The sequence below is a fragment of the Chanos chanos genome, chromosome 12 (genome assembly GCF_902362185.1).
Source record: "Chanos chanos chromosome 12, fChaCha1.1, whole genome shotgun sequence".
In the NCBI taxonomy this organism is placed as follows: Eukaryota; Metazoa; Chordata; class Actinopteri; order Gonorynchiformes; family Chanidae; genus Chanos; species Chanos chanos.
In genome coordinates, this window is record NC_044506.1 from 3,553,296 (window position 1) to 3,697,474 (window position 144,179).

The 144,179-nt window shown below is 40.2% G+C and overlaps 2 pseudogenes and 8 gene segments (V, D, J or C); 5 read left to right on the forward strand and 5 right to left on the reverse strand.

Annotated features, from left to right (window-relative positions):
* Positions 1–429: 429 nt before the first annotated feature.
* LOC115825483 (Ig kappa-b4 chain C region-like) lies at positions 430–3,081 on the reverse strand. The segment is given in 3 exon segments: positions 430–749; positions 1,896–1,947; positions 3,058–3,081. Coding segments are annotated over 3 exon segments (396 nt in total).
* Positions 3,082–11,789: 8,708 nt separating this feature from the next.
* Positions 11,790–12,344, forward strand: LOC115825484 (immunoglobulin kappa variable 4-1-like). The segment is given in 2 exon segments: positions 11,790–11,838; positions 12,010–12,344. Coding segments are annotated over 2 exon segments (384 nt in total).
* A 3,975-nt stretch (positions 12,345–16,319) lies between these two features.
* Positions 16,320–16,819, forward strand: LOC115825485 (Ig kappa chain V region 3381-like). The segment is given in 2 exon segments: positions 16,320–16,368; positions 16,467–16,819. Coding segments are annotated over 2 exon segments (402 nt in total).
* Positions 16,820–22,831: 6,012 nt separating this feature from the next.
* Positions 22,832–23,858, forward strand: LOC115825486 (uncharacterized; annotated as a pseudogene).
* Positions 23,859–37,167: 13,309 nt separating this feature from the next.
* LOC115825487 (Ig kappa-b4 chain C region-like) lies at positions 37,168–38,818 on the reverse strand. The segment is given in 3 exon segments: positions 37,168–37,492; positions 38,652–38,703; positions 38,813–38,818. Coding segments are annotated over 3 exon segments (378 nt in total).
* A 1,410-nt stretch (positions 38,819–40,228) lies between these two features.
* Positions 40,229–40,852, forward strand: LOC115825488 (Ig kappa chain V region 3381-like). The segment is given in 2 exon segments: positions 40,229–40,277; positions 40,515–40,852. Coding segments are annotated over 2 exon segments (387 nt in total).
* Positions 40,853–78,556: 37,704 nt separating this feature from the next.
* Positions 78,557–109,636, reverse strand: LOC115825275 (Ig kappa chain V-III region MOPC 321-like). The segment is given in 5 exon segments: positions 78,557–78,881; positions 80,042–80,073; positions 86,110–86,116; positions 109,085–109,393; positions 109,588–109,636. Coding segments are annotated over 5 exon segments (717 nt in total).
* On the forward strand, positions 81,621–98,325 carry LOC115825273 (Ig kappa chain V-III region MOPC 63-like). The segment is given in 5 exon segments: positions 81,621–81,669; positions 81,920–82,231; positions 83,639–83,655; positions 96,808–96,841; positions 98,006–98,325. Coding segments are annotated over 5 exon segments (732 nt in total).
* A 10,732-nt stretch (positions 109,637–120,368) lies between the features above and the next one.
* On the reverse strand, positions 120,369–120,878 carry LOC115825279 (Ig kappa chain V region 4135-like). The segment is given in 2 exon segments: positions 120,369–120,703; positions 120,824–120,878. Coding segments are annotated over 2 exon segments (384 nt in total).
* Positions 120,879–135,369: 14,491 nt separating this feature from the next.
* On the reverse strand, positions 135,370–141,493 carry LOC115825491 (Ig kappa chain V region 3381-like; annotated as a pseudogene).
* Between the last annotated feature and the right edge of the window lie 2,686 nt (positions 141,494–144,179).

The window sequence follows — 144,179 nt, forward strand, 5'->3', positions numbered from 1 at the left end:
AACTCACTTAATCTAATTACTTTATATGGGTAGTCTGATATATGCCCAAACGAAAAATGTACTCATGATGATGCTGAGACATATGTTGTCCTGAACATTTATGGATGTTTGGAATGATCTACTGTGCGATTTTGATGAAAGATTGTATCCATAATAAACATAGAAACAGGAGTGGCAGTCAATAAAAAAGCTTTTTATTTTAATCATGAATGAGAAAGAAAAGAAAATAACACTTAAGCAGGAAAAAACAAACATGCAGTGGACTTGAATGGATTCGATATGAAATGTAAGAATATCACATGTCACATGGAAGATTCTCTGATTGTATGTTTAGCTGCTGGAGAGACTCACATACAGGAAAAACAAGATTGATGAGGGACAGTGTGTGTGTGTGTGTGTGTGTGTGTGTGTGTCTGTGTGTGTGTGTTCTCACTCCTCAGAACACTGGTCTCTCCTCAGTGTCTGGGTCACAGGAGACTGGGAGCCCTGTGTGGCCTCACAGGTCACTGACATCTTTCTCCACTGCTCCTCCTGGAGGGTGAGGGTGCTGCTCCAGCTGTACAGACCGTCCTTCTGTAGGACCTCAGGGCTGGAGCTCACCCCTGAACTCCAGCTCTTACCATCCACCTTCCAGCTCAGCTTCCAGTCTGAGGGGAAGCCCTTGTTGGCCAGACACATGAGTGTGGCCTTCCCCTGCTTCAGCTCCTCACTGGAGGGGGGCAGGACCGTCAGTGTGGGCTGAGTGTTACCTAGGAGACATAACAGAAATGACAGCTGTGATTGGGTGGAGAGATAACTGACACGTGTCAGTGAGCCAGCAGAGTGTGTGATTTTTATGTTCTAGAAACAGACAGTTTATGTGTGCTTCAAAAATACACAGACTCTGCCTCTTTCACTTCCCTTATCTCTACATCACAGAACAAAACCAAGTTCAGCAGAGCGTTGAAAGACAGTTAGTCACAATCTATAAATAAAGGTTTATTTTGAAACGCATACTCTCAAAAACATTAACACACAGTTTGAAACATTCTTCACTTATCTATGAGTTTGAAATCATTATAAACATCAGCAACACCTCATATCTTATGAATAGTTAACAAGACTTTTAAGTGAATTAAAAAAAAAAAGTGTAAATACAAAGTGAATGTAGAGACATGAAATGTGAATTCAGTTCTATTAAAGTTCAAACAGACAAATTCATTTAAAAAAAACTATTCATATAAGCTATGACATTAGTCAAGAGTTCAGTGTTGTCTGAGTTTCATACTAAAATTTCAGTGAAGTATGTCCTTAAGATATTTCACCTTATAATTTTAATAACACATCTGAAAAACTCTGAGACTGATGAGTTAACAAACACATTGAAAGTAGCTGAACAATTTAATTTTAATTCTTTTTTGCCTTTATTCTTGTCAAGTATTTAAGGCGGTTGTTGTGATCAGTTCTGAGATTACATTTACTGGTAACAACTAAATGTTCCAAGAAGTTTTGTAACTCATATGCAGTGAATTAGTAATCTCCAGCATATATTTTGTCATGTTTCTGCATTATTCTTAAACATTTCAAACACATATTGAATGTCACTTTTATAAAATTAAGGCTGAAATACAAGCCCGTTCTTCTATGCACACAATTTTCCATTTTTAAAATGTTTTCATTTACATTAATAATGTACAGATTTTCAGGTAAAATCAATGAAAACATTGTTCTTCAGTAACGCACTGACAAAGAAACAAATGTCATTTTAACAGCCCACACTGTCATTAGACTCCAAATATACAGTTTACTCAAACTAAAACAAAATAGTTTAAATAAAACTAGTATTAACTGCCATTTATAAAATACACACTAGTGAATGACTTTTATTTTCACAAAGAGCAGAAACTTGTACTCACGTCCAACTGACAGTTTGGTGCCTCCACCAAAAGTCCACCACAGTGATACAAACTGGTTAAGTGGCCGTACAAAAACCTCCTGCTCTAATGACTCTGATCTCTCTGTGCTTTACAGCACATTGTTTCACACTATTAGCTTTACTATTCACCAGCTCACGGACAGCCATCAATCAACTTATCAACTAATTCATATTCCATCAAATACAAACGTTTATCTGTCATTTTATGCTGATTTTTCAGACTGGCTAGCACTTTACTCTTAAACTTGTCCAGTATCAAACAAACATTTTCTTTTAAATGGTTAATCTTTTAAATGGTTACTAATTAGAGACCATTTTCCAAAACAGTTGATATTGATGTTTTATAAAGATGACATATGTGTAGACACTTAATGCCAAAATCCTGTTTGGTTCCTCCACTAAAAGTCCTTTGCAGTTACTGAGACAAATTGACTTGCTGTTCAAAATCACTCGAATGCAGAAACAAATGGAGTCCTGAAGACCTCAGTACTACACATCATCCTCTACTGGAGAACATGGGAACTTCAGACAGTTCCTAATCATGATTTCAAAGAATGTGAGCTACACAGAAAGTACTTGGTAACCAGGGAATCATAATTGATTCACAGGAAGTGTAATGACATGTAATATTTATTGTTTTTATTGTATGTCTTGATTTATTTTGCAGTTTTTTTGTAAGACCCTGACTGTATTTAATTTGCTGTATTAAGTTGACCATATATTTAGGAAGGTGGGTAAGGACATGTCACAATGTCACCAATGGGCAGGACACAAGTGCAGAGATTCAGGGTTTATTAATACTCTGAAGGTACAACCACGAACTTGAAAAGGCGAGTATCAAACAAAACAAACAGACAGGACAAGACACAGAACTGAGGAAGTCAAATAACAAACGGGAGACTAGAGTAACAAAGTAACGAGACATAAACGGATAGAGCGCCGGATCACAAAGCATCACTCAGAATACACGTATGGCCAGTGTAGACTGGCCATGGGAGTTGGTGAAACTGAAGAGATTATATGGAAGAGTAAATGAGTGCAGCAGAGTGAAAACAGGTGTGGGAGATATAGAGTGAACAGATCAGTTATCAGTAAACCAACAACGCTGAATGGCTGCAGTTGACGGTTCACTTTTCACATACCTGAAGGTAGCTCTTGTGCTGCATTTTTTCTAAATGACAAATTTCACTCTGAAAAAGATAACAAAAAGACACCCACAAATTTACAATGATTTCCAAGTGTTAAGACAAGAAAATGTTCTCTTAAGAGTGAGCAGACCGCTTATGAGTTACTGGCGACACTGACCACTGAATGGCCACAGTCAGTGGGGGAGGAGACGAAGTCGTTACAGGACAATGTCCATTTTCTTTTTCTTTTTCTGAACAAACAGACAAGTTCAAAGTTTCCAAAGTTTGTCCTTGTTTTACTGAAGACACAAAGACACATTGCTGATGTCTCTCAACAAGGACATATCACTAGTACAGTAGAACAGACGCACATATTATATGCAACGTGTATGTCAGTGAGCTGTAATTATTATTAGCATATAAAAATATACATGATGTCATATTTAATATAGGATGGTGAAAGACAGTCATACTGTAATTAAAGACTAACTATTTATCTATGAGCAATAAGGAAGATGATTTCCATAGAGAGAGGAGACTTTGCATTGGCAGTACATACTTCAGTGCTCTGGGAGTGTTTATAGCCCTGTGAGTTTTGATGACTGAGAGCTGCCTCCACTAACTTAACCCACAGACACCATGACTTTCATCACCATCTTCATCTGGACACTTTTGTGCTGTGTTAAAGGTAAAGGGAAAATATAAAATATGAATTTCATAGTGTGTTCAAGGAGCTGTTCTTGCTTATATGTGCTGAAGTTTATATTTTTCTTTTTGCTTCTTATTTGTGTTTTATTTATTTATCATATATTTTATTTTTTTGAGAACATATAATGTAACTTTAAAAGGTTACCCCCCACCCCCCTTTATTTAATCTCAGAGTCCAGAGGACAGGTGACTGTGACTCAGACTCCTGAAGTCAAATCTGCTCTTCCAGGAGACACAATCACTATCAACTGTAAAACCAGTCCTGCAGTGTATTACTACAGTTCCAATGGTCACTTTCTGAGCTGGTTACCACAGTGACTATGGTCACTACATGTCCCGGTACCAACAGAATACTGGACAGGCTCCTAAACTCCTCATTTACATTGCTAATCAGTTAGAGTCAGGAATTCCAAATCTGGGACTGACTTCACTCTGACCATCACAGGAGTCCAGAATGAAGATGCAGGAGATTATTACTGTTGCCATCTCATTAACAGTGAACCTCAGTTCACACAGTTATATAGAGGTATACAAAAACCTCCCTCAGTCAGACTGCGCAGAGACTGCACTGCTGCAGTTGGGACGTAATGCAGGTGCTGAGGGGGAGGATGTGATACAGCACAATGACACACTCTTAACCTTCTGATTACAGAAAGTCACATAGGTGCCATAACGGCAGTGAGATTATATACAAAGTTTTCATAAAACAGTGGGATAGATTTAGAGTTAGATTTAGAGTTGCCATAACAACAGTGAGATTATACACAGACATGCAGGTGCCAGTCTAACAGTTAAACTCCTCATTTCCCTCCACTGGCTCCTTGTATCTGCCCACATCATGTTTAAGTCCCTGATGCTGCTTTCAGATCAATCAGTGGAGTACACATCACTTCTGACTTGTAGATCACCCTATTGCTTTATCTTACTTACATGTATATCTGGCCTGATAATGAATTTAGCAGTGACACTTATGCGATAATCAGCTCCTCAGGGGCTATTTGGGGGGGGGGGGGGGGGGGGGACTGACGGGACCTTCATTTCCCTTTATGCCTCAGGGATCAGATCTCCCAGGTGTCCAGCATCATGCAGGACAGCCAACCCACTCTGACACCCACCCTGCAAGCACAACAAACTACAGAGCGGGGGCCGTCACGGAGGTGAAACCCTAACCATGCAGGAGATACAAAGAAAATGAGAGGGGAAAAAACACTAACATGAACAATTACAATGAGTCAGTTTAACAAACAACACTCATAGACTTTTCCCAGTTATAATAAAACCATGCAGTGAGATTGAAATAAGATGAAATTCAATAAGAGTTTTGAGAAACACCAAATGTGCCAAACTCAGCGGCAGAAGAAAGTTCAGTAATCAGGTGAGAACAAAAACATGAAAAAGAAAAAGAAAATCGTTTGATGTGATGCATTACAGTGGAACTCTCAGGAGTCTACAGAGGTGGGCAGAGTAAGCAAAAACTGTATTCAAGTAAAAATACTGTTACTTTATAATAATTATAACTCAAATAGAGGTAAAAGTACTCATCTGTCATGACTGTGGGTGTAATTCCTCTTTTTGGGCCATAGGGGTCCTCAGTCTCTCTGTTGTCCTTGTCACATGTTCAGTTTCCCTAATGTTCATTATTGTTGTATGTGTATCACCTGTGTCTTGTCTTGTCTGTCTATTTAAACCATGGTCTTTTGTTCACCCGTTGCTTAGTCTTTGAGCTATTTTCCCTGCGTTCTAGAGTCCGGTTTCATGTAAGACATCTGAGTTCTTGTTTTTTTGTTGGACTGTGTAATGTTTTTTTTCTGTTTGAAGAAATGCTTTTGTTTGCCTTTTTGGACTGAACCTGTTCTTCACTTTTTGGACTAGTTTTGCTTGTTTTTTAAAAAGCATTTTGCCTAAGTTTTTTCCCTGCTTTGATCTCATGTTCTTTCTCCCTTTTTGGATTGAGCTGTCTCCCTTTGGACTTGTGAGATTTTTTTATTTCATTAAAATCTTTTGAGATCAAACCTACACTCCAGTGTCTGACTCTGCAACTGGGTTCACCCTAGTCCTGGGTGGAGCGTTCACTGGTTGTTTGTCTTCTGCCCTGGCAACCCGGGTTCCAAGCCCACCTGGTCCAGCCTTGTGACATCATAATGACTTGAGTGTGAGTAAAAAAGAATCTTGGGTACTAAAGTAGTGAGTAACTTTATATGATTTTATTACATCTATACCATAACATTCACATGTATCAGAATATCAGTAATAATAATATTTATTTAGAGCCCAATATCACTATTCATAGTCTCAAAGGGCTTTACACGTCTATACCAAAGTCAAATCAAAATGAGATTATGCATAAGTTCTAGAAAATAGATAAGTCTTTAGTCTTGTTTTAAAAGTATGGACGGAGTACTTCTGTAGGTAAACCATTACAGAGGAAGGGAGAGTGGTAGGAAAAGGATCAGTTGCCAGTGGACTTCTTTTTAACTCTTGGAATAACTATTAATGAGGAATCTTGAGAGTGCAGGGTGCGAGGTGGGTTACAGGGTGTAATTAAGTCAGACAGGTTGGAAGGCGCAAGCCCATGTAAAATTTTATATGTTAATAAGGACCTTAAAATCTGCCATTGCATGAATTGGGAGCCAATGAAGGGAAGCCAGGACAGGGCTAATGTGATCAGAATTCTAGCAGCAGCATTCTGGATCAGCTGAAGACTATTGGTACTAGAGGCAGGCAGACCAGAGTAAAGAACATTGCAGTAATCGAGGCAAGACGTGACGAATGCCTGAACAATGGTTTCTGCATCAGCCATACTTAGAAAGGGCCTAATTTTAGCAATGTGATAAAAGGCAGTTTTGATTGTGTTCTTGATATGAGAAAATTTGAAGACATCAGACCCTTAATAGCACAAAGACATGCCTCAAGGTTAGTCAATTCAGACCGGTCATTGTGCTGGATAGGTAAGAAAATGAGTATCGTCAGCATAACAATGAAACTTAATGTTGTAACTGCAAATAATGTCACCCAAAGGGAGCATGTAAATAGAGAATAGAAGAGGGCCACGGACGGATACCTGAGGAACACCATAGTTAAAGTTATGGTATTCAGAGGTCACATTATTATAGTGGACATAATGCTTTCTCTTAGAGAAATAAGATTTAAACCAAGAGAGCGCCAGGCCACAAATGCCAATTTGGTTTTCCATGCACTTTAACAATATAGTGTGACTGACCGTGTCATATGCTGCACTCAGATCAAGCAGAATAAGAACAGAAGTAGCACCAGCATCCATGGCTAATAAAAGATCATTAGTTACTCTAGTAAGCATGGTTTCAGTGGAGTGAAAACACCTGAAGCCTGACTGAAATATTTCAAACAGACTGTTAGAGGACATATGGGCTATCAGCTGAGCAGCTACAATTTTTTCAAGTATTTTTGAAAAAAACGGGAGATTAGATATGGGCCTATAATTATTTAAGGCTTCAGGGTCAAGGTTCGGTTTTTTTATGTAAAGGCCTGATCATGGCTGTTTTCAAAGAGGAGGGTAAAACACCAGATTTAAGTGACATATTTAGAGTGTTTAAAATTGTTGGGCCAAGAACCGAGAAAAGCTCTATGTAAAGTATGTAAAGTTTAGCAGGTGGGGGATCAAGGAGGCAAGAAGCTGGTTTAGTGGAGTGAACCAATTTGGACAAAACGTCTAGAGAGATTTAAATTGAGTTAAAGGGTGCACATCCCTTTAAATTGGGTTAAATTGAGTTAAAGGGTGCACATCCTCACTAGAAAATTCAACAAAATCATTTGCAGTAAAAGGACTAGATTGAGGGGAGTGATTCTGGGTAAGTTTAGATACTGTATCAAAAAGGAACCATGGGTTATTTTTGTTAACATTAATTATTTTTGAGTAATACGGCTGTGTAGAGAGCGCATCTATAATCTATCAGGCTGCCGTGCCATGCAAGGCTGAAAACCTCTAGTCTGGTTGCCTGCCAGTTTCGTTCCAATTTCCTACACACCTGCTTCAGCGTGTGGGTTCCATTATTAAACAAAGGTGTTAAGTATTTACGCCTATTTTTTACAGTTAATTGTGCTACCATATCTAGTGCATTACGAAGGGTAGAAATTATGTTGTCCGTCAAGTCGTTCAAAGATCTTTGCTGATCATTGAAAGAGTTGAGAGCTGTAGGAAGCAGGTCAGTGAGCACAGCAGTGGTGGAAGCACTAACGCGACAGCAGCTACGAACCGCGGTAGAGACAACTGGCGTCAACGGAAGAGTTACTTGGAAAGTAATAAGAAAATGGTCTGAGAGGGCAGTGGAGTAAGGAGAGATGACAACATGAGATATCTACTCCGTGAGCTAGAATAAGATCTAAAGTGTTCCCACTGAAATGAGTTGGTTCGTGGACATATTGGTTAAAGCCAAAAGTGTCTATGATAGTTGTAAAAGCTTTATTAAGTGAATTAGAATTGTTATTGATGTGAATATTAAAGTCCCCCCGGATCAGGATTTTATCCACTCTAGTAAGCATAACAGAGATAAATTCATCTAGAAATTGACTATAGGGCCCTGGGGGATGACAGAGCACTGCTGTGAGAAAAGATGAGGCAGTACCATATTGCTTCACAGAGAGCAACACAAAAGAGTCAAAATTAGGTAAACTAAGGGTGTTAGAAGTAAATTTAGCATTATAGATTAGAGCTACACCCCCACCATTTTTTGCTGTCACGCCCTGGTCCCTCTGTCTCCTGTGTCCCCTTTTCTCATTTGTTCTCTCTCTAGTGTTGGGTCTGGGGTCTGTTTTCACTGTTTTCTCTTGACACCCCCCCCCCCCCTTCTGTCAGTTTTTGGTTCAGCCCTGTTCAGTCTTTGCTCAATCATCGTTCTCACCTGTGTTTAGTTTGTTATACCTTGTTTAGCCTTGTTTAGTTTGATATAAGTACCCCTTGGTTTCCCGTTTCTTTGTGCTGGCGTTGTTTGGAGTTTTCCTCCATGTCACGTTCATTTTCTTGGTCTGCCATGTTTCTGTTCTAGAGTTCCGTAAGTCTTTGAAATTCTTGTTTACTTTGAATAAAGAGAAAACTGATCTGTATGTGCATCAAGCCCTTTCTAGATTTGACAGAAGCTTCATTTAAAGGGAGAAAAACGTCTGGCTTTAACCAAGTTTCACACAAACCCATCATGTCAAGGCTAAGATCACTGATCAGGTCACTAACAAGCAACGCCTTAGGTGAAAGTGATCTGATATTGATAAAACCTAACTTGGCTAAGCTGAGTCCGTTGAACAATTTTTAGCTATAAAATGCGTATCGATTGTAGGTCAGATGTTGATCAAAATCTCCCTATCATAGGTGATCATCACGTTCACAATTATAGTGTTCTTGCATAAAATAGTGTCAATAAATTAACAAAAAATTCAATTCAAGACAGAGCTAAGAGAACGACAGCCTCTTGACGGCACGTTTCAAGAAAATGATTCAGATGAATGATTATGCCCAAAATAAAAAAATTACAGTGCTTGTCCAATAAACACAACATAAAATCTGCTCATTCAAGTATTAAATTATATCCCTAACAGAAACAAATACATACATACATACACACATACATGCATATATTAATATTATCTAAATAACATAAATTAAGGCAATTAAGACAACAGGTAATTTTCAAAAATTTTCCAAACCAAATTAATAGTAATACCTCTTAAAACTTCACACAGTCCTAGTCTTTATTTCTGTTGGTCCATTTGTGTGTGTCTGAACCTTTGTGTGTGTGTGTGTCTTTGAGAGGGTGAGTACTGACCCTGTTTTAAAGAATCACTCAGTAAGGTGACTGTTGATCTCAAACCAACATGAAGACAAGGCTCCACATAAAGACTCAAATAGCACAGCCATTCTATCCCATATGCTTAATAAAACAGTGTGTCATTGGTTTCACTACTGAAATATCAGCAGTGCAATAGACATTCATTACAAACACATCTAAAGTTGGAAACACTTTGTCTTTCAGTGATTCTCTCTGTAACTTTACATTCATTTTAAAAAGGTATGTATGTGTGTAGGGTTGTCGGTAAGAATTCTGAACCCCCATGTTCCATTACCAAGATGTGGGATGGTGGCTAACAACCCTTTTTGAGTTTATTTCATAACATAAAGCAACCAGTGTGATGGTCTCTCTGCTGTTGTTTATTTGGGGATGTTAAAATATGAAACAGAGAATGGTTCCACTACTTTGTCACAAGAGACAGAGACCAGAGACCACAGGTTACTAAAGTACATGTAACAGAGTAAACGTTACGTGCGGCACACTGTGTGTTTTATTTGTGTGCCTTGTTTCGTTTCTCTCTCTCTCTCTCTCTCTCTCTCTCTCTCTCTCTCCTGACACAGGTACCCAGCTGTGGCAGGCTGGCAATCCCATCTGGCCTGATGTTGTGCCCCGCCCCCTTCTCTCTTGTTCGACCAACCAGGGAGGGAGAGCCCCTCGTGGTTTAACAAACCAGACGCGGCGTGCCAACATTTAAAGAGGCTAGATGTGCTGTGTGTTAGATTTCGATTTCGTTGTTGCCTTTTGCCTTTCGTGTGTTTCTGCTATTATTACAAACTTGCCATTCTGTGTTCGACCCTGAATTTTCGTTTATTGACTTTGTTTGTGGATTGCGCTCTGGCTTTGGTGTTTTGGTTTTCGTGGGGAGAAGGACAGGTAAGGAAGGGGATCCCCGCATTAGTGTTCACACTGTATAGGGATGGGTTAGAGGTGGGTGCCGCTCTTGTATTTTTGTTACTAGATAGTTAGTGTAGTCAGTTTTCCTTTGGCTCTGCCACCTTTTTGTTTTGTAGTCTAGTGTGTGTTTTTTGGTGGAGACATTTAAGGTGGTTTTTGTTTTACTAGTTTCATTTCTTTTGCACCGTCTGTCGGCCTCTCCCACCTTCGTGTGTTTTTGTGTGTGCTTGTAAATATATCCCTGTACATATTTTGTAAATATCACTTTGTAATATTCCAAATATATTGTTCACTTTCTTTCACACTGATTCCCCGTGTATGTGATTTCCTCCCTCGTTACACTGTCCCAAAACCAGCACAGGTGGTGGGTCCTTTATGCTACATGCCCCCACCCCTAGATACCACACTACACTGGGGACGTAACAGTAACACTTACAACCTGCTTCAGGGAGTCGATGCATTAACACACAGGATTAACATTTAAACTATCAGGGAGTGTATGCATTAACATACAGGATTAAAATTTAAACTATCAGGGGTCTATGCATTAACATACTGGATTAAAAAAGGAAAGATAACAGCTGATCCTGAGAAGCTGCTGAATATATGTTTGTGAAATTTTCTTAGAATTCATTTTCTGAGATCATTTTATAACTTTGCTGACAGTTATGAATGTAAACAGCTGTGTGGATGGTCACCTTTTACATGAGTCGTGTCTGGTTCCTTTGTTAGACAGGCTGTGGTAAGTTCTGTTGTGTTTGCTGTTGTTATGGGTGCTGTACATGCTGTATTAGCTGTTGTTTTGACTGTAGTTTTGGCAGTCATGGTTGTCTCAGCTGAAAAGTGAGTAAAAGATGATAAAAATGTACTTAAACTATCTGTCATAATGCTGACATGACACTGTCCTATTCATGTCATAACAGATGATATAAACAGTCATCAGATCTTATAAACAGTCATGAGCAGTAATTTATCTCCATACTAGTACACACACACACACACACACACACACACACATACAGGTAATGGTCTAGAAATTAATTGGAGTAAAAAAAAAAAAAAAAAAAAAAGTAGCAGTTAATAGATAAGAAGTAAACAAAATTTTCATTTTGTATCTCAGACAGCCTCGGAAGCTGCATGATATCCATAGCTTATGATATGCTATTTCACATCAGTCCTGTAGATGGCGCAGGAAGATCATTTCCATAGAGAGAGGAGAATTTGCATTGGCAGCACATGCCTCAGTGCTCTGGGAGTGTTTATAGCCCTGTGAGTTTAACACTTGATGACTGAGAGCTGCCTGCCCCACTAACTTAACCCACAGACACCATGACTTTCATCACCATCTTCATCTGGACACTGACTCTCTGTTTTCATGGTAAGATTTTACGGTAACACTTTAAAACACAAAATATGTTGTACATTAAATCTTTAAACAATGGGGGAAAAAAGTCTTACAAACCAGAGACAAAAATATCAAATTAGCTTGTGTTTTATTTCATACAACATTTAATGTAATTTAAAATATTTTTTTCTCTTTAAATTTTAGAGTCCAGAGGTCAGGTGACTGTGATTCAGACTCCTGTGAAATCTGCTCTTCCAGGAGACACAGTCACTATCAACTGTAAAACCAGTCCTGCAGTGTTTCACCACAGTTCCGCCGGTCACTTTCTGTTCTGGTACCAGCACAAACCTGGACAGGCTCCTAAACTCCTCATTTACAGGGCGAATAAGTTACAGTCAGGAATTCCAAATCGTTTCAGTGGCAGTGGATCTGGGACTGACTTCACTCTGACCATCAGAGGAGTCCAGACTGAAGATGCAGGAGATTATTACTGTCAGAGTTACCATAGCATCAGTCGTAAAGCTCTGTTCACACAGTGATATAGAGCCGTACAAAAACCTCCCTCAGTCAGACTGCACAGAGACTGCACTGCTGCAGCTGGGACCTACTGCAGGTGCTGAGGGGGAGGATGTGATACAGCACAATGACACACTCTGTGGTGGAGAGGAATCACACACTACACTAACTCTACACTCACTATAATCAGTCCATAATTATAAATAAAAATCATGAAACCCTGAAACACAAAGACATATTTTAGGATCTAATTTTCAGGTGACAACACTTTTCACTGGATTACACCACAGCCACACAACCATACTCAACATATCGGATTCATATTAAACCTATTAGTTATGTGCACACAGGACCAGCGGTACATATACGTGAGTCTCATCATAATCATTGTCAACAAGAGTGATATATCAGTGAGATAGTTCCTGACTGGTTGGGAGGGACTCTGTTGATTACGTGCATTACGTAGTCGACTTAATTCAGTGTAAACAGTTATTAGTTCTCCCTACCCTCAGCAGCCACTGGCTTTGGCCCCACTGACACAGTCACTGGCTCCTTCAAACGTGAATATGTTAACTAGCTAATCAGGAGAAGATGCTCTGAGTAACAGTGATGGTAATGGCTGCAGATTGCCCTCGACTCTCTTTGCAGGCTGGATACGTAACCAGTGAGCTATCGCTCCCTAACTAGCTTGATATCTGCATATGCAACTGGTCACTGTTTTTGGGCAAGCCAGCTAGTCAGCTAGGTAATAGTGAGGTTTGGAACATATGGTGGTGAGTGCATGTGTGTATCTGTGTGTGTGTGTGTGTGTGTGTGTGTGTGTGTGGCAGGAGGGGGAGGGGGGTCTTTTTGACAGAGCCAGTGCCCTTCCGAAAGTCTGTGCACTTCACTGGGTCTCCTCTTGTCCCAGGGTTAATGTTAATGTGAACACAGCCTGATGTTCCCAATCCACTGTTAGTCTGGGACTAAATTTGTCCTGGGACTAAATTTGTCCTGGGACTAAACTCACTGCAGTGTGACCAGCCCTTAGACCACATAATGTCTGGGTAAAATCACCATGCAGACACTCTGTGATAGACAGCATGGAATCACGTATCAGTGGAAGATAAATATGATTAATTTCCGTCAGTGTTTATTTCTGAATTTATTTATTCTGAATTTGTCTTTTTAAACACAGGCAGTGATTAGTCATGATCTATCCATTAGTAACATAAGATTATGTGACTGTCTATGTGACTGATCAAAACATAAATTAGTTCATCAAGAAAATCTAAAGCTAACATGGTAGCAATGCTGACTCGTTGTGCTAGATAGCAATGTCTATAAGTAGGTTGATTGACCCTAGCTACATACACACCCACATGGTTTCTATCTGTCCATCCTTACATTTTGAGCCTTTGCTGTCTTACATGTGAAGGTGATAAACTGTGGTTGCCCAAAGACATGTGCAGTCACACAGGAATAATTAAACTGGCGCAAGTGTTGAAGGAAACAGTCTGATTCCATTCTGTGAATGGTCTGTTCCTGTTGTATCGTATCTCCGTCAAGTAGTCAGTTCCAAGCTGAATATAGACATAAACATGGACAGACTGAAACAATAATTCAGGCTGGAAATGTCATCCCAGGCCACCCCGTTCACGCAAACCACCAGACTGCTAATCTTGCAGGCTAACCCTATTTGTTGATGTAGCGTGTACCAGACTAGTTATACATTTGGCCACTATGTTCATCTGGTAGGAAAGTTATCCAGGTTATGGTCGCTAAGGTGCCCAGACCTCCCACTTTACAAAACACAAAAATTTGGGACTGACCAACAAATAGCCTGAATCTGAATACTGAGGTGTGAAGCAGTGCTATGACTATGAGTGAACCCTCAAAACCTCATGAGGAATACACCAATCATAGCTCATACAGATGTACAAGACTAGACACACAAAACAATTCGCCTACACTTTTTAATGAGATACAGATGAAGTCGCTCAAATGTTCAAATTTGAACATCAAGCATATGAAAAATATCAAAAAACTTCACACACACATTCACTGAAACTGTACATAAGCTACAACAATGTAAGTAAGTAAAGAGTTGTAGATTACAATGTTCACTCACTGGTGTCCATAAAGCAAACAGCACAAAAATGATCACATGACCTTCTATACACTAATGAAATGAACAGCACCGGCATGTTTTACTTTTACATATCACCTCACTTTACAGATATTCCGATGCAATCGTTGATGACATCAATGCGAACTTAATTCACGTAAATTCAATTTAACTCAGTGGAAATCATAGCTGCTGATATTCAGTATAACAGCACTCTCTCTCATGTGATATTGCTTAAATGATGTATGTTGCACTCATTGCTATGATGTAATTCCAAGATGTGTAAACTGTGTAGCCTACAGGCCCTTGTGTCACACTGTTATTAGCTACTTAGCTAGTCATGCTGGGCATGTCATATGTGTGAGTGTTTTAGCTAGTGTTTTAGACTGACCTGGTCCCTTACTGGCGAACATGTCGCTTATTTTGCAGCATTTAGCTGCATCTGTGCAAAGAGACTTTTTTCTTTTTTATTCTCTCCCTCTCTGCTCCACCTTTCCTTTTCTTCTGACCATGACAACCATCCATTTCACAGGGCAATTCAGGTAAACGGTTGCTATGTGTGTTGCCAAGAGATGTGATGATGTCACGCCTGATTCTGAGAGGTCGGTCGACTCATTCCTGCTTGCTATATTATCACTGGTCAAGTTGACTTTTCACGGCCCAAAACGACCCCCAGGCCACAGAGGAAATGTCCCAGTGCTCCCGACGGGCATGTGAACATAAGATTGAGACATGTTACTTTTAAGATTTTTCTTTTATGTTTAGGCGTTTTGTCCTAATTAATGTGAGTTTACAGAGAGTGCAAGAGTTTCTGTACAAATGTGAACATTGCAAAGAAAGTCAGACACTCAGGGGTGAATCTAATGAAATTCTTTCAGGGAGTTTTAACACACAGTATGATCCTTTTATAAATGACTGAACTCAGTCCTCCTGTAAGAGAGGTTAGAGCAAAAACTCAATAAAGATCTTCTCTTTGTGTTCATACAGTTCCTTAACTTGAAAGAGGAGTCAGATCTCTAACTGGTCCTTTTCATCTCTGAAGAGCATTCACTCCACTTTCTATTCACACTCCCATTTTTCATTTGGAAATCATTACAGAATGGGTAATCGGTTCTGATATGTCTTGACTGTCAACAGATACATGATATCAACACAACATGAACTCTTCACACGACTTCTTCACTCTGACTCAGCATTTTAAATTCAGTATTTGGAAGAAAAGAAAACTGCACCAGAGACTTAAAATAAACTTAATTCAGAGCATTTCTGGATTTGATCAGAATTTTTTTAGATAATGAACAGGACAGAACAAAAGATTCAGGGGAACTTATAGGTTTTAAATGTCTCATTAGCATGGCATATTTGCAACACAAGTTCGCACAGCCAAGAAGAGAAAAATCAGTATTTATACTCAACAGAACAAGACTAGACTAACAGGTGCAACTACTGATTAACCTACAAATAAACCGGGAGGAGTAAGTACAACTTTAACATAAAACAGCCAGCAGAGGGGGACAGAGAGAACCAGAGTGTGAGAGTGATATAGACTGGTCTGAATATTGGACATTATATACAAAACAGATGGAAGGTAAAGCAGTTTTAAAAAATCATTAGAATATGTATAATTCAGGTAAGGCATTTGTGAGGGAAATACTATGATTCTATTTTAATTGTATCGCAATGGAGAGCATTTCCATTCACAGCCAAGTCTGTGTTCACAGGACTCTTTAATTACACATGTTCTGTTTACCCAGGAAGATCATTTCCATAGAGAGAGGAGACTTTGCATTGGCAGCACATGCTTCAGTGCTCTGGGAGTGTTTATAGCCCTGTGAGTTTAACACTTGATGACTGAGAGCTGCCTGCCCCACTAACTTAACCCACAGACACCATGACTTTCATCACCATCTTCATCTGGACACTTTTGTGCTGTGTTAAAGGTAAAGGGAAATTCTGAGTTTTTGCTTTTTTTTCTGTTGTTCTTGTTGTTGTTGTTGTTTTTCCATGAAGCTGTCTGCTATTTATTTGTATTTTTCAGAGTCCAGAGGACAGGTGACTGTGATTCAGACTCCTGAAGTGAAATCTGCTCTTCCAGGAGTCACAGTCACTATCAGCTGTAAAACCAGCCCTGCAGTGTATTACTCCAGTTCCTGGGGTCACTACCTGCACTGGTACCAACAGAAACCTGGACAGGCTCCTAAACTCCTCATTTACAGGGCGAATAACTTACAGTCAGGAATTCCAAATCGTTTCAGTGGCAGTGGATCTGGGACTGACTTCACTCTGACCATCACAGGAGTCCAGACTGAGGATGCAGGAGATTATTACTGTCAGAGTGTCCATGATATTGCCGGCTTTTGGAGTGGCAGCATCTGGGTGTTCACACAGTGATACAGAGCCGTACAAAAACCTCCCTCAGTCAGACTGCACAGAGACTGCACTGCTGCAGCTGGGACCTACTGCAGGTGCTGAGGGGGAGGATGTGATACAGCACATTGAAACGGTCTTTACTTTGAGCTCACAGACAGACACAGAGGTGTCATAACAACAGTGAAATTATACATAGAAAATATTGCCATAAAACCATCAGATTATGTACAGATTTAGATTTGCCATAACAGCAGTGAGATTATACACAGACATGCAGGTGTCGGTCTAACAGTTCAACTCCACATTTCCCTCCTTTGGCTCCCTGTATCTGCCCACATGCTGCCTGATGCTGCTTTCATGCTCCTCCATACACTGGGTCACCTATTAAAACCTGTGTCCCATCCCACCCGTTATGGCCTGTGAAGGTACAGTGTTTGGAGATTCCAATACCCCACAGCAGAAAGTCACCAGCTGGACTCTGTGTGTGGTTCCGCACTGGTGGAATAAGTTTCTCAGCTCTAGCCCATCTGTGAAGAAGATCCTCCCAATCCTCAAGAGGAACCTGAAGACTCACCTTTTCCATTAAACCCTTACCTCCACAAACCACTCACTAAATCACCCATCTATACTCAACCCCTGCCTACTACCCCAACAACTCTATCCTGTAATGCACTACTTATCACTTCATGGTGTGAACTTCATGTCACCTCTGACTTTTAGATCACCCTATTATATTCCTTTCACTTACTTGCATGTCTGTCTGGCCTGATAATGAATTTAAGTTTCAAGTTTATTTAGAGCACAATATTACTGTTTACAGTCTCAAAGGGCTTTACATGCCACAACAATAAAAATCAACGGAGGACGACACCCCCTGACTTAATCCTCATGGTGGGCAAGAAAGAACTCTCCCAAAACCCAAAATGGAAATGGGAAAATGGGTAAAATCTTGAGAAGGACCACAGAGAGAGGAGACCCCTTCTTGGCCAGACAGGTGTGCAATAGGTGCCAACCCAGCGGACAATTACAATTTCAAGTAAATACAGAGCACAAACAAAGGGGATGGCGATGCTGACAGGAGGATGAAAGATGATAACAGCAGGATGGATTGGTCCAGAAGGCAGGAGGAGACAGGATCACTGGTATCTCAGTAGTAGCTTGTGTGGCGAAAGAGAGAGAAAGGGAGAAAAAGAGAGAGAGAGGGAGAGAGAGAGAGAGAGAGAGAGAGAGAGAGACAGAGAGAGAGAGATATGTTCATTTCCACATAATGGTTAAGGGAAAATGTGCATCGTGTTCCGAGTGCAGGCAGTGACTCCAGCAAGACTAGCTATTACAGCATAGTTAAAAGGAAGAGCTAGAAGGTAATACGGACATGAGGGCACTCTGAGACACAAGGCGGCCATCCACTCCACAGTCAACAAACCTGAGTGAATGTGTTAGAGTGTGTGGAGGGGGGGGGGGGGGCACAGCATCCAAACATCCCAGTTCACCAAAGATTCTATGCCCGAGAATCCTCCAGATCTGCTCCTTTACCTAGTAAAGAGCTGTTAGCAAAAGGCTTGGCTAAACATATAAGTTTTCAGCCTTGACTTAAACAGGGACTTTGTCTGAGTCTCGAACATTAATTAGGAGGCTGTTCAATAACTGTGGGGCTCTGTAAGAGAAGGCTCTGCCCCCTGCTGAAGCCGTCACAACTCGAGGTACCAACAAATGGCCTGCACCTTTTGATCTAAGTAGGCGTGGTGGATCATAAAAGACCAGGAGTTCACTCAGGTACTGTGGCGCAAGACCATTTAGAAATAAGATGAATTTTAAGTTGAAATTCGATAAGAGTTTTGAGAAACACCAAATGTGCCTGCAACACTGAGCTGCAGAAGAAAGTTCAGGAATCAGGTGAAAGCAAAAACATGAAAAAGAAAATCATTTGATGTGATGCATTACAGTGAAACTCTCAGGAGTCTACAGAGGTTAGTAGGTTAACCCACAGGTTGGTTTAATAAATCTTCCAAACCAGACTAATAGTAATAGCATTTCTTCCATTGTTTTCTTAACATCTTTTAAAACCAATGCCAAAGTCACAACACTGTTTATTCTCTTAACACTTCACACAGTCCTAGTCTTTATTTCTGTTTGTCCATTTGTGTGTGTCTGAACCTTTGTGTGTTTCTGAACGTATGCGTGGTGTGTTGTGTGTGTGTGTGTGTGTGTGTGTGTGTGTGTGTGTTGTGTGTGTGTGCGTGTGTGTGTGTGTGTGTGTGTGTGTGTGTGTGTGTTTGAGAGGGTGAGTACTGACCCTGTTTTGAAGAATCACTCAGTAAGGTGACTGTTGAGCTCAAACCAACATAGAGACAAGGCTCCACATAAAGACTCAAATAGCACAGCCATTCTATCCCATATGCTTAATAAAACAGTGTGTCATTGGTTTCACTACTGAAATATCAGCAGTGCAATAGACATTCATTACAAACACATCTAAAGTTGGCAACACCTTGTCTCTAACAACCCTTTTTGAGTTTTTTTTTTTTTTTTTTTTTCATAAAATAAAGCAACCAGTATGAGGATCCCTCTGCTGTTATTTATTTGGGGACGTTAAAATACGAAACAGAGAATGGTTCTACTACTCCATCACAAGAGACAGAGACCAGAGACCACAGGTTACTTCAGTATGTATAACGGGGTAAACATATTACATTTCAACCTGCATCAGGGAGTCTATGCATTAACACACAGGATTAAACTTTAAACTATCAGGAGTCTATGCATTAACACACAGGATTAAACTTTAAACTATCAGGAGTCTATGCATTAACACACAGGATTAAACTTTAAACTATCAGGAGTCTATGCATTAACACACAGGATTAAACTTTAAACTATCAGGAGTCTATGCATTAACACACAGGATTAAAATTTAAAGAAATAAAACAGCTGATCTTCAGAAGCTGATGAATGTATGTTTGTGAAATGTGTTCATTTTCTGAGATCATTTTATAACTTTGCTGGCAGTTATGAATGTAAACAGCTGTGTGGACAGTCACCTTCTACATGAGTCGTGTCTGGTTCCTTTGTCAGACGGGCTGTTGTATTTTCTGTTGTATTTGCTGTTGTTCTGACTGTAGTTTTGGCAGTCATGGTTGTCTCAGCTGAAAAGTGAGTAAAAGATGATCAAAGTTTACTTAAACCATCTGTCATAAAGCTGACATGACACTGTCCTATTCATGTCATAACATATGTTATAAACAGTCATGAGCAGTAATGTGAGCTCATGACATTTATCTCTGTACTATTACACACACACACACACACACACACACACACACACACACACACGCACTAATTGGTTGTGTACAAAATTTTAATCTTGTATTTCAGACAGCCTCTGAAACACCATAATATCCATATCTCTGAGATTCAAGCTCATGATATGCTATTTCACATCAGTCCTGTAGATGGCGCAGTGCCAGCAGTGAAAGGGAAGTCTTTGGTTCTGGTAAAGGTCAAAGGGCAAAGCAATTAAAGAAAACACCAGAACATTTAAGGGTTCTGAAGATTCTCTGGTGGATTGTATTAAATGAGAGTCTCTGTGTTTCTTCTAGAAGATGTGGAGAGATTGATCATGTCTGGAGCTCCTCTGGCCTCTGATCAGTGTGAGGAAGGGAGGTGATTTACTGATAGACTCTGTATGAATGTGTCTGTGTGAAGGAGACTAGCTGCACATTACTGACTGGAACTGTCATTATTATGTGTTCTGTTACAGCAGGTATAATCTCATCTCCTCATGAAACAAGTTTTTGGTGGAAGTGCAGCTCTCTGAGTTAAAGCATTTAGTTTATCTGATGCACTGATGCATGCTTCTAGATTTCTAACAGTCTCTCCAGTGAATATGTAAGATATTTAAGATATTAACTGAAACATCAGTGATAACATTCACTATTGTATTATAGATTCTCTTGTCTGTGCAGTATAGAATAATGTTAGAAACACATATTTTCATCACAGAGCATCAAATACATGAAGAAATATTTATCAAATCTGAATGTATGTGGATGATTCCACACTGAAAATTGAAAAATTCACCACACATCTGAGCATTGTGTGACCTTTCACCTCTGACTTCAGTGAATCAGTCTGTGATTATTTGACCTGTGACTTCATCATGGTGATAATGACATGATATGACCTCATGTCCTCTCTCTTCCTTCACAGTCCTGTCTCCCCGTCTCTCTCTCTCTCTCTCTCTCTCTCTCTCTCTCTCTCTGTCTCTCTCTCTCTCTCTCTCTCTCTCTCTCTCTCTCTCTCTCTCTCTCTTTCTCTCTCTCTCTCTCTCTGTTTTGATTCATCTGTCACTCAAAAGAGCTCAGAGAAGAGATATATGAAAGGATAAAGAATCTCTCAGCACACATTTCTGATCAGAGCTGAATAAAGGTCTGATTATAGATTGTTAAACACACTTTATAATGATGAAAGATAACCAACAAAAATTCTGTTCACACTGATTTTTTACTTTAGTTGATTATGCAGTTATTACTGTATTGCCATTACCCAGGAAGATCATTTCCATAGAGAGAGGAGACTTTGCATTGGCAGCACATGCTTCAGTGCTCTGGGAGTGTTTATAGCCCTGTTACTTTAACACTTGATGACTGAGAGCTGCCTGCCCCACTAACTTAACCCACAGATACCATGACTTTCATCACCATCTTCATCTGGACACTGACTCTCTGTTTTCATGGTAAGATTTTACATTAACTCTTTAAAACACAAAACTTTTGTGGACCTGGGAATTTTGATTTAAAAAAAGAAAAGAGGTACAAAAAGAATGTCTTACATGGATGTGAGAAGCAAATGTTTAATTATCATGTTTTATTTTCTAGAAGACTTAATGTACTTTAAAGAGCAAAACAAAATAATTTCACTTCATTTCAGAGTCCAAAGGACAGGTGACTGTGACTCAGACTCCTGAAGTGAAATCTGCTCTTCCAGGAGACACAGTCACTATTAACTGTAAATCCAGTCCTGCCGTGTACCGCTGGAGTAGTGGAAATGAAGAGATGCACTGGTACCAACACAAACCTGGACAGGCTCCTAAACTCCTGATATATCAGGCAAAGAAGTTACAGTCAGGAATTCCAAATCGTTTCAGTGGCAGTGGATCTGGGACTGACTTCACTCTGACCATCAGAGGAGTCCAGACGGAAGATACAGGAGATTATTACTGTCAGAGTTTCCATTACATCAATAGCAAAGCTCTGTTCACACAGTGATATAGAGCCGTAGAAAAACCTCCCTCAGTCAGACTGCACAGAGACTGTACTGCTGCAGCTGGGACCTACTGCAGGTGCTGAGGAGGAGGATGTGATACAGCAGAATAACACACTCCGTGGAGGGCAGGAATCACACTCGACATTAATTCTACTATAATCAGTCACTCACTATAATCAGTCCGTACTAATAAATAGAAATCATGAAACCCTGAAACACAAAGACATATTTTAGGATTTAACCTTCTTGTGACAATGCTTTTCACTGGATTACAGCACAGCCACACAACTATCATTATTACATAATGGGTAATCAGTTTTGATATGTTTAGACGTCCTACAGTTTTGATATGTTTAGACGTCCTACTACCTGTCCTCTAGATCCCATCCCCTCCCCTCTCTTTCAGGCCATCTCAGACGACATTCTGCCCTTCATCTCGTCCTTGATCAACAGCTCCCTATCTACTGGCATGGTTCCTTCTGACCCGAAGAGAGCACGGGTCAAGCCACTGCTCAAGACGCCCACTCTAGACCCTGCTGATGTCAGTAGCTACCGTCCAGTCTCTCTCCTACCGTTTCTCTCCAAAACCTTGGAACGTGCAGTATATAACCAACTCTCACCATATCTTCTGCAGTACAATCTCCTGGATCAAAATCAATCCGGATTCAAACCGGCCACTCCACCGAGACGGCCCTCCTTGCTGTCACGGAGGAGCTCCACTTGGCCAGAGCGAAGTCTCTCAGCTCTGTCCTCATACTCCTAGACCTCTCCGCAGCATTCGACACAGTCAACCACCAGATCCTCCTCTCATCCCTTGCTGGGCTGGGCTTCGCGGGCTCTGCACTCGCATGGTTCAAGTCCTATCTGTCTGACCATTCCTACCAGGTCTCTTGGAGGGATCGGTCTCCTCCACCCACCCTTTCCACACGGGAGTCCCACAAGGTTCGATACTTGGTCCACTCTTCTTCTCTCTCTACACCAGATCACTCGGTCAAGTTATCTCCACCCATGGCCTCTCTTACCACTGCTATGCTGATGATACACAGCTGTTCTTCTCCTTCCCTCCCTCTGACTCCCAGGTTCAACCTCGCATCGCAGCCTGCTTAGCTGACATTGCCTCCTGGATGTCTGCTAACCATCTCAAGCTTAACCCGGAGAAAACGGAGCTCCTGTTTTTTCCTGCTAAGAACTCCCCAGCAATCGACACTGCAATCACCATCGAGGGATCTGTGGTGTTCCCCACCACAGCAGCCAAAAACCTTGGCGTAACCCTCGACAACCAGCTGACCTACTCTGGTCACATCGCGGTAGTCACTCGATCCTGCAGATTCTCCCTATACAACATCAGGAGAATCCGCCCATTCCTCACACATCAGGCGACCCAGCTCCTGGTCCAAGCGCTTGTCATCTCCCGCCTGGACTACTGCAACGCTCTACTGGCTGGCTTGCCAACCTGCGCCATCAGGCCGCTAAAGCTTGTGCAGAACGCCGCTGCACGCCTGATATTCAACCTCCCTAAGCACTCTCATGTCACTCCACTGCTTACTGCGCTCCACTGGCTTCCGGTAGCAGCCCGCATCCAGTTCAAGACACTGGTGCTGGCCTACCTCCGCCCCATCATACCTTCAGTCTCTTATAACTCCGTATACCCCAACTAGGACCCTCCGCTCTACGACCTCTGGAACCACTTCGGGAACCCGGCAGCCGCTCCTCCCGACCACGCCTCTTCTCCACCATTGCCCCAAGGTATTCAGACTGCACCACAGACTTCAAACCTGTGTATTCAGACCATTTCTAGAGGTGTTCTTAATTTAAATCACTTCACTTCACAGGGATCTGACTTCATTTCCTGCATTCACATTTGACCAATCAAATTAAAATGGCAAAGAATGAAAGCCTAATGTTTTCTTAAATGCAGCAGCAGAAATGTTTCCTCATCTGTTTTAAACACGCACACACACACACACACACACACACACACACACACACACATACATATGGACAGTTATATCCCTGTATGATGTAATACAAGTTCAGACTCATCTCTTCTAGAACTGAAACCACTTCACCCCTACAATGACTCAGTCTAGATTATTTTAACCAGTAAGACTGCATAACTGGGAGTGTTGGGAGCCCAGGGAGTGAGAGTCTTATTTGCATAGACAGGGCTGAGTGGTTTTCTTCCTCCCAGAATAGATCAGCACTCTCACCAGATGTTCATTCTTCAGAAAAACAAACTCACTCAAGCAGCACAGCTCCACTGAGACCTGATCCGTTTCCAGAATCACATAGAAACACATTTAACTCTGTGTAGTGTAATTATTAACTCTGACAGAGTGCAGTCAGCCTCTTCTTTTTACAGTCATTCAGTGTAATGGACAATCAAGAGACAGGACAGCAGTCATGAAGTAATCTTCCTGCATCAAGCTTTACTAAGAGAACAGCAAGAGGGAGCATCAGCACAAAATAAATGATTTACCATTTAAGGTTTAATAAGATCTAGCACAATTTCATCAGAACACATGGCAACACTGAGACAGTCTATTGGGTTTCTACACAATCAATTAATCTAAACTGGATTAAATCAGATTAGCTTTAGATTACTCTCAGCAGGACTAAAACACTAGGCTCATGTGGAGGCCGACGAAGACCAGGGACTGGACTGTTTCTCTCTCCCTGAGGTGGTGCAGTGTTGTTGGAGATGATTATCCACTGAGCAGGCAGGCCAGCGTGACAGAGCACTCAGAGAGCTGCTGAAGAGAGGGAGGGAGGAGAGACAGACTGGGCTTCACTGTAGGTCCAGCTGGAGATATATATATATATATATATATATATATATATATATAGAGAGAGAGAGAGAGAGAGAGAGAGAGAGAGAGAGAGGAGGGAAAGGGGGACATTTATTGAGAACGGACTGAATCACAAAGTTTCAAGTATCAAAGAAATATACTTTTAGATTCTCTGTCTCTCCTGTGAATATTTAAGAGCAGCAGAGACACAGTTAGAGAGTTTGAAAACTCCCTCATAACCCAGAACTTCAGTTTCAGCCTGGACAACATAGACTCACTTCAATGTCCTTTAATGATTTACTGATGAACTCAATATGAACGTGTCTGTGTGAAAGAGACCAGCTGCATTATTGACTGAGAGCTGTCATTATTCTATTTTAGATTCTCTTCTCTATGCAGTGTGGAATAGTGTCCAAAAAACACATATTTTCATCCTAGAAAATCAAATATGTAAAGACGTGTGCATTCCATGATAACGCGCCGTCAAGATGGCTGTCGTTCTCTGAGCTCTATATTAAACTGAACTTTTTTGTTAATTTATTCACACTATTTTATGCAAAAAAACTATAATTTTGAACGTGATGATCACCTACGATAGGGAGACTTTGATCAACATCAGATCTACAATCGATACGCATTTTATAGCCAAAAACTGTTCAACGGATTCAGCGGACTTCCATTTGTTTAGATTTAAATTGTTTAGCTTACCTGCTACACCTTGTAAACGGAGCCGGAGAAGGAAGCGAGGCAAAAGAGCTGGAGCACTGGTCAGGCAGAGACAACAGAAACAACAAGAAAATCGTCGCCCTCCTCGAAGTATCCTTCTAACGAATAATGTTCATCGTAATGAACATCATAATGTTAAGACTAATATGACTTTGTATATAGCTAGTAGTGACATTTTTCCTATCAGTGTACTTTCACGCCCTTGTAGCTCATTTCGGTCTAGAGTCAAACGGACCATATTTCGTAGCAATTTAGTTCCAATTCAACTGACTCCCTCCTCCGATATGATTACTGTAAGCCCGGTTACGCTAAAGTTAGGTTTTATCGATATCAGATCGCTTTCACCTAAGGCGTTGCTTGTTAGTGACCTGATCAGTGATCTTAGCCTTGACATGATGGGTTTGTGTGAAACTTGGTTAAAGCCAGACGTTTTTCTCCCTTTAAATGAAGCTTCACCCCCTAACTATTCCTTTTCCTGTGCTGCTAGGGCAGCAAAGAAAGGTGGGGGTGTAGCTCTAATCTATAATACTAAATGTACTCCTAACACCCTTAGTTTACCTAATTTTGATTCTTTTGAGTTGCTCTCTGTGAAGCAATATGGTACTGCCTCATCTTTTCTCATAGCAGTGCTCTATCGTCCCCCGGGGCCCTATAGTCAATTCCTAGATGAGTTTTCTGAATTTCTCTCTGTTATTCTTACTAGAGTGGATAAAATCCTGATCTTGGGGGACTTTAATATTCACATCAATAACAATTCTGATTCACTTAATAAAGCTTTTACAACTATCATAGACACTTTTGGCTTTAACCAATATGTCCACGAACCAACTCATTTCAGTGGCAACACTTTAGATCTTCTTCTAGCTCACGGAGTAGATATCTCTCATGTTATCGTTTCTCCTTACTCCGCTGCCCTCTCAGACCATTTTCTTATTACTTTCCAAGTAACTCTTCCGTTGACGCCAGTTGTCTCTACCGCGGTTCGTAGCTGCTGTCGCGTTAGTGCTTCCACCACTGCTGCGCTCGCTGACCTGCTTCCTACTACTCTCAACTCTATCAATGATCAGCAGAGATCTTTGAACGACTTGACGGACAGCATAAATTCTACCCTCCGTAATGTACTAGATACGGTAGCAGCATTAACTATAAAAAACAGACGTAAACACATAACACCTTGGTTTAATAAAGAAACCCGCGCGCTGAAGCAGGTGTGTAGGAAATTGGAACGAAACTGGCAGGCAACCAAACTACAGGTTTTCAGCCTTGCATGGCACGACAGCCTGATAGATTATAGACGCGCTCTCTACACGGCCAAATCCGCGTATTACTCGAAAATAATTAATGTTAACAAAAATAACCCCACGTTCCTTTTTGATACAGTATCTAAACTTACCCAGAATCACTCCCCTCAATCTAGTCCTTTTACCGCAAACGATTTTGTTGAATTTTTCTCGCAAAAAATAGACTTAATTCGTCATAATATTCAAATTAATTTATCAAATCAGACTGCCTGCACGCTCTCTGTTACTGCGCCTAAGATTATTCAGGATGTGCAGCCTTTAACTCAATTTAACCCTATCTCTCTAGACGCGCTGTCCAAATTGGTGCACTCTGCTAAACCAGCCTCTTGCCTCCTTGATCCCCTACCTGCTAAACTTTATATGGAGCTTTTCTCGGTTCTTGGCCCAACAATCCTAAACATTCTAAATATGTCACTTAAATCTGGTATTGTACCCTCCTCTTTTAAAACACCGTGATCAGGCCTTTACTTAAAAGAACAAACCTTGACCCTGAAGCCTTAAATAATTATAGGCCGATCTCTAATCTCCCGTTTCTTTCTAAAATACTTGAAAAAATTGTAGCTGCTCAGCTGATAGCCCATATGTCCTCTAACAGTCTGTTTGAAATATTTCAGTCAGGCTTCAGGTGTTTTCACTCTACTGAAACCGTGCTTACTAGAGTAACTAATGATCTTTTATTAGCCATGGATGCTGGTGCTACCGCTGTTCTTATTCTGCTTGATCTGAGTGCAGCATTTGACACGGTCGATCACACTATATTGTTAAAGCGCTTGGAAAACCAAATTGGCATTCGTGGCCTGGCGCTCTCTTGGTTTAAATCTTATCTCTCTGAGAGAAAGCAGTGTGTCCACTATAATAATGTGACCTCTGAATACCACAAGCTTAACTATGGTGTACTTCAGGGATCAGTCCTTGGCCCTCTTCTATTCTCTATTTACATGCTCCCTTTGGGTGACATTATTCATAGTTACAACATTAACTTCCATTGTTATGCTGACGATACTCATATTTTCTTACCTATCCAGCATAATGACCACTCTGAATTGGCTAACCTTGAGGCATGTCTTTGTGCTATTAAGGGTTGGATGTCTTCAAATTTCCTGATGCTTAACGCAGGGAAGACTGAAATGCTGGTCATTGTTCCCCCTACGCATAAGCATCTTTTTAGTGATCTAACTCTAAATTTTGACAACTGCATCATCTCTCAAAACTCTTCAGCTAAGAACCTTGGTGTGATTTTTGACTCTAGTCTCTCGCTAGTCACTCATATCAAGAACACAACCAAAACTGCCTTTTATCACCTCCATAACATTGATAAAATTAGGCCCTTTCTAAGTATGGCTGATGCAGAAACCATTGTTCATGCATTCGTCATGTCTCGCCTCGATTACTGCAATGTTCTTTACTCTGGCCTGCCTGCCTCTAGTACCAATAGTCTTCAGCTGGTCCAGAATGCTGCTGCTAGAATTCTGACCAGAACGAAGTTTGATCACATTAGCCCTGTCCTGGCTTCCCTTCATTGGCTCCAAATTTATGCAAGGGCAGATTTTAAGGTCCTCTTATTAACATATAAAATTTTACATGGGCTTGCGCCTTCCTACCTGTCTGGCTTAATTACACCCTATATCCCACCTCGCACCCTGCGCTCTCAAGATTCTGGACTATTAGTCATTCCAAGAGTTAAAAAGAAGTCCGCTGGCAACCGAGCCTTTTCCTACCGCTCTCCCTTCCTTCGGAATGGTTTACCTAAAGAACTTAGAGAAGCAAACTCTCTCAATACCTTTAAAACAAGACTAAAGACTTATTTATTTTCTCGAATTTATGCATGATATCATTTTGATTTGACTTTGTTATAGACATGTAAAGCCCTTTGAGACTATAAATAGTGATATTGGGCTCTAAATAAATATTATTATTATTATTATTATTCAGTGGACTATGCGTAGCCTAACACCTAGCCTGCCAAGTAATCTACGAGTAACACCTCCCAACCCCCTCCAAATAGAGTGCCATAGTCTATTGTTAGTCTCCCACATTAGAATGATTTGGCCAAAACTAGTTCATACCACGAGTAGCCTACCACCATCTATCATCTACCCTCACTCACTCATTATCTACCTGATTAGGGTCGCAGGGGGTGCTGGAGCCTATCCCAGCACTCATAGGGCGAAAGGCAGGGAAACACCCTGCACAGGTCGCCAGTCCATTGCAGGGTAGACACACAGACAAACACACATTCATACCTAAGGGCAATTTAGTGTCCTGCAAGTCTTTGAACTGTGGGAGGAAACCCACACAAACACGGGGAGAACATGCTAACTCCACACAGAAAGGACCCTGGCCACCCAGCTGGGAACCGAACCCGAAACCTTCTTGCTGTGAGGCGACAGCGCGACCCACTGCGCCGCCCTCATGACCCTCAGCTAGATCTAATCTAAATGTTCCACACATGTAATAGAAAATGTAGGCACAGCTTGGAAATGAATAAATGTGCATGGATGTTGTTTTTACAAAATATGTATGTCGCAATGGATTTTTGTAAACAAAGCTGTGTCGGGTGTGTAGGCTTTTAGAATAAACAGCGTAGCATAAGATGGCCGAATTATTACCATTTATTGAAACTGTAGGTACAATTGCAGTCCTAACACAGGGACACCAAAAGATGTAGCTGTGATAGGATTAATAAATCAGTCTCATAAAATGTATTAACCATTAATTTGGGTGTTCAATATTTTATTAATTAAACAACTAAGATTAATGGGATAAGTTAGCTGTAACACTGTGCTACAGTCTTAGAGAGTATTGCAGTACTAATGTACTACAATTACACTACTAAACCCATAACACTCATGAACAACCAGGTTGATGAAGGTAATTGGGAGTGCTTTGATGGCAGAGGTTGGCATTCAGTGAATACTGTGGCAGCAACAGACAGGACAACAGTTTATTTCAATGATACTATTTATTAACACAATCAGTACTACTTGGCAAACTAATACTGATATGATACAATCAATAATCAGCAGCAAATAGAATGATCAAAAGGCAAATGGTAACAAAATGGTGATGAGTCTATGTACAGGTATTCAGTGTAGGACCGAATGAGTGTTAGACCAGAGATGAGTGAGTGTGTGTGTGTGTGTGTGTGTGAGAAAGAGAGAGAGAGAGAGAGAGAGAGAGCGCGTGCATGTTTGTGGGCGTGTGCCCAGCTGCGCACTGAAGAGAGAGGGAGGAGTTCTTTGGAGAGAGGCTGAAGAGGAGGAGGAGCGCAGGCAAGAGGTATGTGTGGTATGAGGATTTAGTGCGCAAGCGTGTGTGCTAAGCACCAACTAGAGTGGGGATGGGCAACGAGAAGCGCATGTGTGCGAGAGACCAAAGAATGTCTAACTTGAGAGCTAGTCTCAAGTAAGTAGTCCCCAAACTCAACAACTCTACCCAACCCTTAAGTCACACTGCAATACCAATGTTGGAGGTGTGCAATCAGAAAAAGGGAGTTAGAGAGAGAGAGAACGCATGCCAGACCTATCCTTCATTAGTTGTGACCAAAAGAAAATAGCAAACGGCTAAAAAACGCATCGTACATGAAATACAGTGTGTACATTTAAATCATAAAAGAATTCAAATAACAACACTTTCTTCACGTTAACCGCATATAATCCTAATACTAAAGTGCGCCCAAATGCCAGCCTTACTTTGAATAGCTCATTGCGTGGCGACCGAAGGTGCGTCTTTGGTGGCCTGATAAGCAGTGCAATTCGCGGGTCCAGGGAGAAGTTTCTTTCTTTGTCACTTGAAGATCTTCGGGGCTCCGTTACTCGTCCGATGATCTTTAAGGGTTCTCGATTTAGTTCGTCAACGTTTAAAGAAATAAAAAGGGATCCGGCCGCCTTTTCTTCCGTCGAATACTGTGTGCGTTACAGTGTAACTAGCCGGTAGAAGTTAAAGCTGCAACTGCGTACATTAAACTTTGGTTGTACAAGTATCTCACTTCGTTGTTACTTTGTCCTTTTCTTCGGCAGAGAAAAGAGACACCCGCTACTAGCGAGCTGCTGCTAGAGCGAGCCACTGCTAGGGAGTTGCAGAATTGCGGGTGGAGTTGCAGAATTGCGGAGCTGGAAAAAGAGAGAGTTTGGAATTTTCTGGCGAAAATTGCGTCATCACTGCATCTGGTAATTGGGTCCATTGCTGTAACTAATACCGTTACAGTGAAATCTGAGAAGATGGGTACAGATTACCCATGCGGTCAAGCAGGGAATTATGGGTAATATGTTCTACGGGCCTGACGACCCCTACAAAACCAAGTTACAGCTCGAAAAAAAAAACAAAAAAAACTTTTTGGTAAATTGACAGCTGTGTAGTTTATTTATGGTAAATACTTAAGAAAGAATGAATTATACATTATACAAGATAGATAGACAAGATAGTGTATACAGTGAAAAATATACGAAGTAAATAAATAGATAACAAAGAGCTTTTCAAGCTATTTAGTATCCTATGTGTCAGGATGCTGTAACCCCTTTTTCACAGCCTGTTCAGGCAGGGAATGTTGTACCTCGCTGTTTTGTGTTCGCATTTCAAGTGGAGGGATATTCGACCGACAGCCTAGAACAATAGCCTACGTGTGATCCCAACCCCCTCCTAATGACCGCGTCATGAATCACTTGGTCAACTGACCAACTCAGAAGTTCCCTTCAACGTAGACCAAAAGATTGTTTGCCAGTGCCAACAAGGTGAAGAAATTTTCAGCCTACTGCCGGTCTACTGTCATCTTTCCCTAGATAGGGAATTGCGTTCAACATGTATTTCGTTTCAGCGTCAGCGGCCACCCAGAATTTAATAGCAAATTAGCCCGGTTTAATGGCCATATACTGTGTGAAACGACACAGTAACGACTTAGTAGGGAACAGTTGTTCATCTACAGTTATGTTCTCACTAGGTGTGTAAGAAGCAATACTTTATCAAAAATCTAATATCGAAAATGTATCTGTCACAAGGTGGGCAGCCCTTGTATTCTTGTCATCAAAGCGCAGATAGTGTATGATGTCTTGGAATCTCGGTCGAGACATCTGTCTCTGAAAATGGGATTTCCCAAGTTAGCAGACCAGTAGTCATCCGGGTTCATGCTTTTACCGCCCGTAATACATCTCAAATAAAGGAGACCCGCAGTTTGAACTTATCAGCATTATTTTGATCAGTTTCTGCTTCAGAGTATTTCTGATTCTTTCACCACATTTCTGTGTCAGTCAAACACACTAAACTGCTCAATGGACTTGTAATATTGTCCTTGGCATAACATGTGGGCCCTGGGGTTTCTCTCATGATATTGTACTCCCGCGCTCTACCCCGAGAGCTGCCAGCAGTTTGTTCAACCCATACTGTGCCGTCTCTTGCGTAGGGTGTTATTATATTGAATGAATTAGCATTTGCAAAAATGCTGCCAACTATCTAAGTCATATAATAATTAGTTACGCCCCTGTGCGTGAAACAAAAATGCATTTATTATACGTTTATCCTCTTTACAAAACATTTGCATTTTAATATTATAAATTATTGTTGCAGCTCTAAAATAATGTAATGTCGTGACATGAGAATAAAGTTTACCACAGTTTACACACGAACTATCAGTCATATGATGACTAATTCCGCACTGTTCAAGTAGGCCAGTGAAAAATTAGTGACAATTGATACGCCCATGTAGGCCTACATGAAAAAAAAAATGCGCTTCATAGTTATTAAATTATTGTCGTCATTTTTGCACATTACGTAATATTAATTTATAACTCTTATAACTCTGGATAGATATATGTAAAACCCTGATATATATATATATATATATATATATATATATATATATATATATATATATATATATATATATATATATATAAAGACAGAAAACTAGTACGAACGAACCCTTACGACACAACATGGCAGAGCGCAAGGCTGACGGCAATTTCACAGAAACAGGAGAAATAGGAGCAAAATAGATTTAAATTAGTTTGTACCAGGGTGATTTTGAAAATTTAAGGATGCTGAGTGATAAAACACACAAATCTAGGAAAAGTCATGAAAGGAGGGTCCTGAAATTTGATCAAGTGCAAAGATTTAATTTTTTTGGGGTCACAACGGTCAAATGACAGGTGCTCGGCGCTTCTTATGTCGACAACCCTACTTTCGCTGAATCCTGAAACCTGTAAGTGTCCAGAAGTCTTCATTCTGTCCTGGTAATTTCTAATATAGCCTCAGCCAATCTGCACATGCATGAAGAACCTCCATCAGTCTGTTACAATCACTAAATGTATGCACATCTTTCAAAGGAAAAAAAAAAAAAAAAAAACAGCGTTGGGTTGTTATTCCATTGTGTGGAGTGTAGTCCACTGAACTACTCACTCATTAAATCTATGGACAAATTATTGTCAAGCTTTAGGATTGATACCATCATTCTTCAAAAGAAACAAACATTTAAATGGTTTAATTTCACAACAGTGACAAACAATGCCAAGGCTCAGGGCAAACATTATTGTTACCTGGCTGTCAGCAATGATGGCAGGTCAGGGAGTAAGACGTCACAGCGGTCAAATGACCGGCGCTCAGCGCTTCTAGTGTTAAAACATGTAATCTATCTGTTGCATTGCTAACAAAATATGTTTTCAGATTCTCCAACTGTCTCTCCTGTGAATATTTAACATAATAAATAAAAAAACAGCACATTTTGTAGAAGGAGAGGAAAGAATAAATACTTTCCAGGATGAGTTTGGTCCCTCCACCACAGTCTTTGCGTGTAATGAAACGGTCATACAAAAACCTCTGTCACACCAGAGTGACACAAAGCTGTACAGCAGAGACACAGTTAGAGAGTTTGAAAACTCCCTCATAACCCAGAACTGACTTCAGTTTCAACCTGGATGACACAGACTCACTACAATGCCCTTTAATGATTTACTGATAAACTCCATATGAATGTGTCTATGTGAAAGAGACCAGCTGCACATTTCTGACGGAGAACTGTCGTTATTTTACTTTCTCCATGCAGTGTGGAACACTGTCCAAAAACACATTTTCATCATATGAGGTCAATTATGAATAATTTATTAAATGTGAAGATGCATTAATTTTCCCATATCCAAGTCTGTAAAATTCTCCACATATCTGGGCATAGTGTGACCTGTGACCCCTGACCTCAGTGAATCAGTGATGTGATCATTTGACCTGTGACCTCATCATGGTGATAATGAGAGACATGTTATGACCTCATTTCCTCTCTTCTCCTCCACAGTCCTGTCTCTCTACCTGTCTCTCTACTTGTTGGTTTCTTTCTGTTTATCGCCTGTTACTTAAAAGAGTTCAGAGAGAAGATTTGTGAAAAGAATCTCTCAGATCATATTTCTGATTAGAGCTGAATAAAGATCTGATAACAGATTGTTTAACACACTTTATGTGTCGAAAAAATTCTTTTCACATTTATTTTTTACTTTAGTTGATCATACATAGATTACTGTATTGACATTACCCAGGGAGATGATTTTCATAGAGAGAGAAAACTTTGCATTGGCAGCACATGCTTCAGTGCTCTGGGAGTGTTTATAGCCCTGTGAGTTTAACACTTGATGACTGAGAGCTGCCTGCCCCACTAACTTAACCCACAGACACCATGACTTTCATCACCATCTTCATCTGGACACTTGTGTTTCATACAAAAGGTAAATGCAAAATTCTGAAATATATAATTAAAAGTATATTCTAATAAATTATTCTCATTTATAATTACTTTCAAGCATATTTTGTAGTCAATTCTGTAGAAATTTTTGATTTTCATGTCCTTGTTACTTATTTCTGTTTTATTTCAGAATCCAGAGGACAGGTGACTGTGACTCAGACTCCTGAAGTGAAATCTGCTCTTCCAGGAGACACAGTCACGATTAACTGTAAAATCAGCCTCAAAGTTTATAATGACGTCAACCTGTACTGGTACCAACACAAACCTGGACAGGCTCCTAAACGTCTCATTTACTGGGCCAATAAATTAGACTCAGGAATTCCAGATCGTTTCAGTGGCAGTGGATCTGGGACTGACTTCACTCTGACCATCAGAGGAGTCCAGACTGAAGATGCAGGAGGTTATTTCTGTCAGAGTGACCATAAGATCAGTGGTAACTGGGTGTTCACACAGTGATATAGAGCCGTACAAAAACCTCCCTCAGTCAGACTGCACACAGACTGCACTGCTGCAGCTGGGACCTACTGCAGGTGCTGACGGGGAGGATGTGATACAGCACAATCACACACTCTGTGGAGGAGAACAATCACACGCTACAATAACTACAATACACTCACTATAATCATTCCATAATTCCAAATACATACGCTGGAAAATTGATACGGTAATGAATATTGATTAGATCATCGCCCTGAGGAGATGGGACAATGGCACACACGCACACATACATACACATTAAGATTTCAACTTACTAGAAGTATTTTAATTTTGGCTCATGTTTGTTAGAATTATTAACTCAGATTTTTCACCCCTGAATATTTTGACTGATATGAAATGACCCAGTCATACACACACACTCAGAGCCCAGTTTATCAGGACGAGTCACTCTGATATTTACTCTGATCTTCAACACTGATAGTAATGTGGGTTTAAGATTAGGTCTAATAGTTAATGATTTCATCTCTTTTCAAGTATTTAACAGCGATACCATCTGCCAACAGATGTTAAAGTAACAAAGGTTCACTCTTTGACCAGGAATCCCTAAACCTGCAACATTCGTCATTCAATTTCTATGATTTGTTTTTCTAAACTAGCTTGAAACGTTGCTGTATCATAGAAAGCTGAATCCTTTACAATCTACAGACATGACTTTTTACCAGAACATTACAACATTCATTCTGCCCTTAACAAACACTTTAGGGATTTTATGAAATGATTACAAATGGTTAGAGATGTAACAGTTTGGTATTAATAAATTCCCCGTTAATTAATTCAGTAGATTTCCTCTGTGACAATAGCACATCAGCATCATCAGCAAAGAGAATAGGGAACATGTTTGGAGATGTATCACCTCCATCATGAATGTAGACAAGATAAACCAGAGACTGGAGAACAGGGCCCTGCGAAAGCCCATGTGAAATACTAGTCCTATTGGATGTCCATTCATTAACACACAGCACATAACTCTTCACTTTCATTTCCATAGTAATAAAGTCATACAGAGGAATAGAGGCAATTCAACAGTTTGGTTTTTCCAAGGAAAAAAAAAAACAAAAAACATGCTAGTCTTATATGTCTTTTAAGTAGCAAAAGACTGTTCTCAGTTCTTAAACCTTAAACACACTGAAACACTCTTTTGTACTAATTGAAGCAAAGTTTTCCTGTTGTGCTTAGTATTATTTATGTGTTAAACTTTGTCTTTTTAACAAAGAACAAACTGTTTGATCAAAAAGAGAAGTTAAATGTTCACAGAGGTTCTCAGTTCTTAAACCTCAAACACACACAGGTGTCTCCAGTCTCAGGGGGTTTGGGGCTGTGTGAGTGGGTGCTGTGAGGCTGAAAGTCAGATTTGCATGATCCAGGAAACTAAAGTAAGTTTCATCACTTATCATTTAAAGAGAAACTTCAATACAACATTAAGATTTTAATAAAAATAGAAAAATAATGATTTATACGTGTATTAATTTATTAATCTTAAATTAAATATTTGACCTCAAAGTAAAATGGCCACATGGGTTCTTTTGGTTTGTTTCATTTGGTGAAAAATAAAAACCGCTCTTCTGCAGAACTGTGAAAACTGCTCTTTTGGAACAACTATTTGTGTTCATTAATTAACCAACTTAACCAAACTCATTTAATCTAATTACTTTTTATGGGTAGTCTGATATATGCCCAAACGAAAAATTTACTCATGATGATGTTGAGACTTATGTTGTCTTGAACATTTATGGATGTTTGGAATGATTTACTGTGTGATTTTGATGAAAGATTTTATTCATGATATACATAGAAACAGGAGTGGCAGTCAATAAAAAGCTTTTTATTTTAATCATGAATGAGAAAGAAAAGAAAATAACACTTAAGCAGTAAAACACAAACATGCAGTGGACTTGAATGGATTCGATATGAAATGTAAGAATATCACATATCACATGGAAGATTCTCTGATTGTAAGTTTAGCTGCTGGAGAGACTCACATATAGGAAAAACAAGATCAATGAGGGACTGTGTGTGTGTGTGTGTGTGTGTGTGTGTGTGTGTGTGTGTGTGTACGCGCGTACATGCGTGTGTGTGTGTTCTCACTCCTCAGAACACTGGTCTCTCCTCAGTGTCTGGGTCACAGGAGACTGGGAGCCCTGTGTGGCCTCACAGGTCACTGACATCTTTGTCCACTGCTCCTCCTGGAGGGTGAGGGTGCTGCTCCAGCTGTACAGACCATCCTTCTGTAGGACCTCAGGGCTGGAGCTCACCCCTGAACTCCAGCTCTTACCATCCACCTTCCAGCTCAGCTTCCAGTCTGAGGGGAAGCCCTTGTTGGCCAGACACATGAGTGTGGCCTTCCCCTGCTTCAGCTCCTCACTGGAGGGGGGCAGGACTGTCAATGTGGGCTGAGCGTTACCTAGGAGACATAACAGAAATGAGAGCTGTGATTGGGTGGAGAGATAACTGACATGTGTCAGTGAGCCAGCAGAGTGTATGATTTTTATCTTCTTGAAACAGACAGTTTATGTGTGGTTCAAAAATACACAGACTCTGCCTCTTTCACTTCCCTTATCTCTACATCACAGAACAAAACCAAGTTCAGCAGAGCGCTGAAAGACAGTTAGTCACAATCTATAAATAAAGGTTTATTTTGAAACGCATACTCTCAAAAACATTAACACACAGTTTGAAACATTCTTCACTTATCTATGAGTTTGAAATCATTATAAACATCAGCAACACCTCATATCTTATAAATGTAAATAGTTAACAAGATTCTTAAGTGAATTAAAAAAAAGTGTAAATACAAAGTTAATGTAGAGACATGAAATGTGAATTCAGTTCTATTGAAGTTCAAACAGACAAATTCATTTAAAAGAAACTACTCATATAAGCTATGACATCAGTCAAGAGTTCAGTGTTGTCTGAGTTTCATACTAAAATTTCAGTGTAGTATGTCCTTAAGATATTTCACCTTATGTCTCAACTCCTTATCATTTTAATAACACATCTGAAAAATTCTGAGACTGATGAGTTAACAAACACATTGAAAGTTGCCGAACAATTTAATTTTTCTTTTTTTTTGTCTTTTTTTTGTCAAGTATTTCAAAGTGGTTGTTGTGATCAGTTCTGAGATTACATTTACTGGTAACAACTAAATGTTCCCAGAGCTCATCTGCAGTGAATTAGTAATCTCCAGCATATATTTTGTCATGTTTCTGCATCATTCTTAAACATTTCAAACACATATTGAATGTCACTTTTATAAAATTAAGGCTGAAATACAAGCCCGTTCTTCTATGCACACAATTTTCCATTTTTAAAATGTTTTCATTTACATTAATAATGTACAGATTTTCAGGAAAAATCAATGAAAACATTGTTCTTCAGTAACGCACTGACAAAGAAATGGATGTCATTTGAACAGCCCACACTGTCATTAGATGGACTCCAAATATATAATTTACTCTAATTAAAACAAAATAGTTTAAATAAAACTAGTATTAACTGCCATTTATAAAATACACACTAATGAATGACTTTTATTTTCACAAAGAGCAGAAACTTGTACTTACGTCCAACTGACAGTTTGGTGCCTCCACCAAAAGTCCACCACAGTGATACAAACTGGTTAAGTGGCCGTACAAAAACCTCCTGCTCTAATGACTCTGATCTCTCTGTGCTTTACAGCACATTGTTTCACACTATTAACTCTACTATTCATCAACTCACTGACAGCCATCAATCAGCCTATCAAATAATTCATATTGCATCAAATACAAAAGTTTATCTGTCATTCTATGCTGATTTATCAGACTGGCTACCACTTTACTCTTAAACTTGTCCAGTATTAAACAAACATTTTCCTCCTCACAGATCTTTTAAATGGTTACTAATTAAAGACCATTTTCCAAAACAGTTGATACTGATGTTTTTGACATGTGTAGACACTTAATGCCAAAATCCAGTTTGGTTCATCCACCAATGGTCCACTTCAGTTACTGAGACAAATTGACTTGCTGTTCAAAATCACCCTAATGCAGAAACAAATGGAGTCCTGAAGACCTCAGTATTACACAGCACCCTCTACTGGAGAACATGGGAACTTCAGACAGTTCCTTATCACGATTTCAAAGAATGTGAGCTACACAGCAACTACTTGGTAACCAGGAAATCATAATTGATTTACAGGAAGTGTAATGACATGTAATATTTATTGTGTTTATTGTTGTATGTCTTGATTTGTTTTGCAGTGACCTCTTTTGTAAGACCCTGACTGTATTTAATTTTCTGCATTAACTTGACTAAATATTTAGAAAGGTGGGTAAGGACATGTCACAATGTCACCAATGGGCAGGGGTTTATTAATACTCTGAAAGTACAACCACGAACTTGAACAGGCGAGTATCAAACAAAACAAACAGACAGGAAAACACACAGAACTGAGGAAGTCAAATAACAAACGGGAGACTAGAGTAACAAAGTAACGAGACATAAACGGATAGAGCACCAGATCACAAAACATCACTCAGAATACACGTATGGCCAGTGTAGACTTTGTATTGAGTTGGTGAAACTGAAGAGATTATATAGAAGAGTAAATGAGTGCAGCAGAGTGAAAACAGGTGTGGGAGATGTGGAGTGAGCAGACCAGTTATCAGTAAACAGACGACACTGACCACTGAATGGCCGCAGTCAACAGGGCAAGGGGACGAGGTCGTTACAGGACAATGTCCATTTTTTTTTTCTTTTTTTCTGAGCAAACATATAAGTTCAGAGTTTCCAGAGTTTTTCCTTGTTTTATTAAAGACACAAAGACACATTGCTGATGTCTCTCAACAAGGACATATCACTAGTACAGTAGGACAGACGGACATATTGCATGCAAAGTGTATGTCAGTAAGCTGTAATTATTATTAAAATAAGAAAATATACATGATGTCATATTTAATACAGGATGGTGAAAGACAGTCATATTGTAATTAAAGACTATGTCTTTATCTACAAGCAATAAGGAAGATGATTTCCATAGAGAGAGAAGACTTTGCATTGACAGCACATGCTTCAGTGCTCTGGGAGTGTTTATAGTCCTGTGAGTTTAACACTTGATGACTGAGAGCTGCCTGCCCCACAAACTTAACCCACAGACACCATGACTTTCATCACCATCTTCATCTGGACACTGACTCTTTGTTTTCATGGTAAGATTTTACACTAACTTTTTAATACATAACATGTGTTGTACACAATATCATGAAATTTGGCTAAAAAAGAAGAGAGAGAGAAAGAAAGAAAGAAAGAAAGAAAGAAAGAAAGAAAGAAAAGAAAAGGTCTTACAGATCTGAGAGACAAGCATTAATTTACTGCATGTTTTGTGTTTTATAAAACATATAATGTAACTTAAAAAGCTTTTTTTATCCCTCTTTTTTTCATCTCAGAGTCCAGAGGACAGGTGACTGTGACTCAGACTCCTGGAGTGAAATCTGCTCCTCCAGGAGACACAGTCACTATTAACTGCAAAACCAGTCCTGCAGTGAAGCGCTGGAGTAGTGGAAATGAAGAGCTGCACTGGTACCAACAGAAACCTGGACAGGCTCCTAAACTCCTCATTAAATTTGCTAACCAGTTACTGTCAGGAATTCCAAATCGTTTCAGTGGCAGTGGATCTGGGACTGACTTCACTCTGACCATCAGAGGAGTCCAGACTGAAGATGCAGGAGATTATTACTGTCAGAGTGCACATTACATCAGTTACAACTGGGTGTTCACACAGTGATATAGAGCCGTACAAAAACCTCCCTCAGTCAGACTGCACAGAGACTGCACTGCTGCAGCTGGGACCTACTGCAGGTGCTGAGGGGGAGGATGTGATACAGCACAATGACACACTCTGTGGTGGAGAGGAATCACACACTACACTAACTCTACACTCACTATAATCAGTCCATAATTATAAATAAAAATCATGAAACCCTGAAACACAAAGACATGTTTTAGGATCTAACCTTCAGGTGACAACGCTTTTCACTGGATTACACCACAGCCACACAACCATACTCAACATATCGATTTCATATCAAACCTATTAGTTATGTGCACACAGGACCAGCGGTACATATACGTGAGTCTCATCATAATCATTGTGAACAAGAGTGATATATCAGTCAGATAGTTGCTGACTGGTTGGGAAGGACTCTGTTGATTACATGCATTTCAGAGTCGACTTAGTGTAAACAGTTATTAGTCCTCCCTACCCTCAGCAGCCACTGGCTTTGGCCCCACTGACACAGTCACCGGCTCCTTCAAACGTGAATATGTTAACTAGCTAATCAGGAGAAAATGCTCTGAGCCAAAGTGATGGTAATGGCTGCAGATTGCCCTCGACTCTCTTTGCAGGCTGGATACATAACCAGTGAGCTATCGCTCGCTAACTAGCTTGATGTGTATGTGACATATGCAACTGGTCACTGTTTTTGTGCAGGTCAGCTAGGTAATAGTGAAGTTTGGAACATAAAGTAGTGTGTGCATGTGTGTATCTGTGCAAGGTGTGTGTGTGTGTGTGTGTGTTTGTGGGTGGCGGGGTGGCGGGGGGGGGGGCTGGGGGGGGTCTTTTTGAAAGAGCCACTGTCCTTCCGAAAGTCTGTGCACCTTACTAGGTCTCCTCTTGTCCCAGGGTTCATAATAATGTGAACACAGTGTAATGTTCCCAGACCACTGTTAGTCAAGGCCGCTGGAAATCCACTGTCAGTCTAAATTTAACCAGGGGCTAAACTCACTGCAGTGTGAACAGACCTCAGACCACATATAAGCATATGTAACACTTTGGGATCAATGTTTTTTACTACCTCAAAAGTGGCTGACAGGCCTCAGACTCCATAGGGTTAATGTCTGACTAGAATCAACATGCAGACACTCTTATAGATAGCATGGAATCACTTGTCAGTGGTATTAGACTGACAAAAACATTGCGTAGTTAATCTAAAAAATCTAAAGCTAACATGCTAACACTGCTCAGGGCTTATATTACATATCAATGTCCTTAAGTCAGTTTGTTCAACTAAGTACATAAACACTCACATCGTTTGAATCCTTACATCCTTAGATTTTCATTCTTCGCTGTCTCACATGTCACAGTGACAGATGCAGTTTTGATGATCCAGTGAATGTCATTCTCTGTTTAAAGGGAAAACTAAGCTGTAGAACTATGGAGATTAAAGCCATTTGACTCTCATTTTCCAGAAGCACAGTCATACACCAGAAATAATTAAACTGATACAAGTGTTAGAAGAAACAGTCTGACTCCATCTTGTGAATGATTTATTCATGCAGTGTTGTAAAACTCAGTCAAATACTCAATTTTACATTCAGCCAGTCTCAACCTTAACTACGCATTAATAACCAATGTGAGGCTGATGTATATGATGTGAGTTTAGAGAGAGTGCAAAAGAGTTTCTGTGCAGATGTGAACACTGTAAATGAAGTCAGACACTCACAGGTGAACCAAATGAAAACCATCTCTGGGAGTTTTCACACACAATATAATCCTTTTATAAAGGACTGAACTCAGTCCTCATGTAAGAGAGCTGAGAGCTAAAACACTGATGAAGAACTTCTCTTTGTGTTCATATAGTTCCTCAACTTGAAAGCGGAGTCAAATATCTAACTGATCCACCTGTGAAGTGATTCATTTCACTTTCATTTCACACTCCCATTTTTCATTGGAAAACCATTAGAGAATGGGTCATCAGTTTTGATATGTTTAGACTGTCTACAAACACATTACATCAATGTTTTTTAAATAGGTGAAATACATAAAAATGTCAAGGCATGCCAGACTACCTCAAATGTGGCCAACAGGCCTCAGACTCCAGAGGGTTAACACAACATGATCTGCTCACACAACTTCCTCACTTTGACTCAGCAATTTATATTCAACATTTGAATGAAAAGAGGACTGCACCACAGACTTCAAACACGTGTATTCAGACCAATTCTAGAGGTGCTCTTAATTTAAATCACTTCACTTCACAGGGATCTGACTTAATTTCCTACATTCACGTCATCATCATCATCATTTTCTCCCGCTTATCCGGGAACGGGTCGCGGTGGTAGCAGGCTGAGGAGGGTAGCCCAGACATCCCTTTCCCTGGCTCCTCCTGGGGGATCCCAAGGCGTTCCCAGGCCAGCCGAGATATATATTTCTCCAAACGGTCTTCCCCAGGATCTCCTCCCAGTTGGTCGTGCCCAGAACACCTCCATAGGGAGGCGCCCAGGAGGCATCCTGACTAGGTGCCCGAACCACCTCAACTGGCTCCTTTCAATACGGAGGAGCAGCGGCTCTACTCCAAGCTCCTCGCGATCTCATTCTTTCGGTCACTACCCAGAGCTCGTGACCATAGGTGAGGGTTGGAACAAAGATCGACTGGTAATTGAGAGCCTTGCCTTCTGACTCAGCTCCTTCTTCACCACGACGGCCCGGTACAACAACCGCATGACTGCCGCCGCCACCGCCGCCCCGATCTGCCTATCGATCTCCCGCTCCATTGTAGCACCGCCACATAAGGGTTTTTTTTTTTAATTCAAGGTTAACAGGATGACGGTTGACCATCAATAAAGGGAATCCCTATAAGGTAATATTCCATCCCCAAAATGTATTATGGTTGTTTTAATTTTTTACCAGTCTGTTGTTTTATTTTCGTTTGCTGTGTTTGGGGAAATCAGCTGGCCGTCAAACCGGTCAGCTGACCCAACTGTCAGCTGACTCGCCAGCCCGGGAACTTTCAAAATATTTTTAAAACGAGACATTGGTGTGGCAGGAGAGGAGCGTGAAAAGAAAATCAGGGAGTCTGCGGGGGACCTGAGCATTTAAAGTGCACTCAAAATAAATTCAACTGAAAAAGGAACTGCGTGAACGTTTCTTTGAAAAAACTTGCAATCACCGCATTTCACGCCTGAACGCAGGTAAAATCTTCGGATCCCTATTCCTGCCGGAGCGGTGAGGTTGTTCTTTTTTTTCTTTCCTTTTTTTTGCTGGATGCACAGTGGATTATCTTTTTTTTTTGCTGTTTGTTGATTTCTGGGGGGCTCTTTATTTTTTCATATTGCGTTGGATTACCGTTTTTTGTTGAATGACTTTCTTCATGGATTGCGCGGCGAATACGGAGACGGAGCGAACGTTAAGACTGGCATTTGGTTTGTGTGTGTGTAAATAAGAGGTGTTGGGTGTTTGTTTGCTCGAGCAAGTTAATACATTTAAGTTATGGCCTCTTCCGCGTTGCCTATTTATTTATTTATTTTTTTACAAATCCAATGGTCGCAATTCATAAGAATAGGAAACATCAGTCTCATCTGAAAGGAGAATCAATTTTACCCGTGTGTATAGTGGTAATGATCGTTGTGTGATAGCTGATCGTTACACCATTTTACCGTCACTCGTGAACAAGACCCCGAGATACTTGAACTCCTCCACTTGAGGCAGAAACTCAGTCCCTACTCGGAGGGGACAAGTCACCTTTTTCCGGCATAGGACCATGGCCTTGGACTTGGAGGTGCTGATCCTCATCCCAACCGCTTCACACTTGGATGCAAACAGCCCCAACGCGTGCTGGAGGTCACAGTTTGATGAGGCCAACAGAACCACATCATCTGCAAAAAGCGGAGACGCAATCCTAAGGCCACCGTACTGGACACCCTCCTCACCCCGACTGCGCCTTGAGATCCTGTCCATGAAAATTAAGAACAAGATCGGAGACAAGGTACAGCCCTGGCGGAGTCCAACATTCACTGGGAATGAGTTTCATTTTGTGCCGAGAATACGGACACAGCTCTCACTACGGTTATACAGGGACCGAATGGCTCGCAGCAGCGAACCTGGCACCCCATACTCCCGCTGTACCCCCCACAGGACACCCCGGTGAACACGATCGTAAGCCTTCTCCAGGTCCACAAAACACATGAAGACTGGATTGGCAAGTTCCCATGATCCTTCCAGTATCCGTGCAAGTGTGAACAGCTGGTCCGCTGTTCCACGGCCAGGACGGAATCCACATTGTTCCTCCTGGATCTGAGGTTCGACAATCGGCCGCAGTCTCCTTTCCAGTACCCTGGAGTAGGCTTTTCCAGGGAGGCTGAGTAGTGTGATACCCCTATAATTAGAGCACACTCTCCGGTCCCCTTTTTTTAAAAATGGGGACCACCACCCCCGTCTGCCACTCCACAGGCACTGTCCCTGACTCCCACGCAATGTTGAAGAGGCGTGTCAGCCATGACCGCCCAACAACATCCAAAGCCTTCAGCATTTCAGGGCGGATCTCATCCACTCCTGGAACCTTGCCACTGCGGAGTTCTCTAACTGCCTCAGTGACCTCTGCCAGAGAGGTGGGTAACGACTCTCCTGAATCTTCTGGCCCTGCCTCCTCTGTGGAGGGCGTGTCAGTCGGGTTTAGGAGCTCCTCAAAGTGTTCTTTCCACTGTCCGACCACATCCTCAGCCCTTTTGGCATGCCGGTACCTCTCAGCCAATTCCGCCAAGTGCTAGCCAAGCCAGGAAGGCCTCCTTCTTCAGCCTGACGGCTTCCCCCACCAGTGGCGTCCACCACCAGGTCCTTGGGTTGCCGCCACGACAGGCACCGACGACCGTCTGGCCACAGCTCAAAGCTGCCGCTTCAACAATGGAGGCTCTGAACAGGGTCCATTCAGACTCCATGTCCCCAGCCTCCCTCGGGATCAGGGAGAAGCTCCTCCGGAGGTGTGAGTTGAAGATCTTCCGTACAGGGTCCTCAGCCAGCCGTTCCCAGTTCACCCTCACTATGCGCTTGGGTTTACCAGGTCTGTCCGGCAGCCTCCCCCGCCATCTGAGCCAACTCACCACCAGGTGGTGATCAGTTGACAGCTCTGCCCCTCTCTTTACCCGAGTGTCCAGCACATATGGCCGCAGGTCTAATGAGACAACTACAAAGTCGATCATCGACCGTTGGCCTAAGGAGCTCTGGTACCAGATACACTTATGAGCTGCCTTATGCTCAAACATAGTGTTCATTATGGACAATCCATGACTCGCACAGAAGTCCAATAACAAAGCACCACTTGGGTTCAGATCAGGTAGGCCGTTCCTCCCAATCACTCCCCTCCAAGTCTCTCCATCATTGCCAACGTGAGCATTGAAGTCTCCCAGTAGAACTACAGAGTCCCCAGATGGTGTCTTCACTAGGACACTTTCCAGTGTGTCTAGGAAGGCTGGGTACTCTGAGCTGCCAACCCAAAGGCGCAGTGAGGCGACCCTTTCGTTCACCGGGACAAAATCCAACACAGCGGCACTCAGTCGGGGGCTAACAAGTAACCCCAGACCTGCCCGTCGCCTCTTACCCCAGGCAACTCCAGAGAAGGACAGAGTCCAGCCCCCATCCAGGAGTTTGGTTCCAGAGCCAAGACTGTGCGTAGAAGTGAGCCCAAATATATCTAGTTGGTATCGCTCCACCTCCCGCACAAGTTCCAGCCCCCCCCCCCGAACCGTAAGCCCAGTCTGCTGGGGCCCTCACCCCATCCTGCCACCCGTGTGGCATTGCACCCGGCCCCTATTTCTCCCGTCGCAGGTGGTGGGCCCACAAGAGACATTCACATTTGACCAATCAAATTAAAATGGCAAAGAATGAAAGCCTAATATTTACTTGATTGCAGCAGCAGAAATATTTCCTCATCTGTGTATATCTGTGTATGATGTAATACAAGTTCAGACTCATCTCTTCTAGAACTGAAACCAATTCACTCCGACAATTACTCAGTCTAGATCACTTTAACCAGTGACACTGTGTAACTGGGAGTGTTGGAAGCCCAGGGGGAAGAGAGTCAGATTTGCATAGACAGGGCTGAGTGGTTTTCTTCCTCCCAGAATAGATCAGCACTCTCACCAGATGTTCATTCTTCAAAAAAAAAAAAAAAAAAAAAAACCTCACTCAAGCAACACAGCTCTACTCAGACCTGATCCGATTACAGAATCACATAGAAATACATTTAACTTTGTGTAGTGTAATTATTAACTCTGACAGAGTGCAGTCAGCCTCTTCTTTTTACAGTCATTCAGTGTAATGGACAATCAAGAGACCGGGCAGCAGTCATGAAGTAGTCTTCCTGCATCAGGCTTTATTAAGAGAACAGAAAGAGGGAGCATCAGCACTAAATAAATGATTTACCATTTAAGGTTTAATAAGATTTAGGACAATATCATCGGGACACATGGCAACACTGAGACAGTCTATTGGGTTTCTACACAATCAGTTAATCTAAACTAGATTAAATCAGATTAACTTTAGATTACTCTCAGGCGGACTAAAACACTAGGCTCATGTGGAGGCCGACTAAGACCAGGGACTGGACTGTTTCTCTCTCCCTGAGGTGGTGCAGTGTTGTTGGAGATGAAACGAGGAGTCTTCAGCCCTCACAGTGACTTTTGCAGTAGGATGCAGATTATGTCTGGTCTTTGTGGGTGACCATGCAGATGTCAAGGAAAGGGGGACATTTATTGAGAACGGACTGAATCACAAAGTTTCAAGTATCATTTCCTTATTAATCGAAATATTGTTTAATGTAGTCATATCATTTTATTTTATTTTACAGACAGACCAGGGTCCACACATGTTCCAATATTTAACACAAACTGAGTCTTAAGTTAGCTGTCAATTATACATTTTTACATGTCAGCCACCAGAACCTGAAATTTCCAAACTGTTGCTTATAACAATGTATTTTGTATTTTACTTGTCCTCAAACTGTAACAGTCACTTTCTGTTCTCGTATTTTAAAACCTCAAAACAGTTTATACAGATATTTAGTCTTCTTCACTATTAATAATCCCAAATAAACATTTTATTTATAAATATGTGTCATTTGAATTCACTAGAACAGTAAATATCATTTGAACATATCTATAGAGGAATATTATAATCTCTTATTTTATTAAATAACTCAGTTGGCATTTAACGTGAATAACACTTTAGATGTAGGCCCATTACACAATATTCATGTCTATTTATGTGAAATTTAAGTCATAACTGCCACTCAATTCTTTTGATTTGTATAAACTGAACAAGATAAAAAATGGTCAACTTACACTACCAAATCCATAATTACTTTCCTCTGATATTAGTCTCTCCAATATACAGCGGTTTGTTTTTCTCAAATGTTATTATCTAAAACCTGTTCTGTAGTTTTGAGTCTCTATTACAGCAGGTATAAATTCATCTCCTCAGGAAAGAGATTGTTGATGGAAGTGCAGCTCTCTGAGTTAAAACATTTATTTTATCTGATGCATTGTAAACAAAATATGCTTTTAGATTCTCTAACTGCCTCTCCTGTGAACGGTTCAGAGCAGCAGAGACACAGTTAGAGAGATTAAAACTCCCTCATAACCCCGAATTGACTTCAGTTTCAGCCTGGACAACATACACTCACTTCAGTGTCCTTTAATGATTTACTGATAAACTCGGTATGAATGTATCTGTGTGAAAGAGACCAGCTGCACATTACTGACAGAGAACTGTCATTATTCTATGACAGATTCCTTTCTCTATGCAGTGTGTAATAGTGTCCAAAAAAACACATATTTTCATCCTAGAAAAGCAAATATGTAAAGACGTGTTTATTAAATCTTAATGTATTTTGATTATGCCACATTGAAGACTGAAAAATTCTCCACATGTCTGGGCATTTTGTGACCAGTGACCTCTGACTTCAGCGAAGCTCTGATATGATTATTGGACTTGTGACCTCATCATAGTGATGACAGACATGTCAAGACCTCATCTCCCCTCTTGTCCTCTACAGTCCTGTCTCTCTACCTGTCTCTCTCTCCTTGTTTATTCATCTGTCATTCAAAGGAGCTCAGACAACAGATTTCTCAAAAGATAAAGAATCTCTCAGAACCCATTTCTGATCAGAGCTGAATAAAGGTCTAGATATACATCATTACATATACTGTATAGTGATGACAGATACCTTACAAAAATTCTGATCACACTTATTTTTTACTTTATTTGATCATACATAGATTACTGTGCTGAAGTTAGCCAGGAAGATCATTTAGATCTTCCTGATTAGAGAATAGACTTTGCATTGGCAGCACAAGCTTCAGTGCTGCCCTGTTTATAGTGTTTATAGCCCTGTGAGTTCAACACTTTATGATTGAGAGCTGTCTACCCCACTATCTTAACACACATACACCATGACTTTCATCACCATCTTCATCTGGACACTTCCGTTTTATACAAAACGTAAATGCAATGCCTTAAAATACATATTAAAAAGTATGTTTCAACAAATCATTGTTGCTCATGATTACCTTCAGGTGTGTTCTGCTGTCAAGTCTGTAGGAATTTTGAATTTTCATGTCTTGTTATTTCTGTTGTATTTTAGAGTCCAGAGGACAGGTGACTGTGACTCAGACTCCTGAAGTGAAATCTGCTCTTCCAGGAGACACAGTCACTATCAACTATAAAACCAGTCCTGCAGTGCAGCACTGGAGTAATGAAGAGCTGCACTGGTACCAACACAAACCTGGACAGGCTCCTAAAACTCCTGATATATCACGCAAAGAAGTTATGGTCAGGAATTCCAAATCGTTTCAGGGGCAGTGGATCTGGGACTGACTTCACTCTGACCATCAGTGGAGTCCAGACTGAAGATGCAGGAGATTATTACTGTCAGAGTTACCAAAGCAGTGGTGTGTTCACACAGTGATATAGAGTTGTACAAAAACCTCCCTCAGTCAGACTGCACAGAGACTGCACTGCTGTAGCTGGGACCTACTGCAGGTGCTGAGGGGGAGGATGTGATACAGCACAATGACACACTCTGTGGAGGAGAGGAATCACACACTACACAAAAGTTACAGAGTGTATTCATTCTGTAATAACAAGTAAATATGATCGAATATTAATACAATAACTCTACACCCATTATAATCATTTAATAATTTGTACTACACCTGATGGAATATTGAAACAGTGAAACAAAAATGTGTTATCGCTGTTCACAATAAAATACCTTCATTTAAAATGAATAAATAAACAAATAATTAAATAAATAAATAAAACCAGTAAAGCATGGAGAGACAAGGGGATAGACAGACCAGGCAGTATACTAGGACAGAGTAAGAGAGTGATGAGTGAGGAGGAGCAATAAAGAGAGAGAGAGAGAGAGAGAGAGAGAGAGAGAGAGAGAGAGAGAGAGAGAGAGAGAGAGAGAGAGAGAGAGAGAGAGAAACCAACTTACCCCACCACAGACCATGATCATACATTATACTCTGTGACTGAATACAAACCACTGCACTCAGATCAGTGAGGTGCTGAAAACAGTGACATACATGCATCCCAACTGCACCCTGTGACGTTGCCTGGAGGAAAAGGGATGAGGGACAGACTCCAACAGATCTAAACAAGCGTTAGTCAATATCAGTCATCCAGAGTGAACATGTACACACAATACCTTTTAATACCTGAACAATTAGATTTAATTCATTTAAAACCTACAGTAGACAACAATCAGTGCTATGACCTTAAAGAAAAACAAACAACTGTCAACAAGGATAAGGCTTAAACAATAAACAGTAAACAGCAAATATTACTAGTGAACACTCTGTACCTGTTACAAAGGACCAGCGACTCGCACAGACAGTGATGCGCTGATCACGCATCCAACCGACCACAAGCTCCACCGACAATCATCAGACCATGCACACTCAACAATCACATTAATAACTCAGGTCACTGCTCACCTCCCACTACGGTGTTCCTACAAAACACCACATGTATGTTAACCAAGCATCACAACATAAGCCAGAGTGCAAACACACACACACACACACACACACACACACACACACACACACACACACACAGACACAAACACACCTTCCAAAACACTATACTTACATTTCTAACTCATAGACCCAATCCCAAGCACAAACGCAGCATATGAAGTGGGTGCTCCTCAAACCCTTTTTATAGAATTGGCCCAATCAGCCTAAATTGGAAGTGTCGCATTGTATTTTTCCGCTTGGTCCTAGTGACTGCTGGTTGCACTTCCACACTATAAAACAAGATGTGTGCTGTCTGTGCAATTGTCTTATGTTTGTTATGTTTTACAGTACTGCTTAGATGTACAGTTAGATATTTACTATTTAGCTGTACAGTACGCTGTGTTTTTGGTGAAACAAAGAGATACTGATAATTTAATATTACACTTTGTTAAGGTTTTCATCGTATTGTAACGTATATCAGCATTTCTCTTCAGCATATCGAGATATGTGTTTTTTGAGAAATATCACTCAGCCCTAGGGTAGAGCCCTCACAGATCTAAAGTGGCAATGAGGTAACTACACCTGTCATAAGCAGCAATGCACTAAACTGTGCCTAGTCTGCAGCCTTCATTCATCATCAGCCTGCACCAGCGAATCGTCTGGAAAACGTGAGAGCCTGTGCTGCTTTGTTTGGAAACGAAGAAATGGCTGAAAGCACTGCACACAGTGAAGAAGAGGAGGACTTGGTAAAAAAGGCTGTTGCAAGCATTTATACTGAAATTAAAAGAAAAAAAAACAAAAAAAACAAGAAATAAAACAAAATATCTACACCGTGATATATACTGTTACCATCCGAGCTTCAAATTGTACCGTGATATACATTTTAGTCCATAACGCCCAGCCCTTTCCCCAATGTCGTCTTGAAAGCTTGTCAATTTTAATAAAGACCCAATGAAATGATTTTGATTGTGTATTAAATTTGATTTGCATTGTAATCAGTGTTCATCGCAACCCGACCACTTAACTTATTGTAATTATTTTCCCTCCTTTAGTGTAACGTTTACAGCACAACAATAATAGAAATAGATTTCAGAGATCTATCATTAACTACATTAAAGTTTGTGCTCTAAACTTAGCAACTGAAAGTAGATAAAACGTTGTGGTAAAGAAATGGTGGAGTGTGTTGTTGAGTTATTTTAAATCGTAAGTACATCTGTAATGAAATGATAATTGGAGTGAAAACTAGAAAATAGATTGATGTACACGCCTATGTGTGCATCACACACAGCTGTCACATCCCATTAATCTGAAGATTCCCACACCAAAGCACACGATCACATACTATACTTTCTGACTCCCAAAAATCCACTGCACTCAGATCAGTGAGGAGCTCAAAAGAGTGACACACAAATGCACCCCGTTCACTCAGGAAGATCATTTCCATAGAGAGAGGAGACTTTGCATTGGCAGCACATGCCACAATGCTCCGAGAGTGTTTATAGCCCTGTGAGTTTAACACTTGATGACTGAGAGCTGCCTGACCCACGAACTTAACCCACAGACACCATGACTTTCATCAGCATCTTCATCTGGACACTTTTGTGCTGTGTTAAAGGTAAAGGGAAGCTACAAAATATGAATTTAATAGTCTGTTCAAGGAGCTGTTCTTGCTTATGTGCTGAAGTTCATATTTTTACTTCTTATTTTTGTTTTTATTCCAGAGTCCAGAGGACAGGTGACTGTGACTCAGACTCCTGAAGTGAAATCTGCTCTTCCAGGAGACACAGTCACTATCAACTGTAAAACCAGCCCTGCAGTGTATTACTCCAGTTACTATGGTCACCGGTTGAGCTGGTACCAACACAAACCTGGACAGGCTCCTAAACTCCTCATTTACTTGGCCAATAAGTTACAGACAGGAATTCCAAATCGTTTCAGTTGCACTGGATCTGGGACTGACTTCACTCTGACCATCAGAGGAGTCCAGACTGAAGATGCAGGGGATTATTACTGTCAGAGTTTACATGAGATCAGTGGTAACTGGCCACGCACACAGTGGTATAGAGCTGTACAAAAACCTCCCTCAGTCAGACTGCACAGAGACTGCACTGCTGCAGCTGGGACCTACTGCAGGTGCTGAGGGGGAGGATGTGATACAGCACAATGACACACTCTGTGGAGGAGAGGGATCACACACTACGCAAAAATTACACTGACTACAATCATTCGTACATGACGGAATATTGATACAACAATCAACATTGTTAAGTTTCCTGCTATTGTTTTTGATCAAGCATTTGGAATCTCACCTTCTAAAAACCAAACTGCATTTTGTAACAGCTTAAGGCTGAACAAATTTTATCACACAAACAGACACACACGCAATTGGACACGCAGGCACACATGCACACACATGCACACGCACGCACGCACTCACGCACACACGCACACACGCACACACAAACACAGAAACAAACAAAAAACAAGCACAATTTCACGCATTTCAACAAAATCATGGACACTTGCCACAGGGTGGAGAGATAGCAACATGTTTTACTCATCAGGCATCAACACAGTAAAAAGAGAACAGAAGGACACAGATGAACTCAAACTAAAGTAGCTCTTCTCTCATAGTCAATATCAGATTCTACAGAACCAGTCACCATGTCTTCCTGCATGTCCAATCCATCCACTCCAGAAGACTGATAAAGAGACAGCTACTTTAGTTTTTAACATGGAAAAATGCTTAGGCCACTCCTCTCTTTGTCTCCCTCTACTGGCTGTCTGTTACCATTTGTATAAGATATAAGGTCAAAAGTCTTGACACTGGTCTTCAGAGCGGCCAGGGGAACTACACCAGTCTACATCAAATCCACCATCAAATCATACACCTGCTGGACACCAGCTCAGGGCTGCCTCTGCAGGATACCTAGTGGAACTGAGTGGACATGGATTGACTGGGTGTGGGTTTTCCAGGCGTGTGTTGAGTGTCTGTATATAAGACTTAAAATGTGTTTTTATAATAATAATAATAATAATAATAATAATAATAATAATAATAATAATAATAATTAGTCCTGACTCAGTAAAGCACTAAAACCACACAGAAGTCTTTGTAGTGATTTTAGGCACTTACTTACAGATATGTGTTGATTTAGGTCTATTTGTTTTACTCTTTGAAAGTCACAATTAACATCACTGAGCCCCAACATGATTACTAGTAAATCTGGGGGGTGTTCCAGAAAGTGGGTTCAACAAACTCTGAGTTTAATTCTGAACTCTGAATTGACGAACCCTGAGATGGGAAACTCTGAGTTTTCGGTTCCAGAAAAGCTGATCTGAGTTGGTTCGATCAACTCTGAGTATATTAACTCTGAGTTAAGCAAGTGCGTGACAATTATAAAAAGCCATCATCAATGGAGCTCCGATACTATGATTCACCGTGGCAACCAGCAAAAACAAAAGTCGTTTTACTTCACCCCGCTGCAGTTACAAATTCTGATACGTGTTTATGGCGAGTATGAGCACATTTTCCAAAAAAGAAAAGGTGGGGGGCAACACAACTGCATCGGCAAAGGCGAGATAATTGGTGTGGGAGAGAATTGCTGCCCGAGTCAATGCGTAAGTTTGAATGCAGAAGTCTATTCATTTAACTTTAACCTCCAACAGAATGATATATATATATATATATATATATATATATATATATATATATATATATATATCTTTTTTGGGATTTTTATCTCTCCCAACAGTCACTGATGGTCTCTTCAGCCTTGTTGAGCCTCCTGCCACAACTGGACTCCCTGCAGTTGTAAGTACTTAATACTCCAGAGATTTTGCCAAATATAGTGATTGTGATTTAAAATATACTGAAACAGAATGCTCCTCTTCATCACAGGATGATGAAGACACATTGTCTGCTGCCACAGAGAGGGGTTCAGAAAGGCCTACAGAGGTTTACATCTTAATTTTATGTATAGCAACTACTGATATTTCTCTCCCCATTCAAATGTTTTTACATCTTTGTGTGGAATTTTGAGTTTAAAAGGGATGACACGTTCTTATCCTTTTTAACAGAGCATGACTGGGCATTACCAGGAGGAGAGTCCATCAATTTCCACAGCACAGACTGACACAGTGAGATGTTCAATAAATGCCAGGTTGATTCTTCATGTAGAACTGTCAAATTTAATGTCATCCTTATGTTTTCTCATTTACCAGTAAAGGAGTTGTATAAAATGCATTTCCTGAAGAAAATGGCTAAAACTGACTGAAAAATGGTATATTTGGAGTGGCAGATTAGACAGGCCTATCTTGAAATCGAATTACTGGAACACCAGTTAGATGTGGGTGCATGGTACCAGGTGAATTGTTGATTGTTGGAACAATATAAATATAATAATTCTTGCATTTGCATTTGTAGGAAATGAAGAAGACCAAATGAAATGTGACTGATTTTTCTTTATTTAACTGCTGGGGGTGGTGGTATCTTAATCTGTGAAATGATTTTGGCAAATTATGTCTCAGACGGCCCCTCCATCCAGGACATCCACAGGGTGGATGGGACTGTCTTCTTCAGGGCCGTTCATTTGTGATACATGCTAATGATACATTTGTGAATCATGCACAGAGCCGGGCTACTTCAACATTTGTATGATGCATCACATATAATCTCGACAGTGCAGAGAGTGAGAAATATTAGTTGTAGTATGTTGTGATGTATAGTCTTTGTTACTGTACGACAGTAGTCAGTGTACCTGCACATAAATGCTGTAGAAAGACTTCCAGTTTACATAGTCTACTTCATTAACTGAAGGAGCAGTGATAGGGCTCTGTGTGCTATTGATGCAACATAAAAACTAACTACTGATCCCAGTCAGAGGTTGCAGCAGAATGTGAACACAATATAATTTAAAATATCATCATTAACTTCAGCTGAATGATTCTACATCAGTCACCTGCAATCCTGCGAAATACTTTGATGGTCCTCAGAGGTTTGTACGCAGGAGACACTATGAAAATGTGCAGTAGCCGTTTAAGTGCAAGGGACATTTTTTTACGGTTCTACAAACAGTTGCTTTCCCGATATATCCGGCGTCACCAGTGTTATAAAGGAAACTCCTGTCAGCAAAAAATGAAGAGCGACGCAAAGAATTTGCTCTAATCTGAGAGCAAGAAGTCCATAGTGTCTAATATTAGAGATGTAGGCCGGAGCTGTTCGCATAATTGATAGGCTGTGATGAAAAACGGTAACACTCAATTAGGTAGTCATCAGGGAATGATGATATATCTAGTCATAGTCTCAAAATCCTCTCCTGACATAAGGCTATGTGAATTAATTTAGCTTCAATGCCGATCGGATTGGCGACAAAAGTACACGCCATGTTTGACAGCTGCTTCAGTTTCAGCCGGAGGGAGGAGTTAGGGAGAAACTCAGGGTTTGTTGTGGAAAACCTGCCAGCGAGCAGGTTAGGTTCACAGAGTCAGTTACCACGGTAACTGAGCCAGAGTTTGAATTACCTTACTATACCTGACTTATTTTCACCTGTGAGAAAACTTTATTATTATTATTATTATTATTATTATTATTATTGTTGGTGTTATTTGAAATGACCAAAGCTTATAGGGAGTCCACCCACTGGAATGAGAGAACAAACTGCAGACAGTCTCGGTATACAAGAGAGAAAATCTGTCACACTATCATACAGAAGACACAGAATACACACATCTGAGTGTTACACTGGTGACATTCATTCCATGGACTCATTCATTCCATATTTCTATAGAAACTGTCTGTTTATAATAATATGGCTAGTGTTCTCTCCCTGTCACCAAAGTCATGTCACATTTTAGGATCTTCATCAAGAGCCTGAAATCTTTTCTTCCTGGGTACAGAAGATAAATCTGTTATTTACTATGAGCCTTGTAGGTGGTGATATAGAGCCGTACAAAAACCTCCCTCAGTCAGACTGCACAGAGACTGCACAGCTGCAGCTGGGACCTACTGCAGGTGCTGAGGGGGAGGATGTGAGACAGCACAATGACACACTCTGTGGAGGAGAGGAATCACACACTACACTAAATCTACACTCACTATTATCAGTCCATAATTATTAATGCACATGATGGACTATTGATTCAGTAATGAATACTGATTAGATCAGTGTCCTAAGGGGAGGGGACAGTGACAAGGATTGAAAAGGAGGGTGACTGAGAGTGCAGTGTGAGGTGTGCTGCTCCCAGTGTCACTGTGCCTTTGTGCTGTTTCAGGGACCTTGCTGTCACCGTGGGGTGTCGGTCAGAACACAATCCAAGCATCCAATTTGGGTTTTTGATATTTATTAAAACGCACAGCATGACATGAGCACACTTGAATTTACAAAGAGGGGGTTTGATTGATATGGTCTGGTTTGAGTGTAGGTATAGGTGAGTGGATGTATGTGTTTGTGTGTGGTTGCTGGAAATAAACATATAAACCATAATGAATAAACAGTTACAGCTGGATGTAAACATAAACATAAATACATATACATACACATGAACAACACTATTTACAGGGAATATTTGGTTGCATGACTAGATAGACTGTAATAACTTGTTGCCGGTCCACGTTTGTGAGCCCACTAGTAGCGCTAGTGTGCGGTAACCACATTGGTCTCTTAACTGTAGCATGCTACATAGCTAATGTCAGCATGCTAAGTGGCTATGCTAAGAAAATAATTCACAGGGCGCCGCCATATTGGGGCGCTACACTGCGCATGCGTGCTAATGGGGCTCTGATCGTGGACCGGCACTATGGCAACAGAGGAGGGGTTACTCTAAGGTCACGCACGTCACTGTACAGGTACACATGCATTGTATCGTTTATGGTATGTTCGATACGGCTATGTGGCTATTACGTACAGGCAAGGACTAGCATACATATACAAATACGTATCTTAGTGACGGCAGACGGCAGGGAAATTACAGCAATCGTACATGCAACCGTTACTAATGAAAATGTATACAATAAAGACATATATACATATATACTAAACTATATACAGTTAATTACAAATCTTCCCCTTATTTACGAAAGAGGCACCCTTAGCCCAACAATGTTTTGCACTTACAGTCGTCACTGACGCACACCGCATTAACTTAAACGGTCCAGGTTCTGACTTCTTCTCGCCGGAGTTGGTGTCGATCTGACGATCGGGGGGGATGCGAGTCTTATATATGCTGACCTGTATCTTTAACCCTATTGGTTGTAAGGTCAGAGGGCAGCCTGGATGGACAGGCCAGCTGGCTAATCCTGACCTGGACGAGAAGTTTATGGGTGCAGTCTTTGGTGTACGTGCAACTTGCTGACTTTGGGGTGCATCGGGGGGAGGGGGAGCTCTGCCAGCCTGCTGGAAAAACACAGAACTTGCACAGTGCATTGGTTATCATGTCGAAACTGGTAGTGTGAAATATTTAACTGACTGAAAGTACTTGTGTTTAAATGGGAAAAATACTGCGAGGGTTGACTGCTGAATATAGATGGTGGTGTTAAATGATTACTTTATGAAATTATGTAAGTGTATGTAAATCTGAGTTATACTTCCCTTGGACAACCATTTAAGCCTTGTCTTCTGAGGCAGAGGTTCCCAACTGATGGCCCTTTTATACAAGGATCAATGAGGAGAACAAGCACACACACACACACACACAAACACACACATTAATATTCCATATTACTGCAATCATTTTAACATTTGACGATGACGTTGATTGGAACTATTAAATCAGAATTTTTCCCCCAAATGTTTTGATTCACACGGCATAACCCAGTCATGCACACACACACACACACACACACACACACACGCACACACACACACACACACACACTCAAGATCCAGTTTATCAGGATGGGTCCCTCTGCCAATTTACTCTGATTTTCAACACTGAGAACAATAGACGTAGGATGAGGGTGAAAATAATGGTTGGGGTTGTCATGTAGGTTTATCAATGTGGTCTGGGTTGGATTTGTCATACAGGGTAAGATTTGGGGCTGATTCTGCTCGTGGTCAATCATGAATTTGATTTATCATGAACTCACTGCATTCATCCATAACTGAGTCTCTCATCTTTTTACAATTACTTACACAGTGTTATATGGTCCATATGTATGCATTAGAAATAATCAGGACAAAGCAAAAGACTTCTGGACACTTACGGGTTTCAGGATTCAAACTTCTGGTTAACGCAACACACTGACAACACACCTCCACTCAATCAAAGAAGGGAAAACTAAAAGTATATATACTGGACAGAAAAAGACAACATTAACCAAACACATGTGGAACTACTGATATAGGAGACATAGAGAGCACAGAGCACAGTTACAGTGATACAGACTGGTTGAATATGGGTCATCATATAGAATATAGAGTACAAAACAGAACTTAAATCAATTTTAAAAAATGGTAGAAACATGTGTAACTTAGGTCAGAAATTTGTGGAGGAAATAACATGAAAATATTTTGATTGGGCTTCGACGGGGAACATTTCCATTCATCACCAGTTCTGTGTTCACCACTCCCCTTAATTATAAGTGCCCTGTGACAGTGATATAGACTGGTCTGAATATTGGACAATATATAAAAGATAGAGTACAAAACAGATGGAAGGTAAAGCAGTTTTAAAAAGTTATTAAAATATGTATAATTCAGGTAAGGCATTTGTGAGGGAAATGTTATGATTATAATTTAATTGTATCGTAATGGAGAGCATTTCCATTCAGAGCCAAGTCAGTGTTCACAGGACTCTTTAATTGCACATGTTCTGTTTACCCAAGAAGATCATTTCCATATAGAGAGGAGACTTTGCATTGGCAGCACATGCTTCAGTGCTCTGGGAGTGTTTATAGCCCTGTGAGTTTAACACTTGATGACTGAGAGCTGCCTGCCCCACTAACTTAACCCTCATACACCATGACTTTCATCATCATCTTCATCTGGACACTGACTCTGAGTTTTCATGGTGAGACTCTTTAAAACACAAAACTTTTAGCAGACCTGTAAATTTTAATGAAAAGAAAAAGAAAGAAAAAAAAAAAAACTTACATGGACCTGAGATACAAATATTTATTTATCATGTTTGATTTTGTAGAAGACTTAATGTACTTTAAAGAGCAAAATAAAATAATCTCATTTCTTTTCAGAGTCCAGAGGACAGGTGACTGTGACTCAGACTCCTGAAGTGAAATCTGCTCTTCCAGGAGACACAGTCACTATTAACTGTAAAACCAGCCCTGCAGTGCATTACTACAGTCACAGTTCGTATGGTCACTTTCTGCACTGGTATCAACAGAAACCTGGACAGGCTCTAAACTCCTCATTAGACATGCAGATAAATTAATCTCAGGAATTCCAGATGGTTTCAGTGGCAGATGACCTGAGACTTTTCTCTGACCATCAGAGGAGTCCAGACTGAAGATGCAGGAGATTATTACTGTCAGAGTTACCATAGCGGTTATGTGTTCTCACACCATGATATGGAGCTGTACAAAAACCTCCCTCAGTCAGACTGCACAGAGACTGCACTGCTGCAGCTGGGACCTACTGTAGGTGATGAAAGGGAAGCGGATGATATCGACCAGAAAGAAGCCATGACACACGCACACACGCTCTTGTAGGTGGAGTCTGACATGGATTCGTTTGTGGGCGGGGCCTCTCCTATTTAAGCGACCCGTCCCAAGATGGCTCCCTCTCTCTGTCTCTCCCTCATTCTCCGATTCCCTCGGGCAGACGCGGAAACTATCTTTCGTTTATAGCGGACGTTATTTAGTTTCTTGTGTTAGTTAATGTTGTTATAGTTTGTAAACACCTGGTTTCTTTACTGTAAATGAGTATATTTTGGCGGGCACTTGTTTTTGAGCACTTTAGGGCAGGTTCAGCAAGGGTAGCAGCAAGTGGGACGGAAGACTCACATTTTTCTTTTCACGGGAGCCAGGGAAGTTACTTTGTGCACAAGGAAGAAAGCGCGAGGGTTTTTCTTTTTTCTTATTATCTTGTCTTCCGTTGTTCTCATTTGCTACCGCCACGATTTCCTTATTTTGTGAGTTGTCAATTTTCATTAAACTTAAAGTTTTTGCGTACGGAACGGTGTGGCCTTTTATGTTACTGCGTCCTGCTTTTGTCTTTTTTTTAGAAAAAGGCTGGGCTCGTAACAGCCTCACATTGTCTTTCCTCCTGCCTAGCACTTCTTTCTCATTCTATTTCAGTTGAGAGTCCTAATGCAGTCTAATCTGAGAATGGTCCCACAGAATACTATGAATTCCTAGACGTGTTCAGCAAGAAGGGGGCCACCACTCTTCCGCCACACTGCTCATGGGACTGTGCTATTGATCTATTACCTGGATCATTAACACCACGGGTAAAATTTATCCACTTTCCATACCTGAATCTGAAGCTCTGGATCAGTATGTTGATGAGGCTTTAAAACAAGTAATAATTAATGAGAATAAGAAGGATGGAGGACTTCACCCCTGTATAGATTATTGAGACCTACATGATCAGACAGTGAAGTTTTGTTACCCACTCCCATCGATCCCTACTTCTCTAGAACAAGTCTGAAAGGCCAACATATTCACCAAATTAGACTTTAGAGGTGCATATAATCTTATCCGCATACGTGGTACTGTTGCGCAAGACCATTCAGTGCTTTATAGGTTAATAATAAGATTTTATAATCATTGAGAGATTTGATTGGGCACCAGTGCAGTGTGGATAAGATAGGATTGATGTGGTCATATCGTTTGGTTCTAGTAAGGACTCTGGCTGCTGCATTCTGGACTAATTGCAGCTTATTTATACATCTACTAGAACACCTAGACAGTAAGGCATTACAATAGTCTAACTTAGAGGTAATGAAAGCATGAATTAGTTTTTCAGCATCATGAAATGACATTGCACTTCTTATATTTTTAATATTTCTGAGATTAAAGAAGGCTATCCTGGTAATATTATCTACATGAGCTTCAGATGAAAGACTGGAGTCAATAATTACATCAAGGTCTTTTACTGCTGCACATGATGAAAAGGAAAGGCCATCCAGAGTTACTACATGACAAGAGAGCTTACTCCTCGCTACATGTGGTCCTACTGTAAGTACTTCTGTCTTTTCAGAGTTAAGTGAGAGGAAATCAGTAAACATCCAATGCCTAATATTGTTTACACATTCCTCAGTTTTGTTAAGCTGAGACCTACAAGTGTGTGTCATCAGCATAACAGTGGAAGCTAATACGAGTAATACTAATTACGAATAATATTACCTAGAGGTAGCATATAGAAAGAAAAAAGCAGTGGGTCTAAAACAGAACCTTGCAGAACACCAAACTTTACCTCAGTATGTGTAGAGAAGTCACCATTGACATCAACAAACTGATAATGATCAGTTAAGTAGGACCTATGCCATAAGAGGGCCATTCCCTTAATTCCAACAACATTTTCTAGTCTATCAAGGAGAATAGTATGATTCATGGTGTCAAAGGCTGCGCTAAGGTCAAGCAACACAAGCAAGGAGACACAACCCTGATCAGAGGCCAGTAGTTGGTCATTTACAACTTTAACTAGTGTTGTCTCTGTGCCATGATAAAGCCTAAATCCTGTCTGATACATTTCATGAATGTTATATTTTTTATTACTAATATTATTATCATATATATATTATTACTAAGAACCATTTTTAATGAGATAAGATAATGACCTGAGATAGTTTCAGATTTTGGAAATGTGACTATACTTTCTATATTTAATCAGAGCAACATGTGGGCCCTATGACTTTCTGATTAATCCCTACTGAATCTAGAATGGATACGAACGCTGTTCTCAGAGGATCCTCTGGGTTATCAAAATGAATATTACAGTCTCCGACAATCAGAGCTTCGTCTAAAGGAACAACGAGGTTTGAGATGAAATCTGCAAATTCACAGAGGAATTTAGAGTACGGCCCAGGGGGTCTATAAGTAATAATTAGTGTGATAGACTGGGTAGACTTATTTTTTGTGGCTATGTATGTTATGTTTGTATAAAGAACTTCAAATGCATTGAATTTATGTAAAGGTTTTTGTATGAGGCCTTGATTATCATTATAAATAACTGTAATGCCTTCTCCTCTGCTAGTTAGATGAAGCAGGTGTATAAAACTGTATCCGGGAGGTGTTGGAGAAATGGAAAAAGGCCTCTAAAATGGAAGAAGGCCTCTGCAAGTTGAAACCAATGGAAGAGGGCCTCGGTATACCAAAAGAGGGAAAATGCAAGGTCAGGAAAACATGAAGGCAACATAAAAAGGGTAAAACCTAGATTATAGTGACAGGGAAGCATAAGTAATGGTCGGGATGTAGTTGCTTCAGCGTCCGCTTTGCGTGGACTAGCCCAACACTTGATAGTTAACACCTGCATTAAGGGTAAAGTATCGGTGAGATTGAGGACATGGTTGAGTACTCGAGGTAAAATGAGGACATGGTTGAATATTATTTTTATTTAACCAAATAAGGACACTTCGGAAATAATGGTGTATAGAATCATGAATTCTGGGAAAACTTGGGGAAATTTCTGGAAGCGAATGGGTTGGACCATGCAAAACACAGATGATGTAAGGGGTGTTACCATACAACCGTGTTATGCGCTTATTGGATACATAGGTTTAACATACAGGTAAAATTTTAGATATAAGTGCATGATTTTCTGTATTAAATTCAGTCACTCCTTGGGACCTGACTCAGTTTGTTGTTTTTTGTTCACTGCTGAATGCAATAAATTTACACTGCATCGGACACCTGAAGATTTTGACTGCTTTTTGGAAACTTGGAATTCATTTTAAACTCAGCATAAGAAGTACAGCATTTAGTGTGGAAAGGGACTCGGTCATATCTGGCCCAGACCTGGGAGTCTCTCCAACAGAGGACTTGCTTCATTTAATGCTACATACTGATTTGGTACGATCCACGTATCTGTTAAATACAGTACATTAAACTCCTGATCAGTAATAATCCTAATCAGTAGGTGTAAGAGAGCTAATATTTAACAGTCCTAGCTTTAGATCGAAGGTGCTGGCTGTACATTCAGTTTGATCTACATTTATGTTAATTAGGTCTCTAGAACAAATTCTCTGAGTATTTCTACAGTTTTGCATAGGTCAGGGAACAGACACAGTCTCAATATATTTGAACCTGAGTGATGACTCTGTGCAGCTGCTTGTCTACTCCCTGGCCTTGGCTCTGGATTGTCACAGATTAACTGTTCTGAGACTATGCGCTATGTTGCAAGAAATGAGAGCAGCGCCTTCCCGAGTTGGTTTGGCGCCGTCCCGTCCTAAAAGGCCAGCCCTGCCCTCAAAGCTATTCCAATTGTCTATAAAGCCCACATTATTTTCAGAGCACCACCTGGACATCCAGCAGTTCAGTGACCATAATCTGCTGTAAACTACATCAGGCACCTCTTTGTGAGGTACTGAGCTTGCTCTTACCGAATGTTGCATTGGTGCTTCTACTTGTTATACTCTTCCTGTTTTTGTTTGCCTGTCTTTTGACCCTGCTCATTGTCTTGTGATTTTGGATTGCACGGGTACTGTTTTGCTCTCTATTCAATTTTGACCCTGGCCGGTGTTCCTGAACACTGATTTGGATTTGTTGAACTGATTTATTAAAATACCAGAGCTCTGCACTCAATTTCACGTTCTACCAAAATTAACTACACATTAATAACAAATATGAGGCTCTCTCTCTCTCTCTCTCTCTCTCTCCAGCTGGACCTACAGTGAGGCCTAGTCTGTCTCTGCTCCCTCCCTCTCTTCAGCAGCTCATCATGCTGGCCTGCCTGCTCAGTGGATACTCCCATGGGGCGGCGCTGGTGAGCTGGATGGTGGAGCTGGTCACCCACAGTGACCAGACACAATCCGCCTCCTTCCACAAGAGTCACTGTGAAGCCTGAAGACTCCTCATTTCATCTCCAACAACACTGCACCACCTCAGGGAGAGAGAAACAGTCCAGTCCCTGGTCTTAGTTGGCCTCCACCTGAGCCTAATGTTTTAGTCCTACGGAGAGTAATCTAAAGCTAATCTGATTTAATCCAGTGTAGATTAATTGATTGTGTAGAAACCCAATAGACTGTCTCAGTGCTGCCACGTGTCCCGATGAAATTGATAATCTATAATTGATAATACAGGTAATCCGCTTTATCCAGCAGTTTGCAGCTCTGTTACGCGGCATGGAATACTCCTGAATATGTACCAGGTTTTTGGGTCTGCCTAGAGCCCTCAGTTGCCATGGTAAATAATCCTTTGGGGGTGCTTGTAAGGGAACATTTGCACTTCACACCTTAGGCCACCAGGTATCCTGCAATTGGTCCAAAGTCTTACTTTGGATTAGTGGAGCAATGTCTTGCCCCCCTTGTAAAACCCTTCCCCATTGGTCCATTGTGTGTCCCCAAACATGATTTCATATGGTTTATGTTGGAGAAATGAAATAATAATAATAATAATAATAATAATAATAATAATAATAATAATAATAATACTTTATTTGTATAGCACTTTTCATACAAGAATGTAGCTCAAAGTGCTTTTACATATCAGTACAAAGAAAAATAAAAGTAATAATGATAAAAATAAAAAGCAATGAAATAAATAAAATAAATAAAATGGTAGAAAATAGGCCAAACAATAAAAAAGCAAGGATAAACCACATAATTCAAGAGACATAAAACAGTAGAAATTGTCAAGACAAATAATACAGTTTAGAGTAAAATAATTAAAAGAATAGATTAAATGAGATTTAAAAAAGATTTGAAAAAATGAGGAATCGGTAAAATGAATAAAAACCATTAAGACAAAAAAAGAGAAAAACAAAAGAGAAAATTGCTAATAGTACGCTAGACTAAAAAGGTATGTTTTTAGTTGCCGTTTAAAACTGTCCACTGAGCCTGCCTCTCTAATACTTCTTGGTAGGGTGTTCCACAGTTTAGGTGCATAGTGGATAAAAGCAGCTTCCCCAATTTTATTTTTGGGGACCTCTGGAATGTTTAAAAGACCTGCTATAGAGGACCAAAGGGCTCGTGAAGGAACATAAAACAACAGAGAATCAGTCATGTAAGAGGGTGCTAAACCATTAAGAGCTTTGTACACAAGCAGAAGGACTTTAAAATCAATTCTAAAAGATACAGGGAGTCAGTGCAGTGCAGCTAAAACAGGAGTAATATGCTCTCTCTTCTTTGTTTTTGTTAAAAGTCTAGCAGCAGAGTTCTGAATTAGCTGAAGATTCTCAACTGACTTCTTTGGAAGACCAATAAAAAGAGCATTACAGTAGTCCAGTCTACTTGAAATAAAAGCGTGAATGAGCTTCTCAGCATCCTGTTGAGTTAGAAATGGGCGTATGTAACGGATCTCTTCCCCTCCAAGAAATGGAAGCGAACACAAGAAGTTTTCAATCTATTTTTATTCTGGAAGGCAATTAAAAGAAAATTTTAATTTCTTCAAAAAAACAATGGCGTGTGATTACCGCAGACCCGCAGCATGAGGAATTCTTCTACTGGGGGTTTTCCCACACACACACATACCGAACGACAACGACAATCATACACTCCACTCAATCCACAACAACACAAATTCAATGCCAGAATACAGAAGAAACATTTTTTTTTTTATATAAAACACAGAAACACTCATTACCAGCCTATACTAGCTTGATACATTCGCTAGCATGTTACAAAAATGTAAAGAAACTATATACATGAAACGTACCTGGAAGGCAATTAACAGAAAATTTTAATTTCTTCAAAAAGACAATGGCGTGTGATTACCGCAGACCTTGAGTAGACAAAAGGGGGAGAGAACATAAAACACATGCACTATAAGACAAAATCAATCACTCATTATACTAGCAAAGCGAACGGTCGGAACAAAAATTTGGCGCCAGTTAACTACACACTAAATTGTAAAATGAAAAACGCCCATGAACTTGTAACTATCTAACAAAACATTACTTTTATCTTCAATATATTTGCTAGTATAACCAATGGTCAAAGTGCAGTGAAGTTTTTAGATTATAACATATTATTTCTCAAATTCTTATTAAAAAACGAAATGAGGAAAAGTGCATTAACGTACCCGCAGCAAGAGGAATTCTTCTACTGGGGTACGGCAACTCGGAGGGACCAAAATTAACCAATCTGCGGCAAATCACACACCACTAGGGGCTCTTAAACACCATTTCTTTATGCTTAACTCTATGAAATTTATATAGCAAATTGATAATAAATATTTACTTCATTTTCTAACTCCGTTACACGTACTCTGGCAATATTTCTCAGGTGGAAGAAGGCTGTTTTGGTTACCTTGCTTATGTGGGGTTTAAAACTTAAATCTGAGTCTAAAATTACACCGATGCTTGTGACAGTTTGTTTTGATGGCCTAGGTGTCGCAGTCTGGTAGAAAGTGCATCTCTTCTGTGTTTGGGGCCAACTAATAGTATTTCAGTCTTATTTTCATTTAACTTTAAAAAAATTATTACTCATCCATTGAGTGATTGCTGACAGGCAAGTGGTCAAGGAGTATATTGCATTTATGTCATTTGGTTCAACGGAAATGTATAGTTGTGTATCATCAGCATAGCTATGGAAGTTAACATTGTGTTCTCTGATGATCTTACCTAGTGGTAACATATATAATGAAAAAAGAAGGGGACCAAGACAGCTTCCTTGTGCAACACCAGAAGATATGTTATGTTTCTTTGATACACAATCTCCAAGACTAACATAAAATTGTCTCCCTGTAATGTATGTTCGGAACCAGTTAAGAGCACATTCAGAGAGACCAACCCAGTTTTCTAGACGATTGATTAAAATGCTGTGGTCAATCGTATCAAATGCAGCACTCAAATCTAATAGAATAAGCACTGAGACCTTGTTTGCAGCAACACCGATTCTAAGATCATTGACTATTTTTGTTAGAGCAGTCTCTGTACTGTGATTGGATCTAAAACCTGACTGGAACTTCTCTAAAATATTGTTGTTATTTAAGAAGTGGTTTAGCTGATTAAAAACTACTTTTTCAAGTATTTTGCTCATGAAGGGTAGGTTGGAAATAGGCCTGTAATTATTTAGTACACTGTAGTCTAGGTTTGGTCTCTTCAATAACGGTTTCACAACAGCAGTTTTAAATGCACTGGGGAATATACCAGTCTCAAGAGATGTGTTAATTATTTTTAGAACAGCTATGGAGACCCTATTAAAGACATTTTTTAAGAATTTAGTGGGGACGGGGTCAAGACAGCAAGTTGACGGTTTACTCTGTCTTACAATCTTACAGAGTTCTGCTTCAGTGATGCTGCTAAAGTTCCTGATACTTGCCGGCTTATTACAGGGTAGATCATGAGGGTTACTGGAGTTCCTGACAATACCAGCTCTTATAGTTTTTATTTTGTTGTTAAAGAATTGTGCAAATTCTTCACATTTTGATGAAGAGGCTAAGCTAAGAATGTCGGAAGCTGGAGCGGGATTTACCAATTTATCGATAGTTTTGAACAGTACCTTAGAGTTGCCGTGATTCTCTGCAATGATCTTTGAAAAGTACGTTTTTCTCTCAGTATGGATGGCATTGTTATATGAGGAAATGCGGTCTTTCAGGATGCTATGATGGATCTCTAATTTCGTTTTTCTCCATGCCTGTTCTGCTGTTCTACACAGTCTTTTAAGCTCACGGACAGTGTTATTTATCCATGGCAATATTTTGTTACGTGATCTCTTTTTCCTTTTAACTGGTGCAACGCTGTCCAATGCGTTTCTTAAGTTGCTATTCACTGCATCAACCATTTCATTTAACGAACAGTGTGCATTACATAGATCAAAAGAGCTTGCAAATTCAGAAAAATGTCGTTCTGTGGTGGCATCTAAGCACTGCTTTAGAATTATGAATTCTTTTTTGGTCTGAGACATATTTAACAGAGCGTCAAAGAGTACACAGTAGTGATCAGAGAGAGCAACGTCAGACACTAAAACATTACTGATGCTTATTCCATGTGATATTACCAAGTCAAGAATATTTCCCTGTCGATGTGTAGCTTCGGTAACATGTTGTGTTAGTGCTAGGCTATCTAAGAGACTCATAAATTCCACAGCCTTTGAGTCAGAACTGTTATTAATGTGAATATTCATATCTCCAATGAGGATTAGTTGGTCATAACTAGTGAGAGCGATGGACATAAGTTCAAAGAATTTGGGAAGAAATACTGAGGAATGCTTAGGTGGTCTGTATAATGTTAAAATAATCATATTTGATTCAGGTTTGAGAACAACGGACAGATATTCAAAAGATGAAAATTTACCTAAATCAATTTCAGTGCAACCGAACTGATTTAAGAAAATAACAGCTAAACCACCCCCTCTTTTGTCCTGCCTTACTGACTGAAAGAACTTATAGTTAGGAGGACAAGTTTCAACAAGAGTTGCAGCGCCATCATTCTTTAGCCAGGTTTCCACAAGAAACATAAAATGTAGATTCCTCTCAGAGATAAAATCATTGATTAAAAAACTCTTATTTGTGAGTGATCTTACATTCAAAAGTGCCATGTTGATATTCAAGTCCAACTTCGTATGGATCAAGGGTTTTACTACTACATTAGTTAGGTTACCGTGATTGGAACCAGCATTAAGCCTAAACCTATGTTTTCTATGCACAGTAGTAATAGATGGAATGAGAGATAAAGGCAAGGTATCTGTGCAGAGAGGTATAGGTATGGCAGAGTTAATAGGGAATATGTGCTTTGAGACAGTAGAAACAGTGTTCGCCCGAGCCAAGAGCAAGGTGCTAAATGCTGTATTAGAATTGGTAGCATTGAAATAATGTGTTGCATGTGATATGAGTTCACAGCTGATTGGCATCGGACTCACCAGGTGTCAGTTGTTCACAGCTTTGTGTGATTGAAGCGCAAGTTCGATATTATTGGCTAATAATCTTGTTCCGGCACGATGTAAATGCCGTCCATCCCGTGCAAACAAGTCATGTCTTTTCCAGAAGCTTGCGAAATTATTCGCGAATGGTATATTTAGTGCACTACAGTATCCCTTTAGCCAGACGAGTAGTTGGCGAATGCGGCTGAAGTTCATGTCTCCAAAACAGACTGAGGGAACAGGACCAGAGACTATGCATTGTTTCCCGGAGTCAAGTAGTGTGGTTATAAGAGTTTTGAAATCTGCCTCCAGTTTTTCAGTCTGCTGGAGTTTAATGTCATTAGATCCAATATGAGTGAAGACTGTAGATGCGGTCGGGTGGTCCTTAACTATGGATGGGATGGATGAGTTGATGTGTGAGACAAGTGCTCCCGGATAGCAGAGGGTCTCGGCCGTTGGGAGGTTGAAGTGCCGCACCACGGAGGACCCGATAACGAGAGTGGAGGGAGGGCCTGTGGTGGAGGTGCGGTGAGGCTTCTCTCGGGCGGCGGAGAAGGTGCGGCGGGAATTCTCTCGGCCGATCTGCCTTGGTGGTGCGAACTTCGGCACTGGACGAGGTGGTGAGTGGCGTCGGGGAGAAGGCCTGTTCCTATCCTGACTCTCGGGTTGAGAGGTACCCAGAGAAGGAGCAGCCATGTTGGTGGTTGTCGGTCTGGGATTGCCATCTGATCCGGTCACCGCGGCAGACTTATCTTGCTCACTGAGCGCCGAAAACCCATTTTCTAGCCTTAGTTCCACTTGTGGCGGGTGACAGCTGAAGCGTCTTCCCCTTCGCCTGTGAAACTGGACATTGGACCATGACGTTGTGGCGATCGGTGTTGAGCATGCCATGGTTTTTGGTTTGGCTCCAAGTCCGGTCCAGGGGTTTTCTTCGGGATCTTTCGCCGGCATCAAACGGCATTGTTCAGCGGTAGTGGGAGGCCAGTGGGTGGATGTTTCCAAGCGTGAGTCTTCAGTGTTTTGGGGTGCTACATGGAGCGAGTCTAAAAATCTTTCATCCTCCCTGATGGAGTGAAGGTTGGTAATCCGGCTCTCAAGTTCTAAAATCTCCTTACTCAGTGATAAACAGCGATCACACTGAGATACCGGAGGCATATTTTTAGTGTAATGAGAGGAAGTTCAATGGAACTCGTTTGTGTGCTAATATTTTGCTTTATTTTCGCTTAATTTTCCGATGTAATCACGCAGCATCTACACACGAAACAGCCCGACAAACAAAAAAAGAAGGCCTCTTAAATGGAAGAAGGCCTCTATAAGTTGAAGCCAACGGAGGAGGGCCTCGGCATACCAAAAAAGGAAGATGCAACATCAGCAAAATATAGAGGCAATATGAAAAAGGGTAATATCTAGGTTATAGTGACAGGGAAGCATAAGTAATGGCTGGGCTGTAGTGGCATCAGTGTCCGCCTTGCATGGACTAGCCATCACTTGATAACGAACACCTGCATTAAGGGCTAAAATATCTGAGGTAAGATCGGGGACATGGTAAAGCATCCAAAGCAAAGTAAGGACATGGCTGAATCATCATTTTTGCTGTCCAAAAAAGGAAATCGGAAACAGTGATGTATGGAATAATGAAATTCTGGGAAAATTTGGGGAAATGTCTGGAATGGGATGGACCATGCAAAAACGGATGATGTAAGGGGTGTTACCATACAACTGTGTTATGTGTTTATTGGTTACACAGGTTTTGCATGCAGGTAAAATTTTAAATGTAAGTGCATGATTTTCTGTACTAGATTCAGTCACTCCCTGGGACCTGACTCAGTTTGTTGTATTTTGCTCACTATTAAATGCAATAAACTTACACTGCATCGGACTCCTGAAGACTTTGACTGCTTTTTGAAACTTAGAATTTATTTTTTAATAAGAAGAACTTAGTATAGGAGGTAAAGCACTTAGTGTGGAGAAGGGACTCGGTCACATCTGGCCCTGACCGGGGAGTCTCTCCCACATTTATATTATTAATATTTTTATTGTTATTATTATTGTTATTGTTGGTGTTGTTTTATGTTCATAGGTAGATTGTATAGATAGTTTGGCAAACAAAAATGAATCACAAAAATTTTATTATAAATAAAGAAAATACATTCATTCTCACTCATTATCTAAGCTGCTTATCCTGATTAGGGTCATGGGGGGTGCTGGAGCCTATCCCAGTGCTCATAGGGCAAAAGGCAGGGAAACACCCTGGGCAGGTGACCAGTCCATCACAGGGCAGACACAGACACTCACTAGGGACAGTTTAGTGTCTCCAATTCACCAAACCTGCATTTGGACTGTGGAAGGAAACTGGAGCTCCCCGAAACCCACGCAGACTCCACACAGAAAAGACCCTAGCCAAGCCGGGAAGTGAACCCGAGATCTTCTAGCTGTACAGCGACAGCGCTAGAAAATGCGTCACCATGCCGCCCTAAAGAAAATATAAATTGTAAGGCACATAAATTGAAAATTATATATATATATATATATATATATATATGTGTGTGTGTGTGTGTGTGTGTGTGTGTCTGTGTGTGTATGTGTGTGTGTGTATATATATATATATATATATCAGTGTACAACATATAACATAATAGAGTACATTAGAACTGAATACACTGCAATAACATGGTATATAATATAAACGCGAGCATAAATGAAACTCTAAATGTTGAGCATTCCCAAGAACAACCCAGCTTCCATGGTCTCCATTGTGAATCTATCCGCACCAACACGTGCATGGTGATTCAAAACATATTTTTGGTCTTTGTCCAGTCTATTCTGTAGCACCCCACACAGTGCAGACAACTGTGCTGTGTGGGAGGACCTACACTGGCCTTCCATCCAAGATGGCGTTCTCCTCTTTAGTTTTGTGTGTGTTCCTCATGAAACAATTTTTTTAAGTAAATAAATAGATAACAAAGAGCTTTTCAAGCTATTTAGTATCCTATGTGTCAGGATGCTGTAACCCCTTTTTCACAGCCTGTTCAAGCAGGGAATGTTGTACCTCGCTGTTTTGTGTTTGCATTTCAAGTGGAGGGATATTCGACCGACAGCCTAGAACAATAGCCTAGGTGTGATCCCAACCCCCTCCTAAAGACCATGTCATGAATCACTTGGTCAACTGGCCAACTCAGAAGTTCCCTTCAACGTAGGCCAAAAGATTGTTTGCCAGTGCCAACAAGGTGAAGAAATTTTCAGCCTACTGCCGGCCTACTGTCATCTTTCCCTAGATAGGGAGTTGCGTTCAACATGTATTTTGTTTCAATGTCTGCAGCTACCCAGAATTCAATAGCAAATTAGCCCGGTTTAATGGCCATGTACTGTGTGAAACGACACAGTAACGACTTAATAGGGAACAGTTGATCATCTACAGTTATGTTCTCACTAGGTGTGTAAGAAGCAATACTTTATCAAAAATCTAATATCGAAAATGTATCTGTCACAAGGTGGGCAGCCCTTGTATTCTTGTCATCAAAGCGCAGATAGTGTATGATGTCTTGGAATCTCGGTCGAGACATCCGTCTCTGAAAATGGGATTTCCCAAGTTAGCAGACCAGTAGTCATCCAGGTTCATGCTTTTACCGCCCGTAATACATCTCAAATAAAGGAGACCCGCAGTTTGAACTTATCAGCATCATTTCGATCAGTTTCTGCTTCAGAGTATTTCTGATTCTTTCACGACATTTCTGTGTCAATCAAACACACTAAACTGCTCAATGGACTTGTAATATTGTCCTTGGCATAACATGTGGGTCCTGGGGTTTCTCTCATGATATTGCCCTCCCGCGCTCTACCCCGAGGGCTGCCAGCAGTTTGTTCAACCCATGTATGTTCAACCCATTGTTCAACCCATAACACCCTGCCGTCTCTTGCGTAGGGTGTTATTATATTGAATGAATTAGCATTTGCAAAAGTGCTGCCAAATATCCAAGTCATAAAATAATTAGTTACGCCCCTGTAAGTGAAACAAAAATGCATTTATTATAAGTTTATCCGCTTTACAAAACATTTGCATTTTAATATTATAAATTATTGTTGCAGCTCTAAAATAACGTAATGTCATGACATGAGAATAAAGCTTACCACAGTTTACACACGAACTATCAGTCATATGATGACTAATTCGGCACTGTTCAAGTAGGCCAGTGCAAAAATTAGTGACAATTGATACGCCCATGTAGGCCTACATGAAACAAAAATGCGCTTCATAGTTATTAAATTATTGTCGTCATTTTTGCACATTACATAATATTAATTTATAACTCTTATAACTCTGGATAGATATATGTAAAACCCTGATATATATATATATATATGTATATATATATATATATATAAAGACAGAAAACTAGTACGAACGAACCCTTACGACACAACATGGCAGAGTGCAAGGCTGACGGCAATTTCACAGAAACAGGAGAAATAGGAGCAAAATAGATTTAAATTAGTTTGTACCGGGGTGATTTTGAACATTTAAGGATGCTGGGTGATAAAACACACAAATCTAGGAAAAGTCATGAAAGGAGGGTCCTGAAATTTGATCAAGTGCAAAGATTTAATTTTTTTTGGGTCAAAACGGTCAAATGACAGGTGCTCGGCGCTTCTTATGTCGACAACCCTACTTTCGCTGAATCCTGAAACCTGTAAGTGTCCAGAAGTCTTCATTCTGTCCTGGTAATTTCTAATATAGCCTCAGCCAATCTGCACATGCATGAAGAACCTCCATCAGTCTGTTACAATCACTAAATGTATTCACATCTTTCAAAGGAAAAAAAAAAAAAAAACAGCGTTGGGCTGTTATTCCATTGTGTGGAGTGTAGTCCACTGAACTACTCACTCATTAAATCTATGGACAAATTATTGTCAAGCTTTAGGATTGATACCATCATTCTTCAAAAGAAACAAACATTTAAATGGTTTAATTTCACAACAGTGACAAACAATGCCAAGGCTCAGGGCAAACATTATTGTTACCTGGCTGTCAGCAATGATGGCAGGTCAGGGAGTAAGACGTCACAGCGGTCAAATGACCGGCGCTCAGCGCTTCTAGTGTTAAAACATGTAATCTATCTGTTGCATTGCTAACAAAATATGTTTTCAGATTCTCCAACTGTCTCTCCTGTGAATATTTAACATAATAAATAAAAAAACAGCACATTTTGTAGAAGGAGAGGAAAGAATAAATACTTTCCAGGATGAGTTTGGTCCCTCCACCACAGTGTTTGAGTGTAATGAAACAGTCGTACAAAAACCTCTGTCACACTAGAGTGACACAAAGCCGTGCAGCAGAGACACAGTTAGCGAGTTTGAAAACTCCCTCATAGCCCAGAACTGACTTAAGTTTCAGCCTGGACAACATAGACCCACTTCAATGTCCTTTAACGATTTACTGATAAACTCCATATGAATGTGTCTGTGTGAAAGAGACCAGCTGCACATTTCTGACGGAGAACTGTCATTATTTTACTTTCTCCATGCAGTGTGGAACACTGTCCAAAAACACATTTTCATCATATGAGGTCAATTATGAATAATTTATTAAATGTGAAGATGCATTAATTTTCCCATATCCAAGTCTGTAAAATTCTCCACATATCTGGGCATAGTGTGACCTGTGACCCCTGACCTCAGTGAATCAGTGATGTGATCATTTGACCTGTGACCTCATCATGGTGATAATGAGAGACATGTTATGACCTCATTTCCTCTCTTCTCCTCCACAGTCCTGTCTCTCTACCTGTCTCTCTACTTGTTGGTTTCTTTCTGTTTATCGCCTGTTACTTAAAAGAGTTCAGAGAGAAGATTTGTGAAAAGAATCTCTCAGATCATATTTCTGATTAGAGCTGAATAAAGATCTGATAACAGATTGTTTAACACACTTTATGTGTCGAAAAAATTCTTTTCACATTTATTTTTTACTTTAGTTGATCATACATAGATTACTGTATTGACATTACCCAGGGAGATGATTTTCATAGAGAGAGAAAACTTTGCATTGGCAGCACATGCTTCAGTGCTCTGGGAGTGTTTATAGCCCTGTGAGTTTAACACTTGATGACTGAGAGCTGCCTGCCCCACTAACTTAACCCACAGACACCATGACTTTCATCACCATCTTCATCTGGACACTTGTGTTTCATACAAAAGGTAAATGCAAAATTCTGAAATATATAATTAAAAGTATATTCTAATAAATTATTCTCATTTATAATTACTTTCAAGCATATTTTGTAGTCAATTCTGTAGAAATTTTTGATTTTCATGTCCTTGTTACTTATTTCTGTTTTATTTCAGAATCCAGAGGACAGGTGACTGTGACTCAGACTCCTGAAGTGAAATCTGCTCTTCCAGGAGACACAGTCACGATTAACTGTAAAATCAGCCTCAAAGTTTATAATGACGTCAACCTGTACTGGTACCAACACAAACCTGGACAGGCTCCTAAACGTCTCATTTACTGGGCCAATAAATTAGACTCAGGAATTCCAGATCGTTTCAGTGGCAGTGGATCTGGGACTGACTTCACTCTGACCATCACAGGAGTCCAGACTGAAGATGCAGGAGGTTATTTCTGTCAGAGTGACCATAAGATCAGTGGTAACTGGGTGTTCACACAGTGATATAGAGCCGTACAAAAACCTCCCTCAGTCAGACTGCACACAGACTGCACTGCTGCAGCTGGGACCTACTGCAGGTGCTGACGGGGAGGATGTGATACAGCACAATCACACACTCTGTGGAGGAGAACAATCACACGCTACAATAACTACAATACACTCACTATAATCATTCCATAATTCCAAATACATACGCTGGAAAATTGATACGGTAATGAATATTGATTAGATCATCGCCCTGAGGAGATGGGACAATGGCACACACGCACACATACATACACATTAAGATTTCAACTCACTAGAAGTATTTTAATTTTGGCTCATGTTTGTTAGAATTATTAACTCAGATTTTTCACCCCTGAATATTTTGACTGATATGAAATGACCCAGTCATACACACACACTCAGAGCCCAGTTTATCAGGACGAGTCACTCTGATATTTACTCTGATCTTCAACACTGATAGTAATGTGGGTTTAAGATTAGGTCTAATAGTTAATGATTTCATCTCTTTTCAAGTATTTAACAGCGATACCATCTGCCAACAGATGTTAAAGTAACAAAGGTTCACTCTTTGACCAGGAATCCCTAAACCTGCAACATTCGTCATTCAATTTCTATGATTTGTTTTTCTAAACTAGCTTGAAACATTGCTGTATCATAGAAAGCTGAATCCTTTACAATCTACAGACATGACTTTTTACCAGAACATTACAACATTCATTCTGCCCTTAACAAACACTTTAGGGATTTTATGAAATGATTACAAATGGTTAGAGATGTAACAGTTTGGTATTAATAAATTCCCCGTTAATTAATTCAGTAGATTTCCTCTGTGACAATAGCACATCAGCATCATCAGCAAAGAGAATAGGGAACATGTTTGGAGATGTATCACCTCCATCATGAATGTAGACAAGATAAACCAGAGACTGGAGAACAGGGCCCTGCGAAAGCCCATGTGAAATACTAGTCCTATTGGATGTCCATTCATTAACACACAGCACATAACTCTTCACTTTCATTTCCATAGTAATAAAGTCATACAGAGGAATAGAGGCAATTCAACAGTTTGGTTTTTCCAAGGAAAAAAAAAAAAAAAAAAACATGCTAGTCTTATATGTCTTTTAAGTAGCAAAAGACTGTTCTCAGTTCTTAAACCTTAAACACACTGAAACACTCTTTTGTACTAATTGAAGCAAAGTTTTCCTGTTGTGCTTAGTATTATTTATGTGTTAAACTTTGTCTTTTTAACAAAGAACAAACTGTTTGATCAAAAAGAGAAGTTAAATGTTCACAGAGGTTCTCAGTTCTTAAACCTCAAACACACACAGGTGTCTCCAGTCTCAGGGGGTTTGGGGCTGTGTGAGTGGGTGCTGTGAGGCTGAAAGTCAGATTTGCATGATCCAGGAAACTAAAGTAAGTTTCATCACTTATCATTTAAAGAGAAACTTCAATACAACATTAAGATTTTAATAAAAATAGAAAAATAATGATTTATACGTGTATTAATTTATTAATCTTAAATTAAATATTTGACCTCAAAGTAAAATGGCCACATGGGTTCTTTTGGTTTGTTTCATTTGGTGAAAAATAAAAACCGCTCTTCTGCAGAACTGTGAAAACTGCTCTTTTGGAACAACTATTTGTGTTCATTAATTAACCAACTTAACCAAACTCATTTAATCTAATTACTTTTTATGGGTAGTCTGATATATGCCCAAACGAAAAATTTACTCATGATGATGTTGAGACTTATGTTGTCTTGAACATTTATGGATGTTTGGAATGATTTACTGTGTGATTTTGATGAAAGATTTTATTCATGATATACATAGAAACAGGAGTGGCAGTCAATAAAAAGCTTTTTATTTTAATCATGAATGAGAAAGAAAAGAAAATAACACTTAAGCAGTAAAACACAAACATGCAGTGGACTTGAATGGATTCGATATGAAATGTAAGAATATCACATATCACATGGAAGATTCTCTGATTGTAAGTTTAGCTGCTGGAGAGACTCACATATAGGAAAAACAAGATCAATGAGGGACTGTGTGTGTGTGTGTGTGTGTGTGTGTGTGTGTGTACGCGCGTACATGCGTGTGTGTGTGTGTTCTCACTCCTCAGAACACTGGTCTCTCCTCAGTGTCTGGGTCACAGGAGACTGGGAGCCCTGTGTGGCCTCACAGGTCACTGACATCTTTGTCCACTGCTCCTCCTGGAGGGTGAGGGTGCTGCTCCAGCTGTACAGACCATCCTTCTGTAGGACCTCAGGGCTGGAGCTCACCCCTGAACTCCAGCTCTTACCATCCACCTTCCAGCTCAGCTTCCAGTCTGAGGGGAAGCCCTTGTTGGCCAGACACATGAGTGTGGCCTTCCCCTGCTTCAGCTCCTCACTGGAGGGGGGCAGGACTGTCAATGTGGGCTGAGCGTTACCTAGGAGACATAACAGAAATGAGAGCTGTGATTGGGTGGAGAGATAACTGACATGTGTCAGTGAGCCAGCAGAGTGTATGATTTTTATGCTCTTGAAACAGACAGTTTATGTGTGGTTCAAAAATACACAGACTCTGCCTCTTTCACTTCCCTTATCTCTACATCACAGAACAAAACCAAGTTCAGCAGAGCGCTGAAAGACAGTTAGTCACAATCTATAAATAAAGGTTTATTTTGAAACGCATACTCTCAAAAACATTAACACACAGTTTGAAACATTCTTCACTTATCTATGAGTTTGAAATCATTATAAACATCAGCAACACCTCATATCTTATAAATGTAAATAGTTAACAAGATTCTTAAGTGAATTAAAAAAAAAGTGTAAATACAAAGTTAATGTAGAGACATGAAATGTGAATTCAGTTCTATTGAAGTTCTAACAGACAAATTCATTTAAAAGAAACTATTCATATAAGCTATGACATCAGTCAAGAGTTCAGTGTTGTCTGAGTTTCATACTAAAATTTCAGTGTAGTATGTCCTTAAGATATTTCACCTTATGTCTTAACTCCTTATAATTTTAATAACACATCTGAAAAATTCTGAGACTGATGAGTTAACAAACACATTGAAAGTTGCCGAACAATTTAATTTTTCTTTTTTTTTGTCTTTTTTTTGTCAAGTATTTCAAAGTGGTTGTTGTGATCAGTTCTGAGATTACATTTACTGGTAACAACTAAATGTTCCCAGAACTCATCTGCAGTGAATTAGTAATCTCCAGCATATATTTTGTCATGTTTCTGCATCATTCTTAAACATTTCAAACACATATTGAATGTCACTTTTATAAAATTAAGGCTGAAATACAAGCCCGTTCTTCTATGCACACAATTTTCCATTTTTAAAATGTTTTCATTTACATTAATAATGTACAGATTTTCAGGAAAAATCAATGAAAACATTGTTCTTCAGTAACGCACTGACAAAGAAATGGATGTCATTTGAACAGCCCACACTGTCATTAGATGGACTCCAAATATATAATTTACTCTAATTAAAACAAAATAGTTTAAATAAAACTAGTATTAACTGCCATTTATAAAATACACACTAATGAATGACTTTTATTTTCACAAAGAGCAGAAACTTGTACTTACGTCCAACTGACAGTTTGGTGCCTCCACCAAAAGTCCACCACAGTGATACAAACTGGTTAAGTGGCCGTACAAAAACCTCCTGCTCTAATGACTCTGATCTCTCTGTGCTTTACAGCACATTGTTTCACACTATTAGCTCTACTATTCATCAACTCACTGACAGCCATCAATCAGCCTATCAAATAATTCATATTGCATCAAATACAAAAGTTTATCTGTCATTCTATGCTGATTTATCAGACTGGCTACCACTTTACTCTTAAACTTGTCCAGTATTAAACAAACATTTTCCTCCTCACAGATCTTTTAAATGGTTACTAATTAAAGACCATTTTCCAAAACAGTTGATGTTGATGTTTTTGACATGTGTAGACACTTAATGCCAAAATCCAGTTTGGTTCATCCACCAATGGTCCACTTCAGTTACTGAGACAAATTGACTTGCTGTTCAAAATCACCCTAATGCAGAAACAAATGGAGTCCTGAAGACCTCAGTATTACACATCACCCTCTACTGGAGAACATGGGAACTTCAGACAGTTCCTTATCACGATTTCAAAGAATGTGAGCTACACAGCAACTACTTGGTAACCAGGAAATCATAATTGATTTACAGGAAGTGTAATGACATGTAATATTTATTGTGTTTATTGTTGTATGTCTTGATTTGTTTTGCAGTGACCTCTTTTGTAAGACCCTGACTGTATTTAATTTTCTGCATTAACTTGACTAAATATTTAGAAAGGTGGGTAAGGACATGTCACAATGTCACCAATGGGCAGGGGTTTATTAATACTCTGAAGGTACAACCACGAACTTGAACAGGCGAGTATCAAACAAAACAAACAGACAGGACAACACACAGAACTGAGGAAGTCAAATAACAAACGGGAGACTAGAGTAACAAAGTAACGAGACATAAACGGATAGAGCACCGGATCACAAAGCATCACTCAGAATACACGTATGGCACAGTGTAGACTGGCCATGGGAGTTGGTGAAACTGAAGAGATTATATAGAAGAGTAAATGAGTGCAGCAGAGTGAAAACAGGTGTGGGAGATGTGGAGTGAGCAGACCAGTTATCAGTAAACAGACGACACTGACCACTGAATGGCCGCAGTCAACAGGGCAAGGGGACGAGGTCGTTACAGGACAATGTCCATTTTTTTTTTCTTTTTTTCTGAGCAAACATATAAGTTCAGAGTTTCCAGAGTTTTTCCTTGTTTTATTAAAGACACAAAGACACATTGCTGATGTCTCTCAACAAGGACATATCACTAGTACAGTAGGACAGACGGACATATTGTATGCAAAGTGTATGTCAGTAAGCTGTAATTATTATTAAAATAAGAAAATATACATGATGTCATATTTAATACAGGATGGTGAAAGACAGTCATATTGTAATTAAAGACTATGTCTTTATCTACAAGCAATAAGGAAGATGATTTCCATAGAGAGAGAAGACTTTGCATTGACAGCACATGCTTCAGTGCTCTGGGAGTGTTTATAGTCCTGTGAGTTTAACACTTGATGACTGAGAGCTGCCTGCCCCACAAACTTAACCCACAGACACCATGACTTTCATCACCATCTTCATCTGGACACTGACTCTTTGTTTTCATGGTAAGATTTTACACTAACTTTTTAATACATAACATGTGTTGTACACAATATCATGAAATTTGGCTAAAAAAGAAGAGAGAGAGAAAGAAAGAAAGAAAGAAAGAAAGAAAGAAAGAAAGAAAGAAAGAAAAGAAAAGAAAAGGTCTTACAGATCTGAGAGACAAGCATTAATTTACTGCATGTTTTGTGTTTTATAAAACATATAATGTAACTTAAAAAGCTTTTTTTATCCCTCTTTTTTTCATCTCAGAGTCCAGAGGACAGGTGACTGTGACTCAGACTCCTGGAGTGAAATCTGCTCCTCCAGGAGACACAGTCACTATTAACTGCAAAACCAGTCCTGCAGTGAAGCGCTGGAGTAGTGGAAATGAAGAGCTGCACTGGTACCAACAGAAACCTGGACAGGCTCCTAAACTCCTCATTAAATTTGCTAACCAGTTACTGTCAGGAATTCCAAATCGTTTCAGTGGCAGTGGATCTGGGACTGACTTCACTCTGACCATCAGAGGAGTCCAGACTGAAGATGCAGGAGATTATTACTGTCAGAGTGCACATTACATCAGTTACAACTGGGTGTTCACACAGTGATATAGAGCCGTACAAAAACCTCCCTCAGTCAGACTGCACAGAGAGTGCACTGCTGCAGCTGGGACCTACTGCAGGTGCTGAGGTGGAGGATGCGATACAGCACAATGACACACTCTGTGGAGGAGAGGAATCACACACTACACTAAATCTACACTCACTATAATCAGTCCATAATTATAAATAAAAATCATGAAACCCTGAAACACAAAGACATGTTTTAGGATCTAACCTTCAGGTGACAACGCTTTTCACTGGATTACACCACAGCCACACAACCATACTCAACATATCGATTTCATATCAAACCTATTAGTTATGTGCACACAGGACCAGCGGTACATATACGTGAGTCTCATCATAATCATTGTGAACAAGAGTGATATATCAGTCAGATAGTTGCTGACTGGTTGGGAGGGACTCTGTTGATTACGTGCATTACAGAGTCGACTTAGTTCAGAGTAAACAGTTATTAGTCCTCCCTACCCTCAGCAGCCACTGGCTTTGGCCCCACTGACACAGTCACCGGCTCCTTCAAACGTGAATATGTTAACTAGCTAGTCAGGAGAAAATGCTCTGAGCCAAAGTGATGGTAATGGCTGCAGATTGCCCTCGACTCTCTTTGCAGGCTGGATACATAACCAGTGAGCTATCGCTCGCTAACTAGCTTGATGTGTATGTGACATATGCAACTGGTCACTGTTTTTGTGCAGGCCAGCTAGTCAGCTAGGTAATAGTGAAGTTTGGAACATAAAGTAGTGTGTGCATGTGTGTATCTGTGCAAGGTGTGTGTGTGTGTGTGTGTGTTTGTGGGTGGCGGGGTGGTGGTGGAAGGGGGGGGGGGGGGGGGGGGGGATTCTTTTTGAAAGAGCCACTGTCCTTCCGAAAGTCTGTGCACCTTACTAGGTCTCCTCTTGTCCCAGGCTTCATAATAATGTGAACACAGTGTAATGTTCCCAGACCACTGTTAGTCAAGGCCGCTGGAAATCCACTGTCAGTCTAAATTTAACCAGGGGCTAAACTCACTGCAGTGTGAACAGACCTCAGACCACATATAAGCATATGTAACACTTTGGGATCAATGTTTTTTACTACCTCAAAAGTGGCTGACAGGCCTCAGACTCCATAGGGTTAATGTCTGACTAGAATCATCATGCAGACACTCTTATAGATAGCATGGAATCACTTGTCAGTGGTATTAGACTGACAAAAACATTGCGTAGTTAATCTAAAAAATCTAAAGCTAACATGCTAACACTGCTCAGGGCTTATATTACATATCAATGTCCTTAAGTCAGTTTGTTCAACTAAGTACATAAACACTCACATCGTTTGAATCCTTACATCCTCAGATTTTCATTCTTCGCTGTCTCACATGTCACAGTGACAGATGCAGTTTTGATGATCCAGTGAATGTCATTCTCTGTTTAAAGGGAAAACTAAGCTGTAGAACTATGGAGATTAAAGCCATTTGACTCTCATTGTCCAGAAGCACAGTCATACACCAGAAATAATTAAACTGATACAAGTGTTGGAAGAAACAGTCTGACTCCATCTTGTGAATGATTTATTCATGTAGTGTTGTAAAACTCAGTCAAATACTCAATTTTACATTCAGCCAGTCTCAACCTTAACTACGCATTAATAACCAATGTGAGGCTGATATATATGATGTGAGTTTAGAGAGAGTGCAAAAGAGTTTCTGTGCAGATGTAAACACTGTAAATGAAGTCAGACACTCAGAGGTGAACCTAATGAAAACCATCTAAGGGAGTTTTTACACACAGTATAAACCTTTTATAAAGGACTGATTCAGTCCCACTGTAAGAGAGCTCAGAGCTGAAACACTGATAAAGAATTTCTCTTTGTGTTCATATAGTTCTTCAGCTTGAAAGCGGAGTCAAATATCTAACTGGTCCTTTTCATCTCTAAACAGAATTCACTCCACTTTCTATTCACACTCTCATTTCACATTGGAAAATCATTAAATAATGGGTCATCAGTTTTGATATGTTTAGACTGTCTACGAACACATCACATCAGTGTTTTTTAAATGGGTGAAATACATAAAAATGTCAAGGCTGACAGGCCTCAGACTCCAGAGGGTTAAAATGGCAAAGAATGAAAGCCTAATGTTTACTTGAATGCAGAAGCAGAAATGTTTCCTCATCTGTTTTAAACACGCACACATATGGACAGTTATATCCCTGTATGATGTAATACAAGTTCAGACTCATCTCCTCCAGAACTGAAACCACTTCACCCCGACAATGACCCAGTCTAGATTATTTTAACCAGTAAGACTGTGTAACTGGGAGTGTTGGGAGCCCAGGGGGTGAGAGTCAGATTTGCATAGACAGGACTGAGTGGTTTTCTTCCTCCCAGAATAGATCAGCACTCTCACCAGATGTTCATTCTTCAGAAAAACAAACTCACTCAAGCAGCACAGCTCTACTGAGACCTGATCCGTTTCCAGAATCACATACAAATACATTTAACTCTGTGTAGTGTAATTATTAACTCTGACAGAGTGCAGTCAGCCTCTTCTTTTTACAGTGATTCAGCGTAATGGACAAACAAGAGACAGGACAGCAGTCATGAAGTAGTCTTCCTGCATCAAGCTTTATTAGGAGAACAGCAAGAGGGAGCGTCAGCACTAAATAAAGGATTTACCATTTAAAATCTGATAGGTTTTAAGAGAAATGAATCATCATGTATAACAACACTGAGACAGTCTATTGGGTTTCTTCACAATCAGTTAATCTACACTGTATTAAATCAGATTAGCTTTAGGTTACTCTCAGCAGGACTAAAACACTAGATTCATGTGGAGGCCAACTAAGACCAGGGACTGGACTGTTTCTCTCTCCCTGAGGTGGCGCAGTGTCGTTGGAGATGAAACGAGGAGTCTTCAGCCTTCACAGTGACTCTTGCGGAAGGAGGCGGATTGTATCTGGTCGTCATGGGTGACCATGCAGACGTAGACCTCTCCCTCTTCCCAGCGAGATTTTTCCAGGGTCAAGGTGCTGCTACGGCTGTAACGGCCTCCTTTTTCTTCCTCTGTGCTGGTCAGAACGCCCTGTGTCACCTTTGAGCCATCCACCGTCCAGCTCACCAGCGCCCCTTGTGGGGAGTATCCACTGAGCAGGCAGGCCAGAGTGACAGAGCCCTCAGAGAGCTGCTGAAGAGAGGGAGGGAGCAGAGACAGACTGGGCTTCACTGTAGGTCCAGCTGGAGAGAGAAAGAAGTGAAGAGAAAAGGTAGCATTCACTGAGAACAGATCATAAAACTTTAAGTATTGTTTATTAGTCAAAACATTCTCTGATGTTATCATATTATTTCATAGAAAACGAGCACATGCAAAACATATAGGTGCCTGAAAAACAGCGAATACTTTTTTGGCTTTCTCAGTAATTTTACAGACACATCGGGGTCAAAACAAATTCCAATATTCATCGCAAACTGAATCTGAAGTTAACTGTTAATCACACATTTTTGCATTTCAGTTACAGGACCTCTGAAGTTTCCAAACTCTTGTTTGAAATTCAGGATCTGAAACCGTAACAGTCACTTTCTGTTCGCACATTTTACAACTTCAAGACATTTTATTTAAATACTTCACCATTAATGATCCCAAATGTATATTTTCTACTAAAAATGTGCCATATGATTAGCTAGTACGGTAAATGTCATGAGAATATATGTATGCAGTTTTATTACACTTTCTCGCTTTGTTAAATATTTGATATTTAACATATATAATACTTTAGATATAGGCTCCCGACACAGTATTCATGTCTAGTTATCTGAAAATGTAGTCACAACTGCCTCTCAATTCCTTAATCATTCTGACATGTATAAACTGAACCAGAGTGATAACAATTTCACAATTTACAGTGTGAAATACAAAATTACCTTCCTCTGATGTTAGTCTCTGCAAAATGCAATGCTTTCTCAAATGTTTTGATCTAACACCTGTTCTTTAGTTTTTTGTTTCTGTTCCTCATGAAACAATTTTTTAGTGGAAATGCAGTTCTCTGAATTGAAGCATATAATTTGTCTGTTGCATTGATAACAAAATATTTTTTACAAATTCTCTAGCTGTCTCTCCTGTGAATATTCATCATATTAAATAAAAAAACAAGCACATTTTGTAGAGGGAAAGAAGAGAAAAACACTTACTTTTCAGGATGAGTTTGGTGCCTCCACCAAAAGTGTACCACAGTGTTTGAGTGTAATGAAACAGTCGTACAAAAACCTCTGTCACACTGGAGTGGACAAAGCCATGCAGCAGAGACACTGTTAGAGAGTTTGAAAACTCCCTCATAACCCAGAACTGACTTCAGTTTCAGCTTGGACAACATAGACTCACTTCAGTGTCCTTTAATGATTTACTGATACACTCCATATGAATGTGTCTGTGTGAAACAGACCAGCTGCACTTTACTGACTGAGAACTGTTATTATTTTATTATAGACTCTGTTCTCTATGCAGTGTGGAATATGGTTCAAAACATATTTTTTCGTCATAGAAAATTAAATATGTCAGGAAATATTTGTTGAATATGAATGTATATTCATTATCCCACACTGAAAAATGAAAGATTCTCCACATATCTGGGCATTGTGTGTCCTGTCACGTCTGACCTCAGTGAATCTCTGATGTGATCATTTGACCTGTCACCTCAGACCTTAGTAAATCCGTGATGTGATCATTTGATCTGTGACCTCATAATGGTGATAATGATGGATATGGAATGACCTCATCTCCTCTTTCCTCCTCCACAGTCCTGTCTCTCTCTACCTGTCTCTCTCTACCCGTCTCTCTACCTGTTTCTCTCTTTGTCTTGATTCATCTGTCACTCAAAGGCTCAGAGAAGATATTTCTGAAAAGATACAAAAATCTATCAGAACACATTTCAAAGCAGAGCTGAAAAAAAGTTCTGAGTAGAGATTATTAAATGTACTTTATAGTGATGAGAGACGCCTGACAAAAATTCTGTTCACATTCATTTTTTACTCAAGTTCATCATACATAGATTACCGTATTGACATTACCCAGGAATATCATTTCCATAGAGAGAGGAGACTTTGCATTGACATCACATGCTTCAGTGCTCTGAGAGTGTTTATAGCCCTGTGAGTTTAACACTTGATGATTGAGAGCTGCCTCCTCCACTATCTTAACACACATACATCATGACTTTCATCACCATCTTCATCTGGACACTGACTTTCTGTTTTCATGGTAAGATGTTATATCATATGTTTTATTTTAAACAACATTTAATGTAATTAAATATTTTATAATTTTACAATATCTTATATTATTATCATTACTAGTAGTAGTAGCAGTAGTAGCAGCAGTAGTAGTGTTTTTATTATGTAATAAATTATTTATTGCATTATAGTATTTATCATGTTTAATTTTCCCTCCATCTCAGAGTCCAGAGGACAGGTGACTGTGACTCAGACTCCTGAAGTGAAATCTGCTCTTCCAGGAGATACAGTCACTATCAACTGTAAGACCAGTCCTGCAGTGCGTCGCTGGAGTAATGGAGAAGAAGCTCTGTTCTGGTACCAACGGAAACCTGGACAGGCTCCTAAACTCCTCATTAGATTTGTTAAGAAGTTACAGTCAGGAATTCCAAATCGTTTCAGTGGCAGTGGATCTGGGACTCGCTTCTTTCTGACCATAACAGGAGTCAAGACTGATGATGCAGGAGATTATTACTGCCAGAGTCAACACTATACAAGTGACTGGGTGCTCACACAGTGATATAGAGCTGTACAAAAACCTCCCTCAGTCAGACTGCACAGAGACTGCACTGCTGCAGCTGGGACCTACTGCAGGTACTGAGGGGGAGGATGTGATACAGCACAATGACACACTCTGTGGAGGAGAGGAATTACACACTACACCGCTCTCTCCTCTTTACCTACAGCTATTCACTCACTACAGTCATTATATAATTATAAATGCACATGATATTTTAGAACCTGATCTTCACATACTATTCACTGGATTACACGACAGCCTCACGGCCTTTCTCATTCCGTAATTATAAATGCAGATTATAAAACACTGAAACATACAGACATGTTTTTATTTTTTAACCTCATCTTCGCATGACATTCTTCTCACTGCATTACACCACAGACACACAGCAATACACAATACATCAGATTCATATTAACTACAAAGCAGTCGTATTTACAGTAAATGTTCTGTATTAAACTCCGGTGTATCAGACAGGCTGAACAGCAACACTGAAAGAACTGTGTTCTTGTCTCTGAGTATCTGAGTATGAGACATTCATCTTACAGCTAATGTAACGCGGCATAAAGCAAAACACAAGTGTCTTTGCTAGTTTCAGGCCGACATTTTCCCTTCCAGCTCCCAGGTTGTATAAATAGCAAAAGAACTTGTGTCCATCTGGGCGGTTAGTCTTAAAATGAGGTGTATTCATGCGCATTGCTGGTACGTTGCAATTCTGAATGCAACTGAAAGCTTCCAACAAAAACCTGGTCAAAGGTAATGCTGCAGTTGTTTCACTGAAAAATAGAGTATATGATTGGACAGAGGATTGGGAGGGAGCGAATCAGCAAATCAGTCTTTCCCTTCCAGGTGCTAAGTCTGCCGTTGGGATAGCAATCCGTCAAGGTGCCAGTGCAGGTGGTTTTGAAAGGGAATGGCAGCTGACACTCTGACTGGTTTACTGCATGTTACACCCAAAGCACACAGAGGATTAATTAAGAGGCTAAGTACAACCCCTTTGTGCCTTGCGCCTTACCGTGCACTCAAATTATTCGCCATTAAACTAGCAAAAGTGGTTCTGGATACTCCCTAAATGCATTTACACCATACACTTAGATTGTTAGAATAGAGCCCTAAGAGTCTTTCAGTTGGACAGCACTGTAGGAAAAATGATTGGTCAGTGAGATTCCCCTCTCTCAATCATGTCTCCTTTTGACTTGTATGTTGTGAGTGAGTGAGTGCTGATGAGTTTGGTGCTGAGTCAGTTCTCTGTGTGGCAGTAGATTCACTATCTGATGGTTTCTATGGATGATCATCCCAGTGATAAGAGCTGTCAAAAGGAGCAGGAGAGAGACAGCAGGACTCTGGGCTCAGTCTCTCCTCATGTCCCCCCTACATCCAGTCCAGCTCAAACAAACCCTCAGTCAGAGTACTGGAGAACTCCCTGTATTCTCCTTAATAACGTTAATGTTATTAAGGAGAATAATGTTATTACAGCATCTACTCCATCTCAGTGTCTCACAGGAGCTTAATGAAATATTAGGTTATTCTGATGAGTCATTAAACATGAGTGAGTGAGTTTATATTTGTATGATGAGGTTTAATAAGAGGTTGAGGGAGAGCTGGTCTGCTGAGGAGATGAAAATAGAGAGAAATGATAAAATCCTTCTGCTGATTACACAGCTCTTCTCTGTCTTTTTCTACTCTCTGGAATTTTCCTTCTTAAATTCCCTCTCAGTTTCACAACACACAGCACCAAGCTTTTTTAAAAACTGGACTAATAACACTGGACTAATAACACTGAATGTGTAGTCTTCTGTGGTGTGTGTGTGTGTGTGTGTGTGTGTGTGTGTGTGTGTGTGTGTGTGTGTGTGTGTGCGTGCATACGTGTGCCCGTGCGTGCGTGTGCGTGTGTGTGTGTGTGTGTGCATGTGTGTGTTTTACCATACACGTTGTCTTTATAGGTTATGCGTAGTCTTTTCAGGGTGTACATTGTCTTTCTCAAGTGTGTAAAACTGGGAGTATTCACATGAAAAGGGTCAAGCTGTATTCGAATCCAGTCTAAAAGACACATATGAGAAATAAGAAGAGAGGGTGTCAGTGTGTGTCTGCAGAACTTTGGACCAAAACCAGCCAATAGGGGGCCCAGTAATCTGGAGGGGTGGAAACACTGATGTGTCACTTAAAACTGTGATTAATAAAGATGATTTTTATAATGAAAAATGAATGTCTGCATAAAACAAATGTTAAGAACTGTATCAGACTGCATCTCATCACATTGAATCGACTCACACTGAATCATTCCGTATTAAAATGTATCGTCCCTGAATCGTATCATAGCCCACGTATCTAGATACATATCAGATAGTCTTATAAGGGAGAGATGCACACTCCTAACACACACACACACACACACACACACACACACACACACACACACGCACAGTGTATAACATGCACCATATACTGTACATATACGTATACAGCAGGGTTTCCGCTAGGATTATTTCTTGCTGGCCCAGTGTCTGGAAAGAATTTATTTTACCAGACAAATTTGAAACTTAGCAGTCACATTTCAAATTTCAATAACAGTCTGTGTTACAAATGCAAATATAATGTGGACTGTACCTGGGCTGATGAAAGAATGACAAAGATTTCAAATATATCGATTATATCGTTTTCAATATATCGTTTGCGCTCTGTCCTGTTTTAAGATGTCTCTGCAGGAGTGCTGATGGAGGACACCTAGAACTAAGATAGTGAGATAGTGACCCTGGGTGAGACACAGATGACCCCTGTACAGCTGCTAGAACATGGATATCTTCAGACTTTCTCTCTCTTATCATTAGCTTTGTGTAAAATAGTTTATCCTCACACAGACAGCCTGGCACTGAGGGATGACCAGCCTTGAAGACTAAAGATGTGTTGTCAGCAGAAGATGCCTGATTAATATTGGAATACATCCTACTCCTTGTGCATTTACAATAACACATGCCTGTTTCTCTTGAACTGTAGAGAGCTCTGTGCTTTATTGAATACTTTATTAAATTTGATAATAATTTCACCCTGCACTCCTGTCTATTATTATGAACACTGGCATCTCTGATCCACCTCCAGCTGCTACCCTACTCAGGAATACGCTTATTATTAACTTATTAACCAGAGATGATTGGTCAGCTGCCCCTACAGGAGATGTCTGATTGATGTTGTAATCTGTACTACTTCCTGTGTATGACATAAACTGTGACTAAACTGTGATATCTAAAAATATTTTAAGAACAGAAACTGATCTTATGAGAAGAACCAGCTTATGTAGTAACCTTGACTCAGTTCAAATGAATCATATTTAATGTTCTTTTTTTAATCTTTAAGAATAATGCAGAAATAGGAAGAAAAATATGCTAAAAGTTATTTGTAATACTTGTTGTCTGATAGTTGTCTCTCTGAAGGGGATTTAATGACTGACCTTAAATTAAGAAAGAAAGAAAGAAACGAAAAGGTATTTAAAATTCTAAAATCAATGTGTTTTAACTTACGAATATTCAGAGGTGTTTTTTAAATTAGAAATGTTAGGAAGATTTTAGTAAAACAATGAGATGTAAGATAAATATTATTTTCTTTTCTCACTGTGTACTTTGAAATTGTCATGAAATTAAGAAAGCTGACAAACTCTTCTTGAAAAATGCTATACATCTTGAACACTGTCTTAGCTTGGACGATATATGACACAATTAATCTGTCTGATTAATGTTGCAGGACTGACTTATCACTTCTTAAGTATCAGAATTATATTGTATATTCACTATTTTTGTACGAACTGTAGTTTGAAGTATTTGAAATTTTGCATTTGTATGTGTGTGTGTGTGTGTGTGTGTGTGTGTATGTGTGTGTGTGCGCCCCATGTATTGCTATTGTAGCTCTCTTCACAAACACAGGTCGGTTCTTCGAAACGGGCGTTTATTACTTGGTCACGTATGAGCTCTGATCCACACCTTAGTCACACAGTAAGAACTATATGTAAATGAACAGAGTACAAGCATATCAACAAATTATATCATACAGACAAACTAATGATGCCTAGTGGTGGCATACACAAACTTTCATTTGCATTCAACAAGTAAAACAAGCGCCTCATTGGCTGCTTGTTATGAAAAGAGATTCTTCAAGTCAGATATCTGATGACCAGTAATACATGGGTTCAGTGAGAAACCTAAATTCTGTCACTTCCGCTAAAGGCGACAACACATTCTCGCAAAACGTGCTGTTTTGTACTTTATTGCATTTTACTGCATCAAATGAATTTCCTATACATCAGATCACATCAGAATTATCTTTTAAACTTACATCGAATAGATTATGTATTCATTTACTTATTTATTAATTACATGAAATTATGGAACTAATTATGAATCAGTTAATAATTATGTACCATAAACGCAATATTTATGCAACAGCTATATTTTAAGGGACCGGCAAGTCCCCAGTCAGATAGCATGATCTGAAATAAGTGGCTGGTGGGGACCAAAAAGCTGGTCCCCAGTAGGAGAAGAACAGTTTTCTAAACTATATTGTTGTTAATGATAAAACAAAAAGTGTCAAAACACTTCCTCGGTTAAGGTTAAGTTTAGGGGTTTGGTAAGGGTTAGGGATAGGTCAGTATTCTTTAGTTGCAGAGTAATGGGAATCAATGGGGAGTCCCCACTAGGATATAAGTACAAACCTTTGTGCCTTTTTGTGTGTGTGTGTGTGTGTGTGTGTGTGTGTGTGTGTGATCCGTGTTGCTATCACTGATTTAATCAATATTCATTATTGTATCAATATTCCATCATTGTGATGGCTGTGTGTGGTGGCCGTACATATATCCCACTCCATCAGTTTAGTTTCCACCTCATTTATCTCTCATTTATCACATACTGTCATGTTATACTTCATTCTGGGTTTTAGCACCTCCTACCTGTCTTTTCTTAGTGCAGTGAGGAAGGCTGCCTTAAGTGAGGTCACTTTAAGAGATGGCCTCTTTCTCATTGGTGTAACTCATGCATGTGACTTGTGACATCACACTTTGTTCTGCCATTTTGTCTCCAGCATTTAGTGTAGATGTCATTTTACGGTTCTGCCAAATAATCTTTCTTTCTGTTCGTGTGAAGCCTTAGAGAAGCTTCAGTTGTATGTGGGTGCATATTTAGCGATCGCATACACTTTGTGATGCTGTGTAACATAAGCAGCTCACCACTGTGTTTGCCATACTGTTACACTAGCTCAGCCGTTAGCGCTGTTGTATTCAGCAGTTCAAATTATAGCCTAAGCTATACAGCATTAATCTGTAACATTTTCTTTACATTATTTGCATTTTACATTCTGTCTGTAGCAGATCTCTTAAATGTTTTATAATGTATGTCCCACCTCGAGACTAAATGCTTTATTTCTTGTTATTTCAGTTTCACAAAATCAGTGTTAGAGAAACCACATGATTGCCGAAGACATACAAGTAAAGATGAATGAACTTTACCTCTGCGCCTGGGTCTTCATTCAAGCCTCTCTATGCTGAGTGTTTACCTATCTGTCAATTCGTGCACAGTAGACACGCACACAAGGGGACAGAATACATACACATAAAATATGCAATATATAATAACACCAACTACCATTTGTCTTCCACAACCTTTCATTTACTTTCAGTTTATGAGTTAAGTGCACAATCTTAGTTGCTGAAGGATTCTGTAATTCACCTTTATCCATTGTTATCTGCCTGAGTCATCTTTCCAGGTTGGTCCTTCATGAAAAGGGGTACGTGTGGAAACACAGGCTATTTATTGAGTTCCAAGAGGCAAAGTGGAGGGAAATACCATCTTTAATTACCTGAGGGGACCACACACGATTATTGGTTAAATAGCCTTATGTAAATTTCAGTTGATACATTTATTTAACTATAACCTTATATATTTATATATTAGTCATGCTCTATTGTTTGTCACCCCCTCTGTCTGTTGTGTGGTGCTGGCCACCAAACTACATGTATGTGTGTGGGAGCTCCCTGTTCTTTTGTCCCTGTCATATGTTCTTGTCTCTTGCCCCTGCTGAGGGTCCCTGTCTGTTGTCCCTGTTAAGGGTCCCTGCCTGTTGTCCAGGTGTACCAGAGCATGAGTTATTTATTTTTCCTAAAAGGCTAAACTGGTTTCTGCTGGGTTTAGACTTCTATCACTGGAGGCCAGAGCAGACTTTGTTTAGTTGTAGGCCTATAGAATTATTTTGTTTTTTACTTTATTTTGTTTCACTTTCGGATTGCAAAGTTTCTTCTTTCTTTCACAATGAGCTCATGCTTCCTCCAATGAACCGCAAAATTCTGCACTGCCACTCCTGTCTCTGTGCCCTTCTCTTTGCCCGCCCTTTACAATCATAAACATTTATTAGTATAGAATGATTATTGTGAGTGTAGAGAGAGTATAGTGCATGATTCCCCTCCACAGAGTGTGTCATTGTACTGTATCACATCCTCCCCCTCAGCACCTGCAGTAGGTCCCAGCTGCAGCAGTGCAGTCTCTGTGCAGTCTGACTGAGGGAGGTTTTTGTACGGCTCTATATCACTGTGTGAACACCCAGTTACCACTGATCTTATGTGTACTCTGACAGTAATAATCTCCTGCATCTTCAGTCTGGACTCCTCTGATGGTCAGAGTGAAGTCAGTCCCAGATCCACTGCCACTGAAACGATTTGGAATTCCTGACTGTAACTGGTTAGCATATCTAATGAGGAGTTCAGGAGCCTGTCCAGGTTTCTGTTGATACCAGAATACACAATCATCACCATAGCTATCACGGTACACTGCAGGACTGGTTTTACAGTTAATAGTGACTGTGTCTCCTGGAGGAGCAGATTTCACTTCAGGAGTCTGAGACACAGTCACCTGTCCTCTGGACTCTGAGATGAAATAAAGGGGGAAAAAAAAAAAAATTAAGTTACATTATATGTTTTCAAAAAATATAAAATATATGATAAATTAATATGTGTGTCTCCGGCCTGTAAAACATTTTCTTTCTTTCTTTCTTTCTTTCTTTCTTTCTTTCTTTCTTTCTTTCTTTCTTTCTTTCTTTCTTTTTTTCTTTCTTTTTTTTTTTGTCTTTTAACAAAGTTTCATGATTTCGTCCCCAACACATGTTTTTGTTTAAAGAGTTAATGTAAAATCTTACCATGAAAACAGAGAGTCAGTGTCCAGATGAAGATGGTGATGAAAGTCATGGTGTCTGTGGGTTAAGTTAGTAGGGCAGGCAGCTCTCAGTCATCAAGTGTTAAACTCACAGGGCTATAAACACTCCCAGAGCACTGAAGCATGTGCTGCCAATGCAAAGTCTCCTCTCTGTATGGAAATGATCTTCCGTATTGCTCATAGATAAAGACATAGTCTTTAATTACAATATGACTGTCTTTCACCATCCTATATTAAATATGACATCATGTATATTTTTATATGTTAATAATAATTACAGTTCACTGACATACACGTTGCATACAATATGTCTGTCTGTTCTACTGTACTAGTGATATGTCCTCATTGAGAGACATCAGTAATGTGTCTTTGTGTCTTTAGTAAAACAAGGACAAACTTTGGAACTTTTGAACTTGTCTGTTTGTTCAGGAAAAAAAAAAAAAAAAAAGACATTGTCCTGTAACGACCTCGTCTCCTTCCCTGTCAACTGCGGCCAATCAGTGGTCAGTGTCGTCTGTTTACTGATAACTGGTCTGCTCACTCCACATCTCCCACACCTGTTTTCACTCTGCTGCACTCATTTACTCTTCTATATAATCTCTTCAGTTTCACCAACTCCCATGGCCAGTCTACACTGGCCATACGTGTATTCTGAGCGATGCCTTGTGATCCGGTGCTCTATCCGTTTATGTCTCTTTACTTTGTTACCCTAGTCTCCCGTTTGTTATTTGACTTCCCCAGTTCTGTGTCTTGTCCTGTCTGTTTGTTTTGTTTGATACTCGCCTGTTCAAGTTCATGGCTGTACCTTCAGAGTATTAATAAACCCTGAATCTCTGCACTTGCGTCCTGCCCATTGGTGACATTGTGACATGTCCTTACCCACCTTCCTAAATATTTGGTCAAGTTAATGCAGAAAATTAAATACAGTCAGGGTCTTACAAAAGAGGAAACTGCAAAACAAATCAAGACATACAATAAACACAATAAATATTACATGTCATTACACTTCCTGTAAATCAGTTATGATTCCCTGGTTACCAAGTAGTTGCTGTATAGCTCACATTCTTTGAAATCGTGATTAGGAACTGTCTGAAGTTCCCATATTCTCCAGTAGATGGTGATGTGTAATACTGAGGTCTTCAGGACTCCATCTGTTTCTGCATTAGATTGATTTTGAACAGCAAGTCAATTTGTCTGAGTAACTGAAGAGGACTTTTGGTGGAGGAACCAAACTGGATTTTAGCATTAAGCATCTACACGTCATCTTCATAAAACATCAGTATCAACTGTTTTGGAAAATGGTCTCTAATTAGTAACCAAGATCAGTGAGGAGGAAAATGTTTGTTTAATACTGGACAAGTTTAAGAGTAAAGTGCTAGCCAGTCTGATAAATCAGCATAGAATGACAGATAAACTTTTGTATTTTATGGAATATGAATTATTTCATAGACTGATTGATGGCTGTCAGTGAGTTGATGAATAGTAGAGTTAATAGTGTGAAACAATGTGCTGTAAAGCACAGAGAGATCAGAGTCATTAGAGCAGGAGGTTTTTGTACGGCCACTTAACCAGTTTGTATCACTGTGGTACACTTTTGGTGGAGGCACCAAACTGTCAGTTGGACGTAAGTACAAGTTTCTGCTCTTTGTGAAAATAAATGTCATTCACTAGTGTGTATTTTATAAATGGCAGTTAATACTAGTTTTATTTAAACTATTTTGTTTTAATTTGAATAAATTATATATTTGGAGTCTAATGACAGTGTGGGCTGGTAAAATGACATTCATTTCTCTGTCAGGGCGTTACTGAAGAACAATGTTTTCATTGATTTTTCCTGAAAATCTGTACATTATTAATGTAAATGAAAACATTTTAAAAATGGAAAATTGTGTGCATACAAGAACGGGCTTGTATTTCAGCCTTAATTTTATAAAAGTGACATTCAATATGTGTTTGAAATGTTTAAGAATAATGCTGACACATGACAAAATATATGCTGGAGATTACTAATTCACTGCATATGAGTTACAAAACTTCTGGGAACATTTAGTTCTTACCAGTAAATGTAATCTCAGAACTGATCACAAGAACCGCCTTAAATACTTGGCAAAAATAAAGGCAAAAAAGAGCAAATTAAATTGTTCAACTACTTTCAATGTGTTTGTTAACTCATCAGTCTCAGAATTTTTCAGATGTGTTATTAAAATTATAAAGAGTTAAGACATAATGTGAAATATATTAAGGACATACTACACTGAAATTTTAGTATGAAACTCAGACAACACTGAACTCTTGACTAATGTCATAGCTTATATGAATAGTTTCTTTTAAATGAATTTGTCTGTTTGAACTTTAATAGAACTGAATTCACATTTCATGTCTCTACATTCACTTTGTATTTACACTTTTTTTTTTAATTCACTTAAAAGTCTTGTTAACTATTTACATTCATAAGATATGAGGCGTTGCTGATGTTTATAATGATTTCAAACTCATAGATAAGTGAAGAATGTTTCAAATTGTGTGTTAATGTTTTTGAGAGTATGCATTTCAAAATAAACCTTTATTTATAGATTGGTACTAACTGTCTTTCAACGCTCTGCTGAACTTGGTTTTGTTCTGTGATGTAGAGATAAGGGAAGTGAAAGAGGCAGAGTCTGTGTACTTTTGAACCACACGTAAACTGTCTGTTTCAAGAACATAAAAATCACACACTCTGCTGACTGACTGACACATGTCACTTCTCTCCACTCCCAATCACAGCTCTCATTTCTGTTGTGTCTCCTAGGTAACACTCAGCCCACACTGACAGTCCTGCCCCCCTCCAGTGAGGAGCTGAAGCAGGGGAAGGCCACACTCATGTGTCTGGCCAACAAGGGCTTCCCCTCAGACTGGAAGCTGAGCTGGAAGGTGGATGGTAAGAGCTGGAGTTCAGGGGTGAGCTCCAGCCCTGAGGTTCTACAGAAGGATGGTCTGTACAGCTGGAGCAGCACCCTCACCCTCCAGGAGGAGCAGTGGACAAAGATGTCAGTGACCTGTGAGGCCACACAGGGCTCCCAGTCTCCTGTGACCCAGACACTGAGGAAAGACCAGTGTTCTGAGGAGTGAGAACACACACGCATGTACGCGCGTACACACACACACACACACACACACACACACACACAGTCCCTCATCGATCTTGTTTTTCCTATATGTGAGTCTCTCCAGCAGCTAAACTTACAATCAGAGAATCTTCCATGTGCATGTGACATGTGATATTCTTACATTTCATATCGAATCCATTCAAGTCCATTGCATGTTTGTGTTCTACTGCTTAAGTGTTATTTTCTTTTCTTTCTCATTCATGATTAAAATAAAAAGCTTTTATTGACTGCCACTCCTGTTTGTATGTATATCATGAATAAAATCTTTCATCAAAATCACACAGTAAATCATTCCAAACATCCATAAATGTTCAAGACAACATATGTCTCAACATCATCATGAGTAAATTTTTGTTTGGGCATATATCAGACTACCCATAAAAAGTAATTAGATTAAATGAGTTTGGTTAAGTTGGTTAATTAATGAACACAAATAGTTGTTCCAAAAGAGCAGTTTTCACAGTTCTGCAGAAGAGCGGTTTTTATTTTTCACCAAATGAAACAAACCAAAAGAACCCATGTGGCCATTTTACTTTGAGGTCAAATATTTAATTTAAGATTAATAAATTAATACACGTATAAATCATTATTTTTCTATTTTTATTAAAATCTTAATGTTGTATTGAAGTTTCTCTTTAAATGATAAGTGATGAAACTTACTTTAGTTTTCTGGATCATGCAAATCTGACTTTCAGCCTCACAGCACCCACTCACACAGCCCCAAACCCCCTGAGACTGGAGACACCTGTGTGTGTTTAAGATTTAAGAACTGAAAACCTCTGTGAACATTTAACTTCTCTTTTTGATCAAACAGTTTGTTCTTTGTTAAAAAGACAAAGTTTAACACATAAATAATACCAAGCACAACAGGAAAACTTTGTTTCAATTAATACAAAAGAGTGTTTCAGTGTGTTTAAGGTTTAAGAACTGAGAACAGTCTTTTGCTACTTAAAAGACTTACAAGACTAACAAGTTTTTTTCTTTTTTTTTTCTTGGTAAAACCAAACTGTTGAATTGACTCTATTCCTCTATATGACTTTGTAACTATGGAAATGAAAGTGAAGAGTTATGTGCTGTGTGTTAATGAATGGACATACAATAGGGCTAATATTTCACATGGGCTTGTGCAGAGCCCTGTTCTCCAGTCTCTGGTTTATTTTGTCTACATTCATGATTCTCCAGCCATGTTCCTTATTCTCTTTGCTGATGATGCTGATGTGCTGTTGTCACAGAGGTAATCTACTGAATTAATTAACGGGAAATTTATTAATATCAAACTGTTACATCTCTAACCATTTGTAATCATCATCATCATTTTCTCCCGCTTATCCTGGACCGGGTCGCGGTGGCAGCAGGCTGAGGAGGGTAGCCCAGACATCCCTTTTCCCGGCTACATCCACCAGCTCCTCCTGGGGGATCCCAAGGCTTTCCCAGGCCGGTCGAGATGTATATTTCTCCCAACGTGTCCTGGGTCTTCCCCGGGGTCTCCTCCCAGTTGGTCGCGCCCAGAACACCTCCATAGGGAGGCGCCCAGGAAGCATCCTGACTAGGTGCCCAAACCACCTCAACTGGCTCCTTTCAATGCGGAGGAGCAGTGGCTCTACTCCAAGCTCCTCCCGGGTGTCCGAGCTCCTCACCCTATCCCTAAGGGTGTGCCCAGCCAGCCTGCGGAGGAAGCTCATTTCCACCGCTTGTATCTGCGATCTCATTCTTTCGGTCAGTACCCAGAGCTCGTGACCAGAGGTGAGGGTTGGAATAATGATCGACTGGTTAATTGAGAGCTTTGCCTTCCGACTCAGCTCCTTCTTCACTACAACGGTCCGGTACAACGACCGCATGACTGCCGCCGCCACCCCAATCCGCCTGTCGATCTCCCGCTCCATTTTACCCTCACTCGTGAACAAGACCCCGAGATACTTGAACTCCTCCACTTGAGGCAGAAACTCAGTCCCAACTCGGAGGGGGCAAGCAACCTTTTTCCGGCATAGGACCATGTCCTTGGACTTGGAGGTGCTGATCTTCATCCCGACCGCATCACACTTGGCTGCAAACCGCCCCAACGCGTGCTGGAGGTCACAGTTTGATGAGGCCAACAGAACCACATCATCTGCAAAAAGCAGAGACACAATCTTGAGGCCACCGTACTGGACACCCTCCTCACCCCGACTGCGCCTTGAGATCCTGTCCATGAAAATTAAGAACAAGATCGAAGACAAGGTACAGCCCTGGCGGAGTCCAACACTCACTGGGAATGAGTTTGACTTTGTGCCGAGAATACGGACACAGCTCTCACTACGGTTATACAGGGACCGAATGGCTCGCAGCAGCAAACCTGGCACCCCATACTCCCACAGTACCCCCCACAGGACACCCCGGGGAACACGATCGTAAGCCTTCTCCAGGTCCACAAAACACATGTAGACTGGATTGGCAAATTCCCATGATCCCTCCAGTATCCGTGCAAGGGTGAACAGCTGGTCCGCTGTTCCACGGCCAGGACGGAATCCACATTGTTCCTCCTGGATCCGAGGTTCGACAATCGGCCGCAGTCTCCTTTCCAGTACCCTGGAGTAGGCTTTTCCAGGGAGGCTGAGTAGTGTGATACCCCGATAATTGGAGCACACTCTCCGGTCCCCTTTTTTAAAAATGGGGACCACCACCCCCGTCTGCCACTCCACAGGCACTGTCCCTGACTCCCACGCAACGCTGAAGAGGCGTGTCAGCCATGACAGCCCAACAACATCCAAAGCCTTCAGCATTTCAGGGTGGATCTCATCCACTCCTGGCACCTTGCCACTGCGTTTTCTAACTGCCTCAGTGACCTCCGCCAGAGAGATGGATGATGACCCTCCTGAATCTTCTGACCCTCCCTCCTCTGTGGAGGGCGCGTCAGTCGGATTTAGGAGCTCCTCAAAGTGTTCCTTCCACCATCCAACCACATCCTCAGTTGAGGTCAGGACCTCCCCATCCCTGCTGAGAACAGCCTGGACGAGGTCCTGCCTGCCCTTCCTGACTCGCCTGACGGTTTGCCAGAACCTCTTTGAGGCCAACCGAAAGTCCTTTTCCATGGCCTCCCCAAACTCCTCCCGTACCCGAGTTTTTGCTTCCATGACAGCCGTCGCTGCAGTCCTTTTGGCATGCCGGTACCTCTCAGCCAATTCCGGAGTCCCCCGTGCTAGCCAAGCCCAGAAGGCCTCCCTCTTCAGCCTGACGGCTTCCCTCACCGGTGGCGTCCACCACTGGGTCCTTGGGTTGCCACCACAACAGGCACCGACGACCATCTGGCCACAGCACAAAGCTGCCACTTCAACAATGGAGGCTCTGAACAGGGTCCATTCGGACTCCATGTCCCCAGCCTCCCTCGGGATCAGGGAGAAGCTCCTCCGGAGGTGTGAGTTGAAGATCTTCCGTACAGGGTCCTCAGCCAGCCATTCCCAGTTCACCCTCACTATGCGCTTGGGTTTACCAAGTCTGTCCAGCAGCCTCCCCCGCCATCTGATCCAACTCACCACCAGGTGGTGATCAGTTGACAGCTCTGCCCCTCTCTTTACCCGAGTGTCCAGCACATACGGCCGCAGGTCTGATGAGATGACTACAAAGTCGATCATCGACTGTTGGCCTAAGGAGCTCTGGTACCAGGTACACTTATGAGCTGCCTTATGCTCGAACATGGTGTTCATTGTGGACAATCCATGACTGGCACAGAAGTCCAACAACAAAGCACCACTCGGGTTCAGATCGGGTAGGCCGTTCCTCCCAATCACTCCCCTCCCAGTCTCTCCATCATTGCCAATGTGAGCATTGAAGTCTCCCAGTAGAACTACCGAGTCCCCAGATGGTGTCTTCACTAGGACACTTTCCAGTGTGTCTAGAAAGGCTGGGTACTCTGAGATGCCGTTCGGCGCGTACGCCGTCACGACAGTCAGAGATTTCCGCCCTGCAACCCGAAGGCGCAGTGAGGTAACCCTTTCATTCACCGGGACAAACTCCAACACAGCGGCGCTCAGTCGGGGGCTAACAAGTGACCCCACACCTTCCCGTCGCCTCTCACCCCAGGAAACTCCAGGGAAGGACAGAGTCCAGCCCCCATCCAGGAGTTTTGTTCCAGAGCCAAGGCTGTGCGTAGAAGTGAGCCCAACTATATCTAGTTGGTATCGCTCCACCTCCCGCACAAGTTCCGGCTCCTCCCCCCCCCAGAGAGGTGACATTCCACGTACCAAAAGCCAGTTTCTGTACCTTAAGTACAGTCCGCTGGGGCCCTCGCCTCATCCTGCCACCTGTGTGGCATCGCACCCGGCCCCTATTTCTCCCCTCGCAGGTGGTGGACCCACGAGAGGGACCATTTGTAATCATTTCGTAAAATCCCTAAAGTGTCGTGATAGTTTGTTAAGGGCAGAATGAATGTTGTAATGTTCTGGTAAAAAGTCATGTCTGTAGAGTGTAAAGGATTCAGCTTTCTATGATACAGCAATGTTTCCAGCTAGTTTAGAAAAACAAATCATCATAGAAATTGAATGACGAATGTTGCAGGTTTAGGGATTTCCTGATGAAAAAGTTGACCTTTCTTATTTTAACATCTTCTGGCAGATGGTACTGTTGTTAAATACTTGAAAAGAGATGAAACCGTTAACTAATAGATCTAATCCTAAACCCTCATTACTCTCAGTGTCTCAGTGACTCGTCCTGATAGACTGGGCCCTGAGTGTATGTGTATGACTGGGACATGTCATGTCAGTCAAAACATTCAGGGGGAAAAATATGAGTTAATAATTCTCACAAACATAAGCCAAAATCAAAATACTTCTAGTGAGTTGAAATCCTAACGTCCATGTATGTGTGTGTGTGTGCCATTGTCCCCTCTCCTCAGGGCGGTGATCGAATCAATGTTCATTACCGTATCAATTTTCCTGCATATTTATTGGAATTATGGAATGATTATAGTGAGTGTAGAGTTATTGTAGCGTGTGATTGCTCTCCTTCACAGAATGTGTCATTGTGCTGTATCACATCCTCCCCCTCAGCACCTGCAGTAGGTCCCAGCTGCAGCAGTGCAGTCTCTGTGCAGTCTGACTGAGGGAGGTTTTTGTACGGCTCTATATCACTGTGTGAGAACATATCCACTATGTTCACTCTGACAGTAATAATCTCCTGCATCTTCAGTCTGGACTCCTCTGATGGTTAGAGTGAAGTCAGTCCCAGATCCACTGCCACTGAAACGATTTGGAATTCCTGACTGTAACTGGTTAGCCAATCTAATGAGGACCTTAGGAGCCTGTCCAGGTTTGTGTTGGTACCAGTACAGAAAGTGACCATTGCTATTGGTGAACACTGCAGGACTGGTTTTACAGTTGACAGTGACTGTGTCACCTGGAACAGCAGACTTCACAGGAGTCTGAGTCACAGTCACCTGTCCTCTGGACTCTAAAATTTAAAGAAAAGAAATCTTTTAAATATTGTATGAAATAAAATACGTGATGATTTAATATTTTTGTCTCTGGTCTGTAAGACCTTCCCGCCACCAATGTTTAAAGATTTTGTCTACAATATGTTTTGTGTTTTAAAGAGTTAATGTAAAATCTTACCATGAAAACAGAGAGTCAGTGTCCAGATGAAGATGGTGATGAAAGTCATGGTGTCTGTGGGTTAAGTTAGCGGGGCAGGCAGCTGTCAGTCATCAAGTGTTAAACTCACAGGGCTATAAACACTCCCAGAGCACTGAAGCATGTGCTGCCAATGCAAAGTCTCCTCTCTCCAGGGAAATGATCTTCCTGGGTAAAAAGGACGCTTGTAATTAAAGTGTTGTGAACACAGACTTAGTGCTGAATGGAACTGCTTTCTTTTATAGCACAATCCGAATGTTCTATATATTCCTCAGAAATTTCTGACCGATATTACACCTATTTTTATTACTTTTACCTCTATCTAATTTGTACTCTATATTTTATAAAAAGTCCAATATTGAGAACAGGCTATATCATTGTCACTCTCTGGTTCTCTCTGCCCATCTCTGCTGGCCATTTCTTTTTCTTTTTTTTCTTTTTACAGTGTTTTCACACATAATCTTTCTTCACCAAACCAAACTCAGTCTTACTAAAGTGGAGCAAAAAGTAGACCAACAGAAAAAGGACTCAGTTCCTTTTGCATTCACATTGTGAGTTCTTTCAAAAGAGGATTCAGTTGTCTTTCTGATCCACTTTAGCTCTGATAGGGCCTCAAACCTCTTTCTGTTCACTAACATTATAGTAGCTGTTGTTACCAGCATATATAGTCTCTAATATGCCATTGGTTTACATTTTAATTTTGATTCCGTTTTCTGGTGATAACATGTTATTTTTCTTTGTGTTCTTGAGATCTCAAATTAATTATGTCATTATCATGGGAAAATAGTTGTTTTTTTGAGATCCCAAGTTAATTATGTCGTCATCTTGAGAAAACAAAGTTTTGTTTTTTTGTGATAAAGACATAAATGAGTCAAGATGTCGAGAACACTAAGAAAAATAATACGTTATCACGAGAAAACAAAATCTAAATGAAAGATAAATTTATGGCTTCTTAGGGCTTCCATAGTTACCAGTGGCCATGGTTACGTCTACTTGTTTTTCCGAGTGTCCCAGAGCAATAGCATGTGATCTGTCTATGGCAAGTCTGGAGGACTAAAATACAATGGCAAAAGGCAAATCGAACCTGGAGCGCTTTGTGTTCACAATGCACAGGTTAAGTGAACCGCAACATGGACTTCAAGCGAACCAGACATTCGGTTCATTTCAGGGGTGTCTGAGGTCGTTTGGAGTGTTGACATATGCACAGAAAATGCTGACTAATCACTCTGAGTTCGTTTTGAGGGCTGAGAGGGACCAATTGTTAAAAAAAAACCCTTAGTTAGTGAATCAGAAATTCCACCTGTGTTTGGTCAGTATAGTTTTGTTCTTTTCAGTATAAATACTCCTAGTGTTCCCTTTTCTGGTTGTGTCTGAATGCGTTCTCAATGTGTTGTGTTAACAAGACCTTTGAATCCTGAAACCTGTAAGTTCCCCAGAAGTCTTTTGCTTTGTCCTGATTATTTCTAATACAGTCGATCTAATCTGCACATGTGTCCAGAGCTTCCTTCCGTCTGTGACAATCACTGAATGTATGCACATCTTTCAAGGAACAAAATAATTAGTGTTGGGCTGTAAACTTTGTAATTTCATCTTATGTAGTGTAGTCCACTTGACTGCTCAGTCATCAAATCTATGGACAATTTACTATCATGTTTTAGGATTAATAGCACCGCTCTTCGCAAGAGACAAAGACAACATGTGATATCTTAAACAGAAAATGCTGCAAAATTCAGCTGAAAAACACAGACTGATTTCACCCTGTTGTCTAAGTTTCTGTTTCTTTACCTGTGAAAATGGCAGAGAGAATCTGAGAGACAATGGTGATTCCTCACTCAGTGAACCTGACTTTCTGTTCGGGCTGTTTGAAGAACACTGACATGTCTTTCCATTTTGGCTAGTTGAAGAACAGTGATGTGTCTTGACTGATGTTTGGATGCCTCACTGATCTGATTTGTAGGGTAGCAGCTGGAGGTGGATCAGAGACTCCAATATTTATAATAACAGATGGGAGTGTAGAGTAAACCAATTATAAAATTGAATAAAACATTCATTACTGTACAGAGTTATCCACCAGCCAAGAGAAACAGGCATGTGTTGCTGTAAATACTGCACAAGGCTAGTCTCCGTGGACACCAACTAAGGAGACTCCACTTCCCCAAGACAGGCATGCAAAGGCTTGCCTAGCCTTTCTAAAAGCGCACCTGGACAAAGAAGAAAGCTTTTGGTCATCTGATCACAGAAATGATGACCAAAAGGTTTCTTCTTCCCTATGATTGAGAACTGGAGCCCTCCTTGGTTGGCAGCCATGGAGACCAGCATTGTGCCGTGTCTGCTGGAATGTCTGCCTTGAGATGTTGGTAGCAGAATTGCTCAGATTCATCAGGATGGTCTTGGTGGTGATCCTTGGATTCTTCTTGGCCTCTCACACTGCCATTCTTGCCAGCGCAGGGCTTATTTTGGGTTCTTTCAATTTGTGAAGAGAGTAAAATTGTCTCTACTCAGCTTTTAGACCTCTGTATCAAAAGAGGAAAGAGCAACTTTTATTCATCTTTACTGGAACATTCCAGACTCATTGGGTTTTTGGTTGCTGTTATTGTTGTTGTTGTTATTTACTTTCACTTTTGGTTTCCCCTAGTTAAATGGAATTTTTTCCCACTTAACCAAAAGGGAGTGTAAAGTAGAGTCTGTGTCAAAAAAAAAAAAAAAAAAAAGGCAAAAAGTTAAAGCGTTTATTGTTGTATGCACAGTTAAAACAATGACATAGAAAATCAAACATGCGTAGGACAGATCGGGCAGTGTCCTAAGAGAGATTCAATTCTGAGCGTGCAATGACTTTGGCGCATGTGTCAGAACGGATCGTGCTTCCGGGTACGGCCTGACACAGGATAGCGCCAAACCTTTGAACTGATGAAACCCTTCCTGGTGTTTCAGTGATGTCCGTAACGTCGGACGTCATCAGCTACGTGGTAATGGTAATTTGATACAAGCTTCAACACAGTGTTTCAAACCAGTACGCTTCACGAAGCTTTAGAGCTTCGGAATTGAACATCCCATCACTAATTCTTGTATTCGCCCTTGGTGTGCATACATGTAAAGTGAGTGATTCTATAATCTACACAGTTAAATAATATGCATAGTGGTCCCACAGTATTTTCTGTGTAGTTTGGTTGCCTCGCAAACATTGTTTAAAGTTAAGCCTGTTTCTCCCATTCTCTCGTAATTGTTCTTTCTAACTATCCCAGGCCCAAGCCGTGTCAGCTAATAGTAAGAATGACGATAATAAATCATTGGACCATAAGCCACTAGTTAATGTTTTATTGGTGTCGTGACATTACGGTGATGTCTTCATACCTCATTCTCACTTAATTTGATAAATAATCAATTATTAGTTCTTAGGCATGTGAGGTAGCTGGTCCGGGAAACTAAATACTTGTCTATACATCTATGCACCCGATAATGAGTGCATGTCTTTATGTTACTTGCAGGGTGTTGAATCCTTTAAATAATATATTCTAAGTCCACATTTCAGAGCATTGACCTTCATAGCTGTTAGTTTGTTCTTGTGTGTACTGAAAAGCTTCTTATTCTTGTATAATGATATTTATCTGTTCTTGCTACTTGTATTATGATGCTACATGATGTTAGAGAGCTACCTTGTGGCCAAATTGAGTACTAAAACTACTGTATAGTTGTACAGTCTTTTTGTATTTGTATATACCAGTTCACCAAGTTTACTGTTGTCTATGTGTATTGTTTTATAGGAAACCACACCCTGATAGTTACATTTGTTCATTGGAGTACAGTTCTCCACAGTTTGAGAGTTGTGTGGTAGAGGCAAATCCTCAATAAAATGATCAACCTGACCCTTGGACTTGTGATTCTAACAGATCACCTGTAATCAGCCAGATCACCTGTAGCGGGCTAGTTCTCTCAGAGCCGGCACATAAGTTTCAATTGGAGTAGCCGCAGTCAGCCATTCCTTCAGTTCACAGAATGTTCACATGACTTTAGTCCTCTATGTGACTCTGTTAGTATGGAAATGAAAGAGTTGGAAGAATGGAAGAGTTATGTGCTGTGTGTTAATAAATGGACATCCAGTAGGACTAGTATTTCACATGGGCTTGTGCAGGGCCCTGTTCTCCAGTCTCTGAATTTATCTATGTCCACATTCATGATGGAGGTGTTACATCTCCAACCATGTTCCCTGTTCTCTTTGCTGATGATGCTGATGTGCTATTGTCACAGAGGAAATCTACTGAATTAATTAATGGGAAATGTATTAATACCAAACTGTTACATCTCTCACTATTTGTAATCATTTCATAAAATCCATAATGTGTCTTAATAGTTTGTTAAAGGCAGAATGAATGTTGTAATGTTCTGGTAAAAAGTCATGTCTGTAGAGTGTAAAGGATTCAGCTTTCTGTGATACAACAATGTTTCCAGCTAGTTTAGAAAAGCAAATCATCATAGAAACTGAATGATGAATGTTGAAGGTTTAGGGATTTCCTGGTCAAAAAGGAAACATCTGTTGGCAGATGGTACTATTGTTAAATACTGGAGAAGAGATGAAATCGTTAACTAATAGACCTAATCCTAAACTCTCATTACTCTCAGTGTTGAAAATCAGAGTAAATTATCACAGTGACTTGTCCTGATAAACTGGGCTCTGAGTGTGTGTGTGTATGACTGGGTCATGTCATATCAGTTAAAATATTCAGGGGGGAAAAATCTGAGTTAATAATTCTAACAACCATCAGCAAAAATTAAACTACTTCTAGTGAGTTGAAATCCTAATGTGTGTGTGTGTGTGTGTGTGTGTGTGTGGTCTCTGATTGATCTATGCCATTGTCCCTTCTCCTCAGGGCAGTGATATTATCAATTTTCATTACTCTATCAATTTTCCATCATATGTATTTGGAATTATGGAATGATAATAGTGAGTGTAGAGTTAGTGTCGTGTGTGATTCCTCTCCTCCACAGAGTGTGTCATTGTGCTGTATCACATCCTCTCCCTCAGCACCTGCAGTAGGTCCCAGCTGCAGCAGTGCAGTCTCCTGTGCAGTCTGACTGAGGGAGGTTTTTGTACGGCTCTGTATCACTGTGTGAACAGATATTTACCACGGATCTGATGGTAACTCTGACAGTAATAATCTCCTGCATCTTCAGTCTGGACTCCTCTGATGGTCAGAGTGAAGTCAGTCCCAGATCCACTGCCACTGAAACGATTTGGAATTCCCGACTCTAACTGATTGGCATAGTAAATGAGGATTTTAGGAGCCTGTCCAGGCTTCTGTTGGTACCAGGATAAGTAATCATCACCATCAGTGTACACTGCAGGGCTGGTTTTACAGTTAATAGTGACTGTGTCTCCTGGAAGAACAGATTTCACTTCAGGAGTCTGAGTCACAGTCACCTGTCCTCTGGACTCTGAAATTTAAAAAAAAAAAAAAAAAAAAAAAAAAAAAACCCTCTTTTTAAACTGTGTGAAATGTTGTATGAAATAAAACATACAATGATTTAATATTTGTGTCTCTGGTCTGTGAGACCTTTTTTCCCCCCAAAGTTTAAAGAATTGGTCTCCAACACGTTCTGTATTTTGAAGAGTTAATGTAACGTCTTACCATGAAAACAAAGAGTCAGTGTCCAGATGAAGATGGTGATGAAAGTCATGGTATCTGTGGGTTAAGTTCGTGGGGCAGACAGCTCTCAGTCATCAAGTGTTAAACTCACAGGTCTATAAACACTCCCAGAGCACTGAAGCATGTGCTGCCAATGCAAAGTCTTCTCTCTCTATGGAAATGATCTTCCTGGATAAACAGAACGCGTGTTACTAAATAGTGTTGTGAACACAGACTTGGTTCCTAATGGAAATGCTGCACATTACAGCTCAGTCTAAATATTGCCATATTATTTCCCTCATAAATTTCTGATTTAAACTAAACATGTTTCAATGACTTTTTAAAACTGCTTTAACATCCATCTATTTTATTGTCCATATTTTATATAATGTCCAATATTCAAAGCAGACTGTGTCACTGTCATGGCCTGGTTGTCTTTGTCCCCCTCTACTGGCCATTTTATGTTAATTTTTTACATATGCTTCCTGGTCTCTTAGCTATAGCTCTTTTCCACTATGACGGTGCTGGTGCTGGTGCTGGTGCCAGTGCTGGTGCTGAGCCCGCTCTGTCTTGGTGCCTTTTGAGAACCCGTAAACATTTCCATAGGTTTGGGAACCGAACTCTGATTGGTTCTTGCGTGGTTCTCATTTGCATAGCCACTGATGTCAGCGGTTCCAACTTTTGGGCCCAGCAATTTTGTGGTGCCATGCCGGTACCAGCTTTTTGGCACTGGCAATAGCATTTTTCCAGTGGAAAAGTGCAGCCCCAGTGCTAGATTAGGCACCGGCACTGCATCAGTGGACAAGGGGTATTAGTGAATCATTAGTTGATTCTGTGTTTGGTTAGTCTAGTCTTGCTCTGTTCAGTATAAATGCTCCTAGTTTTCCCTTCTTTGGATGTGTGAAATTGTGTTGCCAACGTGTTGTGATGATCAGAAGTTTGAATCCTGAAACCTGTAAGCTCCCAGAAATCTTTTATTTCATCCTGTTTACTACTAAAAAAATTCTAAGCAAATCCAGAAATAGTCTGAATGCAGTTTGAAGTCTGTGGTGCAGTTTGCTTTTCTTCCAAATGTTAAATGTTAAAAACTGAGTCAGAGTGAAGAAGTTGTATGAAATTTTCATGTGTTTGACGTGATGTGATTGCAGACAGTGAAAACATATCAAAATTGATCACCAGGTCTGTAATGGTTTTTCAGTGACAAATGGAATTCTGAATAGACAGTGGACTGAATTCTCTTCAGGGATTAAAAGGACAGATTAGAGGTATGACTCCTCTTTCAGCGTAGTTAACTGTATAACACTGCGTGAAAAGTGGTGTATTCGGAAATATCCGGACAAAGTAAACTTCCGCTAAACCTGCTGTTTTCCGGAGGTATTCGGATGCCCGCAGAACTTTGTCATGCGGACCTGAAAACTCCCACAAATGTCCGAATACAGCTGTTAGACGGCAGTTTTCGGGCATCCGTGTGACCACAGTCGTTAGCTGATGGCTTGGTCTTTCAAATGCTAATAACAGTCAGTGGTCTAGGTGGGACTGGGTATAGAAGCCTGCCCCCCTTCCTCACTGTAACTTTCTATCAGTTAGCCTATATGTAATATTTAGCCGATATTTTGATAACCACACAAACTTCTTAGGTGTTGCATGGTGTATAATACAGCAGTGGTAGGCCCATATAGCCTTTAATGTCATTGCTCTGTCGTGCAGCTAAATTACAATGGACACCTCAAATGGAGCATACAAAAACACACTGAAAACATAATTTAAAAAAAGTCTAAATGAGAGATTCATTTATTACATATTTGGTGGTTATGCAACTGTCCTCTACTTGGGGCCAAAGGTACAGGGTGACCAGATGCAAACAGACCAAATGGGGGACAAGTAGTAAGTTTGTGTGGGACAATATGGGACATGTTACTAATGCTGAGAGATGATGTAAAACTTAGATATAATGTCAGTCTAACTGTATAAGAAACACTTGTATACACTTGTATTGATAGACATCCAACATGCATTGGCCATTACAGGCCCATCAAAGGCAACTGTACTTAAGCAAAGCAGCAGGCATCATACAGCTCAAGTCTTTCAAGTTAAACCCCTGACCAAATCCAACTATAAGAATAAATAAGGCTCAAAATAAAATATTACATAAAATAAAACAATTTCAATGCAAATCTTTATATCAAGCCAAAATCTCTATTGGATGAGAAGCATGGTCAGAAGGGATAAAAGAACTTTTTTCTTTCTTTTTGACCATGATGTCGGCTGACAGCGTTTATCTTCATATCTGTAAAGTTTTACTAAGTTTGGTTTTTGTGACGTAGCAAAGAAATTTGTCGGCCCCACAGCTGCACAGTTTGATTGACGGCCGCCACAGACTCTTGATGACCGCCCTCAACGCTCTTCTCTCAGCCATTTGGTGAAAGCAAGGCTTTTAAAAAAACTCGCCTATGTTGCATTTTTACTGCTTTTGACATAGCGCTATTAAATAGATTAGAAACTATGCTCATGTGCGGGCGGGTAAAATAATGGATCCATATTTTTTTTATTTCTGACAGTTAAAAACCAAACGACCAGCGAAAATGCGGGACATTATCTAAGTATGAGGGATGCGGGACAAAGGATACAGGACTTTAAAAAAAAAGTTTACAGGGCATAGGAGTTTTTGTTGTTGATTCTCGCTTGTTTGTTCAGAATGTTTCTCCTCAGTACGAGGACGCGCCCCGTTTTCAAACCACCCACTTAGAATCTAAGGTTGAGTCCTGTCCAATCAGTTTTCTGTGCGTGCATGGCGTAGGGTGACAGTAACCAATAGCATTGTGTGCAACTGCAGCGCGAAATTTGCTTTGGGCAAGGGGTTACCTGTAGTAAGGTAAGGAGAAGCGAGTCACTGAAGGATTACAGAAGTTGTACTCCGTATTCTGTCGATAGTGTGCATTTTGAAGATGACTTGCAAAAGAACACTTGAGTTTTCGAACGGACAGCGGAGTGGAGAGGCTACTCGTGCGTCGGGAATATCCAATTTTTCCAACGCAGAGTCCGAACGAAAACAAACAACTGGTGTCCCCGTTAAATGCATTTTTAAGAAGATGTCTGAACAGCAGTAAACGTTCATGGAGAATGTTATTCGGCGGTTGGACAGGATGGAGTCCCATCAAAGAGGCGCAAGAAGAGTCTGCCCGAGAAAAGAAGACGAGCGGGGAATAACTCTGTTTCGGTAAGTTTATTTCTGTAGCCTTCTGGCTTTCGTCTTTGACTGCCGCGCATTCTGATACGTTCACATTTCTTTATCTGCTTTATCCCTTAATGTGGTTGAATTTAACTCTTGTATTAATTTTGCTTCTACAGGAAGCTGTGCGGATAATGCATAATGCTGAAAACAACACGCACAGATATGATCTGCGGACAAGGTAGGACAGCGTGTTTTGTTGGTAGACTATATCGTCGCGATTGTTTCATAGCAGTGCTTGGAATTCTAAACGAACTTTTATTCAATCTTCCTTTCTTCTCCGTTTTTTTTTTCTCTCTAGCATCCTGAAAGACCGATTGAGACTATTCGAAAGAGTTACCGGGTGAATTCAGAGAACAAAGAGGGGGGCAGGATCGCCACTCGAACGAGGCAAAGGAGGAGAAGAGTAAGTCAAAACATCATTTCCCTAGTAGTTCTTAGACTTTTTCTCCATTTGCTATTTTCAGTGATCTAATTTATATTTTCACTGTGTTTTGCATCTGCTCAAGGCCAGAGCTAGTGTTCTTTAAACTGAGGAAGAGGCTGCCATATGGAGGACCGCATCAGTAGATATAATTTCTGAAAGGGACGCCGCCATCTTGGATGGAAGGCCAGCGTGGGTCCTACCGCCTAGCACAGAGTTGTCTGCACTGTGTGGGGTGCTACAGAATAGAGACCACGGAAGCTGGGTTGTTCTTGGGAATGCTCAACATTTAGAGTTTCATTTATGTTCCCAAAAGCATTTGTATTATATGCTATGATATTACAGTATATTCTGTTCTGATGTATTCTATTCTGATGTATTATATATTGTACATTGATTTTATATATATATATATATATATATATATATATATATATATAAATTGTCAATTTATATGCCTTATATTATACTGTATTTGCTTTATTTATAATAAAATTTGTGTAATTTATTTTTGTTTGCCAGACTATCTATACAATCTACCTATGAACATAAAACAACAACACCACCAATAATAATAATAATAATAATAATAATAATTATTATTATTATTATATAAACCATATGAATTCATTTCTGGGGACCCACAATGGACCAATGGGGAAGGGTTTTAGAGGAGGGGCAAGACATTGCTCCACCAATCCAAAGAAAGACTTTTGACCAATTGCAGGATACCTGGTGGCCCAAGGTGTGAAGTGCAAATGTTCCCTTCCAAGCACCCCCAAGGGATTATTCACCATGGCAACTAAGGGCTCTAGGCAGACCCCAAAACACGGTACATATTCAGGAGTATTCCATGCCGCGTAACAGAGCTGCAAACTGCCGGATACAGCCGATAATCTGTGGAGTATCCAGGAATATACAGGAGTATTCCATGCCGAATACACCTCTTTTCACGCAGTGTAAATACATCAAGAGGTTATTTATCCATATTTTAGCTCTTAGCTCTCTTGCAGTGAGTTCAGTCTTTTATAAAAGGATTATACTGTGTGTAAAAAAACTCCCTGAAATGGTTTTCATTTGGTTCTCTTCTGAGTGTCCTACTTCATTTACAGTGTTCACATCTGCACAGAAACTCTTTCACACTCTCACTAAACTCACATTAATCAGACAAAACACATCAATGTAAAAATGTAGTTAATGCTTTCACTGGTGGAATATGAAATTGAATATTTGACTGAAGTTTACGACACTGCAAGAATAAACCATTCACAAGATGGAGTCAGACTGTTTCCACACTTTTACCAGTTTAATAATTCCCTGTGTTTGACTGCACATGTCTCTGGTTAATGAGAGACAAATGGCTTTAATTTCTATTGTTCCAAAGTTAAATTTTCCCTTTAAATAGATAATGACGTTCACTGGACTATCAAAGTTTCATTTATCACTGTGACATGTGAGACAGTGAAGACTAAGAATGTAGAGATCTACAGGTAAACTATGATGGTGTGTATGTACCTTGTTGAATGAACCATCTAGCATGACCAGTCAGTGTCGCCACCATGTTATCTGTAGATTTTGTAAAATACCAAGTGTTGTGACAGTGGTATAGACAGATTCTGGTTAATGGTTTACTGTGAATATTAGACTAATTAGACCTAGCTGGTAATCTGGTCAGAGTCATAGGCAGCCTGTTTAGTGTGGATGAGTAATTGATTAGTATCCTCATCTAAATCTAGATAAAACCTTCTATATGAAACTGGTATGTAGTTTGTATGAGTGTGGTCCAGGGCGTGTCTTTGGAAAGACAGAGTTGTAAGAAGTCCAGAGAGAAGAGTATCCTTCACTAATGTAGTAACCCAGCAGCTCTTCACTGGAGTTCTCCCTTCCTCACACTGATCAGAGGCCTGAGGAGCTCCAGTCATGATCAGTCTCTCCACATCTTCTAGAGGAAACACAGAGACTCTCATTTAATACAATCCACCAGAGAAGCTTCACAACCCTTAAGAAGAAATAACTGGATTTTTAACACTCCATCTACAGCTGTGCACATCTAGCACTCTAACTTAGATTAACTTAAATTTAACACAGTTTGTCTATAACTCTACACATGTCTACACTCTGTAAATACCTTTACACATTCAAGTAGTGGTGGTCCCTCAGGGCCATCTGGGTATTCCCTGAATACCCCACTAGACTGGATACATCAATGCATGCATCTAACAAATAAAATAAAAGTACAAAGATCGTGAACTGCATTACTTATGTAAGTCTATAAGTTTCTGTAAGTTTTTTTATATTTCTAATTCTATTTTTTACATTTTTGCATAAACTGTTCGAATGAACTGTGAAGGCTAACAGTGACAACTGATGGAGGATGATAATATAGCAGTGTCTCGTTGGTCTTACTCAGAGCCATGTAGAGAGAGAAACAGAATTGATTTTGTCAGCAGTTTGTTAAATGTACGATTTACTTAGAGTTTCACTGAGAAACATGAAATTGTTAGCAGGGGTAGACTAAGCCCAAAGTTGGAACTCCATTAACCAGGCAAAGAATCCACATTTGTACAGTTAAAATTGGACAACAAATGACATGAAGAGGTCATCATGCACTTCATCAGAAAGGAGAGGAGGAGAGACTTCATCTTCAGATGGTTTCTTGGTTTTAAATTTCTTCAGACTGACTTTTTGTAACTTTGCTGTAGCTTGATGCCATAGTTATTATTCTAATGAAACCCAGTCCAGTTGTGAATGTAGGTGTAACCTACTGAGGTGGCAGTTTGTCTGTTTTGTTTTGTTTTTGTTTTTGGCGGGGGCGCTTGCATGTGGTTGGGGGGTTTGGGCGGATTTTGGAAACTGAAGGCCCACGGTGAGAGGGCACTGTCCACCTCTGTGTTGAACTATCTCTAACTCTACACTTTTAACATTTAGCTATGACTCTACACAACTAATACTCTCTCTATAACTCTCTTACATTTAACACTATTTGTAACTACACATTTAACACTCTATATATCTTTACACATTTAACAGGTTATATATATATACACATTTAACACTCTGTCCATAACACTACATATTTAACAGAGTTTTGAACACTATACAGAACACATTTTAAGCATGTAGAACCAGTAGTGGTTCTAACTTGTACAGCACCCTGGGCGAACCCCTGCCATTCAGTGGCATTGTAATCATGTTTATGAAACACTACACGTAATACTTTATGCGTAAAAATCTGTACACCTCCACAACTTAAATAAAGAGCAACTCAAAGAAGAACTATTTTCATCATTAAACACCGTTTTTGACAAGTGTCAACATTTTAAGCCCATCCTCAACTTATGAAGATTAATCACTCAATTAATCAGCCATAGTTGGATATAAATGCCAAAAATGCAGACAAAGCAGTTTACAACAAACAGAGGTGATACCCAGTAGTGTACAGTCCAGAGCTCATCTAATTATTGTTTTAGCTGTTCTGCAACTGTTCTCAGATCAGTCTTTGTTCTCTCTGTAGCTGAGGGAGGTTTTTGTTTGATTCTCTGACACTGTGTGGGTGGAGTATAACTATATTGCTGACAGTGATAATTTCCTGCATCCTCAGTCTGGACTCCAGTGATTTTCAGTGTAAACTGATTACCAGACCCACTCCCACTGAAGTGATGTGGAACTCCAGACTGACATGAACTCTGCCCCATAAATGAGGAGCTTGAAAGCTTGTCGAGGTTTCTGCTGGTACCAGGCAATGTAGCTGGAAACACTGTTCCCGTCTGTACAGCTGATAGAAACAGTCTGTCCTGGGACAACAGACTGAAACTCTGGAGACTGGGTCAGAATTACATACTCTGATGAATCTGAAAAAGGCAGTTGGTGAAAAACAATATGTATTACTGTGCATGCGTGCATGCGTGGCTGAATGTGAAAATACGCCGGCACACTTAGATGACCATGTTGTTGTTGTTGTTGTTGTTGTTTCTTTAGCTGAAGCATTTCCAGGGCGGTATTCCAGAAAGTGAGGTAACTCAAACTCTGGCTCAGTTACCGTGGTAACTGACTCTGTGAACCTAACCTGCTCGCTGGCAGGTTTTCTTCCACGAACCCTGAGTTTTTCCCTAACTCCTCCCTCCGGCTGAACCTGAAGCAGCTGTCAAACATGGCGTCTCCTTTTGTTGCTAACCCGACCATCGTTGAAGCCGAATTAATTTGTGTAGCCTTATGTCGGGAGAGGATTTTGAGACCTCGATTAGATATATCATCATTCCCTGATGACTATGTAATCAAGCGTTACCGTTTTTCATCGCTATCTATCATTTATCCGAACAACTCCGGCCTACATCTCTAATATTAGACACCGTGGACTTCTTGCTCTCAGATCAGAGCAAATTCTTTGTTTTTTATTTTTTTTGCCGACGGGAGTTTCCTTTATAACACTGGTGACGCCGGATATATCGGGAAAGCAACTGTTTGTAGAACCGTAAGACAGTGTCCCTTGCACTTTAACGGCTACTGCACGTTTTTCTAGTGTCAGACCTCTAAGGACCATCAAAGAGGAATTCCACAGGATTGCAGGTGACTTATGTAGAATCATTCAGTTGAAGTTAATGATGATACTTTAAATTATATTGTGTTCATGACATTCTGCTGCAACCTCAGACTGGGATCAGTAGTTAGTTTTTATGTTGCAGGGTTTCCCAGTGTCATGGGCTGCATCGATGGCACACAGATCCCTATCACTTATCCTTCAGTTAATGAAGTAGACTATGTGAAACTGGAAGTCTTCTACAGCATTAATGTGCAGGTACATTGACTACTCTCTTACAGTAACAAAGACTATACATCACAATATACTGCAACTAATATTTCTCACTCTCTGCACTGTCAAAATCATATGTCTTGCAGCACACAAATGTTGAAGTGGCCCAGCTCTGTGCATGATTCACGAATGTATCATTACTGTACCCTGAGCAACAGATTTGCACATAGTAAGTAAAGCTTTGCACAAATATCATCCCTTGTCTCCCTCTTTTAACACCCTTAAAATGTATCCACTGTATAATTACAGGAGAGTTTGATGACCATCCTGTGATGAAGAGGAGCATTCTGTTTCAGTATACTTTAAACTACTATATTTGGCAATTGAGTATTGAGAACTTACAACTCAACAGTGACTACTGTATTGACATTACCCAGGAAGATGATTTCCATAGAGAGAGGAGACTTTGCATTACAACTCAAATATTAATCTGCTATGCAGGGATATTAGGCGAGAGGACATTTGTGTGTCTTCAAACAGCATTCTGTTGGAGGTTAAAGCTACACTCCAAGTTGAAATAGCCACTGAATGATATTTACTCTGTTTAATATGTCAAATATGATGACCAAAATGAGGTGCAATCATGAGCCTATAGGCCTAAGCTAAATGTGCCATACCTGTTTGAACTACATATTTATCTTTCATTTTCAGCGGCTGCCAAGTGCGGTTTGTGCCCATGGGATTGCTCCTAAAATAAAACAGAATTTTATTCAATTACATTCCACCACTTCCACCTGTAATATTAAAAGAAAGTGTGCTTACATGTTAAATGAATAGACATCTGCATTCAAACCTACGCATTGACTCGGGCAGTAATTGTCTCCCACACCAACTGTCTCGCCTTTGCCCATGCAGTTGTCTTGCCCCCCCCCCCCCCAATTTTTTTTTGAGAATGTGCTCATACTTGGCATAAACACATATGAGAATTACTAACTGCAGCAGGGTTAAGCAAAACGACTTTTGTTTTCGCCGGTTGCCATGGTGAATCGCAGTATCGGAGCTCCATTGATGATGGCTTTTCAGAATTATCATGCACACGCTTAACTCAGAGTTAACATACTCAAGAGTTCATCGAACCAACTCAAATCAGCTTTTCTAGAGCTGAAAACTCGGAGTTTCCCATCTCAGGTTTCATCAACTCAGAGTTCAGGATTAAACTCAGAGTTTGTTAAACCCGCTTCCTGGAACACCCCCCAGATTTACTAGTAATCATGTTAGGGGCTCAGGGATGTTAACTGTGACTTTCAAAGAGTAAAACAAATAGACATAATCAACACATATCTGTAAGTAAGAGTCGGTGCCTAAAATCACTACAAAGACTTCCTGTGTGGTTTTAGTGCTTTACTGAGTCATGGCTTATTATTATTATTATTATTATTATTATTATTATTATTATTATTATTATTATTAAAACACATTTTAAGTCTAAAATACAGACACTCAGCACATTCCTTGAAAACCCAAACCCAGTCAATCCATGTTCACTCAGTTCCACTAGGTTTCCTGCAGAGTCAGACCTGAGCTGGTGTCCAGCAGGTGTATGATTTGATGGTGGATTTGATGTAGACTGGTGTAGTTCCTTAGAAGGCCTTAGACCTTAGAAACTATACTAGCTGTCTCCTTATCACCGCTCTGGAGTGAATGGATTGGACATGCAGCAAGACATGGTGACTGGTTCTGTAGAATCTGATATTGACTATGAGAGAAGAGCTGATTTAGTTTGAGTTCATCTGTGTCCTTCTGTTCTCTTTTTACTGTGTTGATGCCTAATGAGTAAAACATGTTGTTATCTCTGCACCCTGTGGCAAGTGTCCGTCATTTTGTTGAAATGCGTGAAATTGTGCTTGTTTTTTGTTTGTTTCTGTGATTGTGTGTGGGCGCGTACATATGTGTGTGCATGTGTGTGGTTGTGTGTGCGTGTGTGGTTGTGTGTGTGCGTCCATGTGTGTGTGCATGTGTGCGTGCATGCCTGTGTGTACGCGTGCATGTGTGTGTGCGTGTGCAAGTGTGTTTGTGTGATAAAATTTGTTCAGCCTTAAACTGTTACAAAATGCAGCCTGGTCTTTAGAAGCTGAGATTCCAAATGCTTGATCAAAAACAATAGCAGGAAACGTAATAATGTTCATTGTTTTATCAGTATTCCTTCATGTGTGAATGATTGTAGTCATTGTAACTTTAGTGTGGTGTGTAATTCCTCTCCTCCACAGAGTGTGTCATTGTGCTGTATCACATCCTCCCCCTCAGCACCTGCAGTAGGTCCCAGCTGCAGCAGTGCAGTCTCTGTGCAGTCTGACTGAGGGAGGTTTTTGTATGGCCCTATATCACTGTGTGAACACCCAGTTATCACTGATCCTATGTTCACTCTTACAGTAATAATCTCCTGCATCTTCAGTCTGGACTCCTGTGATGGTCAGAGTGAAGTCAGTCCTAGATCCACTGCCACTGAAACGATTTGGAATTCCTGACTGTAATCGATTGGCCCAGTAAATGAGGAGTTTAGGAGCCTGTCCCGGTTTCTGTTGGTACCAGAATAAATAATCATCACCAGCACCATCACGGAACACTGCAGGACTGGTTTTACAATTAACAGTGACTGTGTCTCCTGGAAGAGCAGATGTCATGGGAGTCTGAGTCACAGTCACTTGTCCTCTGGACTCTGAAACAGAAACAGAGAAAAATGTAACAAATAAGTAATTAAATGTGGTCACATCCTTTCTCAGTCTGGTGTTGAAAAGGCAGTTTTCAGTTGTGTGAATGATATAAAGAAATCTCTTACCATGAAAACAGAGAGTCAGTGTCCAGATGAAGATGGTGATGAAAGTCATGGTGTCTGTGGGTTAAGTTAGTGGGGCAGGCAGCTCTCAGTCATCAAGTGTTAAACTCACAGGGCTATAAACACTCTCAGAGCACTGAAGCATGTGCTGCCAATGCAAAGTCTCCTCTCTCTATGGAAATGATCTTCCTGGGCATGTTGGAATATTGTAATTAAAGAGTATTGTGAACACAGAAGTGTAGCGTTAATGTACTGGATAAAGAAATGATTTAAACACCCTGTAAGAGAATAAATAGAGGTGCTGATGTTTATACTGATTTACTCATTTAAAGTCAATATTCATGACCTGATAAAACCATTTCACACACTCTTCTTATTTTGTAACTTCCCCAATACTGCACTACTGGAGGAGACAGAGCTCTGTGTGTATAATTATTAATATAGGAAATGCATCCACACATGATATCTAATATAGATCACTAACTAGACGACCCTAATCCAAACTATATCTAAGATGACACAAACTGATTTCTGTTTTAAACGTAAATATAAATCTAAAATATCCTAAACATTTATTAGACAGATTGTGATGAGTCTGTGGCTACATCCACATCCAGCAGACAATCCTTGAATTTTTCTTAAGAGAACACTTGAAAGTCACTGTAGATTTATGAGTATCTCTTTAAAATGTGTCATTTAGAAAACTGCAACACAAACGCCACCTACAGGACTCATAGCAAATCTTAGATTCATCTGTTGTACCCAGGATGAAAAGATTTTGTTGATGAAGATCGTAAAATGTGACGACTCTCGTGATGGGGTCAAAACACATATGGCATATTCATTATAAACAGACAGTTTGTATAGACACAGGGTCCATCGAATGACTTATACCAGTGTAACAGACAGATGTGTGTATTCTGTATCCTACATATGACAATGTGCCGAATTTTCTCTCTTGTGTAGCAACATTGTCCACGGTTTGTTTTTCAAACTCTCATTCCAGTCAGTGTACTGCCTGAGAGCCTTGGTCATTTCAAACATGTATCAGATTATTCACAGTGAATGTCTCATTCATATTGATACACTGTGAGATTTTTTTTTTCTCAGATGAAAATCAGTCTGGTTGTAGTATATTAGATGTAAAACAGGAGGAATCTCAAGTAGTGAGGAAAATAGTCTCACGTTGGGGGGAGGGGTGAGGGGGGTCAAGTTATACTTTCATTTAAAGCTTGTTTGCTCTGTTTCATCAGTAAACACTGTATATGCAGAAATGACTGTCTTCCCAGCGTGCACAAGCTACTGTGTTAGTGTCCAATAAATAAAATTTCTTCCTATAATACTTTCCTTGGTCTATGATTTTGTGTGTTTGCTTTATTTTGTTTTGTTGTGGACTAATTGTGGAACATTATATCATTAAGGCCAGCTGAAGACTTTCCCATCCTCATCTGTGACTGTGCTAGTGTCAGAATAACTCAGTTTCTCATTCAGATTTAACTATATCTTGTAGAGTGAGACTAGGTCCAAGCAAATTTATTACCAGAAGAATAGATCATTCTTTTGAACTTTTTTTTACTTTTCTTTACATTGCTGACTGATTGATCAAAGGTTTTTATTTATTTATTTATTTATTTATTATTTTTTTATTAGTGACGCTAAAGTATGTGAAAAGTGAAGTATATGTTTGTAGAGACAAAAACTTGAAATATGTATTGACTGCTTCCATACTACAACATGTCAAAATTCACATTAAATGATTTATTTTTTCTCTGTTTCTGTATGGTTAGTGTAGTGTAAATGTGTGTCATTGTGCTGTGTCACATCCTCCCCCTCAGCACCTGCAGCAGTGCAGTCTCTGTGCAGTCTGACTGAGGGAGGTTTTTGTACGGCTCTATATCACTGTGTGAACACCCAGTTACCACTGATTTTATGTTGACTCTGACAGTAATAATCTCCTGCATCTTCAGTCTGGACTCCTCTAATGGTCAGAGTGAAGTCAGTTCCAGATCCACTGCCACTGAAACGATTTGGAATTCCTGACTCTAACTTGTTTGCATATCTAATGAGGAGTTTAGGAGCCTGTCTGGGTTTCTGTTGATACCAGAATAAAAAATCATCACCATAGCTACCACGGTATACTGCACGGTACCAATGCAGATAGTGACCATAGGAACTGTAGTAATGCACTGCAGGACTGGTTTTACAGTTGACAGTGACTGTGTCTCCTGGAAGAGCAGATTTCACTCCAGGAGTCTGAGTCACAGTCACCTGTCCTCTGGACCCTGAAATGAAAAAAAGGAAAAAAAAAAAAGACTTTTTAGGTCACATTATATGTTTTCAAAAATATAAAATATATGATAAATTAGTGTGTCTTTCCTTCTTTCTTTTTTTTTTCTTTTAACAAAGTTAATGTAAAATCTTACCATGAAAACAGAGAGTCAGTGTCCAGATGAAGATGGTGATGAAAGCCATGGTGTCTGTGGGTTAAGTTAGTGGTACAGGCAGCTCTCAGTCATCAAGTGTTAAACTCACAGGGCTATAAACACTCCCAGAGCACTGAAGCATGTGCTGCCAATGCAAATTCTCCTCTCTCTGTGGAAATCATCTTCCTAGCTAATGTCAACACGATAATCTATGTACAGTCAACTAATGTAAAAAAACAGTGTGAACAAAATTTTCGTTGGATATCTCTCATCATTATAAAGTGTGTTTAACAATCTATAATCAGAAATGTCTTCAGCTCTGATCAGAAATGTGTTCTGAAAGATTCTTTATCTTTTGAGAAATCTCTTCTCTGAGCTCTTTTGAGTGACAGATGAAACAAGACAGAGAGAGAGAGAGAGGAGGAAAGACAGGTAGAGAGACAGGACTGTGGAGGAGAAGAGAGGAGATGAGGTCATTACATATCTGTCATCACCATGATGAGGTCACAAGTCCAATAATCATATCAGAGCTTCACTGAGGTCAGAGGTCACAGGTCACAAAATGTCCAGATATGTGGAGAATGTTTCAGTCTTCAATGTGGCATAATCAATATACATTCAGATTTAGTAAACACATCTTTACATATTTGATTTTCTAGGATGACAATATGTGTTTTTTGGACGCTATTCCACACTGCATAGAGAAAAGAATCTATCATAGAATAATGACAGCTCTCAGTCAGTAATGTGCAGCTGGTCTCTTTCACACAGACACACTCATTTGGAGTTTATCACTAAATCATTAAAGGACATTGAAGTGAGTCTATGTTGTCCAGGCTGAAACTGAAGTCAGTTCTGGGTTATGAGGGAGTTTTCAAACTCTCTAACTGTGTCTCTGCTGCTCTTAAACGTTCACAGGAGAGACAGTTAGAGAATTTAAAAGCATATTTTGTTTACAATGCATCAGATAAACTAAATGTTTTAACTAAAAGCTGCACCTCCACTGAAAATCTCTTTCCTGAGGAGATGAATTTATACCTGCTGTGACAGAAACACAAAACTACAGAACAGGTTTTGGATAACAACATTTGGGAAAACAAACCGCTGTATGTTGGAGAGACTAATATCAGAGGAAAGTAATTATGGATTTGGTAGTGTAAATTGTCAGTTTTTTATCAGTCTTGTTCAGTTTATACATGTCAAAAGAATTGAGAGGCAGTTATGACTCAAATTTTACATAAATAGACATGAATATTGTGCAATGGGCCTATATCTAAAGTGTTATTCACATTAAATGTCAAATGAGTTATTTAATAAAATAAGAGATTATAATATTCCTCTATGTATATGTTCAAATGATATTTACTGTTCTAGTGAATTCAAATGACAAATATTTATAAATAAAATGTATATTTGGGATTATTAATAGTGAAGAAGACTAAATACCTACAAAAACTGTTTTGAAGTTTTAAAATACGAGAACAGAAAGTTACTGTTACAGTCTGAGGACAAGTAAAATACAAAATACATTGTTATAAACAACAGTTTGGAAATTTCAGGTTCTGGTAGCTGACATGTAAAGATATATAATTGACAGCTAACTTAAGACTCAGTTTGTGATAAATATTGGAACATGTGTGGACCCTGGTCTGTCTGTAAAATAAAATAAAATTATGTGACTACATTAAACAATATTTCGATTAATAAGGAAATGATACTTGAAACATTCTCAATACATGTCCGCATTTCCCTCCTCCTCCTCTCTGTCTCTCTCTCTATCTCTCTCTCTCTCTGTCTCTCTCTCTGCTCCCTCCCTCTCTTCAGCAGCTCTCTGAGGGCTCTGTCGCGCTGGCCTGCCTGCTCAGTGGATACTCCCCACAGGGGGCGCTGGTCAGCTTGCCGGTGGATGGTTCGTAGGTGACACAGGGCGTTCTGACCAGCACAGAGGAAGAAAGAGGAGGCCGTTACAGCCGTAGCAGCACCTTGACATCTGCATGGTCACCCACGACAACCAGACATAATCTGCATCCTACTGCAAGAGTCACTGTGAACCCCGAAGATTCCTCATTTCATCTCCAACAACACTGCACCACCTCAGGGAGAGAGAAACAGTCCAGTCCCTGGTCTTAGTCAGCCTCCACATGAACCTAGTGTTTTAGACCTGCTGAGTGTAATCTAAAGATAATCTGAATTAATCCAGTGTAGATTAACTGATTGTGTAGAAGTCCAATAGACTGTCTCAGTGTTGCCATGTGTCCCGATGAAATTGTCCTGAATCTTATTAAACCTTAAATGGTAAATCATTTATTTAGTGCTGATGCTCCCTCTTGCTGTTCTCTTAATAAAACTTGATGAAGGAGGATTACTTCATGACTGCTGTCCTGTCTCTGGATTGTCCATTACACTGAATGACTGTAAAAAGAAGAGGCTGACTGCACTCTGTCAGAGTTAATAATTACACTACACAGAGTTAAATGTATTTCTATGTGATTCTGGAATCGGATTAGGTCTCAGTAGAGCTGTGCTGCTTGAGTGAGTTTGTTTTTCTGAATAATGAACATCTGGTGAGAGTGCTGATCTATTTTGGGAGGAAGAAAACCACTCAGCTCTGTCTATGCAAATCTGACTCTCACCCCCTGGGCTCCCAACACTCCCAGTTACACAGTCTTACTGGTTAAAATAATCTAGACTGGGTCATTGTCGGGGTGAAGTGGTTTCAGTTCTGGAGGAGATGAGTCTGAACTTGTATTACATCATACAGGGATATAACTGTCCATATGTGTGCGTGTGTGTGTGTGTGTGTGTGCGTGTTTAAAACAGATGAGGAAACATTTCTGCTTCTGCATTTAAGAAAACATTAAGCTTTCATTCTTTGCCATTTTAATTTGATTGGTCAAATGTGAAGGTAGGGAATTAAGTGAGATCCCTGTGAAGTGAAGTGATTTAAATTAAGAACACCTCTAGAAATGGTCTGAATACACGTTTGGAGTCTGTGGTGCAGTCCTCTTTTCATTCAAAAGTTGAATATAAATTGCTGAGTCAAAGTGAGGAAGTTGTGTGAGCAGATCATGTTGTGTTAACCCTCTGGAGTCTGAGGCCTGTTGGCCACATTTGAGGTAGTCTGACATGCCTTGACATTTTTATATATTTCACCTATTTAAAAAAACATTGATGTAATGTGTTTGTGGACAGTCTAAACATATCAAAACTGATGACCCATTCTCTAATGATTTTCAGTGAAAAATGGGAGTGTGAATAGAAAGTGAAATCACTTCACAGGTGGACCAGTTAAATATTTGACTCCGTTTTCAAGTTGAGGAACTATATAAACACAAAGAGAAGTTCTTCATCAGTGTTTTAGCTCTTAGTTCTCTTACAGTGGGACTGAGTTCAGTCCTTTATAAAAGGATTATATTGTGTGTAAAAACTCCCTGAGATGGTTTTCATTTGGTTCACCTCTGAGTGTCTGACTTCATTTACAGTGTTCACATCTGCACAGAAACTCTTTTGCACTCTCTCTAAACTCACATCATATACATCAGCCTCACATTGGTTATTAATGCGTAGTTAAGGTTGAGACTGGCTGAATGTAAAATTGAGTATTTGACTGAGTTTTACAACACTACATGAATAAATCATTCACAAGATGGAGTCAGACTGTTTCTTCCAACACTTGTATCAGTTTAATTATTTCTGGTGTATGACTGTGCTTCTGGACAATGAGAGTCAAATGGCTTTAATCTCCATAATTGCACAGCTTAGTTTTCCCTTTAAACAGAGAATGAAATTCACTGGATCATCAAAACTGCATCTGTCACTGTGACATGTGAGACAGCGAAGAATGAAAATTTAAGGATGTAAGGATTTAAATGATGTGAGTGTTTATGTACGTAGTTGAACAAACGGACTTAAGGACATTGATATGTAATACAACCCATCAGCAGTGTTAGCATATTAGCTTTAGATTTTTTAGATTAACTACACAATATTTTTGTCAGTCTAATACCACTGACAAGTGATTTCATGTTATCTATCAGAGTGTCTGCATGACGATTCTAGCCAGACATTAAGTGGTCTGAGGTCTGTTCACACTGCAGTAAGTTTAGCCCTGGTTAAATTTAAAATAACAGTGGATTTACAGCGGCCTTGACGAACAGTGGTCTGGGAACAGTGGGCTGTGTTCACAATAATATTAACACTGGGACAAGAGGAGACCCAGTGAAAGGACTTGTATCTACGGTTGTGCAATGTCTACGTTGACCGTATACAGTTTACGCGTTCTGATTGGCCTAGAGCGTACAGTGACCGTAGACTCTCACTGTAGACGACCAATTGGAACATAGAATCGGAGCGTAGACTACCAATAGAATTTGGCGCTTGATTGACAATTTCATTCAAGGCTAGAAGAAATCGTAAAGGTATGGATTAACGAACATTAATCATTCATTGTTTCATCATTAAGTTAATAATTACATTAACGCTAAATTGTCGGTTTTGTCGATTTAGGTCTAATGTTACTCGTTGAGCAAGTTAACAATTAACGTTAAATTGTCGATCGAAACTTGGTTGTCTTTTCTCGTTTATAATGGGAAAACGTCCAATATTAGCGGCGGTTTCCAGATGTGCGATAATTAGCCTGTCGTAATTAGCCTGTTGAAAAAAAAAAACAAAAAAAACCAACGTTTTCTGAAATTACACATTTCAGAAAACGGTGGTTCGAATTACGGGGGGGCTGGGTGGGCGGGCTGACCCCGCTTACCCCCGTAACTAAGACATGGACACCTGTAAAAATAACAGTTCGGGGGTGGGGGGTGGGGTCGAAACATTTATATATATTATATACATCCTATCCCCCGCCCCCCCCCCCCCCCCCAACCCCCCTCCAATGTCACTGCATAATTCACAATCTGGTTATGACTACAATAACTGGTATCTCACAAGAGGGAGTGCTGTAATACTGTAATGTCTTATTACTGTTAACTAATAAGAAAAGCTTCCATTTATTATTCAATCATTATTATTTCACGTGCCATTTATTAGTTGACAGTAATAGCATACTATAACAGTTCCCATCTGGCAAGGCTGAACATTAAGCATCATTGTTATATTATTAATTAACCCCTGATGATGATAATAATAATAATAATAATAATAATAATAACAACAATAGTATTGTTGTTATTGTTGTTGTTCTTCTTCTTGTGGCATTACTGTATCTAAGTGTATTACAGTACCTGAAACTGAAGATGGCGACCCCAGTAGTCAAAACTGTGAATCCCAATGCCCCTGCAAATCGCCAGCAGGCCGTACTGGTGGCAACCAAAGAGGCCCGATATTATCGGGACAAAAAGATGACTTTCGACAAACCTTCAAGGGAGCTGCTGAGCCAAGCCACTGCCCTGGCCCACGCAAAGAGGCTCCTTCAAGCAGAGGGTATCCCTGCGCCATCACATCAGCTCTGCCTGGGGAAGCTGGTGATCCCGTTTGGCCAATACGAAAATGCGCCATTCCACTGGCTTGTGGAAAACGACGTGGGCTACATGAAGTAGTAAGCATATTACATTTAATACCACTGCAGGCTATGCATTTCAGATACCGTTTTGATGGCATGCTTAAAATAGATTACTTTTATATCTTCTTGCAAAAAAGTATGGCTATTATCAGTGTTTACTGTTCATCTTTGCAAAGTTTCTTTACTCATCATCACAATCGCAGTGATATTGATGAGGACGGTACTAAGTTGATGTATATGATTCCAGCATCATTGACAAGCACAGGTCAGAGGTGGCCAACCCACACAGAAAGGAAGAGGTGGTAAATGGGTGGGTGAAAGACTACCTCGCGGAGTACGCGGAGAGCTTCCCACAAGTCTCCATTGTCCTCGAGGCCAACATCGACAGGTGTATCTACGGTCAGAGAGGCTTCGAGGATCACATCTTCCAGGAGATGTGGGAGCTCTACCGTCAGTACCCCACCCAAAAGGACAGGCCGGAACAGTTCACAGACAAGCAGAGGGAGACAATACAGAGGGTACACGCATCTGTGAGGAGGTGGCTGCACACACCTGTGACTCACATCACAAGTGTGCAGATGAAGAGGTTCTGGAAATACATTAATGACAAGGAACAAGTGAGTGTTACTATGAAACAGGAAGAGCAGAATAGCATAGTAAATGAAAACTGTTCAAATGAGTGACATTTCAATCCCTTTGGCTAAATGTGCTTGTTTGCTTTTGGTATTTAAAAACTGGTACGTCATAAAATCTAGAGACTTACAATACATTTGTTTTCCAGCAACCACAGGCAAGCACCTCCAAGTCGGTTCCCTCCTCATGGCAAGGTGATGACGCTGAACTGTTGGCTGCAAGCCAGGCTGTGGAAGGTAAGTGAGATGCAGAGTTAATGGACATCAAACCATTTTTTTAAAAAAAAAATCATAACACAAAACAACTTTGTTTGGTAAATTCTTAGCCTTGCTCCAGTCCCAAGAGTCTCCATCTGTGGGCGAGCCTAGCAGTGAGCCTCTGAAGTCCCAGTCCCAGGGTTCCCGGCCCGTGGACAAGACCCAGCAGAGCGAGCCTGCAGTCCAACCCAAGCAGAGCGAGCCCGCCGGTGAGAAAAACCCCTGCCACCTCTACTGTCACCAGACCTGTGCCCTCCCTCTCTGCTACCCCAGGGACAGCTGGCCCCTCCACACGGCCAACGATGCCTGCCAGTTGGGCAACCCCAGGGATTGCTGGTCCACCTACAGCAGTCCATCCAACTCCAACTGTGCCCATAATCCCTGCTCCTCAGACCATTCACACAATGCACAGCACTGGCGGTCCTTCACTCTGGGCAAGAGCTACGCAATACAAGCGTAAGCTGAAGGAAGAACATTCAGAAGTAGGAGCCAAACTGTCGCGGGTTAACAACCTGCTTGTCTGTACACTTTGTGGCCAACCGACCCAGGGACATAAAAAATACAAAAAAAAAAACGTTCTGCCCGACCTGTAAATAATGATGCAATACATCTGTAAATATTGGAACAGCTGCACTGTACATATTGTAAATCGTTTTCATTTTTATTCATTCTTAATCCTGTTCAGTGATACTTTTTGAACTGTGGTGCTGTGGTGATCTGGAGGAAAAAAAATCTTTGTGTAAATAATTGTGTCTCATTGAACAAATTGTTAATAGTTTTCATTACTTTTCATTCTTCCTCATGTTCAGTGACACTTTGTCTTCACTGTGCTGCTGTGTTATTTGAAGCACTTTATTCAATAAAATGGTCAGTGCTACAGTAGCAGTGAGTTGTGGAATGTCAATTAATGAATGCGACAATGGGAGTATATTTGTTTATTAAAAATAAGGACACAAATATAGTGCCGGATTACTTGCAGGTAAGGTCATGTGCCTATAGTACAATGATATCAGATTCTTTTGCACATACAGCAACAGAAATATTAAAGTAGCTCTAATTGCCCTCATAAATATCACACTATATTATTAAATATTACATAAGAGGCTTCACAAAGATAGATGTGACAAATGTAAAAAAAATGGCATTAAGCAAAACACAAAGCATTCTCACACAAGTATAGTTTTAATAAAATAAATGATATTTTATTGATTCAAAGCAGGACTTTAAAAAAAACAAAACAGTACAGTAACATATGAATAAATAACTTAATTTACATAACTTGAAATGGTGTTGTTATAGCAGCATTCTTCCAATGGCTTCAAGAGGTATCACAATAAATAGCTGATATATACAACTAGGTGATGTCAACAATTTCAACAACATTTGTCTTGGAGATGTTACAGTATGTAGAACTCTTCATTCCTCAGTTATCCCACTAAAAACAGCCACAAATATCACCTGCAAAACAAACAAAAAAAAAAAAAGCTGACATCATACAGCTCATTTCTTCACTGTACACTTTAGACCAATCACGTTAAAGAGAAACTGCACTACTGTACGCTTCAATCCCCAGTGAAGTGCACAGACTTTTGGAAGTGCAGTGGCTCTGTCAAAAAGACCCCAACCCCACCCACACACATACACACACACACACCTTGCACAGATACACACATGCACACACTACTTTATGTTCCAAACTTCACTATTACCTAGCTGACTAGCTGGCCTGCACAAAAACAGTGACCAGTTGCATATGTCACATAGACATCAAGCTAGTTAGCGAGCAATAGCTCACAGCCCAGATAGCAAGACGACATTGAAAAAAATATTGATTTTCCATCTGAATCATCATTATGGTTGAAATTGAAATCTCAATGCTAAATAAATGTTGGATCACCATTACAATACCGATGAAACCCGACAGTACAGTAATGTTGATGACCGTGACGTTGGAATAACATTGATTTATAGTTGTCCTATGAGCATGGATTTGTAGTTGACCGGATAACGACAATGATGTTGAAAAGCCATCGATATATAGTTGACCGGGAAATGATGATATGACATTGAGAAGCCATCAATTTATGGTTGACCAATATGATCGAGAAGTCATCGAGTTATAGTTGACCGGGACCATCTTGTGGGAGACCAACGGCAGCTCACACATCTCATTTGTGAATCCATATCAGGTAAGCATGCATCTATTTATCTAATGTTTGAATGGATTGTACCAAATTGAATATTCGTAAACGTTTATAGCTTATTTACATTGTCTAACATTATATGCCGTCATACATTCGTGCCTGTCACAATGGTCATTATTATAGACACCTTTAAATGCCATTGAAACGTTAGCATCTGTTGCCAGATTTAGGCATCACAGACCAAGTTCACTCTACAGTTTCACAAATACCTACACTAAGTTAATTTAGTCAGTTAGCTAACCTTGGTTTACTGTAGGTTTTTCGTGGTAGCTATAAATTAAATAAAATATTTGGGATGTTTTACTGTCAAAATGTCAAGACTGAGAGATGCAGATGCGTTAAATTAGCTTGCTAACGCAACTGATAACTTAGCATTTCATAATAGCATTAGATGACAGGATAGCGTTGGCTAGGATGAGTTGAGGGGAAGAGAGAGAGGCATGCATATATTTCGGAGACAACTCAAAATCTGATCAAAGATAAAATACACACTATTTTCATGAATTACAGTCTCCAGTCCAGGATTCTTTCTTCCGACGACAGCCAGCATTTTGCTTTTATGCTAGCGAAATTATCCTACTGATGGAGCTCGGATATTGTGCTATGAAGTCATTATAAAACTGGTATCGTTCACATATTATTGACACTGTTGTATTATTTGCATTATTTTGCATATTATTGACACTGTTGCACACTTTTACAGTCACTGAAATGGCTGACTTTATTTTTTTTGCTCCTCTGTTTTCTGTTTTAGATACCCAGACTTTAGACCAGGTGGGTGGGGATCCCAGACAGCGCAGAAGTGAAGTCGCAAAGAATTAAAATAAACTTGTTTTAATAAACTTGTTTTTTAACTGATGTAAAGTTGGTCCATTGTCCTTTACATATAGATCAAACCTAATGTTTAATAATATAGGGCTATAAATATATTTAATAACATCCTGGCTGTAGATAAAGCAGGACATATTTTTTCACAGTATTTTAAAGTAGTAATAGTAATTTGCTATGGTTTAATTTCGGTTGAAATACCATTGAAGTCCCGATCATCTTTAGTTATGATTTCAACGTTGTCTCAATATAAACCGAGGGTGCAAAAGTGATGAAGAATCAACATTGGAGTTCGACATTGATTCAATCAATTTAACGTTGACAGCGGAATGTTGATTTAACATCATTTCAATGATTGTTTGCTATCTGGGAGGTTATGTATCCAGCCTGCAAAGAGAGTCGAGGGCAATCTGCAGCCATTACCATCACTGCTGCTCAGAGCATTTTCTCCTGATTAGCTAGTTAACATATTCACGTTTGAAGGAGCCAGTGACTGAGTCAGTGGGGCCAAAGCCAGTGGCTGCTGAGGGTATGGAGGACTAATAACTGTTTACACTGAACTAAGTCGACTACGTAATGCACGTAATCAACAGAGTCCCTCCCAACCAGTCAGGAACTATCTGACTGATATATCACTCTTGTTGACAATGATTATGATGAGACTCACGTATATGTACCGCTGGTCCTGTGTGCACATAGCTAATAACTTTAATATGAATTCGATATTTTGAGTATGGTTGTGTGGCTGTGGTGTAATCCAGTGAAAAGCGTTGTCACCTGAAGGTTAGATCCTAAAACATGTCTTTGTGTTTCAGGGTTCATGATTTCTATCTATAATTATGGACTGATTATACTGAGTGTAGATTTAGTGTAGTGTGTGATTACTCTCCTCGACAGAGTGTGTCATTGTGCTGTAGGGGTTGTCAGGCCCGTAGACCATATTACCCATAATTCCCTGCGTGACTGCATGGGTAATCTGAACCCATCTTCTCAGATTTAACTGTAACGGTATTAGTTACAGCAATGGAGCCAGATACCAGACACAGTGATGTGCCATAAAACCGCGGAAAATTCCAAACTCTCTCTCTCTCCAGCTTCTTCAATTCTGCAACTCCCTAGCAGCGGCTCGCTCTAGCAGCAGCTCGCTAGCAGTGGGTGTCAGTCTAGCGGGTGTTCTTGCCTGCACACAGAGACTCCGTTACTCCCTGGTATTTGATCTCTCGGGCAAGTGATCATACCTGGATAAAGAGACACCGTTTCTCTGCCGAAGAAAGAACAAAGAAACAACCAAGCGAGATATGTACCTTCAACAGGCTAATTACAATGTAACGCACACAGTATTCGACAGAAGAAAAGGCGACCGGATCCCTTTTTCTTTCTTTAAACGTCGACAAACTAAATCAAGAAACTTTCAAGATCATTGGGACGAGTAACGGAGCCCCGAAGATCTTCAAGTGACAAGGAAAGGAACTTTCTCCCTGGACCTGCGAATCGCACTGCTTATCAGGCCACCAAAGACGCACCTTCGGTCGCCACGCATGAGCTATTCCAAGTAAGGCTGGCATCTGGGCACACTTTAGTATTAAGATTATATGCGTTTAACGTGAAGGAAGTGTTTGTTATTTGAATTCTTTTATGATTTAAATGTACACACCTGTATTTCATGTACAATGTGGTTTTTAGCTGTTTGTTATTTTCTTTTGGTCACAACTAATGAAGGATAGATCTGGCATGCGTTCTCTCTCTCTCCAACTCCCTTTTTCTGATTGCACACCTCCGACATTGGGATTGCAGCGTGACTGTAGGGTTGGGTAGAGTTGTTGAGTTTAGGGCCTACTTACTTGAGACTAGCTCTCAAGTTAGACATTCTTTGGTCTCTCGCACACATGCGCTTCTTGTTGCCCACCCCCACTCTAGTTGGTGCCTAGCACACACGCTTGCGCACTAAATCCTCATACCACGCATACCTCTTTTCTGTGCGCCTGCGCACAGCCTCTCTCCCTCGCTCCTCCCTCTCTCTTCAGTGCGCAGCTGGGCACAAGCCCACATACACGCACGCGTACTCTCTCTCACACACACATACACTCATGCATCTCTACTCTAACACTCATTCAGTCCTACACTGAATACCTGTACATAGACTCATTACTATTTTGTTACCATTTACCCTTTGATCATTCTATTTGCTGCTGATTATTGATTGTACCATATCAGTATTAGTTTGCCAAGTAGTATTGATTATGTTAATAAATAGTATCATTGAAATAAACTGTTGTCCTGTCTGTTGCTGCCACAGTATTCACTGAATGCTAACCTCTGCCATCAAAGTACTCCCAGTTACCTTCATCAACCTGGTTGTTCATGAGTGTTATAGATTTAGTAGTGTAATTGCAATACATTAGTACTGCAATACTCTCTAAGACTGCAGCACAGTGTTAAAGTTAGCTTATCCCATTAATCTTAGTTGTTTAATTATAAAATATTGAACACCCAAATTAATGGTTAATAAATTTTATGAGACTGATTTATTAATCCTATCACACCTACATCTTTTGGTGTCCCGGTGTTAGGATTGCAATTGTACCTACAGTGCTGTATCACATCCTCCCCCTCAGCACCTGCAGTAGGTCCCAGCTGCAGCAGTGCAGTCTCTGTACAGTCTGACTGAGGGAGGTTTTTGTACGGCTGTATATCACTGTGTGAACAGATATTTACCACTGATCTAATGGTAACTCTGACAGTAATAATCTCCTGCATCTTCAGTCTGGACTCCTGTGATGGTCAGAGTGAAGTCAGTCCCAGATCCACTGCCACTGAAACGATTTGGAATTTCTGACCATAACTGATTGGCCAAATAAATGAGGAGTTTAGGAGCCTGTCCAGATTTCTGTTGGTACCAGTGCAGGTAGTGACCATAGGAACTCCAGTAATACACTGCAGGACTGGTTTTACAGTTAATAGTGACTGTGTCTCCTGGAAGAGCAGATTTCACGTCAGGAGTCTGAGTCACAGTCACCTGTCCTCTGGACTCTGAAAATACAACAGAAATAACAAGACATGAAAATTAAAAATCCCTACAGACTTGACAGCAGAACACACCTGAAGGTAATCATGAGCAACAATGATTTGTTGAAACATGTAAAAATACTTTTTTAATATGTGTTGTTAGGGCATCACATTTACCTTTTGTATAAACAGAAGTGTCCAGATGAAGATGGTGATGAATAGTCATGGTGTCTGTAGGTTAAGTTAGTGGGGCAGGCAGGTCTCAGTCATCAAGTGTTAAACTCACAGGGCTATAAACACTCCCAGAGCACTGAAGCATGTGCTGCCAATGCAAATTCTCCTCTCTCTATGGAAATGATCTTCTTCGCTAAACAGGGCACATGTAATTAAAGAGAGTTGTGAACACAGACTTTGATGCTGAATGGAACAGCTTTCTGTTATAGTAGAATCTGGATATATTATATATTATTTCTGCCCTGTGTCACACATATTTTTATGACTTTTCACACCGTTTTTACTTCTATCTATTTAGTGCTCTATATTTTATAGGACGTCCAATATTCAGAACAGTCTATATCACTATCATTCCCTGTTTCTCTCTGTCGCCCTCTGCAGGTCATTTTATGTTATTTTTTAAAGTCTTTCTGGTTTTCTTGGGATGTTTCCACAAATAGTCCTTTTTTGAACAAACCAAACTCAGTCCTCTTAAAGTGAACCAAAAAGTAAACCAACAGAAAAGGGACTCAGTTCTTTTTGCGTTCACCTTGTGAGTTCATTTGAACGAGGATTCAGTTCCCTTTCTTGTCCACTTCAGTTCTTATGGGGCTTCAGTCCTCTTTCTGTTCAGCTAGTTCTTGCTGTCGTCACCTGTGAAAGTCCTAAGATGCCATGAATTCCATTTACTCATGATAATGCGTTTTTTTTGTTGTTGTTGTTTTGTTTTGTTTTGTTTTGTTGTTGCTGTTTGTTTGTTTGCTTTTTTCTGTCTTTGTTTGAGATCTCAACTTATTTGTGTCATTATCATGAAAAAACTAAACTTTTTCATTATAATGACATATTCGTTACCATGGGAAAACAATTGTTTTCTCAAGATCCTGAACTAATTATGTTGTTTACTCGAGAAAACAAAAGAAAAACTAAACAAAGAAAAACAACACGTTATCAACAGTCTAGGTGTATGTAGAGAGGACGTAGCATAAAGAAAACCCACCACCTGTGCTGGTTTGGGACGGTGTGATATTGAGGAAAAACAAGGACACAGGGGAAGCAATGTACAAAAAGCGTGTGATATATTAGAGATATTTACAAAGTGGTATTTACACAGTAATTGCAGTGATATTTACAAACACACACACACACACACACACACACACACAGACACAAAGCCACACAAAGATGGAGAGAATGACAGATGGTGCCAAAGGAAAGAAACAAGCAAAACAAAAACCACCCTAAATATCTACACCAATAACACACACTGAATCTACAAAACAAAAACCACCCTAAATACCTACACTAATAACACACACTGTACTACAAAACAAAACCACCCTAAATACCTACACTAATAACACACTGAACTACAAAACAAAAACCACCCTAAATACCTACAACTGAAAATAACACACTGAACTACAAAACAAAAACCACCCTAAATCCTACACTGAAAATAACACACTGAACTACAAAACAATAAGGTGGCAGAGCAGAAGGAAGCTAACTACACTAGCCATCTCACAACAAAACATACATGAGTGGCATCCGCCTCTAACCTATCCCTATACAGAGTGAAATACTACTACAGGGATCCCCTACCTTACCTGTCCTTCTCCCATCGATAACCAAAACACCAGAGCCGAGACAATTTAGAAACGAAGTCGGTAAATGAAAATTCAAAGTCATACACAAAATTGAAAAGTTTGTAGGAATGGCAAAAACATGAAGCACAGAATGTCACAGACAAGATCGAAAGCTGAAAACAGTTACAATCGGGCATGTTCAAATATTGACGATCCACCACTGGTTGGCCAAGTCGAAAAGGGCGCTACGTTCCTGATTGGCCAAGCTGGCACGGAGAGGCGGGATGTAGCACCAGGCCAGATGGAACTGATAGCATTTTCGCGCCACAGCTGGGAGCCTGGGGAGAGAGGAGAGAGAGAGACGCAGACGAAACAAGACACTCAAATAAACACACAGTGCACCTCACGTAACAGGTGGCAACAGACTGTTTTTTAAGATATAATGGGTCTTTAAAGAGAACACATACACATGCATTTTTTGAACTGAATCAAATGTGAGTCAAGTAGTTATTTTTACTACCATGGGCATTGTGTCGATATTCCAAAATTCCCTCACTAATAGGGATTTATTTAAAAAAAACGGAACTTGCAAAATGATAATCTACCAGTATACAACGACTACTGTCACTTACACACTCACATAACACATAGATATAGAAACATTTCCATATCTGTGCTACAACAGCATTAAATATCTTTAAACACACTTTCACTGCGAACTGCCAGCTGTTTCTGTCAAGCGTTCAGTTTTTTTTTTGGTTAAAATGTTCACACATACGTTGTACATCTGTGGGCAGGGATTAACCTGTGATTCGGGTTACATAATTCTGCGCCTGTGCAGACCGGATCGTGCTTCTGGGTACAGATGGGGTACTTACAGTGGCGTCTATTTGTTTTTCGAGCGTCCTTGTAGAAATAGCAATGTGACCTGTCTACGGCAAGCCTAGAGGGCTAGAATTCAATGGTAAAAGGCTAAGCGGATCTGGACCCCCTTTGTTTCCACAATGCACAGGTTAAGCGAACAGCAACACTGACTTGAAGCAAATTGAACTGATACCACACTCCCGAGTTGGTCTCAGTTTGGTTCGTTTCAGGGGGGTCTGAGACATATGCACAAAAACGCTGACTAATCACTCGGAGTTCGTTTTGAGGGCTGAGAGGGACCGAGTGTGAAAACACCCTTAGTTAGTGAATCAGAACTTCCACCTGTGTTTGGTCAGTATAGTTTTGTTCTTTTCAGCATAAATACTCCTAGTGTTCCCTTTTCTGATTGTGTCTAAATGTCTTGTCAATGGTGTCAACAAGACCTTTGAATCCTGAAAACCTGTATAGTTCCCCCAGAATGTTTTTTTTTTTTTTTTTTTTTGTCCTGTTTACCCTAATGCAATTCTGATCTAATCTGCACATGTGTTCAGAGCTCCCTTTGCAAATAATTTCCTAGACTTTGCAGAACTCAGATAGAAAGCATTTCATCATCTGACCACAGAGTTGATGACCGAAAGCTTTCTTCTTTTCTGTCTATGAGAAGTGGGGTCCTCTTTGTGCAGTGTCCGCTGGAGTGTCTGCCTTGAGATGTTGGTACCAGAATTGCTCAGATTCATCAGGATGGCCTTGATGGTGATACCTTGGATTCTTCTTGCTCTCACACTGCCATTCTTGCCAGCACAGGGGTTACTTTGGGTTCATTTAATTTGTCAAGGGGAAATAAAATTGTCACTGCTCAGTTTTTAAACCTCTGTATCGAAAGAGGCAAGAGCAGCTTTTATTTGTCTTTACTGGAACATTCCAGATTTTTTTTTTTTCCCACTTTTGGTTTACCCTAGTCAGATCGATTTTTTCCCACTTATATTTTCTTCAATAAAAACTTAGATTAAGCACTGCTACTTCTGTCTCTGTGCCCTTCTCTGAGTCTCTTCCTTTACACGGGGCCTCAGTGTATCTGTTTGTTTGTTTGTTTGTTTGTTTGTTTACTTGTTTGCTTGATTTATGCTTCCCAGCATGCACTGCTGGGAAGCATATTGTTTTCACTGTTTTATTTTTGCTTCCCATTTCTCTCCCTGGCCAAACACATAGAATTATAAGTTTGATTTGCAACAAATTTGGTAGGCATGTCAGGAATTACATGAACTTGAGCATGGAAAGTTTTGGGAGGGCCCGATGGTCACCAAGGTATTTACAAAAAAAAAAAAAAAAAAATGATGTTACTTTCCAAAGCAATGAGCCTCTTAGGCTGTAGGTCTGTGGAATGTCAAACTTGGTCCTGGACCTAGCCCAAGGGGATTACTGGGTTTATGAATATCCATTATAATTTGGGAGTTATCTGGATCAAAAGCTTACCTGTGCCATAAAATTATAATTTCCTATTATTCCCACTGCTGTGACTCCAAACTAAACACCAAATTTGGTAGGTTAGTGCCTTATGTGTAAGCAGTTCTGTCACAAAGTTTACAGATGTGGGGGCCAAGCCCCCCTCCATAAAAAAAACAAAAACAAACAATATAATATGATATCAAAATAAAATCACCTCGCTCGCCACCCGTTGTTACAGCATTCTTCCACCAGCTCAGCGTACTTCAACCCTCTTCTTCTCGCTGGCCTCCTCCATGCGGTCCTCGCAGGGAACAGTGAGTTCTAAAAGAATGATCGACTTGGAGGCTTCCGAGATCAGCACCATGTCTGGCCTTAGCGTTGTTGCGGCCGCAGTTCCTTCAGTTGCCTCCCCAGGTCGACTTTCTGCTCCCGGTCTGGTGCTGTTGCTCCCAGGCTCAAGGAGCTGGTCCTGGCAGCTGATGTCAGCGTCTCCCCAGCCCTGATGAAAGTGATGGTCTTCTTCACTGGGTGGAGGTGCTTGCAGTGGCTAATCCCACTGCAGATGGTGTCTGCTATGGCCTTCAAGACTTTGTCATGGCGCCAGCGATAGCGCCCCTTGCCCAGGGCTTTCTAACAGCCACTAAAGATGTGCTCCAGGGTCCGTCTCTTCGAACACAGAGGGCAAGCTGGTTACTCTGTCTTCCCCCAGCAGAACAAGTTGGATGGGCTTGGTAGAACGTCATAGATAGTCTGTATTAAGAATTTTATTCAATTGGGCTCGGCTTTGCAAAGCTCAGCCCATGAGTCTTTGCACTCCAACACTTGCTCCCATCTTGTCCAAGTTCCCTTCACCCTCATTCAGTATATCTGTTCAGACTGCCTGATACACTACAGTTTAACATAGAAAAGTTAACGTAAATGTGATTACTATGGAATGATTATAGCGAGTGTAGAGTTAGTGTAGAGTTAGTGTGGTGTGTGATTGCTCTCCTCCACAGAGTGTGTCATTGTGCTGTATCACATCCTCCCCCTCAGCACCTGCAGTAGGTCCCAGCTGCAGCAGTGCAGTCTCTGTGCAGTCTGACTGAGGGAGGTTTTTGTACGGCTCTATATCACTGTGTGTGTGGCCAGTTACCACTGATGCTATGGTGACTCTGACAGTAATAATCTCCTGCATCTTCAGTCTGGACTCCTGTGATGGTCAGAGTGAAGTCAGTCCCAGATCCACTGCCACTGAAACGATTTGGAATTCTTGTGATTAATTTGTCTGCATGTCTGATGAGAACTTTAGGAGCCTGTCCAGGTTTCAGTTGGTACCAGAACAGGTAGTGACCAAAGTAACTGTGGTGATACACTGCAGGGCTGGTTTTACAGTTAATAGTGACTGTGTCTCCTGGAAGAGCAGATTTCACTTCAGGAGTCTGAGTCACAGTCACCTGTCCTCTGGACTCTAAAAAACAATATAATGAAATATTTTACTTTTTAACTTGCATCATATGTTTCACAAAATATCACATTTGATAATCTCATATTTGTATCTCACGTCTTTGTAAGATCTTTTATTCATTAAAAACAAACATCCTTTTCATATACTTTTAAACTTTTGGTCCGAAAAAGGCTCAATGTTTTAAAAAGTTAATGTAAAATCTCACCATGGAAACACAGAGTCAGTGTCCAGATGAAGATGGTGATGAAAGTCATGGTGTCTGTGTGTTAAGTTAGTGGGGCAGGCAGCTCTCAGTCATTAAGTGTTAAACTCACAGGGCTATAAACACTCCCAGAGCACTGAAGCATGTGCTGCCAATGCAAAGTCTCCTCTCTCTATGGAAATGATCTTCCTTATTCCTCATTATTATACTTACAGTGTAGTGACATATGAATTTCAATAAGAATATGTCTGTCTTTCACTTACTAAGATTAAATATGATAACATGTATATGTTTTCTATTTCACATGACACACCAGGAAATAATAATAATCTTATTATGTATATAACCATTGCACAATGGAGAATAACTTTTTCTGTCTATTCCACTATTCCTGATTTTTGTGGTAGGGTAGGTCGAGCAGGGTTCTGGTTGCCCAAACACTAAAAAATGGCTCCACTACAAACATCACTATGGTGCAGATTGTTTATTTACAGCTACTCTCTGATAATATCTCATTACCTCCCATCAACACGCAATGTCACGCTGGCGGTGTGGTGCAGGACCCTAGTGCAAAGACACGGTGATGAAGGTGATCAAACGGAAAGACTTTACTTAAACTGAAGATGAGAACACAGGTGTCAAAACGGGAACAAAAAAACCCCAATAACAAAAGGTGTGCAGCGTAAACAGTTGTGCAAACTAACACAAACAAACAACGATAGACAAAGTACAAGGCAAACACTAGGACTTAAATACAAGGGAGAACTAAACAGGGCAAAGCAGGATTGGTTGAAATTAACAAGGTTAATAACGAGACAAACAGGAACAGGTGAGGGGCGGAGACAGAGCAGGAGCACAAAGACAGAACAAAACAAAATGGAGGTGCAGGTTGTGACACGCAATGACTAAAACCCCTTTCTGTGCTACTTATATAATTACTGCACAATGTAGTAATGCACCAAGTATAGAATTACTGCACAATGTAGAATTGCACCATGTATATAATTACTGCACAGTATAGTATTGCACCATGTATATAATTACTGCACAGTATAGTATTGCACCATGTATATAATTACTGCACAGTATAGAATTGCACCATGTATATAATTACTGCACAGTATAGAATTGCACCATGTATATAATTACTGCCACATCTTTTTTTTTTTTTTAATATTTAATTTATTCTGCTGTTGTGTTTGATTTGTCCTGGAAGGTGATTTTATAACCCTAAAATTTACTTCAGGATTTATAAAGTATTTCCTGTTTTATCTTATATAACACGGTTACAGTAGTTATGCCTGACTGACATACACTTTACATACAATGTGTCTGTCTGTTCTATTGTATTAGTAATGTGTCCTCATAGATTGACATCAGCACAGACTCTTCCTGTCTTCAATAATACAAGGTAAACTGTGAACTTGTCTGTTTGTTTAGAGAAAAAAGAATACTGTCCTTAATTGCCTTCCAAAATATTTGGTCAGCATAATGCAGCAAATGACATAAAGTCAGAATTGTAAATAAGTAATTAAATAAGTAAGTAAGTAAATAAATAAATAAATAAAAATACAAAGTAAACCAAGACATAAAATAAACAATAGTAAAGGGTTGTTATTGTATGGCCCAATTTCTTTGAAATCATGATTGGGAACTGTCTGAAGTTCCCATGTTATCCAGAAGAAGGCAACATCTAATACTCAGGTCCCTGTTTCTGCAGTAGCGGGGTTTTGTGAACAGCAAGTTAATCTGTCTCAATTCCTGTGGAGGACTTTTGGTGAAGGGACCAAACTGGATGTTGGCAGTGAATATCTACACATGTGTTGTCTTTATAAAATGTATAATGTTTTACTGTTTCAGGAAATGGTCTAGTGGGGAGGGGGGATGGGACTGGTTAATCCTGGACTTGATTAAGAGTAAACTGATAGTCAGTTTAATGTTTAAAACAGCATAAAATGACAGGATAAATGTTTGTAATTGATGGAATATGAATTAGTTGATAAATTGACTGTTGGCTGTGAGATGAATAGTAGAGCTAATAGTGTGAAACAATGCTGCTGTAAAGCACAGAGAGATCAGAGTCATTAGAGCAGGAGGTTTTTGTACGGCCACTTAACCAGTTTGTATCACTGTGGGCCACTTTTGGTGGAGGCACCAAACTGTCAGTTGGACGTAAGTACAAGTTTCAGCTCTTTGTGAAAATAAAATTCATTTACTAGTGTGTATTTTATAAATGGCAGTTAATACTAGTTTTATTTAAACTATTTTGTTTTAATTTAATTTTTATATATTTGGAGTCTAATGACAGTATGGGCTGTTAAAATGACATGTATTTCTTTATCAGTGTGTTACTGAAGAACAATGTTTTCATTGTTTTTTCCTGCAAATCTGTACATTACATAATGTAAAAGAAAACATTTTAATATTGGAAAATTGTGTGCATAGAGAACGGGCTTGTATTTCAGCCTAATTTTATAAAAGTGACATTCAATATGTGTTTGAAATGTTTAAGAATAATACAGAAACATGACAAAATATGTATTTTATAAATGGCAGTTAATACTAGTATTATTCAAACTATTTTGTTCAATATGAATAAATTATATATTTTGGGTCCATCTAATGACAGTGTGGGCTGTTAAAATGACATTTATTTCTTTGTCAATGATGTCAGTTTGTTAATGTTAATGATAAACATTTTGCTCCCCCAAATATATACATTATTAATGTGAATGAAA